Source organism: Labrus bergylta, chromosome 14, assembly GCF_963930695.1.
Source record: "Labrus bergylta chromosome 14, fLabBer1.1, whole genome shotgun sequence".
Taxonomy (NCBI): domain Eukaryota; kingdom Metazoa; phylum Chordata; class Actinopteri; order Labriformes; family Labridae; genus Labrus; species Labrus bergylta.
The window spans coordinates 26,413,826-26,558,004 of NC_089208.1; the positions used below are offsets into that span (position 1 = coordinate 26,413,826).

Sequence of the window (144,179 nt, forward strand, 5' to 3'; positions counted from 1 at the left end):
AGCTGTGTTGTCAGGAAACTGTGGAGAATGACACAGGTCAGTGGGAAATCAGTGTATGACTTCATTTATGGTGAAAGCTATCCTGCAGAATTATATGAAAGCTTTATTTTAAAAAATAGCAGGGAAATCAGGAGGCATTTCTTACGCTGGAAAAACGCTTTTTGACAAGAACAGAGAGAAAAAATGGTCATGTTTTAAACCTAATGTGTAAAAATAACACAAACACAACTTACAATTTCTCTTTTATTTGAAAATATTCATACAAATAATTTTCCATGAACACAAATATGGAGGATAAACTGCACATTAATGTCCACAGTTACGTCCTATACTGTAACACGCGCAGGAGTTCGGCCACCAGTTTGTCCAAAGTGGTTTTACAACCCATCATAGTTTATAACTCACAGACAGCGAGTAAGAAACATCGGCTACGTATAACATCTGCTCCTGTGCTCTTAAACATGACTGTAGAAAAATAAAGGCTTGTCTTGAATACATTTGAATGTTCATAATGTACACGTTTTCAAACAGATGCTCTATGAGCTGTAAAGACTTGAGCTCGTCATCACTTTAACTTCACTCGTCCTGCTCTGTTGTATTTAAAACATCTCAACACAACAACACGGCTTCAAGATAAAACTACCCCCGTCTCGTTGTCTGTCAGGTTTGTGTGTTTTCTTTGAGGAATAATCTGCATACAATGCTCTTATGTTTCCTGTCAATATCAACACATTTCTCAGATTTCTTTGTTGTTATTCTGACTTTCTGTGCATAATTTAAAAAATGCAAAACATTAGACATAATGCTCCAGTGTAACGACATTACAGCAGGATAGATAGCATGATCACTTACAATAAATACATTTTCAAATTCTATTTTCCAAATCCAAATTTTACATAGCAGACGTGTGTGAACAGAAAGAAGAAATACACAATCAAAAATTGATTTCCCTTTTCCCTTTACATTTCTTTATGTATAGAGCAGTATATAACGTCAGTGCTGCTCTGATTTTTAAAGTTCTAAACATCATGGCAGTGTAGTATATGAATTATTTTGTTTAAATAAGCCAAGATATTTACTTTTAGAGTGAAAAAATATTTTGAGCCTAAGTACAAAATGAATCTGTTCAATCGTATTGAGCTGACATTGATGTTTTACCATTTCCTGTATGTTGTTTTAAACTTGCATTCATAGACTGTATATAAGAAAAGGGGTGTGGCCTCTTGATGTCCAACACAGACTGTATTAAAAGATGAATGACATGGAGCACCAGTAGTGTAATGCACGCGCCCCATTTACAGAGTTCTCTGGTCCTCCAAGAGGGCAGCCTGGGTTCAAATCTGACCTGTGACTACTTTCCTGCATGTCATTGCCCACTCTGTCTCTGTCTCTCTCTCTCCCGGACTCTATCCACTGTCCTGTCTCTAAATAAAGGCTTACAATCCCACAAAACAAACAATAAAAAAAAAGATATATATATGAACGACATGACAGCTCCCCAAAAGTGAAGGCAGAACATTTGAAGCCCACTATGTTGACTGGCTGCAGTACGGGTCATAAGCTCCGCCTCCTCCATGTTAACAGATGGGTCAAACTTTAAAATCAAAATACACGTCTTAAACTGTTTTTCTGGAACATCTAAGAAGTTTACTTTTTAAGGGGATTTGACACAGAGGAACAAAGTCTTGTCCTGTACATTTGTCAGAAGTGTTGATAAATGTTTTTTACATAAATCTGATCCTGATTTCTTTCAACAGTCAAGAATCTCATTTATTGAGAATATTTGCTGTGGGAAATATAAAACAAACTGTTTCTGCAGAGTGTTGTTGATCTCCTCCTGTGATGCACAGACATTAAGCACACATACAGTAAAGTAATGGTCTCTCTTTTTGTCTTGTTTGCTTTTGTAGGTTTTAAAGAGGCAACAATATGAAGTTGAGTCTGTTTTTTAATAACCAGCTAAAAACTCTGACAGGGGTTTAAAAATATGCACCAACATTTCCAGGGTTTGCTTCAGACTGTGGCCTCTTTGATATTACCAAGTTTCTATCATTCCAACCCTGAAAAATGTTTTATTCAGTACTTGAAATAAAAGACACTCTGCGTTGAGGAAACACTGAACGGTCATTTTTTTTAAGTTCATTTTTTTGTAAAGGCTGATTTTGGCAGGCGAAAATGAGCACTCTAGTTACAAGAACAGTTATTTTAAATTACAACTTGACCATGAAACCCTAAAAGTCAGCATGTCCCAGCTCCTCTCCTCTCTGCAGCTCCAGCCTCTCGGTCACTTCTGTCTCCATGGAAACCAAGATAGAGATGGAGAACAACTCTAGATCTCTGTGGCTACATCCACTTTTTAAATACAGTCTATGAAATACTCAGGGGAAGCTGTGTATCTCATAATCATAATAGAAAATGGTTGAAGAGCAATACCAAGGCATATTAAAAACACAGCAACTTGAGAGTTGTTCAGTTTTTCAGGGTCCTGTTAATATTTCTGGTCAATGTCAATCAAAAGTGGAACATATCATGTTTACTACTAAAATAATAAAGCGTGACTTCCTGTATATCTTTGGTTCAGTATCCAGTGTCGCAGTTAAAACATAAAAACGTATTAATATGTCCCATACAGGCTTCTGTACGGAGCAAAATTAACCCAAAAATAAATATCCTATTTACAATTTCTATTCTGCAGGCAACTTAAAAATTATAACAACTCAAGTGCGGACTTAGCAAAGTCACCAAACTGCAACTCTGAATAGTGCTCAATATCATAAGAAGCTTTCGCTAATCTGTGAGTCTAAGAGCATTTTATAAAACTGAACCACTGACAGAAGTAAAGCCAAGAAAAGGATTAGGATACTTGATCATATGTATATTGTAGTCTTATCTTTCTCTCCACAAGTCTGCTGCAGAAAAACACTCAGTAATAGGTTTCACTAAAAAACCAGGCCTCACTCGTTTCCTTCTGAGCTACATGTTCTGCTCTGAACAGTACTGAAACAATGTGCTTTACATTGAACTCTTTAAGGTAGTTCTTATTAAAGTAAATATGATGGCTGGAGAACATCAATCTGTCTATTCATCTGTGGGTCTTACAGATGTTTGAAAGCCTCCAAATGATCATCCATTTTGAATTAGTATGGCAGGAAGAAATATAGAATACAGCGTTTAAAAGATACGTAATAAAAAAAAACATTAGAAATGCTTTGATAAAGTAGAAAAAGAGGGTAAATGTATGAAAACTATATCCATACATAGTTTGTAATGTATACAGTGCATACAGAATATAAAAGGCTTGAGTATACTTGAAGTAAGGAAACAGTCTGTGTCTGTGGTCTTGCCATGAAAGCGTCAATAAAGTGATTTTTTGTTTTTACTGTAATTTTGCTAAATAGAAGTTGAAGCGTTCCCTTTACAAAAAAAATCAGAAGACCATATTTGATGTCTTAAAGGGAAGTACTTGTCTGTATTTTGCGTTAGACAAGAGATCCGGCTTGGTTCTGTGCAGGCACCATGATGGGCACCCCTCCCATGCGGGCGATGTTGGAGGCGGTGACGGTGGAGGTGGGCAGCGGCGGGGGTATAGGCGTGGTCTGTAGCTGCAGCTGAGGCTGGCTGTAGGTCAGTGGCAGCGCCTGAGCCTGAGGCAGCTGTGCGTAGCGCTCCGGTCTGGGCAGAGAGCTCCCATTGGTGGTGGCCTCGGAGGGGACGGGCTGATCGCGGGGCAGGGTGGTGTTGTTGTTGTAGCTGTAGTGGGTCGGGGTGGAGGCTCCATGGTGACGAGACGGCCTGTAGCCGGCCGTGCTGCCCGTGGCGGTGATGATGGAGGCGGTATCGGACGGGGGGCGCTGCGGGTACTGCTGCAGGTGGTGGTGGTTGTTGTGGTGGTGGTGGGGGGGCTCTTTGTGGTGGGGGCTGGAGGCGATGGAGGACAAGGTGCCGTTCTTTGAGATGATGTCGGAGCCCATGCCGCTCTTTGCCCATGACACACGCTTCGGGGCTTGAGCGTCCTCCCTGCAGGACAAACAAAGACTTTAGAGTGTCCACTTGATCCATCAGAAGACCGCTAATACATTCAGGACCTAAGGGGTACTAAAACCCTCTTTTGTAGTCGTGCTATTAATCACAATATATTTTATCATTGATATATATGCTGCAGCTGTTTCCTTTGAGATGGACAATGTGTCTCTAGCTCCTTCTGTTGTACAGAAATGAAGCCAAAGTACCCCCGCAATGGATGCTGACACATTGTGCGGCTGATTTAACTCGGAACCAAGACAAGCGTAGAGAGGATGACTGGTGGATCTGCGGAATTGATGTCACGCCCTTTTCCCCTAACTGAAGGTCACGTTTAAGTTATAGAAAAAATGTCAGATCCCTCAGGTTGGTAAAGTCCACAGCAGAACAGATTGTTGTGTTTGTTGAAGAAGACACTCAATAAAGTTTTTAAACTTATCATTACTTTGTTAAGTTTTCTCGCTTTTTCTTTCGCATTTCCTCCTCTACTCTACTCTACAGGAGCCCATTTGTCAACAGAGCTGTCAATCATGATACTACATCTGGTCTTTTTTCATTTCAAAGAACTAATTCAAACAAAACTACTCAGAAAAATGAACACTTGGACATAAATCAGCATTATACAAACTATCAAAAACTACCACTACAGAATCTGAATTTATTTGATGTGTATTTTCACTTCATAGATTGACCCATGTCCCATCTGTTAACCTGGAGAAGGCTGGGTTTATGAACTATACTGCAATCAGTCCGCAGGGGGGGGCTCTAAATATTTTTGGCTTCAATCAACTTCAACATCACTTGAAGTTGAGAGAATATCTGCTAATTTGGCAACACCCATTTGCCCATATAAGAAACAATGACATCATTTTGTTATCCCTAATTTATTTGAGTGGTACACACACTGCAGGAATACATTCTGTGATAGTCCATTGGACCATATGGCAACTGATATGAACTCACTTGATCTCGTTGGCCATGTCATCCTCGTTGTCTCTGCGCCTCTTCATCAGGAAGAAGAACCAGCCGAGGAGGAGGAGGAAGATGATACCAGCTATTGAGCCCACTACAGCCCCAACAATCATCCCAACATTGTTGGCTACAGGAAGCAACATGGGACAAAATATCATCACGTACATGGAAGGACAAATTAGCCAAATGATGTACATATATTTCCCTCAATCATTTTTCTGTTACACAAATGTCTTCAATGAGTTTGTCATTTCTTAAAACCTGCAAACAATCTTCACAACAAACAACCTCATTCACTAAGTGTAAGCATACAAAGTTTTATTGTGCTGCTGTGTGTTACGTACAGGAAGTGATGTCCAGGTTAATGAAGCAGCTCTCTGACCCGGCTGAGTTGCTGGCCGTGCACACATATTTCCCTGACATGTTGCTGCTCAGGTTGCTCAACCTCAGTGTGCCCATCTTCTCATCTGAAACAGCATCAAATACAGAGGAATAAGGTCACGCATCATGTATACACTCCACTCAATGAGTATTAACCAGAGCCTGTATAAAAACTGAATGTAAGTCTCAGTGACAGTGAAAAGGCGTTATAAAGCCAGGTGATGGTGGACACAATATCAAGAAGCAAGAGAGGCAGGCCTAATTAATATCTTGGTTACTAAAAGACGCCAATCTCTGGTCTAGCTTGTCATCAATATGGCATATTTCAAACAAAGAAAACAACACAACCAAAGCCAACAGTTTAAGTTCAGACCAAAAGTGTTTTTTTTGACAGACTGTATAAGTTTATTTCAGCTGTATAATGGGAATTTGCAGCTTTTTTTTTGCAACTACGCATTGGCTTCATTTTTTCAGCCCTGGATGTTGCTTCTTGGTATTTAGACACAGATGAACATATACGTATATAAGTGAAAAATTCAGATGCTAATTCATCCCTTATTGTTATGATTGAGGACTTTAGGCAGGGAAAAAAACACAGTGTATATTTTTTGTTAATGACAGAAAATACTTTCAATTTCAAAACACTAATTTCAAATTAATCAGTTTATTCTCAACAACTGCAGCTGGAATATACACCTTTCAACATATTTCTACATTGAAGATACTAGATCAAAACAGAGCCTTTAAATCTCATACATGACTATCACAGATATATTCATATTCCCATATATGTTTACCAATAACCTTTAAGCCATATAGCATGCCTCGTTTACTGTATAGTCCTCAAAGGGGGCGGCCCAGGGTTCTCCAGCAGCAAGAGATAGGACATAAATCTGACCTCTAAGTTAATAATAGTGATTGGTTAGTGTGCAGGCTCCACTCACTGAGCATGGGAGAGAAGAAGACCTCTGAGGTGGGACTGGTTTTCCTCCATTTGTACAAAGGAATTGGCTTCCCAGAGCTGGAGTTACAGGTCAGAGTCACGTTTCCCTTCAGCACCGCCTTCCCTGACATAGAACACTTGGGAACAGCAGGAGGCACTGAGAGAAAAAGATGTTTGTTACATTCTAATATACAGACAAACAGTGCAGTACATTTCTGTATAAGTCCTAGAAACAAGTCTTTCTCACCCTTCACATCCAGAGTGAGTTCGACAGGGGGGAAAGGATTATCAGGGACGATGACCTGGCAGAGGTAGCGTCCTGAGTCGGACTCCTGTGTGTTGTTGATGTACAGCGACACATCACGTGATGGCATGTTGGCTGTAAAACCAACACGGCCTCTAAACTGTGCGCTGCCCACGCTGATGGAGTCTTTGGTGTAGGAGATGATCTGGAAGAGTTAGAGAGTGAACCTCAGAAACATATAGGAAGTGAATGATGCCAGAGAGCAAAATAAGGAACCAGTTTACTGACATCCATGACGATATGATTGCGTGCTGCAGATATTTCAGATCAGAGAGTCAGATAGATTTTCACTCCTTACATCTATTGCACATAAAATAATAATTATTTTGAATCTGTCAAACATTTGGAGAATGCATGACAGAGTCCACTACATGCAACATAACTTCTACTATACTGATCAAATCTACTGAGAGAAAGTAATCCTCTTTGTGGCTCTTTTTCTTTAACCTCGGGTTAAAAAATCCTTGTTACCAGTTTAACGATGGACTTACTAAAGGCAAAATCTCTTCAGGGAGAAAAAAAACATTACAATGGATTTGATTTTACATTCTCTATTTGAATATTTGAATAGTTAAAATAGAACACAGTCAATAAGTGACTCACTGAAGAAAATAAAAGGAACAGGGAAAACTTGACTAAACTCTACTGTGTTAAACCCAACACCAGAAAAATACAGCATACACACAACATCCTCAGATAAACAGAAATACATATTACAGTTAGAAGAGGCTTCATGGCGTGATCGAGCAAAACAAGTCAGTGGAATTGGATGAGGAGAAATAATGCCAGTTGGAGGCAAAAAACGAAGGCAGGAGTGTTCCATTGTCCCTGTGTCCTGTGTATGATGGGCAGTAAATAGTAAATAGTAAATGGACTTGAGCTTATATAGCAGTTTTCTAGTCTTCCGACTACTCAAAGTGCAAAGTCCCATTCACACCCTGATGGTAGTGGTCGCTATGTAGTATGTAGCTTTGTAGTATCATCCATCAGAAGTAACTTATCCTATTCAAGTGTTTTGCCAAAGGACACATTGGACATGTTTCCCAGCTGGGCATCGAACCATCGACCATCTGCCACTTTTGACCTCAGTGATGGGTTGGCTCTTCTTGTTGCCAATCTAGTTTCATGTTTGGGTTGAGGGGGGAAAAAAAGAATCGTTCCAAGGACAGAACCTTGTGAATGAAGGTCTGATCGATCATTTCTGATGCATTCCAGGAAGTCAGGAAATGAAAACTCTGAATGGATTTCATGACACAGTGTCAAACTGAATTGTGGATCAAGTTGAACTTTTTGATCTAGAAAAGATTTTTAGCTGCACTTGCACACAGGTATCTGTTTAAAATGATACGTAAATGGCATCAGATTACCAGGGACTGGAGCCCGGATGTCATAAGTGTGTTTGCTCTGAACATTTTTTTCCTGCATACTCCAAATCCTGCAGATACGTACATCATATGTCCTATAAACTCAGACTATCAATGTACTACAAAAATACAAACCAGAACACTTCCCATATCAAAGTCCAGTCTCACATCTGTATCCATGTAATGGTCCTTAGTTAAAAATCTAATGAACCTTATTTACTTAATGTTACAAAAGCTGTAACCTTTGTAAGTAATTAACCTAACATACTTGTCCAATTTAAAGCTTTTTGGGGCTATTTAACTGCCTCACATGACTTCAAAAACAGAAGGAAAAACTATACAATAGACAATACATTGTCTATAAATGACACTATAAATTTTTCTAAAGAGTCATGTAATGAGGCATAGGGCCACTGAACAGCTGTCTGATTTGTCAGTTTGGACTGAGAACGAACAGGAAGTGACTGAGGAGAAGTCTGACTCTTCAATGATTGAACACATCCTGTAGAATAGACTTCAGAAAGTAATTTAAGTTAGAAAAAACACTCAGACAGTTTTTCTTTCCTTTAAAAAAAGTAGTTAGTTTGTCAGGAAAGATTACGTCAAATTAGCTGCTGGACTGAATACCAAGTGACGATGTGTCTGTGCATTCCTGTAACACACACACACACACACACACACACACACACACACACACACACACACACAGCTCTGCAGAGAGTGTTGGATCTTGGTGTGTGTTTGAGGCAGTGGCAGTTTGTTCTTCATTATTCATCTTTTTTGGCTACAAATGACAGTACAGCACAGTGACGCACCGGATGGCAAAAAAAACCCCTTGACTTTTAATCAACGGTGTCTTTCCCAGCTCTCTGCGTTCTCTTTTCCTGTTTTCTGTTTGATTGTGTTCCTCTTTTAGGTCGTCCATCTGTACAGCTCAATAATCTGAGCTGAACAGATACGTAAACTGAGTCATGACCAGGTTTCTAGATAAAGTGTAAAAAAAACCCCCAAAAAACCCAGAGAGCTTTACAGAGCTGGGCTTTTTACGCACAAACCCCTCAGCTTCATTTCACATTTTACCACAAATCATCTAATCAGGATAAATGTTGGGTTTTTTCCTATGTTGCATCAAAACACACTGTGAAGGAATGAGAAAACAAAAATGGAAATAGGTGTATAATAAAAAAAGGAATCCTGTTACATGGCACCTCCTTGACTCCGTACATTACATCATTCTATGCTAAGTGTGTATCAGAGCAGTGCAGAAATAAGACAGTGCTTGTATGAAAAGCTTTAAGCCTTTTTTGTCTTGGATTATTTTCTCAGGGTTTACAAAAGTAGAGATTAACAGTATAAAATCAGACAAACACCCTTTGAAGCTGTAATCCCAGATATCATACCCACAGTAGGATCAGTACAGAAAGTTCATGGCTCCACTGTAGATACTGTTTGTAAACTGGAACAAGATGTTAATAACTTCATTTTTTTTTTCTACTGGCTATGCAGTCTCCCAGATTTTTCTTACCAGCTGTGTGTTGTCGGTGACAAAGTTCCAGAGGATGGTGTTGGTGCTCAGGTCTCCACTCGACACAGGAATGTAGGACGCCCTCAGCACCACCATCTGACCTTTGATCACATCCATACTGGTCTCAGGCATTGTGATCTGAGCCCATACGCCTACACAAAGGAAGAAGAAGAAGAGAAAGACAATGTATGAGCATTCTGCACAACTTGATGAAAAGTCGACTGATTCTGAATCTAATGACAGAGTTTTGTAAACCCGAGTCTGAGTGTCAGGTTTCCAATGTTAAAAACAATGCTGTCATGTTTAGCATACTTAGAATCTGGAGAGATATTACTAAACACATTGGCTGGAGAGGTTTCTCATCAGCATTACAACCTCTGACTCAAAATAAAGCCTTCTCTCCAGGTATAGGGAAAAGTATTTTCAATGACTGGTATTCAAAGGGTCTAAGATTTGTGGCTGATTTATTTCAAAATGGTGATTTTATGTCATTCAATCAACTCAAGACCAAATACAGAATACCAAATAGTCACTTCTTTGGTTTTCTCCAAGTTAGACATTTTGTCCAATCAGATCTGATTTTCCCCACTGATCAACCATTGTTGAGCTCAATTGAAAGTTTTCTTCTCAATTTTAGTTTAAATGCGCTCAACGACAGAAAAATAATTTCCCTTTTTTATGACAAATTACATCCTATTAATTGTGATAGGGTTGAGAGAACTAGGGAATTATGGGAAAGGGACTTGGAGGTTGAACTTAGTGCAGAGGCGTGGTCAGGTACCTTTGTTTCAGCTAGAAAAATCTTAACATGTAATCGACTCAAAGAGAGCCAATACAGAATATTACATAGACTTCAGCGAACACCACAATTTTTAAACAAGATTAGTCCTCAGATCTCCGCCCTCTGTGTGAAGTGTAAAAAAGAAGTAGGAACTTACTATCACTGTGTATGGCAATGTCCCTTAATATCCAGGTATTGGAAAAATGTTGCCCAGGAGCTTGGCTTAATTTTTCACAGAACAATAAAACTAGAGCCAGCATTGTTTCTCCTGAACTTACCTACGCAACAGTTTTCTCTATCAACAGGACAGCTCGTTCTAATGGGTAAACTTCTGCTCCTAGCGAGGAGATGTATTCTGTTTCAGTGGATTCAGGAGAAGCCTCCATCAGTCACGCAGTGGTACAGAGAAACATTTAAGGTTCTTCCTATGGAACACCTCAGTGCTAAATTAAAGGGCAATAACAACTTATTTTATAATATTTGGCAACCCTTCATAGATTATCTTCCCACTGATCTGGTTGGCTTATTGCAGAAAGGGTGCCCACACTTTATCTTCAAAAATACATCATAGTCATGTTTTTTCCCTTTGACATGTAGTTTAGGTAGATAAGATTGTATCTGATATGATATATGTTATTACAACCCATGTATGTTATTATTATTTTTTTTTAAAATATATATATATATTTTTTTTTTATTCAGTAATTTGGTTACATCAGTGCTGTCTTGTTCTGTGCTTGTTATGTTAAAAAATGAATAAAATATATATAAAAAAATAAAATACAGAATTGAATGTAGTGCGCAACTATGGCCAGAGGGGGGCAGCAGAGAATAAAACACATCGACGCTCACAGGCTGACTCTGCCTCCGTCATGTTTACTGTAAATAAAGGTTTGACTTTCTCATTTGGTGGGAAATTATTTCACTCTGCTTGTGAGTCAACAAAAGTGTACACCTTCCCTTTATGATGAATAGGATAAGACTGAGAAAGGAAAAGAGAAAACAAATACAGGAGGAAAAAGAGACACCAAATAAAGATGGTTGTTTCTGTTTGTATTTGATCCATTCTGCTCTTTTCACATACTTCTCGACCTGCTCTTCTCTCTCTCTGAGGATTCACCTCTCAGATAGACAAGATTAATACATCATAGTCAAACCTTTAGATAAGGTGGACCTAAGTTATATTAATTTTGCCGAGCCTAAAGACAATGATGTCTCTTTTTTAATCTAAAGAGCTTTTATGATTAATAAAAAAAAAAAAAAAAAACACTTTAGAAAACAAAAAAAGAACATTTGATTCTCTGCCTTCGACTTGACCAGATGTCCAAAAGAAAAGGACTGTGACATCCTAAAAGCAAGTTTCTCCATCAGTGACACCTCACATAGCCTCCTCCCTCATCTTCTCTTGTGCTCCCCCATCTTTAATCTTCCAAACCTCCATTCACCTTCTTATTCCTTTTTAACAAATCCAACATTAAGGAAAAGTGCACCCAGGTCAATTTAAATCAGTGTCACCTGCCGGTTAGTACCAGTTTTACATGTGTGTGCTTTTGTGTTCATCAGAAAGCAGACGATGTAGAGATGTGGCAGGTGTCGGGCACATTCTGAAAAATTGATTAGACATCTGTGTGTGTGTGTGTGTGTGTGTGTGTGTGTGTGTGTGTGTGTGTGTGTGTGTGTGTGTGATTGACACAAGCTTTATGTAAAAATGCAAAGAGACGGAAATGTCACAAATCTTCATCCAAAACGTATCCGAAAGCATGGAGATCAGAGCCACACACATTGACCATGCACTCTGTGTTTAATGACTGTTGTGCAGCAGGGAAAACAAGACTCATCTACTAATTAGTACCCCTGTTTGGTGTCACACTTTTCACTAACAAGAACATCCCTCCATGCACAGGAAGTGATGCAATCCAATGTAAAGCCCAGTCTGAGAGCGTGAAGTGTTTTCTTGTCCGGAATAATCGGAGAAACCTCCTCACTTCCTCTGCTACAGCTCCTCACTACAAAGAACCAAACTCGCTCGTCTGATGTCACGGTACATGACTTTTTGGGTATTGAAGTCCTCAGAATTGAAATAGTTAGCCTCAGGCTTTCTGTCACTTTAGGGCCACTATCTTGCAAAGTGTGCAAGTGCTGCTTCAAAGTCACAAAGAAAACGTGTTTGAGAGAGTTTTGCTTTAAAAAAAAATCTGTTCTCTCCCCCTAGTAAAAATGGTGAGCAGGTGGGAAATAAGCGATAGAAAGATAGGAACTGGTGTGTGTGTGTGTGTGTGGGGCAATTGTGAGAAACTTTTGTTTGTCTTTTTTGGCGCCCCCTCTGGACGAAATAGTACATCTCAGTGTTTATATTAATCTTGTCCTGTACAGTTGTGATTTATCATTAAAAAACATGTAATATTCCTGATTGTCTGGTTCAATTTTATCGCTGATATGGAGCCATCAGTGTTAACTTCCATCTGTTGAATATTCACCTTAAAGACTCCTTACAGTCGCTTTAAAAAAAAGATATAACTATTTTGATTATTTGAGTTTTTACGTCCACTTCCTGTTATAGTGAAGTGCTTTATTTTCAGAGATTTCTTTTAAATTGTAAGCATACACTATAGATGTAGACAATCATTTTTCAGATTCATGTTAAAGGTTTAGTGTCTATCTGGTTTGTTTGGTGGTTTTAAGTGGAGAAGAGATTGACAGACAATATGCCTAACCTGCTTTAATATCTATTTAACTCTGATTGGAACACAATGCTTTGTTGACGCAGACCTTAGGGGAGTAACTGAAACCATTATGTCGTTAGTAAAATGTTAAATCAAGTGGGAAGAAGGGTCCTTTTCACAAAGACTTCTACATATATCAGACTGCCCCCTGCTGGCCATAGGAAAAATAATTCCGGTACTACACATGACCTCACAAAAGTCCCACTTTTTAAACCAGGCAGCATGTCCATGTCTTATACACTCTTTGATTTAAACTGTATTTCGGCCTCTTAAGAGCAGGGGAAACAAGCTGAGAACACAAAGACCATTGTTAGCCCTTATAACGTCTTTTCAGAAAGACAATCAGAGGAAAGTCATCCTGGCTGTATCTTAGAACAGAGGAAGGATAGCTTTGCATCAGTTTTTCCACTTGGGAAGAAATACTTTCCAAAATGTTAAACTATTCCTTTAAGTTTCTTAGTGTGGTCTGAAGGAATAAGGAGAGTGTCTTGTTTCTGATGAGTTCTGCATTAGTATTTCACTTACTCTCTATTTTGTTAAATCAAATCCTGTATTTCATCTCCAGGTGTTTTTTTTGTTCTCTAACGTGCATACATGACTCCAGATAGACACATTTTATTTGGAAAAATGGGCCAAATCTTCATCCCCTCATTAGTGTGGCTGATCACTCTGGCACATTTTTCCCCCTCATAAGAATGTTGCCAAGTGCTGCTTTAAGAAGATTTCCTGACAGAAATCCTCCCCTGACTCAGACGAGGATGCACACCACAGGGGGGGAAAAGATGAATGGATGAATGGAAAGATGGAAAATGGAGGAATGAATAGAAAAAATGAACAAGGGCACGGGGGCTCTTTACTCTTAATTTGGCGGTTGATGCTTAATCTTCCCTCTGTGGCAGGTCTGAGATCAGCTCTGCAGGCTTCATGGAGACTGTCTTTAAATACTCCACGGTGACTGATGGAGGGGCAGATGGAGAGAGAGAGCGTGCAGTGTGAAGAGAAAAGAGAGAATAATGAGGTCTGGATGGCTCTCACTGTAGATAATGGGGGTATTTCACTAAGTCTGATTTAACAAGGTGTTTCATGGCGACATGGACAACCTCTTATTCATTCTGTAGACGAGTGTGCACATGTGAAGGACTTTATGGTGTTTAGATGAGGATATCTGGAAGCATGATAGCAGGCATCAAGCAGGGGTTTCTTAACATGTGTGAACCATGGCACGTTAATAGGATTTTATTTGTTTAAGATGTTACACTATATTAACATTAGCATAAATTCTGCATCAGAAAATGACACGCGCTCGTCTGAATATATACAGCTATTTCTTTTACACAGTTTCCATCATGCCAATGGGATAAAAGGATTTAGAAGCATCTATTTTTCGATGGTTATGCCTGTAAATGGCTAAATATGTTCAAAACATATTAGAGTAGGACAGAGAATAGAAAATACTTGATTGTCTTTTGGATGCAAATGTAGAAATCTGTCTGTGTCTTGCATGTGCGCATATGTGACATATAAGAAGGGGGAGGGGATGTTCAATTGTTTTCATTTGGTAGTTGAGACATGCTGGACACATATAGGCCAAAGTACACGCACAGGCTCAAACAGGATCCTACGGACATGCACAAATTGAAAAATGTCAGAGCAAGGGGAGTGCATATGAAAGAGTGCCCGAGCAATTGAGGTGCCTCCCTTATATATAAGAGACAAAGCTGTTCAATGGATTTAATCAAAGCCACCAAACTCTGTTGACAAAAAGAGCAATTTTACCTCACAGAACAAAGTGGTGTTCGGTCTATTGCTGATTCAATCAGTTAGGGTTTTCTGGTAAATGTGTTACCTTAGAGTTTTAAATTGCCAGCCCAAAAACACACACAATACAATAATAATAAAAAAAATGCCACAAACATTTATGAAGAAAACCCTGAAATAATTGGAGCAGCAGTAAACGACCACCTGTGATGATCTGCGGGATAAAATTGTTTTTTTTTTGTCAGGTAGCTCCAGAAACAATTTGAACCTACAAGTCATTCACACGCCTGAAAATGTAAAGTAAAGGGCCATTTCAGAAGCTCCAGGAGTGCACATGCACTGATAGGACATGAGCTAATAAATCAGTGTGGAAAAAAAAAAAGAGATGATGCCGACACGTGACTCGCTGGTTGAGTGTTGAATCTCAGAGCCAAGTGTGTGTTTAGTACACACGAGTTGGTTGGCGGTCCTCTGAGCACCATGGAGGCACAACAGAGACAGTTTTTCCCCTTGATGAAAACAGTTTGTTGTGTGTGTGTGTGTGTGTGTGTGTGTGTTTGTGTTTATGTATGTGCAAATCTCCTAATTACAGGAAACACTTCAGATTGAGCCTGTTTACTTGTGCAGAGCTCTCTGCAGATGAATCAGGAGACAAGCAACCTTTGATGGGCGTGACCTTAACTAGTGTGTTTCAAGCTGAAAAAGACAGGCGGGGTGGGAGGGTCACTTCCTCAGAGAGCGATATCAGCTACTTTAAGTAAACTGCTAAAGTGAGTGTGGGGAGGAGAAAATGCTCTACGATTGAATAATTTCAACTATTTTCTATATTTCAAGAAGGAGCTGTAGAGAAATCTACCTCTTATCCAGTCCCATTAAAGATTGAGCGTAAAGAGCCGAGAGGCTGACAGGATGAGGAACAGAGTGATGAAAGGGGGAGAGGAGGGGAACGATGATATCATCTGATGATCAGCGAGGACAAGTAGCTCAGTGTTCAAAGATGTCCCCATCCTTGTCCTCTCTCTGGAGGCCGGGTGGAGACATGACACTGTCCTCTCTCTGTGTGAGATAAACCTCCAGGGCTATACTCATGGGAACGGCTTATCCCAACTTCACCAGATCTGACTTCTGATCGGTGGCTCTTCTGTCATCAAAAGTAGGTTAAAGTATGTGTGAGTTCCCGTGTGGAGTTCAACCAAATACGTTGAGTATTTGTTGGAAGTAGTAAAGTGAATGTCTACATAAAGAAGTGTTTGCCAATACACCACAAAGCTGACATTATCCTGAGGTAATATAGATTATAGTCTATAATATAATGTCCATGTTGTCTATAAATTAGGGCTGCACAATCACAACTACACATCTAACCTTTATATATAGAGCACTTTTCAAAATGGAGATACAAAGGTTTTTAGGACAGCTGTTATGATTGTAAATAGCCAACTACTCAAAGCACTTTTACACCACATGTAGTAGTGGTTGCTATGCAGTATCATCCATCAGAAGTAACTAACACCATTCATACACCACCACCAGAGTAGCAAGAGCAATTGGCCATGTTCCCAGCTGGGGATTGAACTCTCAACCTTCTGGTTGAGTGGTGACAACTCTACCAACTGAGCCACAGCCACCCATGATACATATAGTATTCACACATTGCACATGTTAAGTGAATCACTTTGAACATAAGCGCCGCTGTGTTTGAGAAGTTGGAAGTGGAAACTAGGGATGTGCGTATTAGTCGACTGAATATACATTTTATAAATGTTCACCCTAAGTAGACAACGAGAAGCTATTCTTCCTGTGGTCCGCAGTTGACAATACATTTTTCAAATTCATATTTTAATACGGAGGTCAAGCATTATTATCAGATGTGCAGACGTGGACACGACAGCATGTCCCTTTATTTATTTTTTCCAGAGTCTGCCTGTCTTTCTAACCAAGCATGCCTCATAATTACGTAAAGCCGTACATGTGCTGTATTGCAACGTTATGTAAGAAATGACCGTGCTCAGGCCCGGTTAGTCCTGGAGCAGTGTGAGCTCTGGCCGGCTGCGGAATGGGGAGGGGGGACAATCGTGCTTAAGCACGGAACATCTTTGCTAGTGGTAGTGCGCCCTCAAATTAAACGTAACGTGTGATGGACTTCTTTCTATAATCCAATGCTAAAATAAATAGTTAATAAATAAATGGCAATGTCTCATTATCATAAAAATATAAGAAATGAAAATGATGGATCATTATAGATTATGAAGGAAATATTACGACCCTGTCCGTCAAAAGAACAGCCAAAGGGGCACTGGTGGCACAGTGGTTAGTGCGCGCACCCCATGTATGGAGGCTATAGTCTTCCAGGCGAGCTGTCTGGGTTCAAATCCAGCCTGTGGCTCCTTTCTCGCATGTCATTCCCCACTCTCTCTCCCTGATTTCCACCTATATCCAGTGTTTTTCAATTAATGGCACAAAAGCCCAAAAAATAATTAAAAAAAAGACAGACAACAAGAAAGCCTAGCGCAACCTCTGCTACAAACAGTATCTAGATAGTTATATATTCAATCTTAGATACATGTTATGTGTTTTAACCACTAGTTTAACCTTTATTCATCCTACAGTGGAGAAATTCACAAATGCTAAATGTACTCTTAAGACTTATTACACGGCCACTCTGGTGCTCCTCTGGGATATGAACTGGGACCTCTTGCAAAGCGAGAGACCAACGAGCCTCATCAAGTCCAGGATTTTAAATGCAACACTTTCCCCTTTCCAGCCACTCGCAGAATATAAATGTACACTACTCCTTTTATGTTTTTATTCTGTAGTTAAGGATTCACATTAACAGAAATCTCAGCACTGAATTATTTAGTGTAACACCACACATCACACTTCAACAGCTACAAAAAGAGATGATTTCACTTTCACCTCTTTCCTTGTAACCCTTTAATGTGTATGCATACAGTGTATGAATATTAAACAGCACACATTAAGTACAAACTGACCAACAGAGACTGCTCAAGGGAATTATTCAACAAGAGGAAAGTCATCATTTAGGGCAACTATCAAAAAGGTTGTTGATTGAATTCATGGTGCTCATTTTGCACTCAACTAAAATAATGATTTTGTTTTGGGACATATGACATTTCTCATTGAAACCACTTAGTGGAGCGACTTGGTTTATTGTCCTTGTTTCCAGGAGTTTAGCAGTTGTTCAGTGAGACAGAAGAGATGAGATTCTCAGGCTGGTGTTGCAGAGTGGGTTAGTTCCGCTGTGATTCACAGTCTTTTTTTTTTGTTAAGAGCGACATTAGCGGCACAGTTAAACACAGACAGAACAAAAACATTTAATGATGAATTATAGATAAGAGAAAAGTGACAGGAGGGGAAGACGGACACACAGATGATGTCGCAGTCTGCAGCTAAAAAAACCTGTGCTGTATATCAGTCAGTGCAAAGAGTTTCTGGAGTTCAAGCCTAAAAATGTCTTTCTGTCAGATTGTTCTGGAGTTAAAGAGCAAACTGAAGGACGACTTTTGAAAACACAATCATGGTCTGACAAAGAACAAGGTTTGGATAATCTACAAGGGGGCTCAGGTGCAATAATGACCCACCTTTTCTTCCAAATAGTAGCAATCTTTGACTTACTATGGCTACTAGGGCTGGGAATCTTTGGGTGTGTCACGATTCGATTTCAATTCTTTGGGTCATGATTCGATTCAGAATCTATTTTCGATTCATGATTCAAAGTTTATTTTTGAATTCGTACATACTTCAGGATCTACTCCAGGCATCTGAGAGACTGACTGAATTTCTTGTTGATGCATTTGACATTCTACTGAGTTAAAGAGCTAGCCTTAGCACTTAGCAGAGAGTGACTGATTAGCCAAAAAAACATTAAAGTTATGAATCTATTTAAAATCTCAGAAGATAAGAATCTCGATTTTTACAGTAATCGATTTAGAACAGACTAATGCTTTGGTTGCCAATTAAAGGAATTTTGGAGTCAAAATGAAAATAGGCCTTCCATTTGGCTTTTCTACCAATGAAGACCATTTTGCCTTACAGTGTAATGATCCATCAATCTTGATCGTGGAATTGATGCAATTAATCATTATCATTGACGTAGAGTAAAAACATAAATCCATGAATACATTTCCCTTATATTGCTTTATTTTCAAAATTCCCATGGCATGAAATCATGTTAGGGTTCACCATCTTTGTTATGCTCTTATTATCTTAAACCTGCATAATGTCTCAAACCCACTGTAGGAACCTTAATCAAATCATATTTTCACGATTGTTTTATCAGCAACTCTAAGAAGCTTCTCAACAATTCACTTTGTTGAAGAATGTTTTATTTTATTAAACTCTGTCCAACAATAGTGCAAACCACCGTCTGCACGGCAGTGACGCTCTGCTCCACGTGCTGCAGACAGTGATTGGATTTTAAGTGTGAGGACAGATTGCACTAAATTTGACCAGCCACATGATGACATCACTGCTCAATCACCCCAAGCATTGATTTCTGTATGACATGTTCTATGAAGTTTTCACAAAGTAGTGCCTCCAGAAATAGTTCACACTTGTTGGATTAAACACACTGTTCTGCTTAGCTTATGGTCAAATTAACAAACCATCAGGGACGCTGGAAGTCAGTTTCAGTTTGGGCTGCAGAGAGAAAATCTTTCTATATGAAGTTATACTTTCTGCTGTGCAAATTCATCTTTTATTAATCAATTTGAATGTTCAGGATTATTAATACTTATTAACTTAGAATATATAATTTATTTCCTCGTCATGTGCATTTCAGGAGCTTTCTCAGTAGCTGGTTTAGAAAACAATTCTACTTCAGCCTTTATTGCACCATATAGGGTTGAATAGAGGGTCTACATAGACGTAAGGCGTAGAGGAATAACAGTAAAGAAAGACTTGAAAAGTGCTCACTTGATGTTTGAGTCTTACTGTTCACATGAGGAAATGTGTCCCTCACAGAGGTAGAAATTCAAGAGCAGTTAAACACACACACAGAAACACACAGCTTCATTCTCACAGAGGGGGCTTGGGGTGAGAGACGGAGGCGGAGCTCGTCATCTGATAACTGTGTGGTTTCTGTTCCTTCCAGTGTAATTAAAGGAGAGTCACAGCGGTGGGACTGTTGAAGAGAAGAATGTGTCGTCTCTGTCCTCGAGTGTAAAACCACCAGCCGCTCATCAGCTTGATACACCGACAGAGAGGAAGAGAGGAGGGGGGGGGGGGGGGGGGGGGGGGAGCGTCTGCTTAATTGGGAGAGCAGAGAAAGGATGAGGCCAGGAGGGTCAGCGGTGTGTGTGGGTGTGTTTGTGACTGCAGAAGATTGTGTGTGCCTGTGTGTGTGTGTGTGTGTGTGTGTGTGTGTGTGTGTGTGTGTGTGTGTGTGTGTGTGTGTGTGTGTGTGTGTGTTGAAGCAGGGGTTCGTATTCATGTATACAAAGCAGACTTTCTATCTACCTGTGACGCACATCTCTTACTGTTTACCTTGACAGCACAGTCGAGTCTCAAGGTACAAAGTTAACACTATGAGGCCTGAATTCATCCTCTACGCTGATGATCCTGTAGTATACAGAAATAAGATTGAAGTCTTCATCAGAGTATTGAAGTTCCTACTGTGTTTGCATGTTGTGTTTTTGTTTGTGTAGTATTCATTTGGCCACTATAATTTAACCTTAGATTGTTTAAGCCAGGTTACAAGCTCAGCTTTTATGCAACTCATTTTCTTAATAAAAAAAGCATAATGTCACAGAGAAGGGGGTTTATCCAGATTGTTAGTATACGGTATGCAGAAATATTTGTTAGGGGAGCAATGCGTCTCAATCTCACGTTGAACTAAAGTGAAGCCAAAGGACCTCAGTACGGGCGTTGACATTAGATGTCGGTGATGTCATTGGTAGTCAGAGTCTTTGCGATGGAAATCAGCAGGTAGAGCCGCAGTATTGTCCTGCCCATTCTTCTTACAAAGACACATTAATTAATTGAAATACATGCTAACAAAACTTTTAAGATCCTTCAGATTGGTACAATCTAAAGAAATACTGATTATTGGAAAATTAAATGACTTTTGTTTTGCTTTGTTACGTTTCCTCTCGTTTTCTCCTCTACTCTGCAAACATGTAGCACACAGTGACACAGGAGCAACATTTGTTAAAATAGCTGTCAATAATGATATTTTACAACCTTTTTTAATAGCAAACTTATCAAGTAAATTAACAATTGGGAATGAATGTGCAGACAAACTAAGTACAGTGACAAGAGCTATGTTTGAGAAAAAGGTATGTGACCTGAATTTCTCAGTTACAGTCTGACCCATGTCCCATCTGTAATCATGGAGGAGCCAAAGCTTATGAGATATACAGCAGCCAGTCAGTAGAGGGAGCTCCAAATGTTTTGGCTTCACTTGTAGGCAGCTGTCATGTCATCCTTCTTTTTAAACAGTCTATGGTGCAGACTGACAGAGCTGCTATGCATGGCTACAGACTGTTAGCAAACAGACTGGAGGCAAAATGTGACCACAAGTCCCATTCTACATGTGCTTTTGATTTTTTTAATTTTCTTTGATGACTAGAGAGGAACAAAGTTAAACTCTAAGACCGCATTATCAGTGTCGGCCTAGCTTGAAAAAAGTTTTCTCTTTTGTCTTGAAACATTTTCATCATCGGCCAGTTTGTTGGTTTTAAAATGTGCAGAATATGAATCCTTGTCAAACACCTACCATCCACCAAAACCATAATGCTAATAAAACACATGGACTGCTCTGACGAGATCATCCAAAACAGGAATAATATATACTCTCTAAATCAGAAGTTGGAAATCAGTTCCATCCATTGTTGTGACTTAAAGCGTTCTCTCACTCCTCCTCAGTCACTTCAATTATTTATCGATTGCACTATAAATGCATCCTTATGTCCTTATTGTAACCAAAATCAACAACAACAACATGACAGTATGTATGCTGCATGATGAATGTTAAACCTTTCATTACAATGTTTTCTGTGACAAACATGTTCATGCGCTGAGAAAGATATTCAACCTCGTGAACTGGACAACTTCAGATAGCTTTTCAGCACTGTAGCCAGGCTGACAGAGAGTCATGGCTCCATTGAGCCTTGTATTCCTCTCGCCCTCACCAGTAATGACTTCCTGAGTTTTTTCAACAACAAAGTTTTAGACGTCAGAGACAAAATTGGTAACCTCCTGCCCTTACCTGGTGCGGATACGTCTGATACGGCAGAGACAGTTCCAGGACCAGATATTAGTCTTGACTGTTTTTCTCCAATCAACCTTTCAGAGCTATATCCCATTTTTTCTGCGTCGAAACCGTCAACCTGTATTTTGGACCCAATCCCAACCAAGCTGTTTAAGGAAGTTTTTCCCTTAGTTAGCAACTCTATATTAGATATGATCAATTCGTCTCTACTGGCAGGCTATGTACCACAGGCATTTAAAGTAGCGGTAATCAAACCTCTACTTAAAAAGCCTACTCTGGACTCAGGAACTCTGGCTAACTACAGGCCTATATCCAACCTTCCTTTTTTCTCGAAAATCCTGGAGAAGGTGGTAGCTAAACAGCTGTGTGACTTTCTCCATGACAACAGTTTATTTGAGGAGTTTCAGTCAGGATTTAGAGTCCACCATAGCACTGAGACTGCACTAGTTAGAGTTACAAACGATCTACTGCTAGCCTCAGACAGGGGACTTCTGTCTGTGCTCGTCTTGTTAGATCTTAGTGCTGCTTTTGACACCATTAACCATCGGATCCTGTTGTACAGACTGGAGCATTTGCTTGGAATTACAGCGACTGCTCTAAGTTGGTTTGAATCCTACTTATCAGACCGATCTCAGTTTGTACATGTTAATAATGAGTCCTCTATGCACACTAAAGTTTGTCATGGAGTCCCACAAGGTTCAGTGCTTGGACCAATTCTCTTTACATTATATATGCTTCCTCTGGGAAATATTATGAGGAAACACTCCATACAGTTTCATTGTTATGCAGATGATACTCAGCTTTATGTATCAATGAAGCCCGATGGCACCAGTCAGTTATGTCAGCTAGAAACGTGCCTTAAGGACGTTAGGACCTGGATGACCAGAAATTTTTTGCTACTTAACTCAAACAAGACTGAAGTTATTGTGCTAGGCCCTAAGAACCTCAGAGAGACTTTTTCTAGTGATTTGACTGTCCTTAGTGACATCAGCCTGGCATCTAGCACCACTGTTAGGAATCTAGGAGTTCTTTTTGATCAAGATATGTCTTTTAGCTCTCACATCAGTCAAGTTTCAAGAACAGCCTATTTTCACCTCCGTAATATATCCAAGATTAGGAATATCCTGTCGCAAAATGATGCAGAAAAACTAGTTCATGCATTTGTTACCTCCAGACTGGATTATTGTATCTCTCTTTTGTCAGGGTGCTCTGGTAAATCTCTGAAGACTCTTCAACTGGTCCAGAACGCTGCAGCTCGTGTACTGACCAGAACCAGGAAATGGGACCACATCACTCCTGTCCTGGCTTTTCTGCACTGGCTCCCTATACAGTCTAGAATAGAATTCAAGATCCTTCTTCTCACCTACAAAGCGCTAAATGGCCAGGCACCATCCTACCTGAAGGAGCTACTAGTGCCGTACTGTCCCTCGAGAGCGTTGCGGTCCCGGAGTGCAGGCCTGCTGGTGGTACCTACAGTCTCTAAGTGTACTATTGGGGGTAAAGCCTTCAGTTATCGGGCTCCTCTCCTCTGGAACCGCCTTCCAGCCGGGGTCCGGGAGGCAGACACAGTCTGTATTTTTAAGAATAGACTTAAAACTTTCCTTTTTGATAAATCTTATAGTTAGTGCTGGTGTAGACCAGCTCTTAGTTATGCTGCTATAGGCTTAGACTACCGGGGAAACTGGCACCTTGAGCTCCTCTCTCTCTCTCTCTCTCTCTCTCTCTCTCTCTCTCTCTCTCTGTGCATATACAGTACATCATATTACTGCATGTATCTATCTGTAAATCTCAGTCACTAACCACCTACTTTCCTGAGAGCTCTTGAGCTCTCTTAGGCTCCTCAAGATCGTTGGTTGACGGCCTGCCAGAACAACCCCACCCCTCCCACCCCCCCCCTCCCCACCGGATTGTTGATGGACGGTCTGCCTCCCCCCACCCCCTTGCTCCCTATCTCTCTTCCTGCATCTTATCCCATCTATCCCCCTATCCCTTTCCAACCCTGGCGCAGTCTAGGCCTGTGAAGGCTGTTTCATCATGAGCCGGGGATCCGGCTGAAGATTTCTGCCTTTTAATAAGGCAGTTTTTTCTTACCACTGTAACTTTTGCTGCTTTGCTAAAGTGCTCATGATGGATAGGCCGGGTCTTTGTAATATAGCAATAAGTAACATAACAATGAGTAAGGTCTTTTTACCTGCTCTTTTGTAATGTTAACAGACAAAGAGTAAGGTATTTTACCTGCTTTTTGTAAAGTGTCTTGAGATAACACTTGTTATGAGTTGACGCTATACAAAATAAATTGAAAATTGAAAATTGAATTGAAACTTCCTGCATCATTTGAACTCTATTCTTATATCTCTGTTCTCATATTCTCATGCAGCAGTTTTCATACGTCAATGTGATGTAGGTTTGTGATAGCTGCTGAGCCTTTAGCTCTGGTTAATTGGAGCTGGTTTTCGATCAGATGAAGACACCATGGGAAATTCTGCAGAGGAGAAATCACTGACTTTCTGTCTATTGACAGAGCTTAAGGCTCTTATTGAACCCACGGCTGATAAAGAAGCCAACCTCGTCCATCCGACGTGATCAGTGTTATCAGCGGACAGAGACAATGGCACCTCATTTCCGCTCCAGCTTTCTTAGGAAAAAAAAAAAAGTCATGCTCATTAGCTTGGCGCTAACTTAGCAAAAGTCATCTTAAGCGAGGAGTGGACAACGTTTGGGGAAGAAAAAGAAAAAGAGGTTAATCACAGCATCTACACACTCACAAAGGCACACACACACACATTTCCTCTGCATTGTGTGTTTGATGATAGGCAGGAAAAAGCTGGGCATCCTGATAGCGCGGTGATGGAGCATTATCCCAGGATTAGCCTGTTTGTCTTGGTCGGTTGTGTTAAAGTGAAGTTCAGGAATCCAGGTCAGACAGGAAGTAACCCCCCACTCAGATACCAACTGACTCAAATACTTCGTAAGTTGAACTACACCCACATTTAAATACCGACTCATGACCTTCGCTCGTGTGTCGTTTACATTTATATTAAGAAGAATGTAATCCTGCTCGTTGCTCCAAACACAAACAATTACTTTTTTTTCTTATCCCTTCTACCAGATGTAATTACATCACCCACACAGTCCTTTGTTACACCACAGAATGAAGGTGGACTAAAGCAACATCCTTACTGACCATTTACTGCATTTTTGTCAAAAGTTAGGTACAATCAAAACTCCTTAATATCTGTTTTGTCTTCCTTTTATTTTAAATCTCTTACTCATAGCTAAGTTTCAAAGCTGAATTTTGTCTCATACTGAAAAATGTCATAAAAAAGTGAAACTACTAAACTGAATTCAATACTACAGAAGAGGTTAAACTGTCTGCTTTTAAATCCCACTTTCACTCTCTGCTAAAATAATCTGATTTTGACGGTGCAGCCAGCAAAACTGCAGTTATTTTGCACTTTGGTTGCCCCTTGCACTTTAGGTTGCCCCTTGGTAAAACATTAGCTTTGGTAACTGCAAATCTTACTCTTATGTTACATAATCTATGTTTTTATTTCAATTCCATTAAGCATTGGGAAAAAATAAATACTGGAGCAATCACATTATCTTTGAAAAATCTTGAAAGGACGGAAAATCAGACCTTAAAACAGGCCCTAAACATATGAAACGTTGTGCTTCTTTATGAGATGCTACAGATGGCTGTCTGAGTTGATCTTTTTAGAATCATCTCATCTTGCTGGTGGGTGCCTCCTAAAACCTATTTTTATATTCTATTCTTTATCAGCTCTGGTCGATAAGAACTCCATGTTGGGATAGCTGTCTATCACAAGTTAAACCCAAAGCATTTGTAATTTATATTAAACACGTTAATAACTGATATTTGTATTTTTTCTCTTCTGCATGTACATACTATCGAGGAAAATTCAAAAAGAGACACCTTAAATGTCACAGTAAGTAGAGCAGCACAGGCTACCACTTTTGTACATGTTTTCAAGATGTACCACATATCTATTAAGAATTCATGCTCTACATAATACACCAAAAGTCAGTGTGTCCTTTAAAAAATAAAAAAGGCGCCATCTGGACCAATCAGTGATAAATGACCTGTTTGGTTTGACCTGTAGCTGTGAAGCCTCTGCAGGTTAATCAGTGTTACTTTGATCAAGTTCAGGAACGTGAGGCGACATTACTTTTATTCTAAATCTGAGCAGCAGGACAAAGACAGCACAAAAACACTGTACACACGGAGGGTGGATATGAGAGGATTTCTCTCAAACACACACACATTCATAAACGTGCAAAGGTCCAGTATAGGATATTTGATTTGACTGACAGCTGTGGAGATCAATCAGCCTGATACCAACAGATGACAGGTGACAGCGACTGGACCAGGGTGGGTGAATTCAGCCCAGGGTTACTTTAACACACTCCCCCTCCTCCTCTTACTGCAGGAGAATGACCTTACATGGATGTGTGTGTTTACGAGACACACACATTTTATGTGTTGACACAGAAACCAGCAGCCTTCAATCTGGGAATCGAGGTATCATTTCTCCACTTTAATCAAACGATGGGAAACATTATGTTATGACTCTGTTGTGTCAGGGAAGATGGACGAGGGTGTGTGGTGTGTGTGTGTGTGTGTGTGTGTGTGTGTGTGTGTGTGTGTGTGTGTGTGTGCGCGTGTGTGTGTGTGTGTGTGTGTGTGTGTGTGTGTGTGTGTGTGTGTGTGTGTGTGTGTGTGTGTCAGTGGATATCATTAAAGAGATGTGGTGGCATGTTGGGAGGTTGACAGAAGCTTAAGTAAAACCAGGAGAGATGGGATTCTGCAGGAGACGGGTGAAGTGAAAACACTTCTATGATCGCTGCACACAACAGCACATATACATCACTCCATTCAGGCGCAGATTATTTCTGATAAATGTGATATGATGTATAGCAATTTGTCGTCTGACTGTTGAGTAGCTGTGTTTTTTTTTTCCAACGTCACACTTGATCCATAATTTATTTTCTCTGCTGCCAGCCAACACACAGAGCTCTGAGAGGTAAAAAAATGATTAGTTACGGTGATCAAAAAAACATTCAACTTTCATCTTAATTCAACCGATTTTCTGACAAAACGCTTTCATCACAAAAAGCTGAGGAAGCTGAGGAATTCGAGCAACCCTCAGGGATGTGGAGTGATACTTTAAAGACACAAAAGGCGGAAGATGGAGTGGTTTTTTGGGGAGAGATGAAAGCAGTTTATCCAGCACTGAAGGAGCGGACACAGTCCATAATGACGCCATTTGGTCCTCCCATGGTGCAATGCACACCCTGTGTTCGGGGCCCGCCTCCTTTCTCTCAGAACTAGTGAGAGCAGCTGTTGATGTTTGCATGGTTCTCTCCGTTTGTGCGTAACAAATCCACCTGCCTTGTTATGGAGAAAGGTTTGTGGTCCTCATTATTTCCTTTTCTTAAAAATCTTGATGGATTTTTTTTGTTTTTAATTTCCCAAAGGATCTCAAGAGTCTGACAAGCTCTCTCTCTCTTATTAGGATTTATTGCTTCCGTTTTATTGTAAGTGCTTTAATAGGTGAGTTTATATCTGTGTAACTATTGGGTGTGTGAAGAGAGTTTCACCATAATTAAGAGCCGAGTCTCGCACAACCTTGAAAAAGACGTAGAAGGAGAGAGGAAGAGGAAGCTTGAAATCAAAGATAAGGACTCTGCGGTGAGAGAGGGAGAGGGGGCATTCATCTTGTTTCGACACACGGACTGATAATGTATGGGTTTTTTTTTGGGGGGGTGTTGGAGGGCGGAGGAGGGAGAGTGGATGGGGTTATCTACCGTGTAGCGATGCTAATTAAAGATGTCAAACAGCTTAACATGCTAATTTGACCTGAAATGCCAATGAGCAAAGATTTGGGGGAGGGGGGGACTTTTTCTCCGTGGCTGGAATGTTTGATCCGGTTTCTCTGTCAAAGCAGCTGATGATTTGGCTTTTACCCAATAAAAGAAGAGTCTCAGGTAGAGCTTCTTCTGAAACACAGAATGGGGTGAGGTCAATCTTAGAACCAATCAGCTTTTGTCTGCTGCCTATTCACCCTCTATAGGTGAAAATACACTTTTTGGCCTTCAGGTGTAGCCAACATCATCATCATCAACATCATCATCATCTTTATTGCCAGACTCAGGAGTCAAACACAAAAAACACATACAGACAGACAAAACATCACCAATATTATAAAAGACAACCGTACCAGTGTCATCCACAAGGATGACTGGTATCGCACAGAACTATGACTGGGATTTATCAACAGCATAATAATGGAATTTTGAGAATCCTTAAATCGGCAGATAAATTTGTACATTAAGTTTCTCATAAGAGCCTGAAAAGTGTTAACTCCTGCATTACAAAATAACTCACTTGCACTAGTCCATCGAGGTTTTTTAAACAGTATTCTCAGGGAGTCATTATATACAACTTCAAGCTTTTGTAAGCTTGCCTTTTTAAACCTGGCCCACCTGGCCAAAAAGGAATTAAGCCCAATGTTTCCTTTTCAGGACGTTGCATTGTTCAAAGCCCAATTTAAGACAAGACTGGAGCATGTTGGTGAGAAACTACGTCGCAGAATGTTATGACAGATGTGCTTGCATGCAGATATCTCTTTATACAGATTAATTCATCCTCGTTAGATGACGGTTGATTTGATCATGTATTGAATCACAGTTAATGTGTTTCTGCCTCCTTTGCTCTCCACACAGGCTGCTTTCATTTGTATTACTAATGACCGCTGACACGCTAGTTGATAATAGTTGGTGATACTATCTGGACAATCACTTCTGACCCCAAAAGTTTTTCATCTGGGGCCCAACTTGATATGGAATTTTGGGAGCCAATACCGATACCAATATTGGGTACACATTATTTTGTTGAGCCAGATGAGCGTATCGATGATGTTGTGACCAGAACCTTATCAAAAAACTGCTGCTAATGAAGAGCTCCATGAGTGTCTGCTTGAGCTTTTTACCAGCACACCTCATGACACCCTAAGGAATGACCTTTACAGCGAGCCCAAAGGTTCTTCCCTCGCTGATGTACTTGCAGAGGGACGATGATATGAAGCCCTATCAGCAGGAAGCAAGCAGCTACTTCAACTTGGCTTATCACAGAAAAAAATCCATGCTGTGAGCAGAGGGCGAACATGTCAGAGCTGTGGTACAGACCATGAGCCACGTCAACGTCCTGCGTACAGTGATGACTGCTCTGCTGGTGAAATTAAAGGACACTGGGTCAGATGATGCAAAAAAGAACAGACGGTAGCAGGGATGACAACACTTCATCACCAGTAAAGACAAATACCAAGAACAGATATCAACGCCATACTCTAAATATGACAACAGGCAACACAACGAGTCTAACATGGATGATGAAGACAGCAAAGAGGCTGCTGAGGAGAGTATCTACAAAAATATTTTTCCAATTGGCGGCTATTGAATGCAGCTCAAATTTCCATCTCTCAAGCGCAGTGCTCATCATGCTTTAGCTCCTCACTATAGCTTCCCCTGCTGGGTCGCTCCTATCCCACCTTCAAAACGTCCTCCTCCTTCCAGCTCATGGGACAAACAGAAAAAAACTAGCTAAGAGCAAAAGCTAACAATCTATCCATCAGGAAGTTCAGTAAATCACAGCGTGAGGATACAAGAAGAAGATATTTGAACAGTAATATACTATATAGTTGTAACACAAACAGTGAATAATGATATGAAGTTGTGTCCTTGAAAAGTACTCATTGAGGCTGGGCCCTAAGAAACAAAGTTTATGGACCTTAACCGTATAACCATAAAGGCAAAAAAGGTTACAACAATCCACTTATTCATTTAAATAATAGTTTACATTTTTCATTTTGAGCAAAAATGTATGTCACTGACCTTAAATATTCATCAATCCCTTTGTCTTATCAACATTGTCATAAAATAACAATAAATGTCAAAAGTTGCTGGAGTGAGCCTTTAAGGAATGACTGGTAGAATTGTAGTTGGCAGCAGATCCAGTTTATTTTTTGATTTTGATATACTTTATTAATCCCTAAGGGAAATTTGGTTTACTCTCAAGCTACCAGACGAACTTCCAGATTTGGTCTAGACCGGGACTTGAACCGGCGACTCGCCGGTTCCCACCCAAGTCTCTATGGACTGAGCTACTGCCAAGCTGATAAAGGAGTGTGGGAGAGGCCTGCATGAGGAGCTGGATTTTAAAAGAAAAGAGCGGCTTTCCCACAGCAGGTCACAACACTCTGAGGATGTTCCCTATAAACACAATGCCACAGCTAAAAGGGAGGGTAAAAAAGTGCTTGAGGTAAATTATTACTTTTTGGATCGTCAGCTGAGCTGTCAGAGAGTTTTTTTTTTTTTTAAGTGAACTGAAATGAGACATTCAAAGACACAGCATTCTTTTCCATCACTGTGACTACAGGGAGACACTGAGGAGGCTTATCAACGGTGCACCTAAAGGGACAAAATAGCTTAAAATTAATCCCAACAATTGTGATTTACTATGCTGACAGCCCTAATTGTAAGTTGCATGCATGACATTTAAAATAAAGAAGGATGACACACTTGTGCAGGACGAGACGAGAAAAAAAAAATTCATCCTGCTTTGTCCACAGGGGGCGCCAAAACAGACCTATTCCTAAAGATACCAGAGCCTCTAAATCAGGATGTATTGTTTTTAGTTTTAGGAGCAGCACTTAGGTGTGGCATTAACATCTTTGCTTCTCAGATTTACGTCTTTGAGTGGTTACACAACACCAAACGCAGAGCAAGTTGAAACGGAGAGGATCTACTGTAACATACTAACATGTGTTCAGCTCTGACACAAACAAACAGAGTGATAAGCGTTTCATTAGTCATTACATCTAATACGTCACGTTTACCATACCGAGGCTCCATCAGCTTCCTCTGATAACATCCTGTCCTTCCTCCTCGCAGTCAGAAGACGTTTCATATCCTAATTAACGATCCCACGACGGGGACGGGGGGGGCAATCGAAAACAAACAAAAGAGCTCTCTGAGGCAGGACGTGACAGCAAAGTTCACCGTCCCCGGAGGAAATGTTTATTTTACTGTTGGGGGTCTCTGATATCCCCTCCATCCCTCCAGCGCAATGGAAACTGTCCTCATTTCAGTCCAAAGTTGATCCGAGTTGAAAAGAGAGAAAAAAAAACACCTGAAGATTTAGCATATAAATCAGTGTGGCGGGGCTATTTGCTGAGCGTTAGCCTCAAGAGGAGGCGAGGAAACAGCAGCAACAGCCCTCTGTGTACTGATGACAAGTTATCAAAGAGCTGCTTGTGGATGGATTATTCAGAGGGACACCCGTCTCTGATAAAAAAAACAAATCTCTACACTGTGAGGAATTGTTTACGGGAAAAAAAACAACCAACTATCCTCAGTGTCAGCTCTGGAGGAGGACCAGGAGTGACGACTTAAACCTCAAATAGAAATGTCATAAGGTCTTTATTTTGGAAATCTCTGCTTCATAGTGCTACTTTAAACCCTGCTTTTTGTATCGCAGCTTGAAGACGAGTTAAAGGGGATTTATCTTTTGTTTGATTCTTCTGAGGAAGCTAAAGCGGGCAGTTGTTTCCCTGTCACTGACGTTTAAACAAAACATGATGATGAACAGTTTGTTTTCTCTTTTGCATACTTGCAAAGCCTCGTACAAGCCGTCAAACTGTGATTAAAATCTCATAATGTTACAGTAGTGCATTTAGAAGTGACAGTTGAGAGCTAAAGGAGTCTTTAATCTAAGAGCAGGTGCACCGAGCGCTCAAACAGGAAAACAAACTCAGAAAATACAACCTGACGTAGTTTACACACGGCGAAAAGGGAACGCCATACAGAGAAAAAAATCAGACTGATCCATTATAATTTAATGTTTGTTACACACTGTCATACATCGATTGTCTTATAAAGTTCCAATCCAATCTATTAGTTATACTGCCTATCCCTTATTTAGGTGGTCGTGGTGGACTGGAGCCAATCCCAGCTGTCATTGGGCGAGAGGCGGGGTTACACCCTGGACTGAACGCCAGTCAATCACAGGGCTGACATACAGAGACAGACAACCAGCCACACTCATATTCACACCTACGGACAAGTTAAAATCGCCAATTAACCTAACGATGTCTTTGGACTGTGGGAGGAAGTTGGAGAAAACCCACATGTGCATGGGGACAACATGCAAACTCCGAGCTTTTCAATAAAGTGAAATGTCCAGCCAATTAGCATAACATCATTGTGATCAAATTTCTAAATTACAGAAACATCTTTATCTGACTTCAGGGTTGATGAAACTCAACAACTGGAGCACCAATAGCCTAGCGGTTATGTCGAGCGTTGCTCCATGTAGAAAGACAAGACAGTCTTTGTTGCAGCGGCTGTGGGTTTAAACCTGACCTGTAGACCCTTTGCTGCATGTCATCCCCCGCTCTCTCTCTCCTCCTGTCTCTCTTCAGCTGTCCTGTCCAATCAAGGCAAAAAGGCCCCCAAAAAAAAGGCCTGACTGTGTCTGCTGCTGCAGACATGTAACATTGTCTGCGGCTGCGGGACAGTCGTCATCCTTCTCCACTCAAAACAGATGTGTTAAGCACAGCCAAACTTTGGAGCAATTCCAGGTAATCGAAGGCCACCCATACACCAAAACCATCCACTGAAAATATTCATGTTTTCAACATTGCACACAGATCCACAACAAAGACTAAAAACTTTGTAGTATACATGCCAGACCAGTAGATGGCAGTGCGCAGTATTTCGCCTGAGGTAGCAAAACTCTGTCCGCTCACAGTAAAGTAACAGTCTACTCATTTGGAGCGCTGGTGGAGCAGTGGTTAGTGTGTGTGCCCCGTGTTTGGAGGATGTAGTCCTCCAGGCGGGCCGCCCAGGTGTAAATCCAACCTTTGGCTCCTTTCCTGCCTGTCATTCCCCACTCTCTCTCTCTCTCCCCCTGATATCTGACTCTATCCACTGCCCAATAGAGCGCCACAGGAATGAGTCCTAAAACCCTGAAGTACGTTAGCATTTGAGCGCCATGGGGTCTAACATCTAAAAGTCAACGGGGATTTGAATGGGTTTGTGGTTCGATGCCTGAAATAAGGTCTGTGGTTAACTCAAGCTGAAGAGATGTTGGTGTTTTGTTAGACGACATAAACTACGTAAGGTAATACCCCCACTTGTGAATTTTGTAGTTTTTACTCGTCTTTAAAAAGGCGGTCGCTAACAAGTGGCTAAATGTGACTACAGTGGTGGTCGGGGACATTAAACGTCATCACGCCGGACACAGAGGGCGGGAACTCTCTCACTAGTCGGAGATGTCTCCTGTAGGTTTAATCTTTAGGTTAAGGTGAATATTATGTTAGTAAACTATTTATTAAACTACGTAGATTAGTTTATCAGAGATCGTCTGAAGCATAACGCTAGTGACGTCACAATCATCTGACCATGGTGTAGTTAGCTTGTAGCATAACGTTAGCTTTTTACTTCTGTCAGCTTCATTAACGCTTCAAACATCATAGAAATGGAGTTCATCTGTGAAGATTATCCTGCTGAACAAAACGCCAACGCTTCAGAAACGTGTGTTTAACACAGAGATTATTTTCTGAAATGATCCAAAATCCAATGAAAACATCCCATAGGAGAATTCTCCTTAGACCCCATGCCGATGCTACTTCCGGGTTAGCCTACAAAAATACGTCATATGGTTTGTTCTCTATATCTCCAATAAAGGCACAAACCCCCCCCCTCCCAAAAAAACCCCCCAGTCTAATCATTTTCATGTGTGGCAGATTTATTTGCTGCATTGCTACTTTTAGTAAATCATGCCTGTGCTCTGCCTGTCTTGTTTAGAAACAATAAATCAGCGTTTAAACTGAGCTCTGCTGCTCTCTGGCTCGGCCAACAGCTCACTGATGTTATCACTCTCTGAGTCCTCTGGGTTTTTGTGGCTGTCACAAATAATTTTGGCAACACACAGAAAGCTCGACTCTATCATGTTTGAAGTCAAGAGCCAAAAACACTGATCCTCTTCCAGGGACTACATTCAGAAGTGAAATGTGGCTTGTGTGTCATGTATATTATAACACAATAATAGACATTGTGCCTCTTACAGTAATTATATGGATGAACGTTGGTGTGGCTCACTGGGGGGTGGGGTCAGGTCAGACCTTTATGAGTACATAGAATAAACCCCGTGGGAGAAGACCTGTATTTATGCTGTAATTATTGTTGTTGCTTGATATAATTATCCTACTATAGCTCTTATTACAGGCAGAAAGTCAGGCGTTATGGTGACACTCATCACAGAGCAGTCTCCACCTAATATCGAAACTTGAACCTCATGATGGTCACAGACACACGCACCTGCTCTCATCACTGTTACTAATGATGTTTCAGAGTTTTGAACATTTCAGCTTCAAAACCAGGTCAGTTGTGTTGTGTACTCACACTGACAGTACACACATCGAGCTCAAAGCCACAGAATAAGTTACCAACAGGAAAGTGAAGTTCGTCCGAACCCACCAAGAGGTTATACATTATTTACATTTTTGTAATGAAGTTAGAGTTCTCTTTAAAAGACCCCAAAACACTAAAGCAGTTTCATCTTTTATCAATGAATAAAATCAAATTTCATATGTTCATTATGTCTGATTATAGACTCTGAAGGATTATGTCCATATCATATCATGATATATCCATCTATGGAAAGAAGTTAACTTGACAGCTTTATTACTAATATACAGGAAGACAAAATAAGCAAGAAAGGTTAAAATACACCTCTGACAAGGCGAATGACCAATCATGGTTTAGGATTATGGTGTGACACCAGAGGTGGCCAATCAGATCCCAAGGGGGGCCCATGCCACCCTCACGTTCGATGTCCAGAAGTAGATCTATATTAAACAGGAATGATTGCATTTCAATAGATGTATGCAAAGTTTGGACGTATTTCCGCACGTCTCTGGATTGGTGTGTGTACAGTATGTGTGTGTGTGTGTTTCCTGCAACAGGCAGACAGGCACTGGAGGAGAGAGAGAGAGGGCAGACTTTGCTATTAATCGATCCTGATTGGTGATGATCCTTTGGATAAATAAAATGATACACATCTGTAGCCTGTGAAATTGTTGGCATGTGTTTTCATCAAGTTTACAAAGCTGCTTGTGGATGGTTGTAGTATCAGTGATCTATGATGTCATAGGAGAAGTTTTTTAGGTGCTAATGTCGTGATTAATCAGTTGACATTAACGCTTCATCGGCCCGATAACATTTTAAAGAGAAAAACACACTGGTTTGTTGTGAGCATGCCTAGTATGAATGCATACTTTATTGTATGTGTGTGTGTGTGTGTGTGTGTGTGTGTGTGTGTGTGTGTGTGTGTGTAATTATACTTATGTATGTAGACTTCTCTCAAGCCTGCAAGTCCACTCTTAGAAACTTCTTTAAAAAAAAAACAACAACACACATTTTAAGTATTATAACGGTTAAAGACAGTAAAGTAAATGTGGTATTACTTTTTTGTATTTTTAATATGACCAGAAAGACAAGGCCCCACTTGTGAAGTATAGACCGATAGTCCCCTACTAGTATGGTAAGCGTGTAGGTGTGTGTGTGTGTGTGTGTGTGTGTGTGTGTGTGTGTGTGTGTGTGTGTGTGTGTGTGTGTGTGTGTGTGTGTGTGTGTCTGTGTGTGTGTGTCTGTGTGTGTCTGTGTGTGTGTGTGTGTGTGTGTGTGAGAGAACAACATAAAAGCGTGTGGACAGAGGTGTCTGCATGGAGGCTCTACCTCTCATCTCAGCTACACTCACAGCTGATTGGGTGAGATGGCGAAGCGGCGAGGACTCTGTGCTAAGCCTTGACTCTGCTAATCCTATCAATGTTCAAAGGCAGCTCTAAAGGTAAGAATCCCAGAAGAGACAAGCACATCTGGTGGAGGGTGGAGGGGCGGAGGCAGCAGACGGACGGGGAGTCGTACTGTTACATACAGACACGCTGACATCCACCTGCTAACACATGTACCTGATCAAACTTCTCTAGCTGCTATAAATAAAAGTGAGTGACAGTAAACATGTCACTGATGGAAATCAAACTCACAGGGAGAGAAATATTAGCTGCTGCTGCTGTTGGGGTACAGTTTACACCAACAGCCTTGTTGCTCTGGGCTTTAGTGTCATCAATCATCAAGAAGGTCATCAGCCTATCGAGAAGAGATTTTATTTATCATAATTTAAGAATATGGATAAAAGCTAATTTAAAGCTACAGTGAGGAGATTTTAGATGGTTATCAAACAGACTGAAATTAAAACTAATGCTCCTAAATGAGCTACAAAAGCAAAAAAATTACTTTAGCTCTAACACTGATTATTTGATTTAGTTATTATAGGGCCTGAAAGTGGTGCAGCAGGGTAGGTGTTTAACTGCACACTGACTAATCAGCCTTTTTCTTACATTTTCCAAAGCAAAGATTCTGGATGACATTGAAGACAGCAGGATGAGCTATTTAAAAAATAATAATCTAAGATACAGAAAAAAAAAATAACACCGGGATAAAAGCAGGGCTGGAAAAGCAGTGAAATGAGCAAGACACCAACATGCATGTCACTTCTCTTCCAGTCTTTTGTTGCCACTGTCCAAACTTTTTGAAAGTTTTTGAAATTCAAAATGGGCCAATTTCTACAAAAAAAATTAAATTTTGTGGGATTTCAATTTCATGACTTTTTTTTTTTATATATACATTTGACACAATGTCCCAACTTTTCAGGAAAAGGGATTGGAGCTCAAATTTTCAGATATACTGAAGTAGGGCTTTAAAGGGAACCAATGAAAGTCTGCACCAAAGTATTAAAGCTGTGTGCTGTGACAGCAGAGCTTTGAGCTAACTGTTACCTAGCTAATACTGGCAATGCTAGTTTATATAAGATAGGTAAAGGATAATTATGTTGAGCATCTTAGTTTGATGTGTTAGCATGCTAACTAACAAGTCCTTAAGACAAAATTGTCTGGTGCAAGTGTCCATCATAAAATGAGAGCTGATGTGTGGGAAAAAGTTCAGTTTTAACCTCATTATAAGACTACATCAAAAATGTAAAGGTCACTGAAGTTATTCCAGTTCATTCTGTGCAGAACATTGGCCTAAATGTCTGACCCAAATGGCAGTCCACAAGTCTGTGAAATATTTCAGTCAGGATGTTGAGATACACACGATCAGACCGTGATCGACCATAATGTGTGTTATGAAATACATAGAGCATTTTTCAGTGGCAATAATCCACCATAGTCCTTTTTTAATAAACAACAGGTGTACTAAACAACAATAACAGGATCACATGAATTATCATGATAAGGCTGTTTGTCCCTTTGTTTACTCTCTCTGCTAAACTGAGTCTTGAGCTTTTGTTGCAAACAAACTTTCTCTAATTGAGGATCAATTAGGTTAAGAGATTTTAAGCCCAACAAGCAACAAAGCCACAGCCTAAAAATATATAAAAGACAAGGCTGCTGTTCGATTTACTATAAGTACAAAGTAGAAGAATATGTCAGGGAGTTATAGGAAACAGAGATTTTGGTCAGTACAGCAGCACCTTCAGCTTGCTAACAGGACCGTTAAATCGTTACAGGAATTCATTTCAATTAAAGCTTTATTTATACTCCAACGTTGAATCTACTCTGTAGCTACGCTGTCGTTGCCTATGCCATAGTGAGCACTACATACTTTGTTGTGTCTTCGTAGCTCTGCCTACAAATGCTAGCTGGCTGTGCAATTTCTATGCTAGCTATATTATATTGCCAGTTCACTGTTCGTCCACATTCTCTACATGTTTAAATACAGGAAACCATGGCAACTGGAACCAAACTTATTATGTGGAGTTGGAGCTGATAAATATTTAGCAGCAGTTTATCAGACTGGCTTGTAGCGTTCTCCCTCCCGCAGTGTTTTAAAAATGGCAGCGATACCTTAAATGTTGTAAATACAGGAAATGCAGTGCCACCCAGCGGTCCAATCACAGGGCCAGGGTCTGCGTCGTTACGATATGTATTTTTATTTTTGAGAAGTAGCACGTCATGCTATGTATGTATAGGCTTCCATTAGATACAGGGCTAAATGCAGAAGTATAAATCAGGATGTAGTTCACACTGCATCAGGCTTACTAAAAGTGTGTTTTGTACTTCTCTAAGCTTAGAGAAGTACAAAACAGATTCAAAGATGTCAACAGGGTTTCACAGGAAAGAAAATGGAAATGGAAAGAAAAGTAACAGCAGCAGAGAGAAACTCCTGTAGAGTTTCCTGCAAATACTGTAAAACAGAACAAAGAGCAGGACAGAGGTTAGACACATTAAACAGAGGACGCTGTAAGAGTAAGAGAAAATAAAAGGGAAAAAACATGACTGTACAAATGTCAGTCAAAGTAATCCTTGCGCAGTTATGTTAATATTAAAATTGCTTTTTTTGATGGTCATTATTTGGCACAGAGTTCAGAGTATTCAGAGATAAAACCTGTGCTTTGAAATGATGAAGTGAACAACAGGTGAGCCATGAGGTTACATGAGAATCGACCTGATCAGACGTCCCCCCGTTTGCCGTGTCCTCAACATATACACAGAACAGAGAGCTGAAAATGTGACCGGCTTTCTCCACATCACTGACTGAGAGGATATCAGAGGTATGAGGCAAGACTGAACAGCACATCACTGTCAGGGTAAATCAACATCAAAGAGTTCAGTTCTGGCAAACTCCATCATCGTTAGCTGATTAGCTAAAGATTAATTTTGCATTATGAAGTTCTCAGGAAGCATCAGAAATGTGCCTTTTTTTAAAGCCTGTGATCAAGACGAGTCTAGAGATGATACTCGTAAAAAAAGTGTTTTGTTCTTTACAGCACTAATGTCCAGTGTGATTGTGTTTTCATTAACAGGTTGGAAAGTCTCCTGGAGATGACCTAATACAACTTTTCCTTCATGAAACAGGTTCCTGTACCGAGATGGGAGTAGTGATTGATAGCTCCTTCGATATCAGAGGAATACAATTTACAAATAATTTGGCTTGTAAAACACTGATTAGTTAATGTTTAGTAGCTTTGGCAACCATCACACTCCCTGCTAGCGCCTTGCTATTTTCTTTGTTATCGTCACATGTCAATTTACCTGAAACTACATGAGGAAATTTAAATATAGATTAACCAACGAGTCTCAAGATAAGTCAACGTTGAGTACAATTTATCTCAAATTGTCTGAGGTTAAATGTAAAGTGGTTTGCCGAATGTGGCTAATGCTAACAGTGCCAGCCTTTAGTCCTCCATGCAGATGAGCTATAGAGATCAAAACTGTTTTTTTGAAACCTGGCTGAAAATAATTTTTTTGTTGTTGTAAAAAATAACATTTTAGGATTGTGACCTAATGAGGACCTAAAGTGTACACTCCAGGTACTGCAGGTTTTTTTTGCATCTCCACATAGGCCAATAATTCGAGCTCCTTCCGCTGGTCAGTTTAGAAAAGTCATCACTTCAACCGAGTTGCCTTTTGGATTCAACTTGAAATGACAATGACCATGATGACAGAGAACCTCCATGTGCAACATGCCGACACTGATGTTGATGATGTACTTCAGTGAGGGGGGTGCTGTGCTTTAATCCTTTTTTAACAATAAAAAGGTTTCTGTAACATTTTTGTAAAGTAAAAAAAATATAAAAAATTGCATAAATATTTATACATACATTTCATAGACACATATTTGTCTTTAATCGAAACTAATTATGCTCAAACCTGGTTAATGTCTTCCACTATGTGCACTCATGATGAAATATTATAAATGATGTAAAGTCAAATTCCATTCCAATTACATGTCAGTATTTTCATGGCTTGAAATGTCCTACAGGTAATAAACACACCCCGTATCCATTTCAGCAGTCTGTTACATAATGATTGCTTCTCTTCTTTAAAGGAACAGACTTCATTCAAGTCTCTTCCACACACACTCTCTCTCTCTCTCTCTCTCTCTCTCTCTCTCTCTCTCTCTCTCTAGAAGAAGAAGTCATTTCTGTTTGATCCAGAGCTGCAGCCGAGGAAAGACCTCAACTCTTTTCAGGTGAGACTCTTATAAATCGAGCCTTTGTATGCTCTGCCGCCCCGCTCCCCACTCCCCGCTCCTCTAACCACAATCCCTCAGGACAATAGACAATAGACAATGGGGGGGGGGACTCCTGTTACACAGCACCTGTATGCTGCTGCACATGAGCAGAAACAGGAGACACAAAGTCAAACTCAAACCTGCTGTATGAGTTCAGACCCCTCTGATGGGATACAGTTGCAGAAAAGGAAGGATGGGCGTGGTCACACGGGCTGAATTAGCTATAGCTCACTGTCTTGCACCACAGCATAACCATTAACGACAAAATGGCTTCAACATATTAATCTGAGCAGCTGCGGATGCCACATTCAATTCTACGTTTGGCATTATTCACCAAGCCCAGAAGAAAAGCTCTGTTTTTCCTACAACCTGCTGATACAATAGAGACTGTTATTCACCAGCAGCCTCGTGTATGTCGTATCAACCTGCAGAAAAGAGAATATATTTGTTTATTCTGTTAGCTAAGTGTTATCGGTGGGATTGATCGCCGCGTGCTGGAATTGGTGTTGCATGGGAGTGGGAGAGCGACGACAGGAAGGAGGAATGTGCTGGAAGGCCTTATCTGGGAACGCCAGGCCGCTGTGACGGGAAGTGAAATGTCAGGAGGGGAAAGAGGAAGTAGGCTAGGATGCGACGTGCAAACACACACACACACACACACACACATATAAGTAATACAAATACACACATCCAAAGCCAGCACAATCGCACACCAACTCCAATCTTAGTCCTTTCTCTGTGATTTCAGCTTTTTATCTCACACTTCTGTTTTCTGTTCTCTCTCTCTATTTCTATTTCCCTGCGTTTTTATCAGCAGCAGGTTTGAGACTGAATAAATCAAATGAGATGGGGGAGAAGTTGCATCCTTATTGTTTTCAAGGTCTAGTGAATATCAAACGTTGGGGGGACAATTTTGGTTAAAAGAACTGGATGGAAGAAGGCTTGTGTGAAAAATGTGTTGACAAGAACAGCCTTAGATATATATCATATGTCCACATCAGACATCTATCCCATCCATCACATCATAGCCATAGGTGTGGCTTACTATATTTTCAAAGGTTAAGGAGAGGTCAGTGGTGATCACATCTGGTCAGAAATATATTTAGGGAAACACTCCTAGTGCTAGAGTTTCCAGAAAATTTGCTAACGAGAAAATAAGGAGTCAAGTTCACTGATATGAACCATTGAAGAAAATATCAAAATATGTCATTGAAAGTCAAAAAATGTATCATATTTTTGAATAACTAAGAAATTAACTGACGAAATTAACCTGCCAATTTTCCAGATGTGCCTTTAAAGACCAAATGTCCAGGTCTTTGATGGACCTGTGTTAAATGGTAAATGGACTGCCCTTACCACTCACTGAGTTTTACACCACATGTCACATTCACTCTTTTTCACACTGATGGCTGCTATTTGAAAACTGAGCTGATTCATCACATTCACACACTGAATCAGGAGTAATTGTAGGTTTCCTATGAATGAATCCTCGGCACTTCTCTACATGTAATTCCCTCGCTTCTATCTCACCCCAGAAATCCACAACACCACTCAACAAAAAGTTTAACCATTCACTTACTACAAATCTAAAACTGGTATAGATATCTCATCCATTTACAAAGTTATTATAAAGAGAGAACGAGAGGTCAAGAATCATCTCCACTTCCTGTTTGTCAGAATGTCGCCCTATAATCACCACACTCACTTCTCTCTCCAGATCAAAGCAACTTAAAGGCAGTTAAGAAGCGACAACAAAGTCACCTACCCACTATCGACATTTTAAGCATTTAAAAGATTCAGGTCAAAAGATATAACTATCTAAAAAGTGGGTGGCTGTGGCTCAGTTGGTAGAGTCGGTCGTCTCTCAGCGGGAAGGTCTAAAGATTCATCACTGACATGTGCCATCATGTTGTAGGTGCAGACGCCACAATCACCCTTTGCACACATCCACCTGCAGTTAAAAATGTGCCCCCAATTATTGTGTATTGCAAGTGGTGCTGGGAAACAAAGCAACATGGACCAAGCTGACAGTACCATTTTTTAACAGCTTTTTTTCTCACTTCAGTTCAAATTCATGCAGTGAAATCAACCTTGCAGAGTTCTGGTTTGATTGAAAAGAATCCTCAATTAAAGACTACAACTGACCAGCGGAGGTGGTGGGATGGGTAACCCGGCAAACTGGTTACAGGCTGTTGGTCCTTTGCTCACAACTATTAACGTTACTTAACTTTAGTACTGGTAGCTGGTAAGATTGCAAACTCCACGTATTGAAAACGGTTGGCACTAGAAAGAGTAAAAGATGTGAAAAGAAACTGCACGTTGTGGACCCTGATGAACACACACTCGCAGGAAGACAGTTTGGTCCTTTTAGTGGAACCACCATAACAGAATGTGTCTTATATTCTGTGCAACTTAGATCTCAGATTTCAAAGTAAATAAATCTGTAAATACTACAAATCCTTTAAAAACCTTTAACCATAACTATTACTAATAATAAAGATTGCATGCCGACAAGATAAACATCATAAACTTGATTCAGCCCCTACAGTTACATTTTCAGTATTTTTTTTAAAGATTTATTTTGGGGCTTTTTGTGCCTTTAATGGATAGATAGGACAGTGGATAGAGTCAGAAATCAGGGAGAGGGAGAGAGAGTGGGGAATGACATGCGGGAAAGAGGCCACAGGTGGGATGTGAACCCGGGCCGCCTGCTTGAGACGACAGCCTCCATACATGGGGCGCGCACTAACCACTGCTCCACCAGCGTCCCACATTTTCAGTATTTTGATAAAAGACCAAAAGACACCTGGACATGTAAAAAGCAGAAGCAGGGGATAAAACCCGCTCTACCACTGAGCCAGCACTGCCCCAAACCATCTCTGTTGGGAATCAAACCCTAATACACCAAAGTCACATCACAACACAGACAAACTAAAGGACGCAGATCCAGTGTTATCCAAAGTAAAAAATTGTGTTTTTGTCAATGATGCCTTTGAAGAGCATGATGTAACATCTGCCTCTTGTTTCAAAAAGCATCTTCAGTCATTCAAAGGTTTTCTGTCAGGATTTTTCTGTCATTGTTTCAGACACTTTCTTCTTCTTCCTTTTTTATTTGAATAAATATTTGCCCTGAAGTAAATATGTTGAATCTTGTTTCGAGCTACAAGATTCATCAAGCCACCGAGCTCCAACCAAACCAGAGAAAATGTGAGAATGAGAAAATGTGCTGACCAAATGACCAGCATAAATAAATCAATAAGGAAGTGCTTCAATATTAAGTGGTCAAGCTTTATAGAGGAAGGACTCCATCACCATCAAATAACATTTTTAAGTGAGAGTGATGGCTGTGAACTGACGAGGAAAGAATAGCTGTTTGAGTAAGTCATTAAACCGACCCCAACATCACTGCTTCATCCTCAATTATAGATTAAATCGCCACAGCAGCCACAGCCTAATGACGCATCATTTTCTCATCGCTAATGAACGAGTTAGTCTTCCAGGAAATGAGCCTTTACAGACCACTGCAAGAGGGGACTGTGCGGAGCATCGGGGTCATTTATAGAATGATCTGAACGAACAGAGTTTAGGAGAAAGGACTTTGACATTGTGACTGTGTGGAAGTGGACATCCAAAACAAGAGATCTTCTGCCTTTAACTTTACATCTTATCTGGTGTGTTCAGATGTAGTTATCTTATAGACTGAACAGTCCACGTAAATACACTCACTTTAAACATGTTAAAGGAAGAATGTAAGTATATAAGTATCTCCTGTGTAAATGTGTCTCTGAGTCATGACTGTCTACAATGAGTGAGAAGCTCGAGTCCCGCTGGCTGTGTTGTTGTCAGAGCCGTGTTTACATGGACGGGATGGCCGGCTCCTCACCTTATGTATAAAAGCTGTTTTAGTCAAGAACTAGAGAGAAGAAGAACATACTCACTGATTATTTGGATGTCATATAAGTGATTTTAAGATCACGGTCATTCTGTGTCAGTTTATGTGCAATGTGAAGCTTTGATTTTAGTTTAGTTTAATGTAATCGTTTATTTGAATCAGGGACAGTGTACAAAATAAAACATTAGTCTCAGAAGAGGAGAGATGCTTTGTACCAGATTTAGCTAACTAGCTAATTTCCATCTGTTGTCCCTGGGCAGAGTTAACCAAAAGGTGCTAACATTAGCATGCTAACACAACAACGCAGACCACAGGTGATTGCAGCTTCAGCAAAGGACAATTTTATCCGTCGCTTGTGCTTAATAGTGCTTAATTATGGTGTGTTCTAATTGATAACTCCTTCGTTTGAATGCGAGGGGAGAGGGATTGGAGGTGTGTCGCTGGAGGAGAGCGGGGGGGCTTCAGAACAGCAGCTTGTTTTGGTTTAATGCTGGTGCTCTACTGGATCAAAAAGTTGCACATTCATTAATGATTTAACGATACAACAAAGCAATTCATAATCAATTATTTAACATTATGCTGTATTGAAGAGGACTTAAACGATCTCCTTAGACAACAAAATATTTACTGAGGTAATGAATCATTGAAAAATAGGTTTTCACTTAGATTTACTTTTATTTCCAACAACTGGAGTTTCCTCTTTCAGGAAAAAAAACAAAAACCCTCTGTGTTGGCTTTAGTCTACAAACCAAGAGTCTATGTCCACTTTTACACACATTCAATGAAATACACTCATCATCTACCAAGGCCTCGTAAATGTTTTTACACTCATTCTTCAGCACAAATCACAGTCAGGCTGTGAAGGATGCTTCATACTGTGAGCTTCAGGAGTGTTCACAGTGGCATACAGCGGCAAACAAACACACACACATAACAAACACACCTCTTGCTGACGCCCCTGCGTCTGTTGGCATTTGTGCCTGTGTGCTGTGTTGTCACTCGCTGTGTGAAATAATGCATGGGGCTCCTGAGTGGGGCCACTCCCCCCCCCCCCCCTCTCATTCTCCTGACAGTGAGGGCTAACTCGACTCAGAGCCCTCCTCAAACCAGGACTCGGACAGTTAATGGAGCCCACCGGTGCTGCTCCATCTCCCATTTCCATAACCCGCCGACTTAAAGTGAAGATGGGGGGAGAAAATGGAGCGAGAGGGTTAAAGTGGACGCCAAAAGAGCAATCTGTGAACGCAATATGTGCTGACAGCGCAGGAACGACAATGACGCCTGACAGCGCCATGTGATGAAAATAACAACCACCATGCATAATGCAAAACGCTCTCCTCCCACTGAACAGAGCCCACGACTCTCCAGGACGTCTCTGTCCCTCCTGAAACTCCATTATTTCCCCCCCCCCCCATCCCCCCTTCCCTCCCCTTCATAGACAACAATCATCCAGTGACAGAGAGCGTCCGCTGGGAGACGAGGCTGTAATTATGTGGTGGGCAGTGGTCATAGTGATATCCTGCTCCAACCTCAGAAGTGATCTGTTCGGACTTGATCTGCCCAGAGGGTCCCAAAGGGTGGCAGGAATTACCCCATCATGTTGTTTAACTGTTGAACAAACAAATCAGCAGAGGAGATAAGAGAGACAGAGAGAGGCTCGGTCATAACAGTAAAGAAAGAGGAAGTAAAAGCTTAGATAAAGAAAAACGTTTTAATCCTGTGAGATTGTCATATGTTGAATTTATGTTTTTGAAATCCTAAATATGTTAAGTTTCAAACTCTCATCATACTGTTTGTAGAATTGACTTCAATATGATGAAATTAAAAATGTAAGTCTACTCACTCACTGCAGTGTTGTGTAAATGTTTAACTGGACGGCAAATGGTTAGTAGTCGTTTAAGTGACATTGCACAATTTGAACTATATTTATTAGTAAGTTTGATGTAATGTTGTAGTCAAGGCCGCACTAACAGAGGCCAAGACCTAAGATCAGAGTGCTCCACACTGAGTCAAGACCAAGGCAGGGCCAGACAGAGTCAAGACCATAAATAAGTATCACTGTAAAAGTATCATGTGTGCAGTGGTTGTGTCACTCACTTAGAACTCACCTAAACTTTACTTTTACTTAAATCTAAGTTATTTGTTCTTTTATAAAGAGACATTTTCCTCTTAATAAAAATCTGAAGACGCCCATTCTGAGACCAAGACAAGAGACAAGACTGAGGAAAAAAGCTATCAATTGACACTTTCAAACAGTGGTCTCCAGACCGGTCTACAATGCTAGTTTTATGCCAAAACATTAATTAGAAGAGTAAAAACTAAATCAAAAAGTATTCATGGTGAGTTCCATTTGATCTCAAAAGTCGGAAATTCTGAGTTCCTGGTCTGATACATGTCATCAGGAACAGGTGATGGGTGTTCAAAGACAGTTATCATTTTCATTTAAGCACATTATCCATCAATACCATTGTCAGGCTTTTGAAATGTACACACTGAAACACACGTGTTGTTTAGGTGAAAATGGAGAAATAAACTGCTTTCCAATGTTAAAAAAGGGAATTAAAAAATGAAAACCTCTATTTTGTCCTTTTTAAGCTTATTGTGCAGTGAGTAAATGATTTTATTTAAACCTTTCTGCTATAGAGAGCATCAGGTCGCTGCATCCACATGCAGTGTCATCTCGTCCTGTGAGACTGTGTGTGAAGTAACAATTAGAAAAATACTCCTGCAGACATGATACCCAGGCTGCACATTCACACAACAACATCTCCACCTGGACGTTTAGTATCTGTGGTCTGAGGAGATCTTTCGCATCCTCATCTGATGTAACACGTATTCACTCTAACACACCGTGAATGTTCAGCGCCCGGAGAAAACAAAAAAGCTGCTCTGATTGTTCTTCCAGCTTTCCTCAAATCTTCTCTGTCACCTCTCAGGCCTCCACAGGAGAAGAAAACTGGGTTAAAAGAGCAAGCAAAACAAACACAAGCTTTTTTTTCTCGGGCAGCAAATAAGTGACGCTGTCATGGACTCAACACACAAACTCTACCCACAAGCCCCTTTGGTGAAGAGTGTGCGCCGGGTTGAGTGCAAATACGAGACGATGTCTGCAGCCGGTTCTATGAGTCCTGACGGGGCAGCCGCCGCCGCTCCTCGGGCTTCAGGGACGCGGCTGAAGAAAAATGAGGACGGCAAAAACTGTTGGAGGTGCTACTGTAGGCTGGAAATGAGCTCTTATGTAAGCAACTTCATCCTGTCCCCTATAATCCCATCCCCCTACTACATTACACACACACACATATTTGAGACATTAATAAATCATAACTCAGATGTTTTGCTCTCCTTCACCCCATCTTTTCTCATTTAGAGGTGCAGAGTCAACCTGCTCCAGTGTGTGTGTGTGTGTGTGTGTGTGTGTGTGTGTGTGTGTGTGTGTGTGTGTGTGTGTGTGTGTGTGTGTGTGTGTGTGTGTGTGTGTGTGTGTGTGTGTGTGTGTGTGTGTGTGTGTGTGTGTGTGACATGTCAGTGCTGGTTACAGTGTGTGCTAAGGACTCACTGGACTGTTTCTGCCTTCACAGTGCCCGGCCTACCTGCTCTGATCAGGTTTCATCAGGACAGGCTTCTTGGCGGGGACTGGAACGACTCACTTCATTTTACCTCCACACTGGAAGGTAACTCGTGCTGTCCCACTGCGTTTACAGCGCATACTTCACTCTGCTCTAAAAGCATTCTTTCTGAGAGGGAATTTCCTGCAGAATCTTCTACGTGCGCTGTAAAAAATTTAAGTATATTTATGTAAGTAAAAAAAAAAAAAGCCCTGAAAGTAAGTGATCATACATAAAATGGAGAATACACAGGAGACATAAAAACTGGGACATCTGTGACTTTGTAGGTCACAACATCTTTAACCCTTTCTACCCTGTGATAGAAATGTCCACAAGTGTCCACATTGTGTTGTAGCGTACTGTGTTCACATTAGGGGATTGTTACCATTGCTGCAATCTGTACGACTTAAACTAAAAGGTTAAGAAAAGCCAGGCATACACCGGACGATCTCAGGCAGATATTCACTCCAATTCTGAGTTTCACAACTGCTTTGGAAGTTGGGATGAATTTCAAACTTGATCACATGTCAGTGGCATGTGTCCTTAAAAAAATGGCTTGATCTGACGCTCCTGACTGATCGGATGAATTTCTGGCCAAATTTCTGGCCAAATTTTGGTCACACAACTGCACACACTCGCTCAGTGAGAGCTGAGCCACAAGACGATTTGTTTTTCCTAACAGTGCATGAGCAGAATGACAGAATGCGTCTGAAAGAAGCTGTATTGCATTTCTTATTTGCAAGAAGTACAAGAGTTTTTTTGGCTTGTTGTGTCTTGTCTTTAAATCATTTACATTTTGTTTATTACCTAGACAACACATTGTGTTTGTTTGTCTATTTAAAAAGGATTATGCAAAGATCATTCCCTATCTGTCGTCACAGGGTTAAAGGTGTAATAACAATCAACAAGGACTAGCATCTTGTGTTCTAGTATTTTGTGATGAACATCTTGAATATCATCGATGCACTGCTACTACTTTTGTGCTCATTCATGCATAGTAATGAAGAGGATTAATACAGTTATTTTCATTATTAATCTGCAGTTTACCTTTAACTGTAACAGAGAGGTTTGGCCATCTATAAATAGAAACAGTAATGTGATTATGATAATACAGCACAGCAGGAAAGAAGTGGATAAGTTCATGTGTCTGTGTTTCAACAGACATCATAAATTATTTCACCTCATTACTTACGTAGACACACACACACACACACACACACACACACACACACACACACACACACACACACACACACACACACACACACACACACACACACACACACACACACACTGGTCAAGTACTTTGGCTTTGTCCGCCTCTCAGATTAAAGCTACCGGGCTAATTTGCTGCTATGTCACAATTCCTACATAATCCTCCTCTAATCCTCACCGACTCGATTAAACAGCTAAATCTCCAGCTCAGTATCTGGCTTTATCTGTCGCACTCTTCATTTGTACTCGCTCTCCTCCACTTTCTCCCTGCCCCTGCCTCCCTCTCTCTCCCCCCCACCCCCCCTCGCCATGCCCTCCCCTCCACCTTTTGACTCTCAGCCAAATCTACTTTGCGCCGTCTGGCTCCTCTTTCAGCCTCTCGGATTCTCTTTTCTCTTACTCTAACTCATTTTCTGTCTGAGCATCCCCGAGATACTTTCATCACATCTTTCATCGGACTCAGATAAAAAAACGTGAACAGCTCGGCCATGAGTTCACTTTCAGTCAAACGAGGTGCTTTTGGACACTTTCAGCAAACCAGGTCCCCAAAAACTCTTAATGAACCTCGCTTTGTATTCCCTTAAACGAATATCTCTTTCTTTAGTGGAAGCACACAAAGTGCTAAATTGGTCCAAAAGTAACTTCTTTTTTTTTTTTTTTACTTTAGCAAAAATCTTCTTCAAGAAAAATCCAACTGCAAAGATTTTGAAGCTTAGACTTTCAGTGACTTAAGTGAGTCATAAATAAATAAGAGTTTTTTTAAAGTGCCATGCAGGGATTATAAAAGGCTTGTAAGAGGAGCAATCATTCAATTCTCAAAGACACACTGTTTACATCCAGGTGACCCAGTCCTCCAGTCGGCATGGTAATAATGACCGTCATTATGTAAGGTGAGGTTAGGTCACATATAAGGGAGGCAAAACATTACACAGGACAGATTTGTTTCCTGTTTACAACAAGTCAACATGTTGTGTTCTAATTTTCATGTTTCTTTGCCATGTGGAATGTTTTAAGATGTTTTTTTAAAGTCTAATTGTATGATGATGTCTCTATGTGACCTACAGGAGACAGACAAACCATCAGTGAGAAGCCTGATATTTGTATTCCTTACTAAACCACACTTTGCCCTGAATTTGCCCTCTTTCAACCATTCAGGTTGTAATATATCGATTTTATTTGTGAAATAACTACAATATGAGACATACATGTGAACAGTCTAGCCAGAGCTGGCCCATTACTGGGCCGGCTCTGGCTCAGTGGTAGTCTGATGTCTCTCATCTGGGTGGTCTGGATTCAATACCCCAGCTACTGCAATCACATATCAAAGTGTCCTTGTGCCAGACACTAAAACCCCACATTGCTTCCACTGCTACACCAGCTGCAGGTGAATGCGTGTTAATGGAGAAGTATTGTTAGGCACACGCTAAGAAGCAGCCTCTGCCACCAGTGTGTGAATCTGGTGTGAATAGGACATGCACTGTGAGTAGTCAGATGACCCAGGGGGTGTATTTCTACCTTTAGGAAGCAGAAAAGGCCATGATCCAGCTAAAACCTGGTCTAAGGTCTTTGGCGCAGTACATTCCTGCTATTTAAAAGCAGAATACAAATTCACAGTGCACTTCCTTCCCACTCATTACTTACCCACAAGCAAACACCAGCGCTCCCACTGCTAAGTTAAATATCAGTTGATTTACTGATATATTTGAATTGAGTTTTTAATGAGACAGAGGACTTAGGCACAGAAACCTTTTGTTTCCCTTCTCTCTTGATGTCTTTATTTTTTCTTTGGACATGGGGCCCCTCTGGTGAAGTTAGAATACAAGGAAACACTCCAAACAATCCAACTTCTTTGCCCCCTCCCCCTCACTGAGCACCAACATGGTGCCCCTTAGCTAGCAAAATGTAGTCAGATACATATTGATGTTGTAACGTTCTTATGGTATCATTGATCATTAGAATTTAAGGACATATTTAACTGTGTGTCATCAGCAAAGCCATTCAGAAACATACCCAATTTGATGACTTGGTGAAGACATGTGGAGGAAAAAGAGCTGAGAGCCTAGAACTGAGCCCTGTGTAGCCCCACGACTATTGATGTAGTCCCCATTTGATCAGTAGGAACTAAGCCAATTCAGAGCTAAACTAGAGATGGCTTGAATGTTGAATGAAAATGTAATTATTCTTTGTATCAAAGGTTGAACTGATATCAAAAATACGAAATAAATCAAACATTACAATAATCACGCTGACCTTGACAAGGGACTGACCAAACACTAGAAACCATAACACACGGAGCATTTTCTGGTAACTGGGGACAAATTTGATAAACTTCTTATACAATTTTCATCTTTATCCATCTGTGTTTTGTGCAAAGCCATGTGATCAAAAGCAGCTAATTGTCTTAATACTATAAGGATAATGGATAAGGATTCAAGGTGAATACTGTTTTCCATTGTGCACCTTTAAGAAATTCATGGAACAGGTAAAATAATTTCTGAAGCATTAAATTGATTGAAACAGTTGAATAGGTTGGGCCACCTCCACCTGTAAATCCATGTGCTGGATCATGAGACCCATATTTAAAGCATTTACTGAGATTCACCTCCACTGTCTTCTCCTTCGATCACATCTGCTGTAATATTTAATATACTCCCAGTTCTTTTCCTGAACTCACACCACCAGCCTCTCTTCTCTGTGGCTTTATGATTTATTGAAAAGCTTTGGGTGGTGTCACGCACCACCTCAGTGTGCATAACCTTGGGCTGACATCACCCCGGTGAGTACAAATTAAACTAGGCCAAGACAAATCAACCTCAGTGCACTCAGTGTCACTCTACTCTTGTGTAGTCAGCTGGTAATGAGAGGAGTGAACCCACACTGATTTGTAACCTGTTTGAAAGCTCAGCCCATCTTAAAACAAAGACAGAAGCAAAGGTACATATTCTCTGGAAAGGCCCTCAGTGGGGATGCTTTTGAGCAGTGCGCTCGTCAAATCCAGCAAATTGTGTGGTCTTGTGTAAATTTTGTGGAATGATACACAACTTTTTAGGATTCCACTTCTTGGAAGTGGCATGAAACATGTAATTACACTTAAATACACTTTTTTTTTGTAGTAGACAGAAGCCCTTATATGAGCAACACCAATCTTGTGTCTATATGGTAGACAAAAGATGGGCATCAGGTAAACCTTCTTCTCATTAACTTGTAGATTTTGAGCTGAAACATAACCAGGAAGTCTTTCATGTAGCACGTAAAGTCGCAGAACATTTTGTGATAGAAAAATAAGATGACGTAATGTAACACAACTTAATAAATGTAACACAAGCTATCATAGCAGAGTACACACCATGTCATACAACACGACGTGACGGAGCAGTTTAGTAAAGTAGTACAAAGTAACGTAAGTCACTGTAACGTAATGTAATGGAACACAATGTAACATGAGGTAACACAAGGTTATGTAACGTAAAGCCAACATGATGGAACACATTGTAATGTAACACAATGAATGTGACACAGCGTATCACAAGGTAATGTAACTCAGTGTTATATCAAAATTAAAGTTAAAAACGTAGCATTACAAAGTAACTCAACACATTGCAACCCAACAAATGTAACTAAATGTATTGTTAGTAATGTTACATAATTTAACAAGCTGTTTGTGTGTTTGTACACAGCGCTGTCCCTGTATTGGGTTAACACACAAGGTGGCAGCCACGTTACACAATTTCAGCCAATCACAACAGGTATCGTTCCAGCTTCATCTGGTGATTGTGCCCTGACTTATGTCCATAGACTAGACTGTACATAAACATGGACGAAGTCTGAGTGTGGTCACACATTGGTTTCTGAAGGGCTGTTTGGATCCCCTCCACGGTGGTTCCCATGTTGGAAATGCTAACTCTATCAAGCTTTCGGTCACCCAAACAACAGGCAAAGCGCTGGCGCTGAGGAAGTTATTAAGCCTCCTTACAAACTGCTACAACGCGTCTGTTTGTAGTCAGATCGGTCACACCCCTAATTAGGCACAACTCGTATCCTTCATAAAATCACAATGAGTGACATAAAAAAAAAATGTACATCAGTGCCGATAAAGATGTTACCATTCAGACCAAAATCATGTTAGTTCCAGGCTGTAAACATGTTTATTTCTGCTGTCAAAACGGACATTTTAATACAGGGTGTGTATGGGACTTTTGAGTCTTTGGAACCAGCCTCAAGTGGACACTTGAGGAATTTCAGTATTTTATTTTTGCCCTTCAGAATTGGCTTCTTTTTTTCCAATACCAACATTGCATTTGGAAAACGGGGGCGTTAGAAGGACAACAGATTTAAAAGTTACTTTTGTGAGCCAGTTAATAATTAATGACACATCAGCCGAAACATGCAGACACACATTTGCATTACCAAAGTATTTACATAACCCATTCATCAAACAGTGAAGGCCAGAGTGTGTGTGTGTGTACACGTTTTGTATATGTCCACTCAGGGTACACAGACATCTTCACAAGAACACCAAAGTGAACACGTCTCCAGTCTTATCGCACTCTGTGCATGTTGCTTGAACTGGTAATCGATTGCATAACTTGTGTTCTAAACTTTGAAGCAGAAACATGAAGAGTGTGATGAAGGACAACAGTTTGATCACATCTATCCACATGAAAGCAACGGACATTCCCCACTCACTTTGATTACGATCCGTCTGATCTGGAGGAGCTACACTTTCAACACATTTGAAGTCAAACAACCCACGCTGCAGAAGGCTAAGAAAAAATAATCTATGAATATATCAACGTATCCTTCTTTACCATTTTGTGTGCATGTGTATAAGTTCAGAATAAACAGTTTAAATTGTTTTAAAGCTTAAATTAGATTTCCATTTTGTTTCACATCAATGGCCTTTCTGCTTTTTACAAAAAGCAATACGAGCAGAGGTAATACACACGTTTTTATCCACTTCTTTGGCAGGTTTACTTGAACACTGATTACATTTTTTTAAATGTCACTAATGACTGGAAATTTTAAAAAAAAAAAAGTAAAAAAATGTGGTGTTGTAGAACACAGTAGTACATTTTTCATTAAGTTGTCAGAAAACTATTTTACACTCTCAGCTCCAAAAGTTTCCCCCCAAGCACCAAAGCAATGATCTGCTTCCTTTATATTAAATTATGTATAGGCCTGATAAAGTTGAATTATATATTTCTATGATAGTCCATTTATTTTTTGGAGAATCATCTGCTGAAGATTTTATTTAGCCACACTGTTTGATGACATTTTCTGGAGGATAAATAATTTAATTTTGTGCTTAAACTTAAAGGTCACATATTATTCTCCTTTTCAACAAGTTTAAATACGTCTCAGAGGGTCATAAACACATCTGAAGTTTACTGCTAGAAAAAGCCTTCTTGCTGAAATAAAAGATGGAGAGGATGGACTTCTAGCTTTATTAGGGGGGTTTTTTAGACGCAGGCTAGGGAGGAACACATGTTAGTGTTAGAAAAACAGTAAACGGGTATTGAGGATTGTATGATTTAAATCTATTTTCATATATGTAAGAAGCATTATTGAGCCTTTACACCGATGCAGTGGGGTCATTTTGTCTGAATTAAAAATGGTTTTAGCTGACTTTCATTGCGTTGTGTATGCTGCCTTGGAAAGCTCACACTACAAGTGACTGACAGTGAATGTAAGGAGAAAAAGGTTTACAATGAGAAGCTGCGCACACTGCCGTCAGGTGGTTGGTAATGACCAAGAAAAACTGCTGCAGCCAGCATTTATGAACGGCTGAAGAAAGTGAGTAAAAGATGGAGAGAAGGACAGGGGGAAAAAAAAAAAGTGGTTGGCACTTGACAGCTGTGGTCTATTTTTAACGCAGGGAGGAGGTAAAAGACAGATGAGCGACATGTTTGGGCGGTTAAGGGGAGTTCTGATCGTCTCTCCTGTGTGATGCCTCTGTGGGTGACAGGTGGTGTCAGGAGGGGAGATGAGAAAGGAACCTGAATTCCTCTGTGGGTTCTACATTTGTGCCGACACTGTTATTACACTGAATCTGTAAAGTTATTTTCCTGATGATCTGATAGCGGAGGAGGCGTGAGCGCAAGGGGGGAACTCGAGAGAGTGATTACAGATCACACAAGGCCTGCCTTTTGTCCTCCCAGAGGATGTGTGTTAAGATGGGTGAGTGTGTGTGTGTGTGTGTGTCTGAGGGGGTGGGGATATATGAATCTGCCATCATGATTAAAGTGATCCCATTGAGGGAATTGGCGGGAGCGTCGTTGAAACAGTACGGGGGAGTGCAACAGGAGTGAGGGAAAATAAAGTGACTGCAGCGCAGCGTCTCCACGAGAGACCAAAAAACATGTTGCATCTAAATGAGGATTTTCATTTCACATGACAGCGTGATGAAGACATTTAATAAGACCTTTGTATGAACATATAGTATGTATGTGCATAGTGTGGCTACACCTTCTGACAGGATCCCTCTGAGCACCGAGACAACCACAGATGCTTTAGCCTTTCACCCTTTAGCCTTTAGATCCTCTGACAGAGAAATGTCAGTGAATATATTGTGTTTCTTTTTGTGTCTATTGTGATGTATGTTTCTTGGGGTTTCTTCTAAGCTTAATGTCTTGAGATTCTTTACAACCATAAGAGATAAACGATTATGTCACTATTAACTAGAATTATTCATAAAAGTGTTGAAATTGTGACACTAAATAACTATATATATATATTCACCAAATTATGCCCAAAAGCCTGCACAACCTGTTGGACAAAAGCGATACTAAATGTAGTAAGAACAAACTATTAATTTACTTAAAGAAGAAAATTAAACTTTATGAATTTTCACTACATTGAACTAATAAAAAAGATGAGCAGAGTGCAAAATGGGTTTTGATAGAATCATCTGCAAACTATCAACCGTGCCAAAATTGTTGTATTTGGTTTTTAGTACCATGCATGATTCCTTGTTATGTAATCTTTATGAGTTATGCTCATCACATCTTCTACTCAGATCAATTAAAACAGGATTAAGCAAACAATGATCTCCTGAGGGCGCCACCACCTGCTGCCAACTTCCTTCAACACACATTAAACCAAAAGAAACTTAAAGCTCCTGTGAGGAGTTTTAAGTTTCAAGGTGACATATAAGGTGATGGCACAGAGCTTTGACAGTTTTTATCTAGAATCTCTTCAAAAAGGAACTTAAAGAAAACAATCTCCTGCAACTATTTTGCAGCCACCAGCAAGTTGTCATACGTTCTTTTGCTGCATGCAATTGAACCTAACGGCATCATCAACAAACCATAACACAATGACGCTAAAAGGCAGGGAATTCTTCTAGCTTCTTGCTGCAAAAATTACCAAGACTTTGGCTTTTATAGACTTTATATAGATCAATATAAGCAGAAGATTAAAATACAGCAGTTTCTAAATAGGGCCCGACTGATATTAGATTTGTTTGGCCAATATCGATATTGGGGAGAGAACAAAATCTGACACTGATATATCGGTATACATCTGTAGAGATAGATATAAATATACACATTTATTGCGTTGATCCCTCAAATGCAGTTATCAAACATTTGTGGAAAAGATAAATCAGGAAGACAAGATGGTCACTCAACTGGAAAGTAACCACATGTACGTGCATCACCGCTCGACACTCTGGAGAGTGATGATGCTTGTTATAATCCATAAAGCAAACTCTGCTGTTGACAGAGAACAGCTAGTTTAATACAATGATACTCAAATGAAATGCTTTTTGACAGGTGAATAAATCCAGAAATATCAGTGCATATGTGATAAAGTTAGCCGATACAGATAGTCACTGGATGTGCTAATATCGTCCATTAATATCAGCTGGCCAATTAATCAGTCGGGCTCCATTTCTAAATATCCTCCTTCATCTTTACATCACTTCAAATGGAAGTTTGAGTTCACTGGGAATACAGAAATAGTGCACAAAGAGTTCATTGCCTGCCTAATGTAGACAACAAATTGCCTCAGGTCGCCACACACACAATCCACTGAGAGACAATATCTGCTCAAAGAGTGAGCACTTTGCCTAATTACTCCTAAAGTGTGGAGTTAATGGACTCTCAGGGACGGTCGGCCTCAGGAAATCAGTGAACATAATGACGAGTGACTAATGAACGATCAAAACATCAATGATGATCCTCAGCCGAGAGCGCCTCTGTCCCACGGTCGCTCAGGTTTGTCAGAGCGCCACAGTGTGTGACACGAAGAGAACGTGTCGCTTTGGGATCGAGTGGCGAGCTTTTCCACATCCGCAGCTCTGAAGCCGAGTCAGCAATAAGCTAAACTGCCTCAAAAACCCGAGGACTTAATCCTGAAAGATCCTGTTTTGCATTCAGTTGAGAGACTTCCACCTCTTCAAACACATGTGCAGGGGAGATTATGGGGGGCTTTTTCTGTGCAGCTGTACTGTACGACAGAGCTGTGTACTGTAGTGCTACTGAATACAGAAACATGAGAGGAGAGATGGATGGAGACGAGTGATGTGTGTGTGTTTTTCTCCTGGCAGCAGAGGACGCGGCAAAGGCAACAGTGACAGAAAAAAAAACACACACAGCACAGAACATCTGTCAGAGCTACTTTTTCCTTTTCCTTTAGGTCCTGTGCTGTTTTTCCATCTATATATCTATCTATATATATATATATATATATATATATATTGGTGTTCATGGCCAGGAGGATCAAAAAATAGAGTTTGTGTCAGACATTTTCTGAAAGGAAACTGGTGGAGTCTTTATGTGAGCCACAGATTGTGACAACCTAGAATTTTAACAATGGTTTCCTGGTGCGGGGATTTACAGAGTGAGGGGAATGTTACGGCTGGTGACAGAAATAAAGCCCTAAACTGAATCACTGTGGGCTTCTAGTTGCCGTTTATTTCTATCTGTGTGTCCCAAAGAGTGACATACAGTAACTGCAGATGGGACATGGGATATATTTGTGAATCTAAAAGATTAAAAAGTGTAATTATCTAAAAATCAAAGCAACAGAGAGAGACGAGATGAAGCATAACGATCAATTACAGGCGGGAAAAAAATACCAGTAAACCCCCCCCCGCCCCATCTCTCTCTCCATCAGTTTCCCTCAAGATCATGTCATTATCAATCTCAGAACCTTTTAACAATCCTGTCACAATCATGTAGTCTCTGGTAGCAACGGCTTCCTGTGTGGACAGATAAGCGATGGAAGAAATCTAAGGTCAAGACCTCCATTTTTATCAACGTTTACAGTCCCACTAGCAACTTAGGGAAAGTGCTGGAGTCAAGAGATGACAATTATGATCTGATGTTAGCATCATCTCATATGTATGTCTGTTATTATAAGCTAAATGATGTCTGATGATAGCATATTTGATCTAGGATTGAGTACTACTGACGGGTTCTGCTCCTAGCGTCCCCCAACGACCGTTTTCCTGGGGAAACCAAAGCCTACTGGAACAAAACACAAACCAGAGCATGTTCAATGACAAATATCTTCTTACCCCTTGTCAACCGATCTTGTTCATATCGTTCATGTGAATTTTTTGATGACAGTAGAATAAACAATAACGTGAGGAACGAGAGGCGATTGCTGTAGCATCTATGGGACAAATTAAACTTTACTTACTAAAGTATTCCAGATGTAATATAATTCCCTCCAGGACTTGCTGAGATATTCAATTAATGTGAATGGAAGTTATGTCAAAGTAAACTCCATCTCGCAAACCATAATCTAATAATTTCATCCTGGAGTCCGAAGCGAGTTTGTGCCAAATTTGGAGTGATTCCCTCATGGGACATCATACTCTGCAAGCAATGGATGGGAAATTGGCAAGAAGAGTGTTTTCAATATCAAAGTGAAGATTACATTCATGGCAGAAATTATCATTGCTTAATCAAATTATGCTATCATGCATTTGTGTGAAAGTGAGACCAAAAAATGACCTTTGACCATCTAAATTAAATTAGCTCATCATCTGGTTCAAGTCAGTATTCCTTGAGCCAAAACTCAAAGATATTTTTTCCAGACCTTCCTGAGATAGAGCTATCATAAGAATCAAACAGACGTAGAAAACAGTATCCTTAGGTCTTGGCTATGGACTTGTCCATAGACATAAACAGAAAGACAATATATTCTTATAACTGTTAATGTAAAACAGAAAACTTGAGCTCTTGTTTCCTCCGCTAACATTACAGCTTCAACAGTCAGGTTGGAGTATAATGCTAAATGCTAGCTGTAGCTGTAGCAGCAGCAGAACAATGCCACAAAATAAAAAAGATAACGAAAGCAACCAGACAAGAGGATGTAGTTTCCAGTTCCTGTTGAAGTGTGTCTGCAACATCGGCTCCAGCTGTTTTTACTTTGTGCCAATTCATCCTTTTTCAGATCATCCACTTCCTGTTCACCGTGATGTCGTGATGGTTGTGCTCAAGGTTTCCGGCTTTGTTAAAGGAACTATTTCCCTTCCTTTCTGTTGCTAGATGCTTGCTTGTGGTGCACTAATCAGAGCTCAATTTAAATAACATAACAAAGAGCCGCAGTGTTAGACAAGCACAATTTGTAAAGTGTTCTGAGAAACCTGTTTTTTTTATGGTTTTAATTAAATAAATAAGAAATTATGAATTGATTGATTGATTGTTGCAGCAGTTCAAGAAGCTGCGCACAGTGCTGAGACGTTATCAGGATGTTTGTGGAACTTTATTCCCAATTTACAAATTCTTCATAAAAATGTAGCCTCTGTTTGAACGATCTGGTTTCCACTTGTAGAAAGTTTTAAGTCCGAGCTGTATCGCCCAATCACATGTCAGCAGACATTGGTGTATGAGAAACAGTTACAGGGAGGGCCAAAGCAAGTTGAATCCACCTTAATGACATCCTGACTCTCACCAATGGTAATCTCACAGTGATTTTATTTTGTGTCAATAACAGTGCAGCTAACAATCTGTTCTGGATCAAAAATTGTCAACTTGAGGAACACATTTTTCTTGACGCTGTGGCACGACAGCCAATCAGCGTTTAGATTTCCCGACTTCCTGGGATGTATCCGAAATGATTTATATGACCTAGATTCAGCAAACATTTTAAAACACTCTTCTCCTCCTGAGTTGTCTTCAGGACTGAAAAAAGCTTGATTTTTTTTACTCTTTTACAAATCTGCATGATGCTGTTAGTTTAAGCAGACTGAAGAAGAAAATCAAGTTCTTCATCAGGCCCCTCTGGAGGATGTAATGAACCGAGAACGGCCAAACTGGACCACCTTGATGTAACAATTAGCCACTACAGAGTGAATTATCTCTACCATGGGCCATGAGGACATGATGAATATGGATCATTGGTTTCGGTGAGGAACAACGTCTTGTCTTGGTTAGATCTGCACACACGACGTGTTTCTCTCATGGAGGGACAAACAACACATTTTTTGTCATTTAATTTGGATGCTTCGTTGTGGAAAAGACTCGCTGTGCCAATTACTCTCCCATTTGTGTGACAGAGTTTGTTTAAAGCACTTTGGCACTTAATCTGATGAAAACATGTTTTCTCTGAGGGCTGTTGTCACTTGGACTGAAAATGAAGAAAGAGAAATCCAATTATGACATTGTTGGCCGACTCCCCCCCCCCCCTCCTGCATATTGAGAATATTAGCAGCACATAAAACATATCCACTCTCACGTCTGGTTGTGGGAGAGGCTGCACCCGCCAGAGAGAGAGAGAGAGAGAGAGAGAGAGAGAGAGAGAGAGAGAGAGAGAGCACAGGGGGGGACACGATGTGGGAGATATTTTCAATAAATAGCAATTATACTGTATATGTTGGAGTATGGTGGGGGGGGGGGGGGGGGTGCACCTCTGAGCCATTATTGGAGATAATGACATCAACCCAGCTCTCTCCGGAGAGTAGTTATGTGTGACAGAAAAATAGATAAGAGCTTATAATTACACACACCACCAAGGGAGGAGAGGACCAGTGAAGAGCGAGGAGAGAGAGATGATGTGAGGAGGGAACATGAAGGAACGTATACACACCGACTGATTGAATATACAACACACACACACACACACACACACACACCACACACACACACACACACACACACACACACACACACACACACACACACACACACACACACACACACACACACACACACACACACACACACACACACACACACACACACACACACACACACACTCTTGTGCAACAAAGCACCCGTGCTCTAACCCTCCTGGCCCCGGACACTGATGCTGATGAGATGCTGGAGCTGCAAACCCTCAGGAGACAAGAGATGAAGAAGAGGAGGAGGAGGAGGAGGATGAGGAGGAGGCTCGGACGTCTAGATAAAGAGGAAATTAAGAGGATGAGGAGGAAGAGGAGGGGGAGGAAGAGATTTAATAATGCTGATAGAAGGCACAGAAATGTTTGTGAGCCGGAAGAAAGTGGAGCTACATTGCATCTGTTCTTACAAATGATTCAGTCTCTCCATCACTGAGCAGAGACAGATTTCATTAATGAACTGGCTTGCGGTGCAGGAGAACGCAGAAGAACAAAAAAAAAAAAAAAAAAGGGTTATTCCTGCATCTTTAAACTGAGGCCCCTATTATTTTTGATATATTACAGGATCTTAATGACTTATAGGTATAAAAAATTTAAGTATTGCCGCAGTAAATCTCCTCAAACAGGCTGTGATGGCTACAACGTAATCTCTCAAAGGCAAACGCACCTGAACAACGTCCACTAATATGTGTGTATTTATGTCACTGACAGGCTCACATTGATTGAATACTGTCTGACATCACAACAGAAAGGATCCCAGCAGAGAAAGAAGAGCAAGATGCTTTCTGAAAGCAGAAACAGTTGTTACATCACTCTCTTCAGAGACACTTGACTCCATTGACAAAAAGGAAAGTTTCACCACGCAGAACACCAGACTTCCTGGAGGTTTTTTTTTACATTGTTGTGTGTCTTTTTTTCTTTTAAAGGATTAATTTGCATCCTACACAACATAAGAACACAAAGAAACTGTGCAGCCAGTAAAGATCATGGCAACAGGAGCAATCCGCCCCCAAAAAGTCTTACCCCTCATCAACCATTAAGTTAAATGTGACCCCTGCAGGTATGGCTGGGCAATTAATCCAAAATTAATCAAAACCACCATTCAGAACTTGTAACCATCGTAATCTTGTCCATATCGAATAATTAATCAATCCGCAACATGGAAGCAATGTCCATCGTTCGGACACATTTTGTCTTCAGGGAAGACAACATCATGTCATTTCTACTTTAAAACTAAAATGTGTCGTTTTAATTTCAAGCGATGCTTTGATTTCAGTTCAAAATATTAAATAAATAACCACAAAATAGTTAATCAGATATGCACTATTTCAATTAAAAAAAGATCCCAGCTTTAATAGTTGAGCATATTTACAGTAGAGACATGTCAGTTAACTATGAGGGCAAAAAACAAAAAAACGAAATAATCGTTCATTAATCAGAATCGAGGTCAAATTTTCAATTAATCGAGATATTGATTTGAGGTCATATCGCCCAGCCCTTCCTGCAGGTATACAAATAGGAAAACTCCCTTCCATGGGTTAACATCTCAGATGAAATCAGGTGGACTGCAGAACATCACAAATACAAACGTTTTCTCATCATCTGCAGCAGACATCTGGAGATGACTTTCAAGTCTGAGGAGTTTGTGGTTGACCGTCTAAAGACAGTTAAACACTCTTTTGTAGAAGTGATTCCTTTTCGTATGACTATGATTCAACCATGCGTCTGTGCAGTCATTTATCATGATGGCAGATGACAACTCTCATCCTCTGATTGTTTGAAACAATGACAGACGTACCAAAAACAGCTCTACAGTATTTTCTCAATTAACAGTCCTGAATAATTTTAAGTTATCTTAACTTATGTTAACTTGGCAATCGTTTGTGAGACAATTCCTTCATTAGAACTGACAATTAAATCCGATTCTCTCCTGTATGGTAAGTGTGCTTCATGAATCACAAGTCTCTCTGAAAATTTGTTGTTGAGAAAAAACAACAATCTGAAGCTGTTTGAGGAGATAACTTTTCTTCAAGGAGAAATGAAAGTCATTGCCAAGAAAGAAACAGGAGCTTATGAGATTTATGCACAAATCTTTGAGTTCTTTTTTTAAATTAAATCAAGGTATAATTAATTTCTGCCGATGTCTGAACATTTTTTGTGCGCACATTTTTGGGAAAAACAAAAACTTCTCAGAGATATGTTTGATCAGCTGAATTTCTAAGGCAATAATTCACAGCAGTCATAAAAGCCTGTCTTTCCAACGGCTAGCTGAACCAATACACTGGAGAAATTCAAACACTTTTTGTCATTTAGAGCCACAGATGCAGGATATCAGTGAGTGCTGAGATGACGGAGGATCCTGTTCTCCTGAGAGACACAAAATTGAAATGATGTGATCAATAGATTGGCCGCTTCTCCATCCTGGTGGGACAGGATTTTAGATAATGGATCTGCAGGACACCTGGCTTATCCTTGTCCTATATCAAAGGCTTCAGCTTCATTTATATCTGACACGACTGCTTTAGTCTGAGGACTATCTGGTTGATCATCTGAAGACAGCAAGACTCTATGAGAGCACTTTTTCATTTTTGAGTGACTTCCCTTTAAATGTTGTTTTTAAATGTGCTTATCTACTGATTTACTTTATAAAATGACCTTACTATACCATCAGACATTAAGAAAACATGCTATGTTGAAGTGCTGGCTTCTCTGTTAACAACACAGCAGTCAGTATGTCCTCCTTCTAAGTTTTTATTCCAGTTTTGACCAGAATATGAGGTGGTTTTAAGGCACCCCACGACTCGTTTTGGACACCCCTCGGTTTTCCAGGCAAACGGCAAACCAATAGGTGTTGCAGCGTTGGAAGCAAGCGATTGCAAGTGTACTGGTTCAGATATAACTCATTCTACCCAACCTAAAAAAGCCTCTGCATTTTTCTCATAAGCTCTACAAGCAGATATGTGGTAAAAATAGGATAAATATCGGAGATGATTTAAAAAAAACAGAGAGAGGTTACACCGCAGAAAGGTTTGGAGACTGATGCAGAGCTGATTAAACATGGAAGCGTCCTTGTCCGAGACTTGTCAACTCTATGAGGAGGTGGAGGGAGACAGCTCTCTCCAATGTTTTAAATGTGGACTGCAGTACCCATTTTAAACACTGGGTGTTAGAGCGACATATTGCTCCTTTAAATTACCTGTATCAACAGCGCAGTCATTTAACATGTTGGCAGATGGTGACTCTCATCCTCTGTTTAGGAACACAACTACAGACATATCCAATGTAGATATATATGTAGCACTAACAGTGCACAGAGCGCTCAGCATAAGGGACATGATATCTGGCGGTTTATAACCAAACCCAACCTTTGCTGCATTTGGAAATTTACAAGAAAATATTGAAATAGCACTTTCTTCATGACCTATAAATAAGGGGTTTACCACCTTTTTTCTGTGACTTGGAAATACAATGCTACTCTGGAAATTTGGTGATGGGAAAAACAATCCAGCACTGTTCAACCACCAGATTCTGTGCTCAAGGAGAAATGAATGTCATTGGGAAGGAGGGGCCGGATTGCCACAAAAGGGGCTTAAGAGATTTATGCTGAATCTTGAGTGCCATTTTATAATTTAATTACAAAACAGTCTCCTTTAACTGGTTTCTGAACACTGAAATATTTATTTAATACATTTTGGTTTTCATATTTAAGCTAGTGTTTGGGACCACTTATTGATTAATGAACGTCCTTTAACTTCACGTCCTTGCCAAACTCGTTCCCACAAATCTTCCTTTAAAAGAAAAACTAAACCAGAGTTTTTAAATATGGTGTTAATGGGGACATTTCTGTTGTGGTGTAATTTAAATGAAATTTAAAGGTCATTGAATTGGAAAAGTTAGCTCATGAGAAGATCTTTATGGGTATGGATGTTGTATCAAGTAACAAAACAAAATTCATCCAAACATTTATCCCACATAGCTTCTGGATACTATTGAACCTCACACTAAAAATGAAGGATATTAACCGGTGTGAAGTTATCCAGGGGGGTATTTTCCCCTCTGTGCCGTCTGAAGAAACCAGCCTCTTTCTGTCGCTCTATAACAGCTCTTCTGCGCTCGTTCTGCCTCGCTGAGAACACCAACACAGCTCTGATGCCCTGCAGGCTTCGGCTTAATAGTGTGACTATAATGACTTTTTTTTCCACAGAGCTGCCTGCTTCCACTGTCACCTCACACACTATTACTCCATCTGGCTTTTATTGAGACACTGTAATTAGACTTCTGCTTATGTCAAAGATTTTCTTCTTTGCACACAAGTGTCAGCTGCTGAGTCTTTAATAGATGGGTTTACTTTACTCTGAATGTGTGTTTGCAAACAGACTGTGTTAGTCTGATACAAATATGACCACAAACGGTGCCCTGTGTGAGACAGTTTATTTATATGACCCTGATCTTCAGCCTTACAGATATATGTCAGTGTGTTGATTAAATTTGACGTTTATGGGACAGTCAAAGATATATCAGTATTGATGTGTGTTTACTGATACAGATATGTACCAATACAGATGTTTTTTTTTACATGATTATGCAGAAAACAATACTTTGTGTGATTTAGAAACGGTTTCATCCAGCAGACTTTTAAAATCCCTTCAATGTCTCTTAACACTTAAATTAATTTAAAACAAGAAAAATGTGCAAACCTTTCTTGAATTAAGATAAAGATCTGTTTTTAAGAAACTTAAAGGAAGATTGTGTGACTTTTTGATCCAGTAGATGTCGCCCTTAAGCACCAGCATGGAACCAAAACTAAATGCTGTTTGGCGACACCTCAACCGTACTGAAGCCTCCGCTCTCCTCCAGCGACACACCTCCAACCCCCCTTCCCCCTCGTGTTCACAAGCGGCGGACAAACCTGTGGCCTGCATTATTGTGTTAGCGGGCTAATGTTAGCACACTTTGGTGAGTTTGTAGCTTAAAATTGCATGTAGATTTATACAGATTGATCTAAAAATGTTAACATGACATCAACATAAGCAGTGAGTTATTCTTCTTTCCTGTAAACCTGATGTTAACACTGCTTCTGATTTGTCAGGTGAACGTGTCTTTCAATAGGTGTAATGAGATATCTTTTACTAGAAATTAGACAAATAAACTTGCTAAGATTTGAGCTTTTGCGGTGTTTATTTTTGTGTGTGTAGAAGTGGAGATGAGCAACCATTACGCCAAATGTTTAATGTAAAAACCATGAAGTAGCATACTCGAGTTAACTCTTAAAACCCCTATAAGAGGGGAGCTGAAGAGCCAATCGGATATGTCGCACGCCCCATGTACTGAGGCTATGGTCCTCATCACAGAGACCATGGGTTTGAATCCAAACAGAGCCCTTTAGCTGCGTGTCATGCCCCTACTCTCTCCTTCCAACATTTCCTGTCTCTCTTCAGCTGTCCTATCCAATAAAGGCAAAATAAATAAATAAATAACTATCACAAGGAAATTCATGTATTTTTCTAACAATTGTTCTATAGTGGTTGTGGATCGGTGGTTGGACGTCTTCAATCAAAAGGTTGGCAGTTCTGCACCCAGCTCCGACATTAACATGTTAAAAGTGTCTTTTGGCAAGACACTGGATCCCAAATGGCTCCCAGAAGCTTAGCCAATAATTTGTGATTGTGTTTGAATGGGATTAGCTAATGCTGATGTGCATGAATGGGTGAATGTGACATATAGGTTACAAGTACTTTGAGCGGTCCAAAGATTAGAAAGTTGCATACAAGTACAGTCAGTTGACCATTTAACATTCATTTGTTTTTTTCAGGAGAAAAACAAACAGCTGTTGTCAGGCCGAGAGCAGGAAGAGAACACAATGAAAGCTGTTCCAGTGAAGTACAATGTACTGTAATGTTACTGAAACTGCTCTGGATGTATAAATAAGTGTGAGTCATGAGGGTCATATTTGGTGGCTTTAGTGGCCAGGATTATGTCAGTGTCCCTGAAGTCGTAAATGCATCAGCCTCTAACACCCACACACGCCCCCCCCCCCACCCCCACCCCCACCCCCATAAGTACCTCCAAGTAAGAATAATTTAACACAGCCTATCTTGTCTAAGCCCATGCCCTCAATTCCCGTCTGTCCACAGCTTTATTAACTTTTTTTTTTTGAAGGACAGGTCAGAAGGATGTGTGTGTTTGTTGACTTCTGCCTGCAACATCTGTCAGCAGCACCGGAAGCAAGGCTGCGTTTGCTCACAGCGGTCTTGTCGTCTTGACTTCAACACTGACGCCTTCAGCAACATGAGGGCTCTTATAAGTAACCCCCAGTTTTAGCAACGCTTCTTCTCTCTGGGTGAAGGAAAAAATCAACAAACCACGACCCAAAAAAACCCTTTCAAAACCAAGAATAGAACTGTGATTAATGAAATGTGTTCAAAAAAGCATATACATTTTTAAACCTACTGTATGTGTCTGCCATGGGCAACCTACTGTCGGCCATTGGCAGATGTTTAGTAATCAGGAAATAACCTTTTATACTAAACCTAGGTGTCTGTGGCAATTATCAAACAGAGGGGGGACACTTTTTGCCTGGGTGACATTGTAAGGAGGACATTTAAGTCACTTTTAACTAGACTGTCTGCTAATGGTTGTTAAAAACTGTACATGTATAGATGACCAACAGGGTACCTTGTACACAGCCCTCAAAGGATTGTGGGACTTTAGCAACCAACAAAGAAACATCTGATTCTCAAAGCACATAGAAAAAATGTAAATGCACACCAAACTGTGCTGAGGAGAAAACTGATCAGCACATATCTGTGCTCTGGTGCTGTTTGTGAGTTTATTACCTGGCTATTAAATGCGTCATTCTGATTGGCCAATACGGCAATGGTCTGCTCTCCCTCAATAGCCCACCGTTGCCAAGAAGAACAAACCGTTGCTAAGAAAAGCACATGGTTGCCCAGGAGGTGACTCTTATCACAGACCTCTGGTGGACTAACTGTAATCACATCAATCCACGGAAAGAAGTCAGGTTTGTATTACGTCAGTGTGTTTACTGTGGGGAAAAAGAGAGGATGAGAACAACGGTGGAAAGAGGATAAAAGCCGTAAGAGCTGTACTGTACATTCAGTATAGTGGAGGAGTGGCCACAGGTGTGTGGAGGTGTTTGTTTTGGTTTCATCGTGGTGCTCGAGGGCGACATCTACTGGATCAAAAAGTCGCACCTTCTTCCTTTAATAGAAGCTGGTTCACCAATTCAGAAATCTGATTCTTGAAGATATGAGGAAAACTCTACATATCAATTAGTAAGTGTACCTTTTTCTGTCCTATCATCAAATATTTTAACTTTTTTCATACTAGCAACATTTTTCCCATTTCTTCTTTTTTTCCTTTTTTTGATAGATGACCTTTTTTGCCATGTAGAAGACAGGCAGCGACTGAAAATCCAAAGCCACATTGCAGCTGCCAGGAATTCACATTTGTGTCTGTATCCTGTGATTGTTATTTTTCTATAAGTCAGCACAGTGGCTGTGCCTGGCACTACGTCAGTAACCTATTATTAGTAATCATTAGTGGTTACTATTATTCTCAGAGCAGAGGCAGATGGGAAAAGACTTTTTTTTACATCAGCAGTCTGATGTGAGGCTGTGCACAGAGGGAGAAAACCCCAGCACAGCAGTCAGACTGGGAACCACCTGATAAGCCTGCTGTTGCTCTCGGAGCTGTAAATAGTCATTAACCAGAATACTGTCAGTGTCTGGATTCAGGAGCGACGCAGGAAACCCTGTATTAGAAGTCTGGTGTGTGGCTTAACGCTGCAATCGTATATCGTGAGTGCCGTTCAGCAGCAGATGTCATTATTGAAACCCTGCATCCATCATGATAATGTCTCTATAAATATACCATATGACTGCTATTTATTTATACACATAAAGCCTGGTCGAGGGAATTGTTATTGTCTATGAAAGGAGAGAGGCAAACATCATGTGGGAATAACTCTGTTTATGTGGCCCACATGCCAAACAATACACAGAAGCACGTTTTACTGCTCACCAGAGATTTCTATCAGGAAATACATCAACAGCCGCACACAGCAGCATGGTCACATGTGTGCTCTGTGGGCTGATAGAGAAGAAGAAGAAGAAGGGAGGGACACGGGGAAGAGGAAGAGAGGGATGAAATGAGGAAGTGTGTGTAACTGTCACTTTAAGAGTCTGACGTTGGGAAAGTCGCCCAGTGCCTTTCTCATGACCCCTGAGGGGAGGCCGTCTTCCTTCTGGGTGCATGGATGGAGATGGGACAGATCAGGGGAAAAAAAAGCCAAAGAAAAAAAAAGGGACAACACAACATGAGTGTCATAAACGCCTTTAAGTCACTGCTTCTTTTACTGTCTGTGTTCGCCCTCTGAGGAAAGAAAACCACAAACTGCTATTTTCTTGCTTCAAAAAGTGACAGCCAAACATCTCCAAGCAACAAGTTTCCCAGATCTGTTTTTCCTCCGCTGCTTTCCCACACTTTTCTGTCATGTTCAGACTATAAATATGACTGTTTGTGTATATTTAAAAATAGGGTTGACTCAGTGAATGTGGGGCAGGAGGAGAAACTTGTCTCGGATGGTTTTGCCTGAACATGGTCTTTAGAGGTCAGAGCAGACTTTAATATATGCAGCTAATACTTCACTGCTCCACATTCTTTAATCACTCATTAATCCTGTGAATGTGACTTTCATTTAGGTAAGATAATTAGATCAAGGTGTTTACATGACCCCAGGCTCAATTGAAGTTTTTTTTATCTTTAATTAAATTACGGTAGAAGTGTAAATGTTCTTGTCAGAGCCTCTGAAGTGTCTGTGAACATGTGTTGTCTGAAATGTAATCAACGGGGTAGAAAAAGGGCCTCAAAGAGAGATGCTAAAATTCTACATGATGCCGTTTTATAACAGAGATTAATAATATTAAGTAAGGCAGGCAAAATGTCTAAAAAGAAACACAAAAAAAGCGACGACAAAATACCAACACAAATAATCTTAAAATTGCAAAATAACTACAAGGAAAAACAAAACAACTGTATAAGGAAACAAATTGGCCACACAGTGATGCAACAAATCCATACGTAAAAAAACAAATTTTGAGTGTAAAAGGTCAAATTTGTAACACTAAGTTGAGCTGAGCGTGTGAGCAGGTGTTTGAGCAGTGAAACGTTATATTCAAATAATGACATCAGCATCGAGTACCCATCCAGATGTTGTTATTGAACAGAGGTTGCAGTGTTTGTTCATGCTCAAGCACCGCTTGTTTACGCCAGTAAAGGACCATGAGGACTGACTTATGTACTGACTGGAGTGTAACGAGGTTTGAGCACTTTTAATAAACACTTGAAGCCTGGGTCCTCTACCTCGTACTTGCACACACAGACTTATACTCTATTAGCTTCAGTAATGTCAGCTCTCTGCTTTCACATCAAGGAGCATTGAAAAAAACAGGAAGTTAAAGTTGTTGGACATCTTTTTTTTTTTTACTTTTTTTTTCTGGTGATTGGAACATCTGAACAATATTATGTGCTGTCTAATATTCATGAGCATGTTTGTGTTCACAGTGCAGTGTGATGTCTGCTCCCTCTTCTAGCTCCATACCGTGCCGTGTTCACAGGAGCTTTAAGGTTATTACAGTTCATCCTGCTAACCAAAAATCTTCTTCTTCATGTGTTGTGTGTTAATCTTCTTACTCATTTGTTGTTCAATAGCGGTTAGCAAACCTTTACAAGCATTACTGCCACCCTGGGTTGGGATGTGAATACTGCCATGTGTGACTGCATATTTCATCGTATTCACTGGATGACTGTATGCGTCCGAACCGTGCCTGTTGGCAATTCTAGAGTCTGTTGGGACCCAAGGTGAAATTAATTAGGGGGCCCTCAAACCAGCGTTCAGCGGGGCAATAAGAGTGAATACTGTCAGATGGGGCCCCCTTAAGGAGGTTTCCTAATTTTGACATTATATGTCGCTGCTTTAGTTTACATTTTGTCCGCCCTCTGGGGCCCCTTATTTGTCTGGAGCCCTGAGCAGTTGCCTGCCTTGCCTGTTGACAAGCAGCGGCTCGGGTTAAGGGCGAATATAAAAACTGTTACAGAACTTTGAGAAATTCTAAATTGACTACAAAAGAACACAAAGGAACTACAAATGTGTTTGTCTTGATGTGACATGTCTGTGGTTTATGTGTCATTTTCCACAGAACAGGAACCTGCCGGAAAACCAGTTTTTAAACTGAGTCAGGCCCTAAACTGGAACTTAATGTTACTTTTAAAACTGTCCTGTATAATAAATTGGAGAAACAAAAAAAAAAAAAAAAAAAAAAAAAAAAAAAAAAAAATATATATATATATATATATATATATATATATATCTCTCTCTCTCTCTCTCTCAACAGACAGAAAATGGCTATAAACCATGTTGAACAACTCAAAAGATCTGCAAAGTTATCACAAAAAAAGCACAACAGACTACAAAGAGATGCCACATGACGTAAAGGCTTCTTGTTAGTAATCCTTGTTTGTACTTTTCTGAAGCTTGCTTAAATGTTGGATGGCTAAGTATGAGGAACTGGAATCTTCTAGAAAATACAAAACAGTGTGACAGAACATTTTGACAGAAGTAGGTTTCACAAGGTTAGGGAGAAAAAACATTTTCCAAAAGGAGAAGCTACAGTAATTTTTCAACTGTGTGTGACTCCTCCTGCAGTGTGCTTGGCTCGTTCTTTATCCATCACTGTGAGGGTTTAACCTATACTAATCTCCTTGCAGGTTCTTGTTGTGCCGGGCCATGTACGGAGCGCCAGTGGGTGTAAATACACAGGATTACAAGAGGCTGACGATTGGACAGCAAACTGCCTCGGCCGGGGAAGAGAAAACAGCACTGTTGTATTTCTGTGTCATTACGTATAGATAAATCCCTCAATCTCCTTCCTCAAATCAAAATTGCACCAGTTGCAAGGGACACATACATGGGGAGCGCGGCCTTCAAACTGCTCTAATCCCGGCTCAAAGTGGAAAGGGGCTTTGCCATCCATTTGGTATTATTCTAAGAAATAGGCAATTAGAGATAAGGCCCTGGTTGTAAGAAGACAGGGCTGCCTTATACACGGCCCTCGTGGGATGTATAATATATTTTAGGATGAGCTGTTGTCAGGGCAACAATAGGAGGTGAAACAGGAAATCAATGTGTCATATATAGAGTGTGTCAGTGTGCCAGGCTGCGAGACATGTTGTGTTACAGGAGGATTAGCACCCTAAGTGGCCCCGTGTTAAAATAATACATGAAGCTAAAAATAACGCGCTCATTCACTCCTCTAGCTCTCGCCTCTGACATCCCAGTGCAGCCTTTGAAGCTCACATGGGCTGACCTTGTTAAATAAGTAAAGTCCACTGTGAGACCCACCTGGAAAACAAATGACCGTGTTCTTCATGCTGCATGGAGAGTCCACAGCGATTGTACAAACGGTCGAGTGCAGAGATAAGACACAGCTCGTACATTGTTTCTATGAGCAGGTGGCCTATGATAGAGGATGTCCGGCTTATCGTGTACGCTCATGTAAATGTATTCACATCTGGCTAAAAAAACACAGCGCTAATGTCGAGGAATGAAGAAGTGGCTCATGTCAGTGCACTCTGTCACAGTTTTAAGCAGGATTGGAACGTCTATAATTAGTCTGGATTGGGGTTGTTTGGATTTCCACTGAAGAGGACCAAGTCAATTCAAAACACCATTGAACCATTCCAGTATTCTCCTGACAAACATACCAGTTCAATCCCCCTGGAGCCCAGAATAATTCCTGGAAGTTGCTGGAGTTTTAAACCCCCTCCCCCCCTTAATGAGCATCAAATGCAAACAAACAACTTGATCTCAAAACAGGAAGACTTTTGAAAATGACAAATTGTTTTCATTTGGAAACGCAACTTCTTTTGTTTGTTGGTGTATAAAGCTTCAGATTCCACAAATACTGTGTAGTTTAAAGCATTGCAGATGTTTACCCTCTGTCAGGGGCATGTTCAGACTTCTTGGGGTGGGGTGGCCCAACTGGGGCTCTGACATGTGAAAGGGTGGCCTGAGGTTTGTGTGCACACATATGTATAAATAGCATCTATTTACCTCTTCTGTCCACACTAATCACATTAACTATGAAGTAACACAAGATCATGGCACCCCCCGGTGGTGGAATGAACTACCAAACTCCATTGGATCTGCAGAGTCCCTCTGCACCTTTAAGAAAAAGCTAAAGACCCAGGTCTTTCATGAATACCTACTAACTTAATGATGATGGTCTCCATATTATTGATGATGATGATGGTAATGACGATGGTTTTTGTTTGATAACGACGACTTATAAGATGGTTTCTATACTGATTAGAGCTCTCAAGAACTGCCCTCAATGTTGTGCTTTGTCTCTGGTCACTTCCTGTCAGCACCTGTGTGTCCAATCAGACTCAAAGCTGATCGTTTGTTCTTACTCACATTGTTCCCTTTTTTCTAGATCCTTGCTTGTGTTGTTCTTACTCTCTGATGTACGTCACTTTGGATAAAAGCGTCTGCTAAGTGAATTGTAGAATGGCAACATATACATTTTCTAAGCTCGTTTCTTCAAGGACTCAGTTCTAAGTCACAATTTAAAGTATTTTAACATAAAAAAAATTGCATCTGCACACTGAAAACTATGAACTGTCCGTCTGCCACACAGCCTGATTAGTGGATTTTAGTCCCACCTCGGGGTGACAAATAAGATTACAAAGGGAGGCAAATGTCACCCCTGGTTACGCCCCTGCCCTCTGTGTATGAGCGTGGGTAACATTGTGTTTGGACGCGCTGCTGTTGCCGTCAGAAGGAAATGACAAGTTCACGTTGGTCTCCTGGACTCCTGCTTTTTAGTATGTTCAGGCTGACGAGGGTGCACTGGTGCGAGGCACGCACCATGGGGTGAAAAGGTTCTCCGGGTTGTGGCTGGGGTGGTATGTGTTTTTGTCTGTGTTTTGGTTGAAGTTGCAATAATGATTATTGAATTGATTATGATGTGGTTTTAGGTTTAAAGGTTTTTGTGGTTTAGTCTTTTTCCAATTATTGCAAGCAATACGTTTATACAACAGAGACAAAGGAAATTATTTGTATCTATTCATGATACACTAGGAGGGATTTAGGAATGACCACACTGAATGAAAACTTAGTTTGTCCATCTATAATTAGGCTTTCCAGATAACACAATGTCTGACAATAAAACTAGGAGGATGCTCACAAACATTTACCCATATCAGCGAAACAATGAGAGATAAAAGACGACACGTCATGTGAGTCTTGAGTTTAAGAACAAACAGGAGGGCAAATTCAATCAAGCAATTAGAACAACGAGCTTAATGAGGCACACTGCCCATTGAACCTGGACTAATGTAATCAAATTAGCTGATCCAAACACGCTGTTGATACAATGTTAATGGGTTTATGAAACTAAGCCACACATTTGAATATTATGCAGTTAAAGTTTCATACAAAAGAGACGATAAACGCAGGAAAGGACAGCATTCCAGTTCAGTGGACTTGAAAATATAATATTGTGTTTTTTGAGCTGTTGTGGCTTCAACTAATGTGTGTATTTATTATTCCTACCTGGACGTTGTACCAGGACACGTCTAGAACTTTCAACTCTAGGCAATTATTGGTTAAGGCATGAGTTTATTGTATGCCATTACATATCTATTAGGGTAGCTCCCTAAAAGACGAGAATTGAGGAATCAGCTAAGACGACCCCAATATGCAATGTGAGAGCAACAGCGGTAGGCTATAAGTGGACTCACATTTTGTTGCTATAGAAGCGAGGTCATTGTCGAGAGTGAGCTTTAACCACTGAGTGTCTCACAATTAACCTTAAAGCTCCTGTTAGTAACTTTAGGTTTTGGTTGGTTTTGGCGACCCCCTGGGGACAAAGCAGTACCTCTTATCTCTTTTCTGACCTTATCCTGCACAGGTGAAAGACTTTCTTGACAGAGTCTCATCCTTCATCCCTTTTTTAATCAAATGTTTCACTTCATGTGAATATTTGCTGTGGAAAATTTAAAAATAAAGGCAGATTTCTTCTGCTCATCTGACACCTACCCCTGGCAGCGATTAAAGACATTCAAAATTATAATACAGAAATCGTCAATCTTGTCACTGATGCTCTTGTTTGCTTACAGAGCTCTTAAAGAGGCAACAGTATTAATTTGAGTCTGTTTTATTACTAGCTAGAAACACCTTTAAGTTTTCATTACAAGGAATAGACTAAGGGTTGGATTGTCAGGATAGAAGCAGCCCTATTAAATAAAAATGGAAGCAGACACAACACATAATGATGGGCTGTGAGCTGAGCTGCCACTAGCTTGTTTGTATGGGCTCAGCTTGATTTTTAGTGTTCATGGTTCACAAGATTTGTAAAGGGAGCTATATTATCCTAAGGTCTTAATCTCTCTTTAACAATCTCTCTTGCCTTGCTGATCAAAATATGTAAGACCAATAAATAAAGCAGTTTTAGTTTAAAGATAATTGTTTGTTCTGAGGGGTTTCGGGGGCTGCATGCAGAGCTGCTGCTCACTAGAATCCAAACTTATCCAGTTTGATGTTTAAACTGAGAACATTGTAGTGTAACTGAAAATGCTACAAAACAGGTCTGTTTGTAATTTTTTAATGTACAAAAGATAGGATAAGTTGTGTCTTATATGTAAAACATGAGACTAATGTAAGCTAGTTGAGGAGTTTTGTCACATTGGACAGATTAAAAGAAAAGGAACCAACAGTCAAAAGTTTGTAACAAACAGTGAAATTTGATTCCAGCAGCCCTGCCATTTGTTACATTAATTTATATCCTTTGGATTTATTGCCATTTTTGATTAATTTGCTGCTTATACATTTCATATACTTAATTCAATGTCAATTATTGTGCCTGTTAACTTAAGAAAACAGTGAATATGGTTTCTATAACCCAAGAAGGTTTCTTTAAATGTCTGATTCGTCCAACCAACAGTAGCAAGCTCTGGATATATTCACTTTACTGAACTTGAATATTTTCGATTCTCCAAAATATTTCTCAAATACTGAGTATACAGATGAGTAAGGTTCCTTCTGATTTGAACGGTCTGCTACTGTTCTCTCCTGCTCTGATTTCTAACTGAAACACAAACTCTGCCCGTTCTCGTTTGTCGGAGGATGTTTGCTCACTTCCTGCTCTCGGCTCCATCAGGGACTCAAGGAGTGCTCGGCTTTTCCTGTTGCCACTGGCTGCTATTCATGAACGCTTCCTCTCTGTATCAGGGCGGCCTCGGTGTTTTCAGGACACACCTGCGGGGCGATTGATAGAGAGTCAAACGCTGAGGTCAAGGTCTGCTGCTGCGCTCATATTGTTGTCCTGTTGGACTGTGACACTGAATCACCACAGCTGTTAAAGGTCTAGATTAGTCACTTGAGGGCTTTACTCGCAATCACTCCCCGACATGCCTTAAAGGTGTCTGAACCATAATATCATAAAGTGGTCTGTGTGGGAGCATTTTTTTTTTTCAGGTGCTGCCCCTCCCCGGAGCAGAATTGAGATTGCCTGTGTCAGCCCATGTGATTGTTTTGGCAACAGAGCTGAAGAGCACACACAGTCTGTGGACAGCCAAAAGCAAACTGAGGCAGAATGTGAAGCTCCCCGTTTGCTTTTATGTCTCACAGGCTGAAAGGGAGCTAGCAGGCTGTCTGTGGGAGCGAACACGCACTCACCTGAAGCAGATGGAGCTTCCGGACTTAAATGGATCTCTCCTGTTTCCCCATCAGAGAGGGGGAGGGGTCCTTTAGAGATAAGGTTATCTGAATGTTCGAAGCATTTATTACTGCCTTTATCAAAAATGTCCTTATCGTTCATGCTGGGAGTTGGGTGGACCCAAAAAAGGACGATGAAATTATATTCAAAACGAATGACGGGGCGAACAGGAATCTCTGTATGCTATTTTAAATGGATGACTTTTAGCCAAATCTGAATCATATGCCGGGAAAGTCGAGTCATGCAGTCTGATGGACATAAATATTACTTTAAGGGGAGCTAGCGCAGCACCCAAACCACAATTTTGAGAGCCGAGTCAGATTTAGCTGTTTAATAAGAAGATTTGACTCTTTGTTCCTTTTTTTTTTCACTTCACACACCCCTATAAGAGTCGGATGTTTTACCTGTAAGACGCCCATGTATCAGAGTTTCTCATAAGCCCTGCTGCCAGTCACACTTAAATGTTTGCAATGATGGACTCACTCTTTTATGCACCCATCTAATAAAATACATATGCAAAGTCTTTCTCTATTTTTTAAAGATCCCATATTATCCTAATTTTCACCTTCCGTGTTGTCAGTCTGTAAAACATATACAGAAGCTTTACAAGATTTGCAGCTCAGAAAAACAAAATTTTTTAATCTTGTACTGTCATCCATAAAAACCATCATTGCAGCCTCGTTGCAGCCTCTGCCTTGTTTCAGCTGCTGTCTCTTTAAGACCTCCCTCCCCACATGCCCACTTTCTTCTGATTGGCCAGCTCCCTGGAAGCCTTCCAGAGGCAGAACACTGTAGGGCTGCCAGTGGAGGGCTGCTACCCGGTGCTAGGAGAAGAGTGTCTGAGTCAGAGGTTTTAACAGCTAACGTCGAAGCTTGAAGCAGTATCGTAAAATTATTGGTTTCATATCGTTGAACTACAGCGTGATTTACAGAACAAGCAGAATAGCAGACTTATCCTCATATCATTGCTCCTACATACATTTACCTCATAAGCGGAAACTTTGTCCCCGTTAAGTATGGAAATCCTGCATTGCTACATTATACGTGAGCTTAAAAATGGGGATAATAATAGGTCAACTTTAGTAATGTTTTTAAGGATGTGAAGGGTTTGGGTTAGCCAGCTTTGCAGCTGCTCAGCTCCCAGCCCCCCCAAGATGAATGGAGACACTGACTTACTGAAGACTGACTTTAAAACAATTCCAGCAGACAACTTTTATACTGCTTTTTTAAGTCCATTTACCATTATTATTGTTTTAAAGGTCCCATATCATGCTTTTTCTGGTTTTATATGCCCTTTAGTGTGTTTTCTAAGTGTCCTGTGCATGTTTAGGCACATCTATGTGCAAAAATTCAAAGTCCGCGGAAACGCGGCTTCTCCTACGTCCTCCTGTTAGCTGTAGCATTAGCTGCATGTAACGCTCGGTTCTAGCCCCCCTCGATAAAAATGTGTCAGTCCGACGTCATTGTCAGTGTGAGATCACTGATCTAAGCTCATTGGCTCGTTGTGGCAAGCCCTGCAGCTCATGTTGAAATTTCCGAGACACGTGCTGAGCAACTGACCAATAACGACAGGGCGGATCGGCAGACCAATCAGAGCAGACTTGGCCCACGTGGGGTCTAACAGTGTGGGCTCAGCAGAGCGTAGCTGACGGACTCAGAGCGTAGAGGGAGCAAGGAGGAGCAGTACATGAAAACAGACACCTTTTTCAGACTTTAGCTATTGTGAACGTACAAAAGTAGGAACATAGATTAAATATACAAACCCCAAAAAGGGCAGAATATGGGCTCTTTAATTGTCATAAACAGGATGAAGCATTCTAGTCGGCTTATTTACTTAAGTTAGCCACAGCTCGGCTCTCGACTCCGTTAACTTCAAGAAACACAGATTTTCATTCAGTGTTTTTACAGGGGCTGCACAAGTCATTGCAATTTCATCGTTATTATGAGCTTTCACAATAAACATTTGTTGCAATAAAAAATATAAATTGTTAACAAGCAATGCTTTCTCACTCTTCATGTGTTCATTTGACCTATTAGATAGTAGAAATGAGTACTCTTTGTTGCCAAGCTAATGGCCTTAGTACATGCCAGCATGAGGGCTAACAACAGCTAAGAGAGCTGATGGATGTATGAGGAAACGCAGCAGAGTGGGGGCTGATTTGAAATGTGTCGACAAAGTGGCTGTTACTATACAGACTAGTGGATATTTCCCACAGAGTCACGTTACCATCTCTGGTCAGAACTGGGATTTCAGGACCACTTTCCGATGGACAGATGATCGGCACAACACAGAATACATAGGGGACAACAGGAATGTCCGTGCCCGATGTATTTTTGTGAAATATACTTAATTTACCAGTAATCAATTACTCATTACAAAAAAAACGAGTACCAGAATAATGAAATGACTGAGAATCCCAATCCCTATTGGGCCTGAGTATAACGTTGATGCTAAACTATCAGCTACCCTCAGAGTAATTGGTGCCAACTTTGCACATTTATTTCCTAAATTGTTAAATAAATAATTGTTCATTCTTAATTATGTCTCTCCTGATTGAAATGGATTTAGGAGTGACATGTGGTAAAACAGGTTTTACTGAAAACTTGAAGAACAGCAGACAGAAACACAGAAACTGTGATTAATATCTGATAGGCACTCTCTAATATTTGTTTATTTTTTTCAATTCATATCTGTATCGCAAAACTGATTGCAGTAATCACACTTTGCATATTTTCTCATATCGTGCAGGTCAAGAGAAGTTAGTGGATATTTCAGCAACTGGCTAAAACCTTTGAAATGATAAACAGGAAAGAAGTGTTGCCTAAAGAAGCTGAGCTCCTATAAACAAGCTGCTAGCAAATCAGCTGTTGGCTCCTCTTGCTACTGGCTGCTTCTGAATTGTGAAGTGCCAATACTCAATCTGACAGTAAACAGTATATCTGTGCTGTATACTGTTAGGATATACTGTTCAGTAGGTCCATATTTGTTCCTACTTCGTCTGATTCATTCAGAGTGGATGTGACATCATCAGCCCGTCTCATGTTATTGACACTCCAACTTAGATGTGATATGCATGAAGGTTCAGAAAATAATACAAAACTCCACATTGTATGTAAACAATTTAACAACTTAACATTTGAAAGGTGTGTTGTCTTTCGATCGTTTGATTTCGCACAGCATTGTGGGTGTTAAAATACAATTCATTTCCTTAAAGGGTGCATCCAAACCAGACTGTACAAAACCTAACAGTTTACTGTTGCACAAAGGTTAGCATCCATCCTGAAATGTTCAGTCTACTGAGGTGGACCCAAGAAATGCCCACTGACTGGGTTCAGTCTACTGAAAAGTCTGCCCTCCATCCTGAACTGTGGCCTCTGTTTCTCCAACAATGTGTAAGACTGTTTTTTTTAACAGGAAACTGCTTTATTGCGTGTTTTTTTTTTCATTTTTTAAATCAGAGGGTTTAGTTGTTTTGAAGAGGTGGAGACCTTGCCAAATAACTGAACTCCTGATTCAAAAAATAAATAAACATGCAGAAAATCTGACGGCCATTTTTGACTCTCATTTTGAAAGTTTCCATTGGTCGTGCTGTGGCTTCTCGATTAATCTGGCCTTAATGCATTTTAAGATCAAGGGTGCAGAGGTTCACCTGATGTGAGGTGAAACTTTTAGGGGGAAGCCCTAGAAGGAAACATGCAAAACTTCTTTCAAGAACGACCTCTGTCTAAGTATCTTATGAAACATCACGACAAATCATAATGTGTAAAAAAAAAAAAAAAATGATGCTCCCCTCAAGATCCGGCTGTTAAGATTTTTTTTTTACCTGAATTAATCATTTGCAACGTCTCATTCCTTAAAAGACTTTAAAAAAAAAAAAACATGCAGCTGCACAGTGCCCCAATTTTCAAATCAGAGAGATGGCAGGAGGAAAAGTAGGCTGCCTGTTACAGTAGAGCTATCAGTGGAAGTAGGAGTTAAATACATTGCTAGAGAGAGTGTCTGTCTGCTAATGTTGCCGCAGCCATAACGGGATTATTCTTCCCTGGAAGACATAATCATGTGTAACACACTTGTTTCAAAACGCTGTGAAAAACAAACAGGTGTTTCAGCTATAATTCCCACCTCTTCATCCTCTGGCACACATTCACCAGAACCCCCAGAAACACACCCGCTTTCTCTCTCATTTCCTCATTAGTCATTAAGACGTGCTGGAAATGAGTATTCCGTTTCTTTATCAATGAAGGAATGAGGGAGATATTTTTAAAAGTAGGGCACAAAATATGGGGAATGAATGCACTTTATGTTGACAACCCCCACAGGAGAGAGGGAAACAGCAGGAGTGTGCTGATGAAAATGTTTCACATTGATGAATGTAATGAATGAATGTCACCTTGGTGTAGGCTATTATAAGCCAACTTTTTTGTATCGGTTTGAAAACTTAAAATAAATGAAGTGAGTGTTTAAATGTTATTTAGTGTATCATAATTGCAAACCTAGAAACGCATAAAAAATAGGTCTTTTTTACTCACGGGAGAGCCCCCACAGGAAGGTAAAAGAGAGCAAAGTAAGTTTCCTCGAAGTGGTATAGACCTCCATGGTTGATGTTTCCACTTCTCAGCGTGTTAATGTCCTTGTCCCTGCTTTATATATGAGCTCTGTGTCGCCTCAGGCTAAAAGCTCTTCAAGTCTGTCAGGTGGTTTTCCGTCAGAGAGCCGGTGAAGGTAAGGGACACTTCAGGTGAGGGGGGATGTGGACGCCGTCTGATCCCGCAGCCACAGGAATCTCTCTCTTTTTTTCCCACTTTGCGGTCAAAGTGAAGTGTGAATGATATCAACAGCTCCGACGCTGACGCTCCTCCAACACTCTTCTTCGTCTCCTGTTAACACTCGGCTGCGTTGTCCTTACCCAGACGGCCGCGGGAAGCCGACAAGTCCGCAAGTTGTCATCCTGTGTCCTTTTTTTCTGAGAGAGAGAGAGAGAGATAGAGAGAGAGAGAGAGAGAGAGAGAGAGAGAGGGAGAGAGAGAGAGAGAGAGAGAGAGAGAGAGAGAGAGAGAGAGAGAGAGAGAGAGACCCCACGAGCGAGCTTGTGCACGTAATACCTTATTCTAGCACAAGTTCCGGTTTTAGGCTTCATAATAAATCGCATTATTTACGTCAACCATATTTCATGAACGCTTTGAGTGACCGTCTGCTCTTATTTTGAAACCAGACGTGATGACATCCGCTAAATCCCCGCTCGTTTTTTTACAACTTGACTCGTACACCTGTGCTGGTTAACAGCGGTTTGTGCAGGTGCCGAAACAAGGCTATGATGACATAATCAATTTGGGATGAAATTCTGAATGAAATCCAGAAAATGACTATGAGCAGATTGAGGGGAAATTGGGGACGGTTGTAACAGTCTTTATTATGTCTTTGAAAAGTGTAATTCAGCCTATAACTCTAATATAAAGATGATCACATATGTCACATATCGTTTTATATCAATTAAAAGAGTAAGAAGCCTGGCGATAGGCGCAACATAAATCAAGGATGGTTTCAACATGCCAGAAATAAAAAATAAACAAATATACATACTGTATTATATGTATTTTATGAAATAGCTGTTATCAAGCTTTGCCTGATTTTTTATTTGTATTTTTTCAGATTCTCTTTATTAGAGAGAAAGGACAGATGATAGAGTCAGAAATCGGGGGGAGAGACTGGGGAATGAAATGCAGGAAAGGAGCCACAGGTTGGATAATAACCCGGGCTGTCCACTTTGAGGACTACAGCTTCTGTACATGGGGCGAGCGGACCAACCACTAGGCCACCAGCGCCCTAGCTTTGTTTGTGTTTGTGTATAGAATGTAGTCCTATCGAGTCAGTGTGCAGAGTTTACAAATGCTGTTCAATATTTCTTTGTTTTGGTGTTCGAGAGGAAAATGTAACAATTTCCTATCCTTTCTTTCATTCGTTATCATTACCACTTATCACGTGTGGGGATGCAGGGGGCTACAGACAATCCCAGCTGTCATTGGACGAGAAGCAGGGTACACCTGGACAGGTTGCCTTTCAACCACAGGGCTGACAATGAGACAACCACACACAGTCACACTCACACCTACAGTCAATTAAGAGTCAGGTCTTTGGAGTGCAGAAGGAGGTCTGAGTACCCGGAGCGAACCGACACATGTACAGGGAGAGCATGCAAACTCTACACAAAGAGATTCCCCTATTGTTGAACCCATTGTTGTGAGGTGAACCAGCACATCATCACTGTGCAGCCTTCAAAACTACTTACCATATTTAGCATTATAAGTCAAAGAAAAACATGTGCGTGTGAGTTATACAGCAAATCTTTTGTGAATGAAAGAGGAATATGTGAGAAAAATCATAGTCAAAATGCTTTTAATTTGAACTAAACTGACCTAAAAGAATGTCCCATCAACCCTGTCTCAGTTCAAATGTGTCACAGCTGACCTCTAATAACCTCCCTTTGCCTTTTAAAATGAATGCAAGGGGAATAAAATCATCGTTAAATTCTAGGCAGGCATCCTCGTGTGCGACTTGCCAGTTTTCAACAACCCCAGCTCAAGCTTTTTCAACAATAAGCCTATTTCCAAACCCACACAACAAAGCTCCATCCTTCTCCCCAGCCTCCCTCTCAAATCTTCAGCTGCTGCTCTTTCATGTGTGAAGAGGTGTGGGTCTGAAAGCAGAAGCAGACCGGACTCAGCTTGACATGAATTCCCCAGGTGAGCTCACCCCCCCTGATGTAGAAATATAGACTGACCTGCGCTCCGAGGTGCTCAGGCCCCTTTATTTCACTTTCTGAGGTTGCCCAGTTGCCTCAGCAACAGGGGTGAGGCTAATGCAGGAGGACTGCTCAATTATGAGAGGTGAACGAGGGTTACTCCTGTGATTCAATCCAAAGCAGCAGGGTTCCAGCCTTATGGGGATGGGATTTTTGTTGTGTTGTTTGAAATTGCATCTGTCCCTCCAGCTGGAAGCAGCAGCATGCAGGGGGAAGCTGTCAAAACAGGCCTGTTTTTTATTTTCTGCAGAAATAATTTGAGCGGGGCACAGAGGCTAATACTGGATTCTGAACGAGATGGCTAATCCAAACAGACCAAAACAAAGTCTGCAAAAAAAAAAAAAAAATGATGAGCAAACCTGACACCTGGAGGACAAACAGACCCCTCCTGCTAATTCCTCACACACCTCATTACACATTCAAGATTTGTCTTTTTTTTCTAATAAAATCTAAATCAAAAGAAAAGATGAAATTCAACAGAAAAAGTGTGAACTATCAGCAGTGTGTGACATGTTTCCTTCTAATCCTGTAATGTGTCATTATCTTGGGTAGTTGGGATGGCAGCTACATTTGCATGAGCCCAGGAAGGAAGGAAGCAAATTACATAACAATTTAAAGGAGTAAAATTAGGAACATTCACTGCTGTGCAAAAAAAACTTGTCATATCCACATGTGGTTATCCTGTTATAGTGAGAATAATGTTGAATCTATGTGACAAATAAAAGTGTATTACAAAAGCAATTTTGCCAACAAACCTGTGTTTATCTCTCCATATAAAACATCACATCTGTCACACAAACAGCTCCTATAAGCACTCATAGGTGCATCATAGTAGAGCACAATATACTGTACACACACACACACACACACACACACACACACACACACACACACACACACACACACACACACACACACACACACACACACAGCATAACTACACGTATCTATATAGCAGAATTTGAGCATCAATATTCATATAAACCTGAGACATTTAGTCTTGTCTATAACGTTAAAACTACTTCTCAAACAGCTGTTGTCAAACATGCACTCCTGAAAATTTCAGCACAGTCCACCCTTGAAATCCTCCTGAGTTGCTTGTTAACGCGTCCCTTACAGCGTGAAGTATTGTCGGACAAGAAGGGGTTCTCTGGAGGCAAGACATGATGTGAAAAAGATACTGGTGGAATCCAAGATGGCAGACAATCTGCCAGAGTCCAACATGATGATGAGAATTTTTTGCCTTTATATCAATGCCACATGTAATTGCACATATTCACAATATCAATGAAGCAGTAAAAGGAACATGCATGCAAGCAGAAAAACAACTTCAATACATGCACAAATATCACACTGTCACCTAGGTCGCGGGATAAAAGCCTCATTACCCTCCCTATATCTGTGAATTTTTCAGACTTTTACTTGCTGCACTGACACATCAGGTCACCCAGAGGAGCTGCTGGTCAATAGGCATGGCAGCAACTGCTTGAGGCCTCACAAAGTGCTAATTTTGCAATGACAGTGGGAGATTTTCTCAGACAGCACTCACTCTCATTGCCCTGCTAAGCTTCAAATGCATTATTCCTGTGAAATCAAAAGTTTTTAATTGAAAGTCACCAAAGAAAAATGAAGAGGAAATGATCCTTCTATAGGAGAGAAAAAAAGAAACAGGAGAAAAGAGGAAGAGGAGTAAGCACGGCGACACTGGCAGACATAATGTTGATGAACACTGGTTGGAGGGCCCCCCAATTGATTTTATGCCCCCACAGACTCTAGAATTGCCACTGAGGTCACCCTGACTTGACATGCGGAAAGAGGCTGGTGGAAAAAAATCCCAGTATGTGTGTTCATTTGCATTCACTCATGCAGCTCACCTCGAAAAACTTCTGGAATTTCTCAGGAGTTTGAGCACGTTGTGAAAACACAAGCAAATAAAAGAGGATTCTTATTGATGAAATAAAATATACTCATGTTATTGTCTTACAAAAAGACAACTTTAACAGCGTTGTCCTGAGCTGAGATTGGTATCCCTAAACCTTTTCTTAAAAGAAAAACAAGTTTAATAATTTCAGAGTCATCACTGTTAGCTAATTCCTGTTTTTAAAAGTAAAACTGTGGACTTCTGCAGTCTTAATGATTTCACCATAGGTTGCTTAAGTATTATTCACAGCATCATTATACTTGAGAGCTTCTGCAAGTCTGCGTTCCTGTTCTTTGAGAAGTGTGCAGGATAGAGAAATGTACAAAATGCTCTGCAGAGAGTCATCTCTCCTCCAACTGTTCAAACACTGAGCTCACATAGAAGAATGTTTGCTTGTGCATACATTTTCCATAATTTCCTGTCATCGTTAACACTGTGCCGTTGGTTCAGACACCAAAATGATATCAAGTCATCAACATTTAAAGTTTTTTGTTTTTTTTGCGGCTAGTTTCTTGTATTCATAGAAAGTTTTACATTGATGAACAGTGCTGCATTCTCATTCCCGGTGCACTTATAACAAAGGGTTTATGGTGCAGGAACACATGAATATGTATTTCACAGTGTTTGCTTTTTCCAATTCGAGACAACTTAAGACCGGCTCTCCCTGCAGACTGCAGAGAAGTTTGAGCGCTGATGTGCAGAGGATTTTCTGTGAATGCTTTGTTATTCATCAGACGCTCTGTACTCTGCAGCTGGAGCAGAATAAAGACTCATTTTACTGCAAATACATCGGATTCATGCGTCACCTGTGTGACGGCATTTCTGTATTTCTATGATTGAATGAATTTCTTTGGACTTTTATAAACAATGTGGAAGTGAATGAATCCTTTGATAAATTATAAGAATAAAGCAGATGAAAAAAACAGAATGAGGAGCAAAATGTGAGAACCTATTGTCTTCCTGATCAGATTATCTCAGATTATAGCCTGTAGGGTATGTAGACATAACCTTCATAGTATTATTGGCTTATGGTTGTCATCATCAGTGTCCTAGATATTTATCCCAGCACGTTTTATATCAGGATTTATCACATTTATATCTTGTAGGATTCCCGTCTATCGTTTTCACTGGAAAATAATTTAAAAAATGATTTTATTTATAGTCTCTGGTAAATCAGGATAAAACAAAATCTGTTAAGAGAAAATGACTCAACATATAATTCAGTGGACTCCTTCTCTCAGGCAGGATCCAGAAAGAAAGAAAGTACTGGAGTACACAGATCACTTCAGGAAGATGTATTTAGGTGTACAGGACGTTTCCACTCATCTCAGAGTCAAACAGGACAAGTACAGATTTAAAAAAGCTAAATACACTGCTGCTCACAGTGAGACATCACTCACTGGTTAATGAAAGTGGGAGGTAAGAAGGAGTTAACTGGTACTGTGACATCACTCATGTGTTACCCAATCATATTACATCCCATCACAAATGTTATAACATTTACATTATAGACAGTTTTTACTAGAGGTGGGGAAAAAAATCGATTCTTATCTTCTGACATTTTAAATAGATTCCTAACTTTTCTTAGGTAGGGGGGTAATCAGTCACTCCCTGCTAAGTGCTAATGCTAGCTCTTTAACTCAGTAGAATGCCAAATGGAGCAACAAAAAATTCAGTCAGTCTCACAGATGACTGGAGTAGATCCTGAAGTATGTACTAGTTCAAAAATAGACTTTGAATCAAGAATCCAGAATTGTTTTGAAATCAAAAATAGATTCTCAATCGAATCGTGACCCCAAGAATCAGAATCGAATCGAGAGACACCCAAAGATTCCTAGCCCTATGATTTACACATAATCTAATTATCTATAGAGAGAAAGCCGAAGACAATATAAACAACATTACAACAACACAAGAGACTTAGTTCTTCATTTAGTCCATAAGGTTCAACTGTGCTGAGTGTATGAAATGCCTCTCTTTTCTGCAGTTTGTTAACAATGACTCCTCTTCTCTGGGAGGGAGGTAGGGAGATGCAGCAGAATCTGGAAAATAACACAATTTAGTTCTTTGATGACAAAACACTGATGATGATGATTCAGATGTATACTAAAGGAAGATTCCTGTGGTGTTTCCAGCGAATTAAATTGCATGAATTCATTGTGAAAAAAAGCAAAAAGGCTTATCAAATATACAACAGCAAAGGCATAATGAAATATTAACTTTCATTGTGTATGTGTAATGTCTGCCATCGAGTCAGGAATATTTAACACCTGCTATGTAAATAAAATAGTGAACAGCAAAATGTTGCATGAATATTTAATTGCATGAGCTTTAATCGTAACAAAAGAGCAGTCAGTGTATATGTTGGTGTATTGTCTGCTGTGTAACATCTTTGTAAACATCTGTTTTTTTATACAGTGTAACATGTTGTTGTTTTTTAACTCTACCTGTTATGATACTGTCTCCAGATTTAGATAAAAACAGGATATTTATTCTTGTTCCAAAGGACTGCTCTCTGAAAGGTCAGTGATTTTGTCTCTCTGCACTCACAGAACATGCACAGTGTCATGAGCGTCATCCCATCCTTTTTCTCCCTCAGAGGCTCCTTTGAGTTATTACTCAGCTCCACATCCAACACATTTTATTCTTTTGATTCTTTTTTACATATTAAAGCCTTTTGAATACATATATATTATTTCAAAGTGACAGGTGATGGAAGTCATTTTACCCCTCATCATTTGTGGATTTTCAGCAATAGCTCTCTGTGGCCATCTTGTGGCCAAATAGAGGAATTACGTCTTCTAAGTCTTAGTAAACACTCTTTCAGATACTGCAACTACATCACACAAAGATTCAGCATCCCACCCTTTAAAATATCAATTTTATTCTACAAAGAGAAACCAAAACAAATGTGCTCCTCCTTTGTTGTTCAGCAACATTTTATTATAAAAACTATAATGATTGTTGTTTTCCTCCTTCATCTTCAATCAATCAGTCAATCAATCAAATCTTTGTTTATTCTCAAAAGATATTGAGGTTTCCCTCATTTACAATGCCATCGAGATTACAAATACAGTAAAACAAGCAAAAACAACAACAACTAACACAATCAATAACAACTTCCAGTCAAGCTGCAGTTCCCAAAGATGAATATTATTACTAAGGCTGGCACAGATATGACAAATGATGAATTTGCCTTAAGACTAAATAACAGCACAAGTAGACCTGCATGAAACAGGAGAGGTCAGAACAAAACCTTTTACATCTCTCTGCTGTTCTATCCCTCTCTTTTCTTTAAGTCTGACAGTCTGATAGTTATTCAAATTAAAAAAAATGTGTCTTTATTTGCATATAGAGCTGAGATGATTCAGTTGTAATTGTTATGCCAGGCATTAACAAATGTACTTGTACTCACATATCAGTTGTGGATGAAGTTGATCTCTAGGATGGATTTGAGGTCACAGTGACCTCGACCTTTGAACAACACCAACATGTAATCAGTTTCTGATTCCCGAGTGGAGGTTTGTGTCAATCTGACATCAAAGATATTACTGCTAAGATTTTTCTGAGACATGGAGTTCACAAATATGATAGTTGACGCACATTTCTATGTTGGGTTGGTTTATCAAGTGTGGCTTGTTGGCTTGAGTCCAAAAACAAACTAACAAACACATAATCTACCAGTTGGATATGCCATTCCTTTTAAATAGTCGACATAATAAAGACTTGTGAATAAAAGAAAAGAAAATGCTTGATTCTTGCCTCAGTAATCAACTTTCACCACGGTATGCCATGCTCAAAAACCATTGGCCTTCCTTGTGCTCAACACCGGCTGCTAATCAGGATCATTTAAATAAACATTGGCTCCCTCGCTTTACAGTGCCACCCAGTGGTCAGCCAAAAAAACAAAACACCCAAAAATGGCTCCAACAATGATTCATAAAAACAATGTCTTGGATTATGTCTGCGTGCTGAGGAATGAAACACACAGACAAACAGAAGAAAATATTATTCCTGTGTTCAAAATTTAGTATTTTTCTTTAAAAAGAATTGCAGGTACCCTAGTGTGTGTGCACTGCAGTGCCTTAATCACTGATTGATACTTTACATATATCTGTCAGAGTCAGAAGGGCATCAGTGTTCTCTCTCAGTGGCTCAGTTAATGAGAAGTATGAGAAGTCGCTTCATAGACTGAAGTAAATCAAAGCCTGGGCTATTATTAGAAGTTATAAGGTATATGTTTATGTTCTATGATGTATATTATGCAAATCTAAAACATTCAGCAGTATGGGTTTTACATGTTAGCATCTTAACATCTGGATTTTTCTGCATTAAAATCCAGAGGATCACTTATGTGATGACAGTTCATCATGAGCTAGACATGAATATCTACAAGCATCCATGGAAATCTATCCAACGTCCAACCATCTTTACAGCTTATTTGTTGTGTAATTTCTGTCAAAACTCAAAGTAATATCTTACTGGGGCTACCAGAGGCTTGGCAGTGATTTTCAACGTCGGGGTCCCGACCCCTGTGGGGGTCACCAGATAATTTGTGGGGGTCATCAGAAGATTGTGGAAAAGAGAAAAAAATACATAAATAAATAATTCACATATTTTTGACTTGGTGATGGTTTTAAACATTACAACGCCTGTACCAGTGATATAGTTTGTCTTATGAGAATGTTTTATGGAGCTGTTAGGAGGCTGTTATAGGCTGTCTGTGTGCTGGCTGCGTGACGGCTCCTGCACATACTGCATGCCTGCTGTGTGAGTGACTGCTGTCAGCCCTGTCTTTCTTTTTAAGTCATGCCATAAATAAGGCCATTAACTATGGTTTATAAACATTTCTGGGCTTTATAAATGTCATGAGAATCGACTTCATATGGGGCCGGTTGGGTAGCCAACACCAAAGCTTTTATAATGCGGGGTCGTGACTCAGAAAGGTTAAGAACCACAGCTCTATGGTGCATGAAGGTCTTTCATGAGACTTCATGGTAGGAAATCTGGGCAACAAAAACACAAACACACACAAACACATTTTCACCGCTTGGCAAATGTCAGTGAGTTTCCAATTTATTGTTTTTCAAACATGTAAACATACGAGACAGTGACTTCTCAAACAATCACAAACAAGACAAAGTGCCAACCAATAAAATATAAAATATTTCATATTTATCTTTATATACGGTTTACCCCAAAACAAATGAACATCGCAAGTTTGCAAAAGCCGGAATGCTCGAGAACATTGATAGTCTAAATATATTTTATACTTATATATATATATATATATAAGGTAGATTTCATGTACATAGATTCAATATGGACTCATCCATCATGTGATTCACCACAGCGCGGTCCTTTCCTGGCACATTGCACATAACCTCAGGATTCAAGTTGAAGAGTTTGATTGTTGGTCAGTGATGAGGTCACCTCTGCAGCGTATAGGATTACCTTTACAAGTCATACAACAGTGCTCATTGTTACGTCTGTTAGCATGTAGGTTAGTGGCACGATTATGTGTTATCTACACTACTGGTGCATTTAAATACCAGTTTTTTAGTAAGGAGCTGCTAAGACTTCAACACTGTTTCTGGGATGTCAGAGTACCCACAATCCCACAGCTGCAGCTAGAGATGCTTCAAATGGCTGGATCAACACACTGAAGCCCCTTTTAAACTACAGGAACTTTCCCCCAGAAGTTGGGGCATTTTGAGGAAATAAGTATACTTCACTCCAATCTTAACTTAATGGGTGCACATGTTGTTACCATGGCATGAGATAAAAACAAAATTCTTAATGATCTGGCAGTAAAAGGTGTTTCCAACTCAAAACTCTGTCACTCAAATAAATAAAGGCTGTCCAATACAAATATTAGACTTTTCCTTCCTTTGTTTCCAGTACAGCACTACACCAAAGTCTTAAATCAGCCTGCATGAGTCACAGGTTTAACATGAAATAAGCATGTTGTGCTGGACAGAATGGGTAAGTCCCATTCCCTTCTCTTGAACTGGCACAATTTTTCAGATAAGGGATTTTATTAAACTTGTGAGCGTTTGTGTACTGCAGCTCAGCTTGCAGCCCTGAGGCCTAGCCCATGAGCATCAAAGACTAATTGTTTTTGAACCTGAATCTACTTTATTCAATGTTTTTATTTATTTCCCATCATAGGGTACCTTTTTTTGGGAAAGACGGGAACCTATAACTTAAAATGCTAGATAAGCACCTACAAATACGCTAGCGGCAGCTCAGCTGGCAGACCCTGAAGCCTCGCCAAAGAGCATCAAGGAGATGCTGTTTTTTTTAATCTGAATCTTCTTTATCCCATGTTTTTATTTATTTCTCCATCACAGGGTACCTTTTTTGGGAAAGGCAGAGCCCTCTAACCTATAATGCAATATACGCCCCTACAAATAAGCTAGTGGCCGTTCAGCTGGCAGCCCCTAGAGCCTCGACAAAGAGCATCAAGGAGATGCTGCTTCATTAAGTGTTTTTACTTAATTTTCATCGAAGGCTCTGTTTGTTTTAAAGAAAAAAGCACTGAAGGAATTCTAAGCAAAAAAACAAGATGAGCTCCTACGAATTAGCTAGCTGCAGCTCAGCTTGCAGCCCCTCCTGACATTATGTGTCATCTGAAAGAAAGTGCTGTAGAATTTGTTATCTTTAATGTGAAACTGCTTTGTTCAGGGTTCCAGTTTTCCCCTGGTGCTAATGTGAAGGTGTGTTTGAGAGGAGAGAGGTAAGAGGGGAATTCTGTGTACAATGGCACAGTGAAAAATGCCAAGTCTAGATATTCAACTGACAAAAAAATACATTTAACACCCCTGGATTAACAGGTGTCCATGCTGGCCAATATGATCTGGCTAACTTTGACAAACACTGGTCTTTTCTTTATCCCCCTTGTTTGCATGGAAGCATCTCTAGCTGCAGTCCAGTTACATGTGCAAATCATAAGGCATAAATCTGCTGTTTCTCCTTGAAGACTTGTGAATTCAGGTCCAGTAGTAAGTAAAAGGCAGTTTCAGAATTAAATACACACTATGTTCCCCCCCTCGCTGCCTTGTTCGCTACATCCTACTGAGGTAGACAGACGCATACTGCAGTAGTCACCTTACCGACCCTAACATTCCCTGATGAGGCAACATTGATCTACACTAAAAAAGCAGCAAGTTCCTTTGTAGTGCACATTAGCCCAAAATAATACGTATATACTTCCTGGAGGTTGCAGCTCTGTAATACTTGAGCTACTATTCCCGTACTTTTGCAAAATACATTTACTGTATTGTGCACTGTCATTCATTTAAGTCTCATTAAGGATCTAATGATGAATCAGTTCAACACAGCTGAAAAAAAGCTGCAAAAATATGCCACACATCCATGCAGCAGTACAGTACTTTCAGCCTCGCTGGCTGTAAAACTTACTTAATGATTTCAGTGAAGGATTAATCGGAGACACTGAGCACTGTTTACAGTGTTTCTTTGTTGTTGTATTTCAAGGAATAGCCTACAGCAGTTTCCAGGCACTCCAACAGGGAGCCTGCAGAGAGGAAGTCCAGCTCCACTTCGATGAATTTGATGTAAATGGCGAAACGCTGAGATAAGTTGTCACCCTCGTGACCCGCGCTGCAGTTCTCCTGCAGGAAACAGGTCACAGCCGAGGGTTCCCCGGGGACGTAGTGTTTGACTGAACCCTGAAAGTGCTGGAAGAGACACTGCTGAATGGTCCTGTCCTCGGCTATCCCTAGGTAGCAGTATGTGACTTTAGCTCCAGTCCTGTCCCCTCTCCCCGCTCCGCCTCCTCCATCCGCCTGACTCTGCACGCCGTTCTCCGACTTGCAATGAGGTAAGCTGACATCTTCACTGTCGCTCTGAGGAGAGGTCTGAGCGGCGTCCTCTTCCTCCTCCTCGTAGCCGATAGCGTAGAGTCCGTACGTCTTGGGGATGTCCCCAGGAAGGAGGTAGTGGTAGGAGCCTTTGCTGCTGCTCGCTGCCCTGGAATGGGACACGGGGATCCAGTCCACCTCCATGTGCAGCTCCAGACACCGCGCCTCGCTGATTGTGATGTCCAGGAACTTGTAGTAAACATTCTTCCAGTTCATCTTCTGGACTTTGGTCATGACGATTCTGCCCTCGGGTTTCTCCGGGTTGAAGTACTCACGGAGCCTCTTCCCCAGCGGGACCTGCGAGCTGATCTCGGCGTAGTGGTAGCGCACGTCTTCGCGCCACCGCGTGTTGTAGCCCACGCCGAAGATGGCCAGCTTGTTGGAGAGGTGGAGGCGCGAGAACTCTGTCCACGTCTGGAAGTGCTCCCATTTCAGCTGCACCGACTCCAGGATACGCATCACAGTCTGCATCATGTCCCTTTTTCTGCAGAGAACAGAAGGTGCATACTTATGACATAATAATACAACACATTCAACAGAATGTTGGAGAGTGATTTATTAGCAAAGACTGGTCAGTCAAAGAAAAAACAACCTGTTGAAACGATGGCTTTAAATACTCTTTACCTGTTTCACATGTATTGGTTTTGTCTGGAATGAAACCAGATCATTTTAAGAAGTTTTAAAGTAGAGGCACCTCAGGTAATATTTTAGCATTAAAGGGGACATATTATCCCCCTTCTCCACCTTTTCAAACAGTCCCCTGTGGTCTAAATGAAACATCTGTGCTGTGCTTTGGTCAAAATATAACATGAATCAAGCACCAGAGGAGTTTTGTGACCCTGTATAAACCAGCTCTCTCAGAACGCTCCATTTTGGTGTGTGTGTCTCTTTAAATGAAATGAGCCCCCTCTGTAGCGAGAATAAAAATGAGTGCTAAGACAGCCAGTGGCCGAGGACAGGGAGGAGGCAGGAGAGGATTGAGGGGACGTCTACTGAATGTAAGACGATGTAACCCGGAGGATTTGAATGTTACGGCTTTAACATTTTTATACAAAGAGCCCTTTACAATTCAGTAAGTGTCACACACATGACAGTGTAGGCAGTCATTTGTAATTATAAGGCTGATAAATTGGCCATTGTTGACTTACTGTGTTTGTTCTGACAACTCGGCTTGGATCTGCAGAGCTCTGTGTTTAGGCATCTGAATTTCCTCTGGAGAGAAAAAAAAACACACACATATTAGTTCAAACCCCATTCATTAATTTGCCTTCCACCCATCCACAGCTGGCTAACACACTTACCTGTCTCCATGTCTCCCTCATGGAAGGCTGAGTCCAGCACCTGGTTGCACCAGTCCTCCTGGGAGTAGTCCCCCAGCGTGCTGCCGTCAGACTCCATCTCCTGGTAGAGGCCGCTGCTGTTGATGAGCACGGGGGCACAGCTCTGAGAGTCCCAGCCTCCCTGACCGAACACCTTCTCCAGCTGCTCGATGGTGTAGCTGCTCTTCCTCTTCCCGATGCCGTGCTCCTTCACCCGGCTGTAGCAGCGCCGCAGAGTCTGGATGTGAGGGATAGATCTTCAGTAATGTGACTAACAAATATTTCTGCATTCTATGTTTTCGATAGTAATATGTAAGATATCCTTAATTAGCCCTACGAGGGGAATTCAATTTTTTACACTGTTGTTGAGACATTCTACACACACAAAGGCTGAAATACACACATGCACAAACAGGATCCTATGGACATGCACTGAAATACAGATGTCAGCGAGCACTCCTGAGCTGGTGGGCATTTGGTGCTTTGCTCAAGGACACCTCTGCACCATCAACTGGCACCTCTGCAGCTTCCAGACCGATGTCCACTGTATAATTTTCAGAGAAATAATGATTACACTGTCTGAAAGAAATTACAAGTGTTTATCACTCTTGACTTGAATCTTTCTCCCTTTCTGCTGAACGGAAATCTATCATTTTTTAATATCGACATATTTTCAAACAAGTTACAATCTATTAAGTCTATCATCGTTGTGATTAAATGTTAGCTTGTGAAGAAAATTGCATGAATTAAAAATCAGGGTTTGACTTAGATATGCTTTACACCTTGTAATCAACACATTAATTCAGAACTGAGGCATTTATACATACTGTAGGTGTCCATTGGTCAAGTATAAATGTACACCCTTTAGCCAATAAGAATCAAGTATTCACTCAAACATTGTTTAATGATGTATTGTCTACATAAGAGACGGCTATTCTGCATCCCTGTTTGAAAAGTGAGGTTTGCCCGGGGATGTCACACTGGGTCAATAAAGGGGGTTTCAGTGCAGGTTCCTGAAGTGAGAATGACAAAGAGATGCTTAGAATAAAGGATGTGGGGGGGGGGGGGGGGGTCCAGAAACATGTAGACCTACAGGGGCACAGAAGTTATGCTTCCCTTCTTGTTGTGCCAAACTCACAGTGGTCAAGTCAACAGACAGACACCTGTGTTATTAGCCTATCAGGGCACTGTGCATATTAAAATGGACCTGGTCTGGACATGTTAAACCTCCATCCCCTGCCTCTCCAGCTCAGTGTCAGTGCTGCTGTTAGAATAGTTGGAGGTGCTGCAGCAGGTGTATGATGATGTAGTCTATCGTGCATGTAGCCTACAGACGTGTCCTGATTTACCTTCATCCTCTCCCGGCACTGGGACGGGGTCCTCTCATAGCCCAGCTCTGACAGGGCTCTGGACACCCGCTCGTACATGGCAGGACCGGGGGCCTTACCGGAGAACACGGTGCCCGCCACCTCCAGCTGCTGCATCCGCGCCTCCGTCAGCCGCTCGTTGCCCCACACCGCGATGAGGGCGTTAGTCTCGGACGGGGTCCACGACATCCCCCGGCACGCCGTGAAGCTGTTGGAGGAGGATGAGGCCGCCGTCCGGCCCGTGGACCCCGAGCAGACGTTCAGAGGCGAGAAGCGGTTCGGGGTGGAGGGATTGGAGTGGTATTGATTGCTGTCACTCAGATCCTCGGACTCGGGGGATGGCACCTCGGTTTTTGGGATCTTTAACGGCGTCGTTATCTCTGGAGAGTGATCCGCGGTGCTGGACGCCGCCATGTTGGCTCTGTTGCTAAGGGGAGGGGGATGGAGGGTGACGTGCGGGGGTTTAAACTGGAGGCATGGAGAAAAATACGGCGTGGATCAGAGGGGTGATGCTGAGGTGGATGCTGGGAGACTTTGAGGTAAAAATAAAATAAAATAAATAGACTAACAAAAAATCATAATAAGCGTCTCTCATTGAGATGAGACTATCAGGCTGTATGTTAAAGAGACAGGAGCATTTTAAGATCAAAGTTCAAAAGGCTTACACCTGACTCATAATTTCCGGTATGATGACAACCATTCTGCATGAGAGTTTGGAAGATCAATTCATGGAAGAGGGCAGGTGTTTTAAGATATACTTTTTTACAGGAAACATTTTGACCTGTCATTAAAAAATAATAAATTTTTACTCCGTTGAAAATTATATTTTTCTGTTTGAGCTTTAAATTTCCATATTTTTTTTTCTGTTCTCTGTTGTGTGACAATAGGAAATATTAATTGTTTCTCCTTGAGTTCCATGCTTTAAAAGTGGAAACCTTTGGACTTCATTAAGCAGTCGGTATACTTCAGAAAAGAAAAACATTAAAACATTAAGACTGATGGAAAGTAAGAAAAAGGAAATGGCTCCACTTACTTTAAAATCTTAACAGAGATAGCCTACCATGTGTCAGGTGAGTTTGCAGGTTATCTTCAAATCAAATTAAAGTTTATAGCACATTTAAAATAACCAAAGTTGACCAAATGGTCGATACTGGCTTAAAACTGAGATGGGAGGGGTGGAGTGGGCAGGGTTGGGGAAGTGACGGATGAAGCAACAGAATTTTTCTATATGACGCCATAATGTAAATTTCTGACTTTGTATTAACGCTACCTGTAGTTTGACACATTATAGTATCAACAAAAGACAAGGAGGAGAACTTATACTGGCAAACAGAAAACATAATGGAGCAGTTTCATACAAGCATTGAGCTCGCGCTGGTCGCGTGTATATAGTCCATCTATGACATCACCATGACATCATACTCATTGGCTGTGAATTTCTCCTTCAGCTCAGCCGGGCTTCATGTAGAACATTTGCTGTGGGGCTGGCAGCAGAAAGTCCAGATAAAGTCAGAGTGAAAACATCAGCGGATTACATGCAGCTCGAGTTTTGTGCATGTGTGAAAGCACCATGTTTCTGTTTCTACATGTATGCCCAATAATTGTTTTGGGAAATGCATCTTTTGTGGTAAAAACTTAAACATGTTTCAAATCATTTCCAGACGCAAGCGTGAAATATTTTAACTTCATGTATATTTAACATGCAGAATTGTGCCAGATCAGCAAAGTTGACTTAATTTATTGAGTCTGTGGTGAAATTGAAAGTGTATTTTCAGGACTTAATATTACACATTATTAATAAAAAAAAGTCCATTGAGATTAAAAATCCCTTCTGAAAGAGAGACCTGGTCAAGGTAGCAGCCAACCAAAATCATAAACACTTTTTAAAACAAAATAAAATGACATGTGACACAGATCTCCCCCTCTGAATCTCTCTTGTTGTCTAACAAGTCTAACAGTCATCACTGGGCGCTGAGTGAGACCTCTTATTGATCTGGAGTGTATAATTGCTCATTTGATGGTCCGATTGATGGATTGTGTCATTGTTTACTTCATCCTCTCCATGACAATGTTTGATTGGTCTCCCTCGGGGACTACAGGCCCTACCAGCCGGCTCTGCCATCTGTCTGGTGTGTGACTGTGTGTGACTGTGTGTGTGTGTGTGTGTGTTGTGTGTGTGTGTGTGTGTGTGTGTGTGTGTGTGGTCTGAAGGTCCTGACCTGGCCAAAGGGACAGTGAGATCTTCTCTGAATGAGATCTACACTCTAGCTGTCTGATAAAGGTCAAAGACAGGAAACAGCAGACGGTCTAACCTTTTCATGTCCATCAGATGTCAGGTCTGCTGTCAGGATCCAAACATGACTGAAGTTACTTTGAACATTCAGAACTGATCGACCCTCTAGATGTCTGGTGCATGTTTGTCCTGAAATAATTTAATTGCTACCATGCAAGAAAGTAAAAGTATCACTTTACAGTGAGACATGTTTGATTGTTACAGCAGGATATTTGTCACATTATAACTTTGATAACTTATTATGTTATAAACATTTCACGTCAAAATATAACAACTTTAAAGTTTTATGTCACCAGAACACAACTTGAACAAGTCCTACTCCCTGCTCGTGTTAAGAAAGGATAAGATCCTGCTGTTAATGAACATGGAGGATGATTGTGTGATAAGAATTTTATGGGTTGAAATTGTGGAATCTACCTTTAAGACATACTGTGTTGCCAAGTTAGGGAAGGGACATCACATAGCTTCTTGTCTTTATCCTTGAAGTTGGATTGAGCGATGCTTCTGGATGGATACCTCTAACCTAGCGCCTGCTTTCCTTTTGCCTCTCAACTCAACAGCAACGTGAGGGTTCTTGTGGACATTATTTTGCTCATGTTAGATAAAATAGTAGTCGTACAACCAGACTTTGTTAGGTTGATGTGTAGTTTGTAATAAACGACGAGCATTGGAAACCCCAGAAATGTGTGGTTGTGCACTTCTTGGACGCTTTCCAAAGCACTGATAACCAAGAGGCACGGACTAAGACCATTACAGTTATCAAACTAAGAACGATATGAAAATGCATTTAGCTTCATAGAGCAGAAAAAGCTCAACCAAGATCTGTAGGTAGACTGGAGGGAAACACACAGAGGCAGGGAGAAAATACAAGACAAGAAACACTGAGAACAACTACAAAATAAATCATGAAACACTGAAGACACAGAGGGAACTCAACGTAGATAAACACTAGAACCTAGAACACTGGGATAAGAAATACCAAAATAAAAACACTAGAAACTAAGCTAGGAAACGAGAACTACTAAAACAGGAAATATAAACTGAAAATACAAACTAGACCAAATCATGACAGTTTCTCATTGACCAGCTCTACAATATTGTAATGGACTTGAGCTTCTACAGCGCATTTCTAGTCTTCTGACTACTCAAAGTGCTTTTACACTGATGGTCACATTCACCCTTTCACACCACATTTACACACTGATGGTCACATTCACCCTTTCACACCACATTCACACACTGATGGTCACATTCACCCTTTCATACCACATTCACACACTGATGGTCACATTCACCCTTTCACACCACATTCACACACTGATGGTCACATTCACCCTTTCACACCACATTCACACACTGATCGCAGCGGCTGCAAAGTGTCTATCAGTATAACTTAACACGTTCATACTCGTTCACACACCGCTTACGTAGCCGCAGGAGCAATGTAGGCTTCAGTGTCCCACCCAAGGACACTTCCCTATCTGTAAATCTTTTAGTTACTAACCACATATCTGCATGGGAGCCCCTGAGCTCTCATGTCTTGTAGGTTCCTCAGGATTGTTTGTGGGGACGGGCTTGCTGCTATGGACCCCGCCCCCCTTCTAAATTGTGCATATCTAATTTTAAATCTAAGAAGCCAGAATTAGTTAAACCAGACAAAAATAGTCTGTGTGAGCAAGGCCATCCATAATGGGAGGAAAAGGGCCCAGCTAAAGTGGTGGGCCGCATGGGGTGCAGGTGGAGGGGCGCACAAAACATCAGCATCAAGGAACTAAAGGCAGAGACTGAATTATATTTAAAAGGGGGAGCTGAATGATGATAGGCTGACAACGAGGGAGGAACGCCATGTGATTGGATGGATGAGTACCGCTGATGAGACAGCTGATTGCCCAGTGACAGCCACAGAAAATGACAGCTCCAGAATGACAGCGGAAATGTGAGTGAGCGGCAGGCTAAGATGGCAAACGTAATCGCATACGATCCAACACGATAGATAGTATAAAATGATATCTGCAGAGTACCTAGCCATTCTATTCTACTCTACTCTATTCTATATTAAACATGACTCGACAGCTATTCTGTCAAGTCATGTTTCTGACTGCAGACCGGACCTTTTAAAATAAACTCAGTTTTTAGCCAGATGCTATTAGCATGCTCTTAAAGCTTCTATCAGTCGAGATCTCAATGAAAAGGCTCAGGATGTTAGAAAAAAATCAGCCTTTGGATTTACTGCCGGCACACTCAGAATCTCTGAGGTCAGGTCTTCTGTGGCCTCATTTGGGCTTTAATATTCCTGAAAGCACATCGGGAAAAAATAGTGCGGATCTGTGTTAATCTGCGTACCATCAGGAGACGGCCGTGATATTCTGGGGACATGTACGGACATAACTTAAAGGTAATGAGCCGGGACTTTATTTGCACATGTTAAGGATGCTCACTTCACCTTTCAGAGTGGGCCGGCTCGGCGAACGACTCGTGAATGTGAAGTTTTGAGAAGAGACTTTTTTAGTAATTAGAGAGCGGTTGTGACTATAATCCTGGTTCATACATCAGAGGGATGATGTGAAGATGTAAGTGATTGCTAAGAGATTGGATTTGACAGAGATGGATGAAGTTTACAGCGGTGACAAAGTGGTGAAGTTTCTCTTCATCTGGAGTACACTCAATATGTTCCTTTCTGCTTGATTTAACATGGGAAAGATGTTTGTTAAATTATTGCCACTGGGTTGCAGATTAAAAAAAAATCATCCAAAATGCATTGACAGGAGGTTTAAAATTCAACCTTTGTATTTCTGAAGGCTGAATGATTAATCCCCCCCCCCCCCCCCCCCAGTGGCCTGATGGATTTATTCCTATCTCCATGCTCATCTTTGATTGGGTCACATCTGCTGCAGATGATCCTCAGTATTAATGATGGAGCCGGAGATGCCCTCAAGTGTTTTCATTTATCTGAGTCTATCAGTCCTCCAAACTCATTACTTTACATGAAGTGACACCGTGCTTATGAAGTTCAAATGCAGCATGTCACCTTGGATCTGATGATTTCTTTTCACCTGACAAATGACAAAGAAAGCTCCTGGTTCAATATAAGTAGAAAAATAATTTGACAGACGCATTAAAACAACTTTGACATGTCCTAGTTTCTGATTGGTTTATTCTATGTTCTGTATAAAGAAGCAAGAAGATCCACACACCAGGGGAACTCCTGTTAAAGGACTTATTTAGTTCATTTAGTGACATTTTGAGCCAACATGCTCTTCCTCAGTCAGAGTTGACCCTTGACGTTTTATCTGTATGCAAAACGTACTTTAAATAAAAGACCATGCTCAGAAAGCAGATCTGTTTAGAGACTCAAATCAGTCAGTAGAGATTTGACCGATATAAGTATGAAGAGGTTCACAGCAGCAAATAACAAAAGAAAATAAAATAAAAATGAAGAACAGAGTCCGGACAAAGAGATGGACAACAAAATAAATCAACAAAAAAAAACAAATAAATCAAACTGGTTTAAAGTTAATTATAAGAGAAAGGCAGCTATTTTTTTGTCAGGATTTAAAGCTCAGTTTTGGTGTACTGCTTTGAAAAAGAACACTCTGAGATTGTCCTGCATTGACATTTTTACTGCTACAATGACCCTCGCTCGCTGCACATTATCCCTTACTTTTTTAAAATCTTAAACAGTCTAATAGTGTTTGAAAGTTAATTAAATAAAGCAGCTTATTCTCGTCCATACTCCAAAGTCTTGAGTAATGATTTCTAAGCTGCAGCTGCCCAACACGGCCTTAATGATGCTCTACAGGAATGTAATATTCATGTGTCAGGAATTAGGAAACACAGACCCTCGTCAGATTCAATTTTCAGCTGTTCAACTCAACCTCATTGCATTTCAATGCGTCTCTTTGCATGTATAATTAAAGTTTAAAAAGTTACCCGTTATCAAATAGTTTCCAGGTGGCCAGGGCAGGCTGTTTTCACTCCTTTTAAACAGCTTTGTAAGGCACTCTAATTTAATTATGGAGCCAATGTGCTGCAGGATTTAGTTTGAAGAAATCCATTTACATAAATCTGCACGTTTTCCTGGTCTGCAGCCACACATGCTTTTAAAAGAGTTTATACATTAGAATAACACAATTTATTATCCTTATGTTTTACAGATGTATACTCACTCTGTTGTTTGTGAGATCTGTGGGAACTAGCCGTCAGTTTTAAAGAAAGCTTTTCTCTCACATCCTCCATCAGTTCTGATGTCGTCTCAATTCCATCATCTCTGTGCTCTGACCAGATCATTACCAGAGAGCTGTGAAATGACCATGACATGGGCTCCTTCCGTGATACTGATTGCAGCAGACAGTCATCTTGAGCATGCCCGGCTATAAGAGAGCAGTCAGGGTAGAAATCATGTCTGTGGGAATCACCAAGAGACATCAGAGAGGAGAGAGAAGACGATTAAGAAATAATTTATAAAAGCAGTCAAGCACTCTTTGTTTCTCAAACTAAGCTCTTTAATCGCCGACTGTATAAAACATGGACGTACTGTAGCTTCAGTGACGTCACCTATTGGTTTCTGAAGAGGCTTTTTGAAACCAAGCGATGGTGGCCACAGTTGGAAATGCTGACTCAACCAATAAAGAAACAGGCAAAGAAACGGCAACTGTGGGCGGGCCTTAACCCTCCTGGGAACCAGCTAAAAGTGCTTGTGAGTCAGATCAGCCAAAAACTCTAATTATGTAAATTTAGGAATTTATTAAATCAAAACAGATGAGTTGCAAAAAAATACAAAAAAATGATCCATGTACAGTGTGTACCAATAAAAACATGAGCAATTCAGACTGAAACTGTTTTTCGTTCTAGGCTGCAAACATGTTTATTTCTTGCTGTAGAAATGGACATTTTAATATGGGTGTTAACTGGACTACCTTGGTTTTTGCAGCCAGCCCCAATCGAACACTCGAGAAATCGCAGTGTCTGCAATGGCTTCATTTAAATAACACTGCAGGTTGCCCCTTTTCTTTTAATATGTAGCCATGCTAACACATTTGCATTGTTTCACTTAATAAGTGTACCACTTGTGTAAAGATTAACACACTGACATGAGTGGTTTCGGAGTCAGAGATCCAGCATGGAAGCAGATGGGGCCATTTGTACCAAGTAATTGAATTAATTTTCCCGGGAACAAACCTAAAAATAAATTGCAATGTAATACCTTATATTCAGAAAAATGTTTGCACATTACTTTATACTTTATTTCAGACCTATAGGTCCAAATTGTTATAAAAAAGCACAAGAAATATGAATACAGGGCTTTTACTTTGCCTTTTTTTTTAATTTTAGCACTACTTTGGCACACCACATACATCTTCCTCTGCCTGCAGCACTCCAACCGGTTTCTCATGGAAGGGGCCTTGCCGATCAGCGTCTCCTGTGGCTAATACACTGATAGACAAGTGCCTCATACAACCCCACTTAAAAGTGAACTATCCCTTTAACTTACTAATCTTTTGTACCAGGTTTTTGTTAGTTTAATTCATTCATTGCTTCATACTGGCTGCTCATCTGCTGAGACACACCGCTATTTACTTTTGGATTTATCAATCGCTCTGTGTTCAAACCATGGACTGTAAGGTTCAAACCCTCCTCTATGGTCATCGTTAAAACTCCTCTTTGGGATATTAGAGGAAAAAATAAGTTTACTTCACAGGGTGGATGGGCTCAGATTTTAGAGATGCACAGACATCTGGAGGGATCATTGGAGTAGAGATGCTTCTTCTTCACATTAAAATAGAACCAGCTGAAGTGGTCTGGGCGTCTCATTAGGATGCCTCCTGGGTGCCTTACTTTGTAGGGTTTTAGGGCACATCCATTGGGTATGAGGATTACACATCTCATCTGGCCTGGGGACACCTCCTGATCCTCCTGAAGGAACGGGAATCTCCTCCCGAGGGACCCAACATGATCCCATCCTAGGTCACTGAATGCACTTCATCACATCCCTTTGGAATATTATTCAGACCATGAGGCAGTGTGTGTTTTAATTCTTACTTGTTGTGGTGAACAACACAACACAATGTTTAATTCTCGTGGGTGAAGATCCCTTGTTGTTTGACCCATTCCACCACCCTATCTGGGCTTCTTGTTCATTTTCTCAGTACCAATAGGGGCATTTTCCCTGAGTGTCTAATGTTGTGAAGGGTACATGGTTCTTCTGGATGAAATGAAAACATAAAAGGTCTTGATCAAGTTTCTGTGTTTAATATCTATTGAAAGAGAAATTGACCCTGATGAATTCTTGTTTGAGATAACACTCACTTAAAACAGAAACATAAATTGATCAAACATTTCTGTTTAAAAGGTCAGAATAAAGCATATCTAAGTGTCGACCCTCCAGGGGCAGCTGGTACATTATTATCTGTGTCAGTTTCTTACAGATTGGAATGAACATCGTAGTTCGTTAGCTAGTTGCTAAGATAAAATAGAAATTGCCATTAACAGGCTAACATCATAAGTATCACAATTGTGGTTATTATAATTTATGAATATAATCTATTTCACTTTACAATGTTGGGTCCAATGGCTTGTTTCTTAAGTTAAGAGATTCTAAATTCATTTCTTAGCATGTCTACAGTCTGAAATGCTATAGTTGTGACACTGGTCTAAAGTCGTTGGCCTGTGGGCTAAATTAATTAGCTCATAGCAAAGTAGCATACTCCTCCATTCACTTCAGTAGTGTAAAATAGTGACAGGTGTCATTTGTAAAATATTGACTGAGCTGATAACTCAACATAGAAGGCTCCTTTATAATAGACTTCTTCACAGTTTGGCTCCTTTTTACAACCAGCTGAGTCGCCCGCTGCAGCCAAGAGGAAAGACTGCCTGTTTTAGGTACTCTCACATTGGCTTCACTTTTACAAGGAGAGGCCACGTCCACTTCTCATATACAATCATCAGCTGTGTCCCAATTTAGGGGCCGTATTCTTTGGAGGGCAAATTTGAAGACCGATTGTGTCACAGCAGGGTGTTGAAAGCTGTCCCATTTCAAAGGCTCCTTCAGATGTGGCCTACAAATAAAGGACCCATATGGTGAGTCCAACATATCCTTAAAAGTTAGTAATTGGTGTTGGGCCACGCAGGCTTAGAACAGTCAAGCAATGGACTTGGGCCTGCACCTCTGTAAAAGCCTCATTTGAGTTATTCACTGAGCTCACAAAGAGGCCTAAAAGGACTCTTAATCCCAGAATCCCCTGCGGTACTTCACACCTACGTGTGAAGTAAAGGGGGGACCGGAACCTCTCTCTCCTCATTGGAGGGGACCTGAGGTAGACCCCCATGGAGCAGGCCAGGCTACAAAACTCCAAGACTTCCATTGCTCGCTCTCTTTCACGCGCTGACCTTCGGTGCTCGGAGACCCAAGAAGATCTCCTGTTTCCTGCAACAATCTTCCTTTGTTTTAAGTTTTGGCGCGCAGGTAATCCGCGGCCGGCAGTGTTCTAAATTCCGAGCTCGGATTGTCCAGTGAACGCATCTCAGTTTCTCGGAGAGCGTCAGACTATAACAGATTATCAGAAAGATAACGGTCTTATTCCGTCCTGCAACGAAAGGACATTAACGGACATCTTTCCACTCGACGGAGAACCAACGAAGCCGCTCTCGCCGTAAGGGACCCTCGCCGCCATCAGACGCCTCTGCACCAGGACGGACAGAAGATCTGTTTTATCGCCGGACTCTTTTCCTTTCACCAATCGCGGGCAAAGCGATTCACAAGTGAGGCTTAATTAGGTCTGGGCAGAATTAGCTTTAGAGAGTGTTTTTAACAATTGTTGATCAAAGCAGAAACTGTAATTTTTATCTTTGTTGGACCTGCGTCCTGAGTTTTAACTGTTTAAAACTCTTGTTGTTTCGGACCGCTGCGTCCTATATGTGTTTAGCGTAACAGCGTTATAACCGGGTATTACTCTTCTGATCAGAAAGGCCAGTGTAAGCTGTATTAACCTGAATTCGGCTATTGGTTTGTTTCTGTGAATGAAGGGAATTACTCCGAGTTGTGGCGCGGGAGTCGGACTGTGATCCGGCCTCTTCAGGCACGCATTTCTCTTTTATTCTCTTTTATTTCCCCTTCTATGCACACACATACACACATATTCCTGTGTAAACGTACATCTGGAGACCAACTCCACCACCGTGCCATTACGCACAGAGATCTATACACTCGCGGCTATCCAGACGCCTCAGAGACACAGATTGTGTAGGGCCGAACTCAGTCTCTTTTAGACCTTAAGGCCACATTTAGGCCTTTGTTAGGTGTGTGCCATCGGAAGGGCGACCACGTGGGACGAAGTAATCTTCCCCCCCCTTCTCTCTCCCTTTCAGCCACACGTGCACGCACCCAGGTCTTTGTTAGGTTTGCGCCATCGTGAACGACCACGAGGGTACGAAGCCATCTCCCCCCCTTTCTTCTTCCCTCTTTCTCTCTCTCTCTCTCTCTCTCTCTCACACACACACACACACACACACACACACACACACACACACACACACCTACATTCACACCTCTTCCACAAGCCTTTGCTTGATAATGTTTGTTGCTTAGATTAGTTTATAATAGTTATTTGTTTAATTAAGTTCATTGATTTTGGATTGATGTTGCTTTGTTTAAATAAATTCTGTTATAATTTAAGAGAGAAGTTGTTTGTGATTACTGGTGTATTTACATTGTGATATAGGCTGGGTGCGAAGGCTTTGTGTACGGATTTCACGCCTTCAATTTATTAAATATAGTTATTCATTATTAATAATATTAGTAATTAAATAACTAATTTGAGACTGATTTGAGTGATATTTTGGTTATATTTACCTGATTACAGGTTGGTGCCCCAAAACGAGATTAAACATAGTTTAATGATATTTTATTTATATTATTAATAATTAAGTATAATTATTAAAGAATATAACCAAAGTTGACTTGATACAACCCCAACAAATGGTGCCCCGTGTGAGGCCTTCAATAAACCAGCTTTATTGCACTGTTAATGCACAGTAATCCAAACTTAAAATCCTAAAAAGGATCCTTCGGAAGAAAATTATATTTTCTTTAATTTTTTTTTGTGGTTTAAGCAAAGCAGACATCAAGCTGTGGCTTAGTTGTGTTTTATGTTGTTAGTTAATGGTTAAAGCCGTAACTGTTGTCCCCTTTGGGTCTATACAACAATTGGACATAATGATGCAGCTAGTGTGACTTTATCAAGGAACTTGATTTGTTGCATTAATCTAGATTTTGATCCTGAAGTATTCGACTAAAGGATTGTGGTGCTCCTTGTTGTTTGAGAGCCATTTGGCCAGATGAGAGTGTAACCTCATCATTGTGGCATAGCCAGCTGTCTGAGAGGTGTGAGTTCCTCCCTTCCTTTGAGGACTTGAGGTGTGAATCCCCTCTCCTATCTTCCAGGATAGACTGCAGTGATCAGTTGGGAAACTTAGATAAGATTTGCTCTTGTGTACCAAGACCCTAGGTGAGTCGGGGGCTGAGACTCCTTTTGGATCAGACGACGCAGCACTGCAAGAAACTGCTGCCGGTCTGACGAACCTCTCCTCAGAGGAGAGTGCCAACCTATATAGCTAGTCAATTAGCATTAGTGATAAGAAGTTAGAAGAGCTAGTTGATCTTATCAACCACAGAGCCAGGCTCACCCCTAATAAAGACAGAATGTATGCAGAAGACATACATCAACTATGGGCCAAAGCTCACTATGGATCAGACGATCCACCCCTTCAAGACGTAGTTGCTAATCTTATCCACCTCCCTATAGAGCAGCTCGACAGCCTGAACTCCTACACCCTCAGCACATGTGAAAAGAGACTAAAGGGCTTGGTTGAATATGCAAATCAACCAACTGGGAAGCCAACACGTACAGCTTCAGATGTTCTAGGCGAAATTCTCCTCCTTTATCAGCGCAAATCAAATGTGCAGAATGAGATACACCGGGAACAGCTAGCCCGGGTACTAGAAGAAGGACAGATCCTGCGGGACGACTTCGAAAGAATGCAGGATAAACTAAAGACCTTGCAGGAAAATTGCAAGGCCCTGCAGGAGGAGAATAAAACACTGCACGAAAGCAGCAAACTGGCCGAACAGAGGAAACGAAGTGATATGGTACCCAGAGTTCAGGACAGGCAGAGAAGGACTTCAGCCCCCAGATCAGATGAGGAAACCTCAGACGAAGGATGGGAGACTGAAACAAGCCCCTGGAGGAGGGAGACAGACATGTTGCAGGATCTGGAGGAGAGGGGAAGGCACCGCCGGGTCGACCCAGGCACAAAAGCGCCCACGTCCTCAGACCACCCGGTAAAGAGTAGGATGAGTAAAGAGGAAGGGCCCCCGCGTTCCGCCATACGCTTTGAGCGAAGAGAACCCTCACCCCGCAGGATGAGAGGCTTTACTCCCCCTAGAGACAGGGAGGAGACACGGGCCCAATTGGGCACCGAACGCTACCTGTCCCACGATAGACGGCCACGTCTGAGCCGAACACAAACCCCGCCACGGTTACAACCCTACTACCGTGACAACCACAGGGCTTACGATTCATCAGACGAATCGGACGACCCTCGCCAGCCTTCGGGTCAGGGCCTGCGAACCAGGCAGATAGAACCTCAGGCCAAAGATCTGAAGCGTTTTGACCCAGATAGCCCAGATTCAAGTGTTAACGATTACCTTAGAGAAGTTGACCATTGTCTCCTTGACCTGCCTCATGCGTCCTCACATGAAAAACTGAAACGGATCTGGAAGACTACGGCTAGGAGTGTCCGTGATTTCATGGGGACACTCCCACCAAAGGTCCGATCCTTGCAGAAAGGAAACAAATCTGTTAATCAGCACTTACAAACTGCCAAGCAGAAAGTGTTGGACATGCTTGAATTAATTCAGGGAGCACAGGTAAGCATGGAGCAAGACACATCGTCAGGATATGACTCTGATCCTGGACCAAGCCCCTTAAGAGATCAAACAACCCTGCTGAAAAAGCTCAGTAAAGAACCGAGCAGCCAGGATAACCCAAGGACTGAGGAAATAAGTCTAGTTTTCCCTGATTTTGACTGTGGAGCCCCGTTCCTTGGGGAAACGCCCCAGTTCTCTGACAACTGTGACACCCTTTCACACCTTCACAGGTTTGAATCACCACATAGGAAGGGGGGTGACTTCTCAGCCCCCAGAGGCAGAGATAACACCAGGCCCCCTCCTGCTACCTGTAGGTTCCCATTGCAGGATTCACAGCTGAGGAATATCCAAACCTCAGATGACTGGGATGGCTCCCTTCTACCCAGAGATCAAAGAATGCGCATAAGGCTCATTGAATCTATGGCACAGGATGTAGAGCGGTTTGATCCAGATAACTCAGACCTCTGCATCGATGATTACCTCAGAGAGATTAACCTGTGTCTCAGTGAGGTACCTGATGCATCCACAAGAGAAAAACTCAGGCTGATCTGGAAGACAACTTCCAAGAGTGTCCGTAACTTCACGACTACCCTTCAGCCTGAGATCAGATACCAGTACTCTGCGCTCTGCAATGCTTTGCGCCAGGAATACTCCACCTACATTGACCCTGCATCTGCCCTTCTTAGTGCTTTCAGTGTCTTGCACCAGAAGCACGAGGCCCCCAAAGATTATTACTGGCGACTTAGATCTGCATATTTCCAGGGACGTAAGGCTCCAGGTTTGGAAGAGAACCCAACTTTCAAGTCCATCTTCATGCACAATCTGCATGGCTGCGTGCGTTCAGATGTCACCCTGCATAGTCGTACACATCAGCTTAGTATGAAAGAGATCAAGAGATTCGCACAGGCGGTTTGGCAGACACGCTTACGCCACGTGTCACGTGAGGGCAACAAGCTGCCTTGTGCTAAGAATAAGAGACCATATCACCGGCAGAATAGAGAACAGAGCCAGGGGGGTGGGACTCAACCACAGAGTAGGTTCCAGCCTGGAGAACTGATCGCTACCAGATCCGAACGGAACTCTCGGGATGGCCGTAGTCAGAGACAGAAGGGTAGGTATAATCGGAGTTCCTACGAGCTCCCTAAGGACTCCCTCGCTTACAGAGAACCCGATTCTGACTCCACATAGGAGTGGGGGTGTAGCCTCCATTCTAGAAACACAACAATGTCACTCTACCGACATGAATGTTTCCTAGTCCCTGTTTTGTGTTTTGACATTGGTAGGGAGACACATAATGTACATGTAGATTTACACACCTACATGCCGCAAACACCTTCCCACAGGCTTACTCCTGCCCAGGCTAGGAGTTAGCCCACAAATCTACACCTTATACTCTTCTCTTTCTCCCCTCCTTTTGTCTGTTTGTTTCATTTGTTTTGTTAAAGAATGCACCTTGAGTAGCAAAGCTTTGCTAATGCCTGGTTATGTTTTATGCCTAGCTTTAGACATAGTTAGACAGTCTGCCCAGACTTTGCCTCAGTGTCTGCCCAGACCGAATGCCTCTCAAAATGTATGGACTTTTGGCTCACTAACTATTTGAAAATTTGTCTCCTCACGCATGGACTGTTGGCCCTATTTGCCCTAAAGACCGCGACCCGCAATCCCATTCTTCAGGACAAAGGGGGGATGTTGGGCCACGCAGGCTTAGAACAGTCAAGCAATGGACTTGGGCCTGCACCTCTGTAAAAGCCTCATTTGAGTTATTCACTGAGCTCACAAAGAGGCCTAAAAGGACTCTTAATCCCAGAATCCCCTGCGGTACTTCACACCTACGTGTGAAGTAAAGGGGGGACCGGAACCTCTCTCTCCTCATTGGAGGGGACCTGAGGTAGACCCCCATGGAGCAGGCCAGGCTACAAAACTCCAAGACTTCCATTGCTCGCTCTCTTTCACGCGCTGACCTTCGGTGCTCGGAGACCCAAGAAGATCTCCTGTTTCCTGCAACAATCTTCCTTTGTTTTAAGTTTTGGCGCGCAGGTAATCCGCGGCCGGCAGTGTTCTAAATTCCGAGCTCGGATTGTCCAGTGAACGCATCTCAGTTTCTCGGAGAGCGTCAGACTATAACAGATTATCAGAAAGATAACGGTCTTATTCCGTCCTGCAACGAAAGGACATTAACGGACATCTTTCCACTCGACGGAGAACCAACGAAGCCGCTCTCGCCGTAAGGGACCCTCGCCGCCATCAGACGCCTCTGCACCAGGACGGACAGAAGATCTGTTTTATCGCCGGACTCTTTTCCTTTCACCAATCGCGGGCAAAGCGATTCACAAGTGAGGCTTAATTAGGTCTGGGCAGAATTAGCTTTAGAGAGTGTTTTTAACAATTGTTGATCAAAGCAGAAACTGTAATTTTTATCTTTGTTGGACCTGCGTCCTGAGTTTTAACTGTTTAAAACTCTTGTTGTTTCGGACCGCTGCGTCCTATATGTGTTTAGCGTAACAGCGTTATAACCGGGTATTACTCTTCTGATCAGAAAGGCCAGTGTAAGCTGTATTAACCTGAATTCGGCTATTGGTTTGTTTCTGTGAATGAAGGGAATTACTCCGAGTTGTGGCGCGGGAGTCGGACTGTGATCCGGCCTCTTCAGGCACGCATTTCTCTTTTATTCTCTTTTATTTCCCCTTCTATGCACACACATACACACATATTCCTGTGTAAACGTACATCTGGAGACCAACTCCACCACCGTGCCATTACGCACAGAGATCTATACACTCGCGGCTATCCAGACGCCTCAGAGACACAGATTGTGTAGGGCCGAACTCAGTCTCTTTTAGACCTTAAGGCCACATTTAGGCCTTTGTTAGGTGTGTGCCATCGGAAGGGCGACCACGTGGGACGAAGTAATCTTCCCCCCCCTTCTCTCTCCCTTTCAGCCACACGTGCACGCACCCAGGTCTTTGTTAGGTTTGCGCCATCGTGAACGACCACGAGGGTACGAAGCCATCTCCCCCCCTTTCTTCTTCCCTCTTTCTCTCTCTCTCTCTCTCTCTCTCTCACACACACACACACACACACACACACACACACACACACACACACACACCTACATTCACACCTCTTCCACAAGCCTTTGCTTGATAATGTTTGTTGCTTAGATTAGTTTATAATAGTTATTTGTTTAATTAAGTTCATTGATTTTGGATTGATGTTGCTTTGTTTAAATAAATTCTGTTATAATTTAAGAGAGAAGTTGTTTGTGATTACTGGTGTATTTACATTGTGATATAGGCTGGGTGCGAAGGCTTTGTGTACGGATTTCACGCCTTCAATTTATTAAATATAGTTATTCATTATTAATAATATTAGTAATTAAATAACTAATTTGAGACTGATTTGAGTGATATTTTGGTTATATTTACCTGATTACAGGTTGGTGCCCCAAAACGAGATTAAACATAGTTTAATGATATTTTATTTATATTATTAATAATTAAGTATAATTATTAAAGAATATAACCAAAGTTGACTTGATACAACCCCAACATTGGTTTCAACTCAATCAAGTAGCTACTAATACTGACCTTAAAAAACGAGAGGGTCCTTGAAACTTTACACTATCTTCCAAATAACCGGTTGAGTTACTTGATGTTGGTTTTGTTAGCTTATTCAAGGAAGGGGCGTGGTCAGGTGGTTACGCAAATGTACACCAGACAGTCATATTTCTGATTGGCCTGAGCAGTCTACACAGCATATGAAGGCTTGGTTGGACACTACCCTTAAACCGAGACACATCGTATGTTCAGAAAAAGTCTGATATGAACCCTCCACAGTTCTAATGAACTCTTACATGACTACAGTTTGTTGCGTTCAGAATGCACACATTGTTGGGGTCTCTAATTTGAACCTTGATGCAAGTCCCCCAAAATTAGAGATGTGTAGGTAAACTGTTAACATAATTAAAATCTAAGAGGTAGGGCAATTTTCTGTCATTGCACCTTTACATCAAACACTGACTGAATGTGATCACTTTAACTCTGGAATTTTCTACATCTTGTTTAGTTGGATTCTCCCACATGTACTCAAACAAAGGAAACCCCAGAAATCCCTGCTGACTCTCCTGATCCTGGAGCTCAAACGGTCTCTCATCCAGAAAACCCCAATCAGCATTTAGCTCTTTAACTTCCTCCAGCTGGGCCCGGCCTCAGCCCCCCCCCAGTGGATTCTCCTGCCTGAGCTCACCTCCCCCTGAGCGACAAGAGGGCCCAGGTGCCTTCACTGAACGAGACGTTGGGGTAATTTGGCCCGACGCGTCCTGACACACGCACCCTGCTTACATCAGGGGGACCAGAGGGAGGGGGAGGGCTCTGGACATTAAACACTGTCCCATTAGGTTTGTTTGGACGAGATGGGACACCTAATGAGAGGCGGTGTAATGACCAAAAACATCTGATCTCCACCCGCTCCAAACAAAACATCCAGGTAGACCTCGGGGTCAGGGCCAAAGTCATGTCAAGGCCCCCGTGTCTCTGAAGGGAGAACGAGGGGGGGGGGGGGGGGGGGGCATAGTGAGGGAATCCAAGTTCAAGCACTTGAGAAGAAGAAAGAGGAGAGCCAATGCAGAGCACTCGAGAGGAGAGCTTCTCCAGGGTGAAATCATTCAGTAAAATCTGATTAGAGTAAAAAAACATGTTGTACAAAAGCCTGAAAGGATTTCAGGAAACAACTTAGATCAGAAAATACAGTTTTTTATTTTTATACAGATCAAACCTTAACAATGTATATTTTATATGACTGGGATATATTTGATCCAAACACGAATCCTGATCCTAGAAAGACACTTTTCTTTTTTTTTTTTTTTTTTACAGAAATGGATAACTTATTGCATGTTGTTGGTCTACAGGGATGCAATGAACCGGGGACCCACAAGGTTTAGGCTTTGGGTTGGGTCCTATTCAATAACTGTTTGTGCCAGGTCTTTAAAATACCAAAATAAACTATTTTGTTTTTTGGGTTATTTTTTTCAGGGGTTCAGGATTTTATGGGGTCTGGATCTGAAAATAATAGTGGATGTTTGTTTTGGACAAAAACTATTTCAGATAAGTTATCTTCGTAATTTTGTAACTGCATCAGGATGATCAAATCAAATGTTTCTTTGCCTAAAACGGCACACATATTAGGTGGATTTGTGATCAAGATTAAACTTTTTAAAATCAGGAACTAAAACGCAAAATGAATACAATATCTTTTTTCTTTTGTGGGTGTTGTCGTGAGTTAATGGCTCATGCTCTTTGTTTGTTCTCTGCAACATGATTTAAGATTCTCAGGTTTTGGTTTCTGTAGTCGAAAAGTTCTTTTTTTTGCAAATGTTTGTGCAGTACTCCTTCATGACAGCCAAAAGTGGGAAATTATTTAATTACTGGTGCAGCTGAAAGTTTTTATGCAGCCACAAAATGGTCAGCAGCTGTGCACCATTACCCAATTAAATCTAAATATCAGACAGCTTTCTGAATTAGGAGCATTTCTCAGCTCATTAACATCTCATGAATGTTGAGTCCAGGAGCAAGTAATTGGTCTGTGATGATGTAGTTTGCATTGTCATCACAAATGATATTCATAAATCACAATCAAAATGGGGAGCTTTTGTTTTCATTTGTTTGACTTTTATTGTGAGAGAGCACATTTCTGATATGTTATGCAGATTGCAAACAGATGCACCTGATTGTAGAGAGAGCTTTGGTTGTGCACTCTTAAATCAGGTCCTTCATTACGTGTTTCTGCAGTCAGAGAGAAGGAGACCGACCGTGTTCCCTCAATGTCAGGTGTCAGCGAAGAGACAAAGGAAACAGTTGACATGAATGAATGAATAACTGATAATGGTCATCGTTGTCGTAGAGATGGACTCATTAAGGTATAGGCCTGCGACTCTTCATGTTGGAGGGGAGTCCTGCGCTCATCCAATCCCCCACCCACCTCCTCCCCCCCTGGAGCCCAGGTGTGGAGCAGCTGAGCCTCTCAGGCCTCCTGACCCGCAGCCTGTCCGCAGCTCAATACAGCATTAGCCTCTGCAGCTGACCTCAACACTGTGGACCCCTCACTGTTCACTGTGGATGACACAATTGTTAACAAGAAAAGTTTTCAAATTTTACAAGAAGATAAACTACTTCTCAAGAAGTTCATCTGCCAATTCCAGGAAAAAGATGGCCGCCTCATATTGCATAATATATGTGAATAATGTTTATTCTGTTGACCAAAAATGACACTAAGCTCCTCATGCATCTTTTCTATTACTTCTTTCACAGGTCTATTTATTGATTATTAATAATTAATTTATGTATTTGTTTATTCTTTTGCTTTGTTTTTGTTTATGTGACGAGAATCGTTAAGCTGCCTCCTGTTTTGTTATTTGTCTTTTACACCCCCTGGAAAAAAAACGGGATTAACAATATGTAAGAGTTAAACTGTTTCCAATTTTAATATATACATATAGGAAAGTTTGACGAGATTGCAGCGTATCAATTTTCAAATTTCACAGATTTAATTTCTTCAGAATTTGTTTCAGAAAGTGCTCGCAGGTGATAGAGTGAATGTACTTTTTTAACTATACTTACAGTTAGTATAGTTTTAATATATCTTTACCTCATAATTGATTTCCCTGTAACCTCTTTTTACTTTTACCCTCTTCATTTGAACCCTGCAGCAAATGTTGAAAAACAAAGCCAATTCAGAAATACAAAAAAATACAGTTCCTCAAGTGTCCACTTGAGGCAGGCTACAGAAGCATAAAAATACTCATTGACATACATGTTAAAACTCCCATTTTGACATCAGAAATTAACATATTTACAGCAAGGTACTTTAAAAAAATAATTTGGCCTCTATAGCTCATTTATTTTTTTGTAAAAAAACGTACGGGAGTGAATAGAAAAAAAAACTCTTCTGTTTTGATTTGAGAGTTATTTATACATTTGCATAATGGGGCGTGGCTGATCTGACCGACAGGCGAGAGTGTTGAACTTGGTTGCAAGGAGGCTTAAGGCCCGCCTCAGCTCCACCTCCTGTCTGTTTCCAGGTTGTATGGCGACTGACATTGTTGGGCTTCAAAATGCCTCTTCAGAAACCAAGCGGCTACGATAATGAGACTGTTTTCTACAGTCTGTAAGTTTGTAAGACAAATATCTGTAGTTTTTTCTCTGATTTTCGCAACAGGCTTGTGACTTCATATATGTGAGGGAAGTCACTGATATTTAATTTGACATAGTTTGCAGTCATCCCAACACAAAGACCAATTTCAAATTTAAGGGGAAGGAAATAAACATTTGAAAAATACTTGTATGTAAACTACCAATTACAGAGTTTTGTTCATGTCAACTTTATTGACAGGAACATTTTGATTTGAAATGTGACAGGAGATTCGTCTTGTATACTCTAAGTTAGGGGTTCAAAAAAACTTCTGCTCAGGACCCCCAAAATAACTGTGCTAGAGACATTAGTATTTTAAATCATTAAACTTTTTTATTTGGTTACCCCCCAGGGGGTCTCAACCCATACTTTGGGAACCACTAAGAGATTGATTGTATTAACATTTGAACATATATGTGTCTTTCACATGATCACCTCCTTGCATAAGTTTATTGCAAATGTATCTTTTTTTTATTTTGCTGTTGCATTCCCTGTGGCATGTGGCGCAGCTTTCCTTTGTAAAAAGTTATAGAGAGAGATATAACCTTAACAAGAGGAAACCTCAGACCCTAAATGTGTTTACATGCAACATTGAAGGATGGGCCCAACAAACAAATATTAAGATTTGATATCATTCCTTATATGAAGGAACAAAAGTTAATTGGCTGTCGTGCATCAGTCAGTGTAAACTTCTCCCCTTGCTTACAGCTGTGTTTCCTTTTTTAATTGTTTTCTATAATATCATTAAACAGAGCTTTTGTGTAAAGCTGTCAGAGTACACATGAAGGACATGAAGTCTCAGATTGATTAAATAAAAAGCCAGAAAATCAATATATCAGCCGCTTTCAGCCGCTCAGAGACTCACCCTGCCCCTTCCACCGCTTCTACGTGTACAAGGTGGATCAATCACTGAGTCACCGCCGTGGCCTTCAGGGACGCTCATGTCTTTACTGAATAATTACATATTGTCAGACTTTAAAATTCACATTTCACATAGGTCACTCAAAGGACTTTTTCACATTAAGACTATGTAAAAGAACTGTTCTGATGATATCCTGTGAGTTTGAAGTAAATCCATCTTTAATGGGACTAAAATAAAAAGGATGAAAGTGTATCATTTTGACCTTGATATCTCAATGACGACCCTCTCCTCTGCCTGTCAGGGATGTAACTGACTCTGGATTGTGTCAGTCAAATCAGATTTGGCTGTTTTTAATAGGTAACTAATAGAGATACTCTTCCTTTTTTTAATTGCAATGCCACACTAAACTCCTCAATCAGCCTACACGAGTCTCATGTTAAGGGCCGTGTTATATGAATCTTCAAAAAGCATCTGGTGTCAGTTGCACAAAAAAAGATTTCTAGTAAACTACCTTCTTAGGTTTTGCCACCGTTGTTTTTAACATTATCATTTGACTGAATGAAGGATTTCCCTTGATCTTACCAGAGAAACACATGAAGCCAAATTTAGATGCAAACTTTAAACTGATTTATAGAGGGTATGAGGCTATGCGCTGATGTCACTACCCCACTGGAACACACCTCCCTCCGTCGGACTGAGTGGCAAAACATCCTGCAACATGGCTGCCTTCAGTAGTGAAACGATAAAAAACGGGAGGAAATCTGATGAGGTTGTGCTTGATAGGTGCTCTGGTCAGTGGCTTCTGCCATCTGGCCTAAAGCTGCACTATGAGCCAAAAGAAGACAACAGGACAGTGGAAGAAGGGGATTTAGCAGCGCGGTGAAGATTAGCTGTATTTTGATTTATAAAATGGAGATAAAGTTATATGTTGGTTTAGTGTCAGGTTAAATTTGCATTTCAATCGGAGCGATGTGTAACCACACTAAGCACAGGCATGTGGACATTAACCTGCAAGAAGGACTGAAGGCTAATGTTGTTAGCAATGCTAGCGTTAACAGCGCTCAACAACTCTATTTTACATGGTTTACAGACGGCCAAATTCACCCCACAATGCACTGCATATTGGTTCACTTCATTGTTTGGTTTGGATGGTATTCTCACCTATGATGAACTGAACTCTGGTGCACTTTGGAAGCGAACTGAGACCCCCGTCTGAAAATGGACCAGAGTTTGATTCTTTGGTCCACACCAAAGTTTGGTTTGAGTATTCACACCACCCCAATCCAAACAAATTATCTGAGAAGGCCCAGAGTTTGTTTCAAACGGACCAAACAGCTCAGGTGTGAATCAACTTTAATGTCAGCACTACTTACCTGAACTACACCTGTTTGTAAAGTGAAACTGGTTTAAGTGTCACAACACCGCTCTTAATTCTCAAAGTCAGAAAAAGTGGACGTAAAAATATTCAACCTCTCATGCATAAAAAAATGCTTCTCAGGGGGGGAGGAATTATTTGAACACAGTTGTTTTAACACTCCGCCTGCCAGTGTGAATGTTTGCACCAATGAGGAGGATTTTTTTTTTTTTTTTTATCAAGGGGACATTTGATGTTGTGACATTTTCCAGCACGGTCAAAGGTCTTTGACCAAATGTCAGCAGACAGAGGTGAGCAGGCAGATGGCGAGCTGAGTTTCAGTGCCGCCGCCGTTTCAACAATTTTGATCAATACATCTAATGAGCTGAGACACTAAAGTTTATGCTTTAAATAACACAGCTGTGATAGTTTTACTGGCACAGGAAAATTTATGTGTTCATTCCCCCATTGGTCTTATAAATGGAGAACGTCCACCTTTTTTTTTGTTGTTTTTGTTTAAAAAACGAGGAATTCTTGTTGATGTGAGTTCATATTTGATCCAATTTTTAAGGAAAAATGTTTAATGTGAATAAACTACTTTCTAGAAATGAATTAAGAAATTTAAAAAACAGCCTTAAATAAATAATAAATCCAGATCAAAGCTGCGGACATACACAATAATGACTTTATCATATTTTCCATTTAAAACTGTTTTGTTTCCACATGAATACTTAATGAACTCAAAGTTAAAGCTTCCAAATTAATAACCTGAAGGGATATGTGAGACAATGGAGTTGAAGTTGAATGGCTGCAGTTAACAATAGACAGGTGACACTTCAGTTTTGCTTGCAGTGTTTTATTAAATTAACCGTTTCACTTTAATTTGACAAACATTTAATAGAAACAGGCGTTCCCGCCTCTGTGCCATCGCAGTAAACCTGGGAGGAAGACGCTCTCTGACATCCTCCTCCTCTCTCCTCTCAGCCTCGGAGGGTCACATGTGCGGCAGCGATCGAGGGGCATTAGTGCTCGGCGGTAATCAAAGGCCGGGGATAGAGGAGGCAGGAAAGACGGTGTATAAAGGGACTCAGTTGGGCGCCAAAGCGGCCCCCTCTGCACCCAGTGCCTTTTAATTAGGCTCACAGCAGGGGCACTGCAGACACACACACTCAGCTCATCACTCACACACAGATGCATGAACACTCTCATATAAACTGACAGTCACACACCTTTTTCTGCCTCATTATTCCTGTGTATGTGTCATTATGGGAACATTGGGGGTGTGTGTGGATGTCTGCAGTAGTGGACTTGTCAGGAGAGCAGAGAGGTTGTGTTGTGATGTTTCTCTTCTTACAGGTAAATCAGCTGCGTATGTCACAGACCTGTCAAACAACAAAGGGATAATAAGAGACATATATACAGCATATTCAGGACTCTCATTTTATTAACTGTGTTGTATTTCAAGGTCTGTGGATCTAACACCTAAGAAAATGAAGTCCATGGTTTAAAGACATTTCAGAGGAAACACAGGAGAAATTAAATGTCATTAACACAGAAAACTATTTTCAGTTAAAGAAAGACCCAACGCCTTTTTCACATCAAATTCACAATAAGTAGATCAAGACTTTATGACAATAGGTGTGGCTTTTTTTGTTCTCAGAGCCTGCCATAATCAACACAAATTAAAAGTTCCTCATAAAACACATCCTGAAAACTAAACCAATGCCTTTTACGACCTTACCAAAAAACTGATTTCACACCTCTTAATCTGTTTCAAGGTTTCTGGAAGTACTCCTGCACGTCTGAATTTTTAAAGCCTCCAGAGTAGACAACTCCCATCAATTTCCTCTGATAATGTGATGCAACTCCATCCCGGCAACATTTTTCTGCACTTGCAACACATCTTAATCTTAGACTGAACAGTGGAGAAGTTGCATTCTGGGTAATGTAGTTATATTGTGTGAGCAAAAATGTTACTGACAAATTTACAAAACACAAAGGTAGCAACTGAGACCGGCAACTTCTCTGCAGCGTGTAGCAGCCTTTCTTCCCGGTTCCCAGGTGGGCGGTTCCATAAGTGTGTGACGACATGTGAAAGATATGAACACAACCCCTGAGGCTCCCGCTGGACACGCCCCTGCTGATGTACATCAAACACTGCACACTGTCATCTCATACTATCAGAGCACATATCTAACTGATCAAATATCTTTGTCCTCCAACTTTGGCTGGACACCCACCCTGCAAGACAGAGTGCTACCGCAGGTCGTTCATCCCATCTGTCGTCAGACTGTTTAATCAGACTCTTTAACAGCATCACCACTCATATCAACAATGCTAATAATATTTTAATAATAATAAGTCTTTCCACAAGTGGAAGTGTACATACCAAGTATTATTCTATAATTGTATTTTTACATTTAACTGATGAACATATGTGTGATTTTTAACTTCTTGTTATTTTTGATAATTATATTCCTGTTTCTTGAGCTGTTGTGACCAAAACATTTCCCCCATGGGGGATCAATAAAGTTCATCTTTATCTTTATCTTTATCTTTTGTTTTTGGATTAAGTCAGATATTTCAGATATTCTCTCTCCAAAGGCACACATAAATGACAGATGTATAAAATCACATGTTTTATGTCTCATTTTTATATAGAGTGAATCTCTCTTGTTATGTCTCTTTCATTATTTTAAAACTGCATATCTATATTTTTATTTTCATAGGTAAAATTGTTAGCCTGGCCATATCCTCATTGTCTAGACCGGGGGGGGGGGGGGGAAATCCCTGCCTTCCATCAGCTCTGGCACAGCTGAAGACATGGCAAAGAGTGTATGGATCTGCTATGCAGTATGAAGTCACATCTGATAAACATCAGTCCAAACAGAATATGAAACACATTATGTCTGTGTGTTTCTGTTTCCTCGTCTGCTGCAGCCCCGAACAGGAGGTTGAAACAGAAGCCTTGAGGGAGGATCAGCTGCCAATAACAAGCCTTTTCCACTTCCACATGCACAACAACATACACTTAAACACACACTGTGGCCAATTTGAGTTTATCCCAGTGTGGAGTAAGGGACATAATCCCTCGCTGTAATTGCATTCGGGAGCTTTTCTGAAAGGCTTGATACACCACTGAAGCCACTTTAGCAGTGAGAGATGTGTCTCAGGTCTCTCCAAGGTCGCTGCTTAACAACATATGGCCCCCAATCCAGTAATCTCTCTATTCCCAAACAACATGGCTAAAATACATGCATCAGGGCCGGTAATTAGTCAGCTGCTGTGATGCTCCTACTTCATTTGACATCATTTGAAATGAGCAGCTGAGTCCAAAAACAATGGAGGGCGTATGAAAATTTACTCAAAGGCAGAGAGAGAGAGAGAGAGAGAGAGAGAGAGAGAGAGAGAGAGAGAGAGAGAGAGAGAGAGAGAGAGAGAGAGAGAGAGAGAGGGGGCGGGTAGAGACCGAGAATTTTGGAGGGAAATGTGTTCATTTTCCACTCTGACTTTTAATTAAAGGTGTGGGGATGAAATTGGAAGAGATCAAGTCTGCCCTTGGAAGGAATTAGTGTCTGCACTTTGGTTCATACGTTTGTGACTTCGGTACGAGAGAAAAGAGTCACTTTGACGGGAGTTACGGTTACAACCACATCTTGACTTAAAACAGTCATTTGAAATTCTTTGGATCAGAATTTGCAATGTGTTTTTTTATGGTAGTTTTGTATTAAGGTGGTGTGCTGAGTGCTGATACTGCTTCAACCAGGAGACCCTGATTCAAACGTCTTGTTCGGCTTGTCAGGCTTTCAGTCTAAAGGTTCCTCTTTGGCAAGAAACTGAAGTTTTATACAACTATAGTCATTGTATTAAGAGCTATTTGCTAAATAGACCAGGAATCTTTGAAAAAGACTGAAAACTAGAAAAAAATGTGGAATCATCTCACGTCTAAAGACATTTTAGTCGCAAATTAAAGGATTTGCAAAGACTGAGTTGCAGGGTCACTATCACAAAGACTTCCTCTAGATCCTTGAGATTATTTCAAAAAGTCTTCTGTTGGAAATTGAATGAGAAAAAACTGAGCAATGGAGTAGAAATAAGCAGCTTCTGCTCCTTGCGTGCGCAGCAGTTGTTTGTCAACATTTGTCAACAGAGCTGTCAATCATGAGGTTACACCATTTTTAGGAAAAGGAACAATTGGACATAAATCAGCATTATAAGAACTATGTAACTATAATAAAGAACAAATGTTTGGGCATCACATTTTAACGGACCATCTTTTTACACAGTCTATTGCTGTTTTCACATAAATATCCTAAAAATATCTAGATCATTTTTGGCTGTTCACATATGCACCTCACAGCAGGAGACTATCCATGCTCAGACTGGGGGGGGGGGGGGGGGTGTCTCCTGAGGTAAGACGTGACGTTAAAAGAACAATGCAGAAGTGGTGAATGACGCAACAGAGTCCACTATACAAGGCTAAATTGAGAATATTTGCCGTCATATCAATGCTGCATGTAGTTTGACGGACCAACAATAGCAGCAAAAGTGTCAAGAGAACATACTGGAAAACATAGTGCAGCTCTTAAACATCGTGGATGGAGATGGTATAGTGGTCAAGTGCATACAGTCTAAGCACTGTGCACCATTCACAGGTTAAACATCACCAATCCCTCTCACTCACTCGAGGTGAATTCACAAACTGCTGATATAGTCTTGAGTGAAAAATTCAGCTTTTCGTGTTTTCACATGCAGCTTTTCCTGAAAATATCAGGAGTTTTCAGGAGTTTTCAGGACTTGTAGCGAACTCCTAAAGTTCACCATTAAACCTGACACATGCACATGCTCAGATCTTTATGCCCTATACTGTATGTTTCCAACTTACTATTTCACACTACCACTATGTCCTAACAACAAGAGACCACCAACTCTATGACTGTTTTCATCCTTATTGGCGCTGACGAGAGAAACTGGTTGTTGATAATGTTGAATTAAAACTTCTGATAATATTTAATATTTTTTAATGGATTGGAAATTTTTCGATGAGAAAAGAGCAACTTTGGGTTTCTCAGGCAGAGTTTCATGACCACTTCACAACATCAAAACTCAAATGATTTGATTTAATTAGAAGTTCTTTTGAGACTTCTGCGACCTCTCAGCTACTCTTTTTAAATAGAAATGTTCCTCACCTCTCAACATCCTGGTGCTACATTTCCACAGTCCTTTTATGAAGTCCAATGGAACTTGCAGCCCCTTTGTTCTGGCATGAGGGACCCCAGATGATGCCCGACTCTGATCGTCCATCACCCCTGTCACACCTCCCTGCACCCCCCTCCAAGTCCTCCACAGCCCACATCCCAGCATGCATATTCACATGAGCTGGTGTCCCATCTGAGGACACAACATCACCCCTCCCAGCGTATCTCTTTACTTAGTCAATATTGAAATGGGCTAATAAAGAGGGGCAAGATTCCCCCGTGGTAATGGCTCCCCAGAGACCCCTGACTAATTAAAGGGTTGCCCCTTCCAATGAACAGTAATCACTCACGTCTCAGGGTAGACAAACACATGAGCTTTCTTTGTATGATGCTGCGTGTAATGTTACGACTTTAACATGATAAAACACTCAGTCGTATCAGAGTGGACAAGCTCTCGTCTTTACTTCAAACAAAACTTTTTCCTGTTATTATGTAAGTTTCATACTGACTTAAACAGTAGCCTTTATATTCAGGTGGATCCTTTTTTGATTGCATCTATTAAATCTAAGTACACAGAAGTAAATGTAAATAAAGAGAAGATTTTTCCCCCTTTGTTAAGTTAAGATGGGACGGTGTTAAAGCCAAGTGAATGCATTAAGTGAATCCTTTGCAACAAAGATGTCGATTTTGGCGCCCCCCCTGGACAAAGTGGTACATCTCGACCAAAGAATGTAAATGATGGCAGCAGCCGCGATTCTGGAAATGCTGTCTCAGCCTCAATCAACCTAAGTAACTTAAGTCAATCTAACTACACACTGAGAGCTGAAGCTGAGGCGTGTTTAAAGCTTATGACAAACCATTACATTGCGCCCACCTATCATTCAGCTACATGCATAACTATGGAAAACATGAATTGTTCATAAAAAATAAAAAAAATCACATTTTCCCATCCCAAAATCCCATAATGACAATAACTAATCAGACCTATTTTGTTTTTTTTGTACCAGGCTGTAAACATGTTAATTTATGCTGTAAAAACTGTTTTCTTGGCAGTCATGCTTGTGACTTCTGGTGTTTCTGGAGCCAGCCTCAAGTGGACACTCGATGAACTGCAGGATTTTGTACTTCCGCATTGGCTTCATTTTTCAACACCAGAAGTTGTTGCTTGGTCTCGCCTCTTTGCTGATTTGTCCTGTCCTGTGTAAGTCCTGTTTTCTGATGAAAAATATCCCTCTACTTTAAATAATCAGTAAACAAACTTTTTCTGCAGCATGTTGAAAACTCACTTCACCAGACACCTGTCACTCATGAGTAATACTGAATTAATATGTTGTTTTTGTCTTTTTGACAGGACTGGCTGTGATTGGAGGAATAAAATACACTCATACAGTGATGTTTGTGTTACTGCTGCATGCTCAAAATTTGACCGATAGAATTAAAATGATCGTAAAGACAGAAAATAGACGGTATTTAAAACAATCTTTACTGAAAGCCTGATGTGGTAAACGCCACAATACCTGATTTTCCATTAAAATTGATTCAACATTCTTCACCATTATCCCTGACACATGCACATGTTCAGCTCTAAAGCCGCACAGTTTCAGGCTGCAGCTTGAGAGCTGATCAAGCATCAAATCTTAACACGACTCTCTAATGATCTCAATGAAATGCTCACTGACTTAATGAGAAGTGCAGTGCATTGTGCAAGAAAGAATGAGTGAGTGTGTGTGTGTGTGTGGGTGGGGGTTAAGCAGATGAAGGGGGGTTACTTGGGTCCAAAGTCCACATGGAGATAAAACCTTGATTTCTTTGTATTCTAGTGCTAACATGTTCTCACTCCCATTTGCTAAGTACATCAGCGTAGATAGAGCCCTCATGCTTCAACATGCAACAATCTTGATACCACTAAAAAGTGTTCGTCTTGCCCATGCAGAGCTTTGCTGCTGAATGTTGAATTGGTTTGCTGAGTGTGGCTAACGTTAGCAGTGCTAGCACTACCAGCCTTCGGTCCCCCTTGCTGGTTAACATCCACATACCTGTGCTAAACGTGGTTACACATTGCTCTGGTGGAAATGTCACTTTAACCTGACACTGCAATATACAACGACAACTTTATCGCTCTGCTCCTAAGAGCTGCCATCCGTCCACCGTGCTGGTTTCCATTCAGGCAGTATATAGAGCAAGAAGAGCAGGACTAGTAACGGCCGTGGCTATAGGCGGGTGACTATTCAGCTTAGACAACATTTATTCAGGATCTACAGTAATCGGTGGTTATTTTGCAGCTGATTTCCAATTTTGGAATGTGGAAGTAAACAACAGCCCAGCTGACGACAAGCGCTGCTGTAGCATCCACTTACAGTCTGCAAATAGCCAACAAGAGGTTAATTTTGATCTGCATGATTTTGAGAATCAAGAAAGATAATAGGTGTTATCTCTGTGTGGTTTGGTGATTCTGATTATTTCTCCTGTTACTAAAGCCCTTGCTTTCTGTCATTTTGATTTCTAACCTGGAGCTTTGCGTGGTGGGAAAAGACTGGTCAGGGAGACTTGTCTGATTCATATATTGTAGATTTGTCCTGAATAAGTACACAACTGAATATTTTTGGCATATTGCAGATCTCACATTTATTTGCATACTACAAACTGCTTTTGAGACAAATCAGTACGTATTAGTAGGCGGTTATGAAAACAGCCCAAGACACTTTTTTCTGAAAGAAAACAGAAAAATATTAATAGTCTGATTTTTTGGAGTTAAACGCTGGAGGATGCCTTGCTATTTTCTCCAAATGTAAATTGGAGACATGGTCAACGGACAGCACTTCAGCAGAATTTGATGATGTGTATGTAAACTAACACATGCATATAAAGAGATTCTGCAGTTTCAGGCTGCAGCTTGAGAGCTGATCAAGCATCAAATCTTAACAAGATTCTCTAATGATCTCAATGAAATTCTCAGTGAATTAATTCATTTTTTTAATTGGGTGCAGGGTGTCTGGATGTCTTTGTATTCTAATCCATGTAGCGTATGCTTTTAGTCTGGGTCTTAAAGATGAATCACCATAGAAAACTGATGGTATTACAATTAAATGATGTAGTACTAAGGAGTATTTGGTGTATTTATTTAGCTTTTTTACCTTCTCCGACTGACCTATCCTGCATATTTTAGTGGTGTAAACCTCTTGCACAACGTTCACTATAACTGAAAACCCCAGCTCCTTTCCCATATGTCATCCCCTCTCTCTCTCTCTCTCTCTGATTTCCTGTCCTTTCTCTACAACAAAGGCACTGAAATCCCCAAAAGAAAAATCCCCAGGACAAGGCAAGACGATGAGCCTGGACTCCTTGGACTTAACTCTTAGTTATAATTCCTCAGTTGATACATTTCAATTTAAAATCAACTTCAAAGTCCTCAAACTTATCATAAGAAAAGAAAACGCTGGAGAAATCCAAACACTGGTGCGTAAAAGGTCGATTGCATCCATCAAAGCCAAGTAAAACATTAAACTGAGTTTCTTTAAACAGGCAAAGAACTGAAAACTACCTCAAAATATTGTCTGTAAAAATAAAAATACTCTGGCGCTCTGAAGTAATAAGACAAATAACAAAGACAGGTGTGATGGAGAGAAGTGAGATAACTTCAGGTAATGCTCAGTAAACATAGTTTTTGAACACAAAGTTGTACCTGTTTTTGTAGGTTATCATGTCATTCATTTTATATTGAAGGTAATTTGAGTTTTTCTTTTCATTACATTTTACCTAAAGCTTCAACCAACAATATAAGAGAAACTACACGGTGCAGAGTCCAGAAACACCTCCAATCACAGAGGAAGAACCCCCCCCATTCTGAAGCTTGGTCCTGCACACCACATCACCACATGAGACACTGGCCTCTGATGTCTCCTCTCTCCTCTGCTCTTCATCCTGCAGACCCTGATGACCAATTGGTATCAAGTGAGCTCAATCACCAGCTGCAGTGGAGAGGAGGGAGGGAAAGAGAGAGAGAGAGAAAGAGAGAGAGAGAGAGAGAAAGAGGATAAACCAAGAAACCAATCATTATTGTTTTTCTTTTTTTTGACCACGCCAAAATGAGTTTCCTAAATTTAATCAAGTTTAATTTTTTCCCCAAAACCTTAACCCAGCAGGTTGTTTAAATGAACACGAAAGAAAGAAAGAAAGAAAGCATACCTATAGGGTACCTGTGAGATACCAAAAAATCCCTAAGCATTTCACAGCATATCATATCATTTATATTGAGATGTAAAAATCAGTCTAATAGATAAATGGGAAATGAAGCTGAGCTTGTATAGTTCTTTTCGAGTCTTCTGACTATTCAAGGTGCTTTTACACCTCAGGTCACACACATTCATACACTGCCAATGAAGCAGCAGGAGCAACGTTCAGTTCCCTGCCCATGGACACATCAGACATGTGGCTGCAGGAGCTGGGGATCGAACCCCTGACCTTGACTCTACAGACTGAGCCACAGCCAGCCGTGTACAAGTAAGAATATAAAGAAAGAAAATATAATGTTCAATGTCGAACATTTTGGAATGACTCAAAAACAGAGGAACATTTGAACTATGAAGCTTGACACTAAGCTCTAGTTTTGCCTACACAATGATGATGGTTGCTTTTGTCCAGACAAGATCAAAGCAAGGTTAGTGGCACAAACATCCGGTGACGCCATTTTAATGTTGTCTTGTAAAAAAAAGTTTGTCTTCTGTGTCGTGAACTTCTGCAGTAAAGCGACTCTCTCTGATCTCTGGAGCCTCTTAATGACGCCACGACCATCTCAGCCACTGTCATTTCCTGAGAGGCCGACAATTAGTCACTGCCAGCGGCCCGGCGGGCTAATGGTTTCAGTGTGAAAGATGTAACAGCGTTGGTACAAGCAGAGGAGGAAGACCACTGGGTGCCTGGAAAAGAGCCACCCTGCTCTCCACCCTAATTGCCATGAAAACTCCATCTAGTTTGGTTTATGGAGAGGCAGGAGGGACTGGTGCCCTGTGAGAGGGTTTGTTAAGCCCCCCCCCCCCCCCCCCCAAGGGCCAGAGGAGGTGGGCTGCAAAATGGACAGCAGATGGAAGAAGCATAACAGGGAGGAGGAGGACGGGTGAGCATGGTGGGAGACTTGGCTGGCTGCAATGAGCGTTGTAGTTCTATGTTGAGTGGGCATATGTCTGAATATATTCTGAGACGACTGTGGATGTCCACATGAGGAAGTCTGTTCTTGTTTGAATTATCATAAAAATGAGTTCTTTGGACACAATATTATCTGATTAAATATGTTCAAAACTGTCATGTTGTCATGTTTCTGCAGAAACATGGCTGACCAAAAAAAGACTGTGACAACCTTTAAAACTTTGTAATTCATTCAAGTTATGCACATATATCTTCTGCTCATGTGTTCTGTGCAATACAATAGAAAAATAAACTTTATTTTAAAGCGTACATGTTGTTTCCACATTTCAATTTCAAGATTGTCAACACACAGAAGTCGGACAAAGGACTTCCCAAACTGGCAACTCCAGGCATCCGAAGAGTATCTGAATGCAGGGTAAACCCCCCTGCAGAGAACTGCATTTTCTATAACTGTACATAAGGAACATCAAAACATCAAAGAAACATCAAATAGTGTACAGTTCTGTCACATCTCCATAAAGTTTACTGAACGGCTAAAGGGAGATCTGAACCATCAAAGATGCTCCTATTTATGAAAAATAAATAAACCGTTGCACATTGAAAATTACTTTACTGTTGTGTGCGAACAACGCGTTGGCCTATAGTTTCCCCAGGTTCGCCTCACAATAAAGTGACAGTAAAGTCATTGTCAGTGTGCTGTAGTTTATTGATTTTTCATTGAATGTTCCTGCAACACGACTGGCACCTGAGAACGTAGGTTGATTGTGCACAGGGTACCCTGTTGGTCATTTAAATGATGCTAATATATCTGCTCTTATTTCTGCCATTTTTTTCTTCAAAATACCAGACTCACATCTTTTAAACTGCAGGTCATTATCTCATGATTCCACCCAAATGACACAAATATGGATGAGAATTGAAAGCACCTTTACTGATTTATCAGAGATGCTAACTCTATCAAATTCATTTACAGTCTGATCTTTTTTTTTAAATGCAAGAATGCAACATTCAAGCTCATCTTCAATATTAATGATGTTTTAACTTTTCTTGAATCCTCAACAAAGATGCAAATCATGCACAAAATATGTTAAAGACCAGAAAAAAACAATCTTATTAATGCACGAATATTTCACCAGTGGGTATCCAGATTTGGGATTTTTTCAGGGTTCAATCTTATCCATTCATTGAGATATCTCAGAATATATTACCTCAAAGATATTTCATGTAATCGTGCTGATGTTTTCGATATTTTTGACGCCAAGAAAAAAGTGTATAACTTCCTTCACTGTATTGACTCCAATCAGTGATTCTATGACTCTTTCTCCCCACAAAAAGTTTCCTGCAGAGTAATCACATGTTTTGTATGACAACAGAAGCAAGCCTCTTGATCAGCGCACACTAACTGTTATTCCTGCCAATTTTCCGGGCTCTGACCACCAGTGATGGCACAGTTAACCAGGCGGGCCCTGTGAGCATTTGCATCACAGAGACAGTGGTGATATAAATGGATGGGGACTAAATTGAGAGGGAAAGGTTGACAATGGCTCTGTCTTGTTGTTCTGTCGGTTAATCATTTCCCCGAACCCCTCTGGCTCCAATAAAGCAGAATAAAAGAATATAAAAGAACAATTTGGGCTGCCCCAGCTGTGAATAAGCAGCCCATCAGAGCACACAAAGGCTCAGTCACGCTCGCCGTAATTCAGCTTGTGATCTCGGACACGCCCCTCTCCCGTGCCACATCTTTGTTAAAGTCATCCGTCAGCCATATCATTTTCCTCTCCCCATCCCTCCTGCACGGCCAGATGGTTAAAATCCATAATTCAACCCCCCCCTTAAAAAAAAGACCCTTGGACCCCCACTTTCATATCCTTTCATGCACTGACATTACTCGCACTGCGGCTCGTTATTGGCCAGTAGTAGCCCACCCCTCGGTTAATTAAGCTCAGCTTTGTAGAGCCGAGCTGTGATAGCTTAGCGAGCGGGGAGGAGGTCTCAGCACCTGGGGAGTCTACCTGTTACAGTGTCCGGATCATCACAGAGGCAGGCGGGACGGGGGCCCCAGCTGGCATCACGCTCAGAGGAGAGGCGGGGTGGAGCTGCTGGAGCGTGATGTAGTTGTTTTAGCAGCCTGGAGGGCACTTTAGGAAAGACACACCTCAGTGGGTATGAGTGTAGAAAGTAGAACGCAGGTGTATTTTGTTTATTTTATTATGCACTCCCTTAAGAATGGCTGGACAAGCAATCAATATAAGAACTCTTAGTCAGAAAAAGTGCTCTGGAAATAAAGAATGTGCCATTAGAAACGATTTTCATCAAATCTTTCTGATCAATATACTGACAATACAGAAACCTGAAAAAGCTCTTCTCTTTAGACTCAGGGTGTTTTTTTGTATTCATTTTCAAGTGTTTGAAATATTTTCATTTTTAATAACAACCCAGCTGGCTGAGTGTTGTAACCAAGTTTTACTCTCAGTTTACTTGATTTAAAAAAAGGTTTTATCGTGTTAGTCTGACTGTTTGGATTCATACCAGCGACTGCTGTGACAACAACGATTTCCTCTGTAGATAGGGGTGCGCCATAACCACTAGGCCATCTGGCGCCCCTTGTTATTTATTTTTTACATAACTTAACAACAAACACCTCCATGCCTCCTGAGCTGCATTTTATTGAATAACACCCATGAAAATATACGATTTACAACGTATTAAGTAAACACCGTCAAGTTAAACGGGCAATGTGACATGACAAATCAGAATTACAGTGTAGCTGTCAAATTTCCGACTGAAGTATATTGTATATATTTTTAATGTAAATTGTATCAGGCCATTAAAATAACTGTTTTATTATATAAATGTATATATACTGTATATATAGCTGTCAAATAATTTAATCTTGACAACTGAAATTTGAGACTTAATCACTATTAATCTCATTTTTAATTGCATGTTTAAAATTCCATTATTTCGCATTTAAAACAAACATTTTGGGCTTTTATTTTGAATTTGTGTTATGTCTTAGGCTGAGAGTACTGTACTTGCTGTTTGAATTCAACTCTGCTTTTATTTTGAAATAACGTCAAGAACCTTCTGGTAGATTGAATTAATTCAACCACTGAAAAAAGAAACCGCTACTCGATGAAATCAACAAAAGAAAACAAAAGGTGAATGTGTGATGTCATGAGGTGGATATTACTTTGGACTCGTCAGCTGAGTTGTTTGAGAGTTTTTTAAAGTGAAACTAGAGATTCAAAGATGCAGCAGTGTCGTTCTTTTTCATCACTGTGACTACAGGGAGACACTGAGCATATCTACAGTGAGCCTGAAGGGACAAAACAACATGACAATAATCTTGATTAAAGAAATGTATGCATTCATTTCTGACCTTAATTAATCACAATTAACTAGTTAATGATGACAGCCCTAATATGTATATATATATATTGTATGTTTCTATATATAAAGATATTTAAGACATAGAAAAAAAACACTCAAGTTGATATCAGAAGTTAATTTAATTCTAATTATGTGTTCAGTTTCTCTTTAGGCCCGATTCACTAGATACCAAATACTTTTACAGTGTAAATGAAATGGTCTTTATATTTCAGATTCAGGAGATAACACCTTGTGGAGGAAAGCAGAGGTGGCTCAGTCCCTCCAGGTGAGTCCTGCTGCTTAAAGCTCTTATTAAGCTGTGACTGGCTCTCGCCATTGATTTTCTTCTGGGCATGTGTGGTCTCTTTGAAGATGGCCGTCTGCTGCTCTCATCACTGTGGGAAAGCAATCAAGCTCAAAAGTTTTTTCTGCTGCTTCAAATTCTGAAGCTGACAAAATAACTCATCTTTTGTGGCTCCAATCAATATGACGCAGACCCCTTTACTCTTTCTCTGCGATATTTTCTCTCCCTGACTCTGATTGGAATGAACTCCCGTCTTTCGCAGGTCCAAACACGCTGATAATGAGAACGTGAACCAATCTGATTGAAGGGAGCGAGGTCTTTTTAAGGCAGGTCACATCGGAGTCTGGCTGCAGCGCGGTGCACCGGGGTCAGTCTCTGAAAAGCTCTTGAAGGCGGCAGCGCTCCGCCTCAGGACTGAAGAAGTGCAACCCGAGGGAAGGACGTGGTCTGGGTCTTACTCAAATTACCACCTTCTATTTGAGGAGGTGGGGCCGTGTGTTATACTTAATGCATATTTAAATGAGTACTTTGCATGTATCTGCATTCATCTGAAAATAAAATGATATGAAAATAAGAGCAGAAAGAAATTGATATGAAAAGGTATGTGGGTAGAATTCATGAGATGTAAATAACTGATGGGATTGAATGACAGGTCCATCTTTGCCTACTTAATATCCGTCGAGTCGTGGCTAATTGTGCTTTTGTTGTGCAATTATCCAGAGTTTGCTCAGGGTTTAAAGAGTCAGGCAGAGGGGTGCGGCTTTGCTTTGTTTAACTTCCTCCCCTCGTGGCCCCCGTGTGTAAGCTAGGCCTCTGGAGATGGGATAATCCCCTGACTGAAAACATATTGGTTCCATCACTCCCAGTTATATCTCTAAGACCTCTGAAAAAGAAAAAAAACAAAACATGAGGGTGATCCAAGCTGCAATCTCCAGTGTTGAAAAATGTAGCTGATGCCGAAGTGCAAAATATTGCATTCGTCGTGGATCTGCTTGAGGCTGGGTCCAAGAGTCCCTTTATGTCACATACACCAAATTGAAAAAAGTCATTTTTACAGCAGAAATTACCATATTTATAGACTGGTACAAAAAACTAAATATATCTGATTAGTTATTGTCATCATGGGCACACACTGTATGGGGGGGGGGTGAATCAGTGTTGCCAGATCTCGCGAGAGAAACAAGCAACCGGCTCTATGGAAACAAGCCCAAAACAAGCGACCTGGCTCCTCAAATAAATAAAATGAAGCCCAACAGGTTACCTAACCAACCACATAGTGTAAAAGAGAGGTCACTTGATAGCAGTATATATATATATATATATATATATATATATATATATATATATATATATATATACATACACACACACACACACACACACACACACACACACACATATATATATATATATACACATATATATATATATATCGATGTCCATATCGATGTCCGTAAGCCTCATGGATTTTGGTGACGTTTTTTTTGTGCTTTTCGGTGCCAGCATCATCAGCATGTTGTATTAAGGTCAGATCCAGTGTCTTTCTCTCTCTTTCTCCTACTCTTTATTATATTTTTTTCCATATTTCCCCACTTATTCCCGGGCATTGCCGCTCTGTCGCTCTGTCAGATGTAGTTGTACGTGTGTGTGTGTGTGTGTGTGTGTGTGTGTGTGTGTGTGTGTGTGTGTGTGTTTATGTGGGCAGGGGGTTAACCAAGGAAACGGGGTTGTGGACCGATCCTGGAAAAGGACAAACTATCAAGATGGTGTTTGGCTTTATTGTGGAGAGTTGGGAGTGAATCAGTAGGGGCTCATACAGGGAGCAAAGCCAAACAACTGCACTTTAGAAAACAAGCCCAAAAACCCGCGACTGACGATATTTGCAAATGACTTTACAGAAAAACAAGCCCAAAGTTGCTTATAACAAGCGGACCTGGCAACACTGGAGTGAATTGTTTTTTACCCGGCTCAGTTTTGATTTGATGAACAATACATGTTATCCATAGTTAGGTGCGTAGCAGACCTGATTGACAGTGGATGCGATGTAATGGTTTGTGAAGAAGCTTAAAATCCGCCTCAGTCGTTAGATTGACGCAGCTCATGAACTCACAGATAAGGGTTTAACTTTGGGACTGAGCAGGGGCTCCACTAATACAAAATATACTTCACATTACTCTCTGCTAAACTTTAACTTCCTCTAATGATCTCAAGACTTTCTCGACTTGTTAGTCAGTCCTTACAACACAGTTAGTGGTGATATATGAAATATTCCTGATATATTTGGACTAAAACTATTTTTTGAAGGTGGAAAACAGGATTTCTTCAGGTGGAGACAGAAGCGATGGATCTCAGAACTCAGATTTAAGACCATTTAGAAGATCACAGCTCATCTCTATTGCAGTTTAAATAAAAAAAATAACGATGCAAGAATATAACTTAAAATGTTTGTATTTTGACAGTATTAAAGCATGTGATGTGTGAGACATAATCTTTTAAAGATTTAACCAGTTGTCCATCCACAGTTTTAAACACCACAGCAGACCATTAAATTATTATGCTTTTAAACTTTTAGTGGATAACATGTGTACTATCTTTAAACTCATCAAAGGCTGTCGCTTTATGTTAATGACAAGAATCAGATACAAAACACACAAGGATTCCTCTTTGCTCTCCTAGGGTGCACGGCTGTCGAGGTTTCAGCCATGATAGCGGGGCAGTCCGATGGCTTTGAAGTCGGCTTTGAAGTTATGAGGCAATTGGAGGAAATGAGGAAATTGTCCGCAGGGTTTCCTGGAGAGCCAGTTTTGTGAGAGGCGTGATTGGACACAGCACCCCTGAGGGAGACAGTGGCCATTTTGCTCAGGGGGGCCTGTCCTTCTGGCCGGCACACTAAATGCATAGGATTGAGGCACCAATTATGGCACTTTGGCATATGGGCAGTGGTGAGCACCCAGCGCTAATGACGGACCCTGCCAACTGCTGGCCGATCCAGGTCAGGGGCACATGATGTTTATTGCCAAAAAACAAAAAAAAACACCACCCAATTACTGCCAGCTCCTCTCCTGATGGCAGTTTGTGTGAGTGTATCCGACTGAGGGGGGGAGTGTGGTACACCTGCAGCCTGGTTAGGATGCTGGATCTGGCTGTTTGCCCACCATTAACTCTCCAACACCCAGCTGGGAGAGAGGGGCAGGGCAAGTATCCGGCTGTCTTTGCCCCGGCTCAGAGGTTCCCAAGGGGGCAAACTGCAGTAGCAGACCCCCAGAAGAGCATGTGAGCAGACCCAGGCACAGATGTTCCACCCTGGTGCTGTGTGGCATCTGGTGGCACATCACTACCTTTCCGAGGCTCGTCTGAGTGCAGGTGCTGGCAGGAATCTCGTCTCGCTGCTCAGGAAGAGTCAGACATTAACCACACTTCAGCTTGGCTGACACTCATCCGGGGGAATAGGACCCCGACCTGTCATGACCATGACAGGCAAAGCAGCTGATGTGACAATGAGCTGCTGCAACGAGGCCATCGTTCTCTTTGGACAACACAAAACAGGACACCGTTACCGTGGAAATATAGGCACAGATTCCCAGTAAACAGCACCAACTTACACCTCTGTTTTCACACTGAGAGGGAAAATGTGTCCCATGCATCAAAATGTTTTTAGAAGGAAAATGTTCTTGATGAAATGTGCAAAAAAACAAAAACTGTGAGATTCATGAAACATGCATGGGCTGGGAGGCTCTGATTCAATTTTAATGAATCTAAAACGGTCATAGCTTTTGCATGATATGATTCAGCTCCTTCATTAAAAATGCAGTTTCAAAAAAATTTAAGCAGTTTTATTCCTGGAATATTAATGTCCCTGTGTGCTCAGTAAATGAAATGCGCTTTCACAGAACTAATGATCAAATGTGTCTCCATTTATCAGCAGTTTTGTTGGTTCTTAAAAGTTCATGAATGTCCAACTGGTTTAAATTATACCTGACAGCCTCAATGTTGCGATAGATTTATTTGTGTCAGTCTACTCTGTAACAGTTATAGTTCTTTAAAGAAACTACGTGGAGCGGCCCCTTGTTGTGGACCATCTCTGCTTCACTGAAACATAGACATCTGCATCGACACCTGACACACACAAACGTTAAAAAAACGCTCTAATGTTTTTGTGAGGTAGCTTTTTAACATTCAGGATTCTGTTAAAAGTTTTTGGATCTGTGTTTCCCATCTTTACATTATGAAAGAGATGAATTATTTTCTCTAAATCAGTGGTTCTCAACTTGGTGGGACCCAAAAGTCGGTCAGTGGATGTCTGTGAAGTGCTTTTTAAACATGTTTTGTTAAGTTCCGTCTCTTTGTTCTGTCATGTGTACCCTCTGACCTCCAAACTGCACTATTTTCCATAAAATACATCTGATTGGTTTAGTTACGATTTCTCATCAAGGAGTTGATGGTTGGTCCTGAGGCTATACCAGTGTAGAGCCACCGCTTTAAAATGTTTTTCCACCTTTGACATTAAAGCTGGCCCTTGAATCCTGATACTTTCTTCGCAGTATAAGTACCAACAGAAATAAAACTTTATCAGCATGCTAATATTAGCACTTAGCTGTGCTTTAGTAGAGCCTTTTAGCATTAGCATTCTTGAACACACTACAATTGTTTGTATTCATTTTCAAGTTTATGTTATAAGTGCTTGTCTGGTTCGAAATCTAAACATTCAGGAAAAATAAGTTTCAGCTTCTGGTCCAAGGAACCACCCTTGTATTCTTTTTTTTTTTTTTTTTTTACATTTGTAAAATGTTTCTTTTGTATGACAGTGTTGGAATTCAAAAAGGGTAATAACTCATGACTGTCATAATGAGACAAAGACATCCATCCACCAAAATGTTGACATTTATGACCCATCTGCATCCATCACTGAATTTACATTTCTATGCGAGGGCCAAACACTCATTGGGCCATCCCTCTGTTTGATGGATTTGCATAAAATTTGGTTTCATGCTTTAAGTAGAGGTCCCCATGCCTATGACAAAAGTCCCTTTAAGGTCACCATGCAAGTACCTGCTTTCTATTTGGTCCGATTATAATTATTACTTATACAATTGAATATTATTCAACTTTAAAAAACAGTTTTTTCCTACAAAAACATCACCATGGCTGTTGTTCTGTAAAGTAAAATATCACTAGGACATTTGAAATCGTTTTGAATAGGTGCACAGGTGTATCAGACCTTTGAAAAAAACACCTCTGAGAAAACAAATTGAAAGTCCTTTTTTTTTTACCTGACATACACATTTTCCCAATGCACCATGTTTACACAGCAGAGCTGACTGTGTATTCACCAAAAACACGGTCGTCATGATAACAAGGCTGAGGAGAGTCTTTTCTGAGAGTTACGAGTGGCTGGGGAGAGAAACCAGAGAGTGTGCAATCATACACATATTTCTGTAGTGGCACTTCAGTGTCGCCTCATTATAGCTAGTTTATGACAGAAATAAAAAAAAAGGCAATTTAATGTGGAGGATAATTGCAACAACATTATCATCATGTGCAGGTTATGATTTTCTGTCTCTTTAGTTTCTCCCAACATATTGTCATCAGGTGACAACAGTGCTGCGGATAATCTGTGATTTCCGTGCCAAAATGGTCGCAGACAATGTTTATTAAATTTTGCAAAGTCTCTTCAGCTGTTCCAAAATGCTGCAGCATGTGTACTGGCTAGATCAAGGAAAATAGATCACATTTCTCCAATATTAGCGTCTTTGAACTGGAACCCTGTAATCTGTAAAATGAGTTACAATTCTTCTTCTCACTTAAAAAGCTCTTAGCGTTCAGACACCACCATTTCTTAAAGGGCTCAAAGTGCCTTACACCTCCAGAACATTGCGCTTCAACAATGCTGATCTATTTATGGTACATATAGTCTCCAAGAGTAGTATGGGAGGCAGAGCCTTCCGTCATCAGGCCCCCTATCTTTTGGATTTATCTACCAGTCAGGGTCCAGGAGGCAGACACCCTTTAGACTTATAAGAGTAGGCTTTATACTTCATTTGATAAAGCTTATAGTTAGGGCTGGCTCAGGTATGGACCAGCTGCTAGTTATGCTGCTATAAGCTTAGACTGTAGTTATGCTGCTATAGGCTTAGACTGTAGTTATTCTGCTATAAGCTTAGACTGTAGTTATTCTGCTATAAGCTTAGACTGCAGTTATGTTGCTATAAACGTATATTGTAGTTATGCAGCTATAAGCTTAGACAATAGTTATGCTGCTATAGGCTTAGACTGTAGTTATGCTGCTATAAACTTAGACTGTAGTTATGCTGCTATAGGCTTAGACTGTAGTTATGCTGCTATAGGCTTAGACTGTAGTGATGCTGCTATAAACTTAGACTGTAGTTATGCTGCTATAGGCTTAGACTGTAGTGATGCTGCTATAAGCTTAGACTGTAGTTATGCTGCTATAGGCTTAGACTGTAGTGATGCTGCTATAAACTTAGACTGTAGACTCTTAATGTGGAGTGAGTTCTTCTCTCTGGCTATTAATCTCCCTGCTAGAGACCCGACTGTGGAGGTGGAAAGCTGCTCTTTTGGTGTTTGATGAGGAATTACTGAGTGTGAGTGTGCATACAAGTTAAAGAAGAACAGATGAGCTTAAGTGCCTTAGTCCTACTGGTTTTAATAAGAGATAAAATGTCCGTCTATATGAGACATACACAGCTTCCACTTCTTTAAAAAGTTACTGAAACAAGCAGACAGAAAAGACAACGGGACACAGTTTAGTCTGTGTTAATTGATCTTATAAAACTCATCATCCTTCCATACTTCGGCCTTATTGTTCACCATTTGCGCCGGTAGCTGGCACAGAATCCCCATGAATGGAAGACCCTCTGAAATGAGGAGGGACCGGAAAAGGCCCCAGGAATAGGGCACGGGACGGGGTCGTCACGGCAACTTTGTCGTGGGGATGGCTCCCTTTGTCTCGGTGATGGAGCAGGAGGATGGGGTCCTGATGGGGGACGGGCATTGTTAATAGGAGTCACACTGCGGCTGTCAGCAGGGCGTCCCAGCACCACATGCGACCATACTGCTGCGATCGCACATGCACGTCAATGATGATATGTGGACTATGCATGAGGGCTATAACATGCTTGAGCATGATTAAAGGCATGTGGTTAAATGCGTTTCATCCATATGCACTTGCACACACAGGCATGCACGCAGTAATGTTATCCACTTTTTAAACAGAAACACATTACAACACAGCAGCTCAGCAGTCAAGGCGGGGTGGTAAAAGTCAATTGTCAATTTATTTCAAAATGTTTTTTGCATCCCCCATAAAAAATAGAGAAAGTGCCCAGTAGAAGATGTTTTTTATAACTTTGTCCTAAATTCCCCCACTACATTTCAACTTTGTTCTTTACGTTTTGAAGTTATCATTAGTGTTTGTACAAAGAGGTACTGGGTCAAAGTATTTTCCTTATGAGAATTAAGTCAAAATTTGCAAATTAAAGTGAAAGTGTCGAAAATAAAGTCAAAATTTAAGGACAAAAAAAAACAGTCAAACTTACAGCAGCAGTAACGTCTCATATTAGGTGAAAAAAATAAGCAGAAGTTTAACTTTTTACATATCTACTTTTTCTGTTAAAAGTCAACCAAATATAACGTCTCTCCACAAAAATGTTTTGGATACCTGTCCCTCATACTGAGAGGTCAACTACTCTCTTTAAATGCAAAACAACAGCAAAACATCCCAAAGTGTTCCTCTTATAGTGCTACTTGTCTTATTTCTGATCTTTCTCAAATGTACAGAGCAATGAATATTATGGCTTCATATAGTAACTTATTTTGACCACTTCAAGCTTTTTCCTGGACTAGAACATGTTTGCATTCACAGCTTTATGGCATCACTTAGTCTACAAAAATGTTAACTTGTACATACTATACAAATGGACACATAATTTTGATGTGAACTCCAGCTTGTGAGGCTGTGAAGGCAGAATGAGAACAAGGAGCATCTCCGTGATGACACTGACTCACAATGTGCTTCCACAATGACACAGCAGGAGTTTTGCTTGTCACATGCTTGTTTATCTTCCACATACTGTATGTTTACATTTATGCATATGAGGCGATCTGTAGCTTATGGATAGGACAGTGACAGTGAGTCTATTCTTTCCCTTTTCTCCCCTGCCCCTAAATTCAGAGCCTCCTGGGATGATTATTAATCTAATAATTAAACATTTATTGCCAACAGCACCTGCTCTCTCTCTCTCCTCTGGACCCCCGGGACCCCATCACGCACAGAGAGAGAGAGAGGGAGAGAGAGAGAGGAGGGGGAGAGGAAGGGAGGGACACAGGAGGAGCCAGAGGGAGGGGAGGGGAGAGAGGAGAGCAGCAAATCCAAAGGGGTCATCATTACATTGCTGGATTCTTTTACACCGAGAGGCTGTTTTTGTGTGGTGGCAGACAGCGTGTGAAGTTATGTGATCCCAGAACAAAAGAAACAAGGAGGAAGGAACAATCCGATGCTGGGGAGGAGGCGAGGGGATCACAGCAAGGGGGCCCCCCACAACACCAGCCTGACATCTGCAGCCAACTCAAGACTTAAACTTTGATTTCTTTTGAACCACTTTTTCTGTCATATTGAACTTTTATCTCGAAAAACATTTTTGAAATATTTGGATCTACTTGGGATCTTGGGGACAATTCTTCAAGTCTTCTCAACAAACCAAAAGGAGATAGGCTACATCCTTGGAGAGAAACCCTACCTTTGAAAAGGACAGATTGAAAGATAAAGTGAGTGACAGTGAGACCTTTAAGAGGGGAGTGTGGTTCTCTCTATGCGGCAAGATGCTGCGCTATCTGATCAAGACCCTGCTGCAGATGAACCTGTTCACCGACACCATCAGGAACCCGTCTAACGGCACAGATCTGTTCTTCAACAGCTCGCTGCCCGCCTTCAACAGCTCCCTGCTTGACTGGGGGAACTTCACCGGCTTCAACGGTAAGCGAGCAGGGAATCTGCCTCTGCATCCTCTCATCCTTAACCCCCCCCCTCCCTCCTTTAACCCCATCCTTTGGTTTTATCTTTGCCCTCTTTTCATGCTGTGTGATGCAGGAGGATTTCTTGAAAAAAAAAGAGACTGCGAACACTTAGAAGCGGAGGTCTTTTGTGATGGAAATGTTGATTCAAGCTGAGCAGGGAGTTTGAAAGAGAAAGTGGAAGGAGTTGTCATGAGAGTCGATCTGATGTGAGGTGACTGGTGATGAATGGACGATTAAAATCAGAAGACAGATCTAAGAGTTGTTCTGATACCGATACCAGTATCAGGAAACCTTAAATGCTGTATCAGTGAAAGCGTGCATAAACATCCAATGCACTTATCCAATTCCATCCGTAATAGCCTAAAAGCAGATTGATCATTTTTTTTATATATAGTTTCCTCTTAAGGTGCAATTTTCTTCCTACATTAGTTTCATATGGCTGCTGCTGGGAAACAGCCTACTGTTTTACATCAGCGAAGAAGAAACATTGAGCAATACTGTCAACAATACAGCAACATTTAAACATGATAATGATGGTATGCACAGTGTGCAAGCCAAAGTTTTGAGGCTACTGTTAGATAACATTTTGTCCATCTTTTGTTGCACTTGCACTATGTAGCTGCAGATCTGTAAACTCAGGTATTAGAATCAGGAAGTAACATATTGTAGCCAACAATATCTGTAACGACTGACAATCATTCTAAATGTTACATCTGGTGCTCTCAGACCAGATGCATGATGGGAATAATTAATACAACGATTATTGGATTAAGCCGAAGGGTTGTAGAACAGCCTGCAACTTCCTGATTAACCCAAAATCCTCAGAGTAAAATACAGAAACTAAGAATGATTCTAGCACTTTAAAAATGCTCAGAATTATCCTTTGATTTTAAACTTCTTAATTGTGTTTCCGTGGATGTGTGTCCTTGAGAAAATCCCTAAATCAAAACGTGTCAGTCTAAATCCATCTAAAGACTCCTGTCAGAAAACAATCCGTGTGCGTGTGCAGCACAGTGAGATGAGAAGGCTGTCAGAGCATTTTGTGGTGTGTGAGTAAAAATTGTCACAGAGACAGTATCACCCAATCACATGCTCTGCTCTTCAGCTCTGTTTGTTAAATGAAGCTGTCTGCTGTCAGGCTCCACAGACCAAAGCTGTCACATCTCCTTAACTTTTGCCACTGGGCTTCTCTCTCTCTCCCCCTCCTCCTCCTCCTCCTCTTCCTCCTCCTCCTCTTCATGGACGGAGCTCAGACTCACAGACACTCTGCTCTGTTTGGTTTTTATGGTTGTGGAGGGAATTTAGTTTTTACTGTGTGTCTGCAGAGGGTTATTAACATGCTGTAATGAGATGTCCCTGCTGTGCACTGCTCCAACGACAGGGCTGCAAATGCGTACATATGAGTAAGTGTGTATGTGTGTTTGTGTGTGTGTGCCTGTGTGCCTGTGAGTAGGGTAAAGTTAAGTCAACAGATCACCTTGATGTCTGCTATAATGAGGACCCTAGCTTTGTCTCCATGTCGGTGCATACCAATGAATGCTGCATTCACACACATACACCAACACACAGATAGCACACATATGAAGTCATGGACATTGTATGACAAATGTATTCATCCCTTCAAACTTTTTCATGTTCTTAGACTCACTCTTTCTGTCTTTTTATCTCTTTTTGGGATTCTTTCTTTCTTTACATCCTTTCTGTATGTCTCTGTCCGTCTTCATGGCTTCAGTTCTGTCTTCCTTCTTGTACTTCCATCTCTCTTTTCTTTTTCTTTCTTTCTCTTGTTCATTCACTTTCCTTCTCTCAGCCTGTCTTTTTGTCCTTCCTCCAGTCTTTCTATCTTTCTTTCTTTAGTGCTGTTCTTTTGTCTTTATTGTCTTACTGTCTGTGTCTCTTCCTGTATTTCCGTCTTTTGTACATTTTATCTTTCTGTCTCTTTGTCCAATCTGTCTTTCAATCTGGTCTCTCCAAATCTCTTTCCCTCCTATTTGTCTTTCTTTCTTTCTATGTACCTTTCTTTCTTTTCTAATCTTGTTTCTCACATATAGAGCTGCTTCGATGCTTGTGTCCATTGACGTCCGGTTAAAAGCGAGCGGTCGGGGTTTGCTGTGTTCCCTCTTGGTGTAGCATTGTGTGGGTGAGTGTAGGTACAGTAATTGGTGTGCATTTTGTCACAGAGGGGAGTGAGGTTTGCCTTTTGATGAGAGGACATGGGTGTGAAAGGTAGATTTTCTCTCTCTCTCCTTGATAACCGGCTTCCAGCAGTGTCGATAACGCTGACTTTATAGCCTCTCTTCCACTGCCCTCACACTTCTTTTTCTCTCTCTTATTGTCATCCATCCTCTCATCCGCCACCTCTAATGGAGTGCAGATTGAGTCGCGCGATCTATACAGCACAGCCCGATGAGACAGTACAATGAATCTATTGAGAGGAATCTGTCTGCTGCAGAGAAACATGGATGGATCTGCTGATAGACAG

At 40.8% G+C, this 144,179-nt stretch overlaps 3 protein-coding genes across 6 annotated transcripts in view; 1 reads left to right on the forward strand and 2 right to left on the reverse strand.

The window, feature by feature from the left end:
- Window positions 1-229: 229 nt before the first annotated feature.
- On the reverse strand, window positions 230-81,702 carry esama (endothelial cell adhesion molecule a). Its single transcript, XM_020629291.3, has 7 exons — window positions 81,271-81,702; window positions 9,510-9,661; window positions 6,564-6,765; window positions 6,318-6,473; window positions 5,337-5,459; window positions 4,984-5,119; window positions 230-4,017 (listed from the first exon to the last, which is right to left on the reverse strand). The coding sequence occupies exons 1-7, from the start codon at window positions 81,335-81,337 to the stop codon at window positions 3,480-3,482; spliced, it is 1,374 nt and encodes a 457-aa protein (XP_020484947.1). The 5' UTR covers window positions 81,338-81,702; the 3' UTR covers window positions 230-3,479.
- Window positions 81,703-90,497: 8,795 nt separating this feature from the next.
- Window positions 90,498-96,457, reverse strand: LOC109980769 (myb/SANT-like DNA-binding domain-containing protein 2). Its single transcript, XM_020629263.2, has 4 exons — window positions 96,013-96,457; window positions 94,646-94,901; window positions 94,493-94,556; window positions 90,498-93,828 (listed from the first exon to the last, which is right to left on the reverse strand). The coding sequence occupies exons 1-4, from the start codon at window positions 96,442-96,444 to the stop codon at window positions 92,928-92,930; spliced, it is 1,653 nt and encodes a 550-aa protein (XP_020484919.1). The 5' UTR covers window positions 96,445-96,457; the 3' UTR covers window positions 90,498-92,927.
- A 44,640-nt stretch (window positions 96,458-141,097) lies between these two features.
- The window catches only part of robo3 (roundabout, axon guidance receptor, homolog 3 (Drosophila)), a 189,635-nt gene continuing 186,553 nt past the window's right edge, over window positions 141,098-144,179 (forward strand). For 3 of the 4 annotated variants that reach the window (XM_029276509.2, XM_029276508.2, XM_065962835.1), the window contains exon 1: window positions 141,099-141,656. In XM_029276509.2, coding sequence (XP_029132342.2) covers window positions 141,503-141,656 — 154 coding nt within the window. In that variant the 5' untranslated portion in view covers window positions 141,099-141,502. Of the gene's footprint in view, window positions 141,657-144,179 lie in introns of all 4 variants that reach the window. The other variant, XM_065962837.1, reaches the window with a different exon arrangement.

Bases quoted from the DNA above. Each gene is read 5' to 3' on its own strand.
- esama (XM_020629291.3), bottom strand. From the start codon at position 81,337: ATGGAGGTCTATACCACTTCGAGGAAACTTACTTTGCTCTCTTTTACC. The intron at 6,766-9,509 runs GTAAGAAAAATC...TAACTCTTCCAG, and splicing joins TCACCGACAACACACAGCTG to ATCATCTCCTACACCAAAGA. The intron at 6,474-6,563 runs GTGAGAAAGACT...TTTTTCTCTCAG, and splicing joins ACTCACTCTGGATGTGAAGG to TGCCTCCTGCTGTTCCCAAG.
- LOC109980769 (XM_020629263.2), bottom strand. From the start codon at position 96,444: ATGGCGGCGTCCAGCACCGCGGATCACTCTCCAGAGATAACGACGCCG. The intron at 94,902-96,012 runs GTAAATCAGGAC...CCTCACATCCAG, and splicing joins AGTGCCGGGAGAGGATGAAG to ACTCTGCGGCGCTGCTACAG. The intron at 93,829-94,492 runs GTAAGTCAACAA...TGTTCTCTGCAG, and splicing joins GAGTTGTCAGAACAAACACA to AAAAAGGGACATGATGCAGA.